General features: G+C 37.7%; 12 protein-coding genes and 1 long non-coding RNA gene across 20 annotated transcripts in view; 7 read left to right on the top strand and 6 right to left on the bottom strand.

The window, feature by feature from the left end:
- The window catches only part of LOC131353406 (uncharacterized), a 10,619-nt gene extending 10,172 nt beyond the window's left edge, over nucleotides 1-447 (bottom strand). The window contains exon 1 of the long non-coding RNA XR_009204619.1: nucleotides 174-447. This is a non-coding gene — a long non-coding RNA (uncharacterized LOC131353406). The remainder of the gene's footprint in view (nucleotides 1-173) is intronic.
- An 18,915-nt stretch (nucleotides 448-19,362) lies between these two features.
- ptger4a (prostaglandin E receptor 4 (subtype EP4) a) lies at nucleotides 19,363-24,553 on the bottom strand. Its single transcript, XM_058388806.1, has 2 exons — nucleotides 23,536-24,553; nucleotides 19,363-20,924 (listed from the first exon to the last, which is right to left on the bottom strand). Exons 1-2 carry the CDS (start codon nucleotides 24,313-24,315, stop codon nucleotides 20,397-20,399), a joined length of 1,308 nt encoding a protein of 435 aa, XP_058244789.1. The 5' UTR covers nucleotides 24,316-24,553; the 3' UTR covers nucleotides 19,363-20,396.
- Nucleotides 24,554-27,277: 2,724 nt separating this feature from the next.
- Nucleotides 27,278-38,036, bottom strand: mrps27 (mitochondrial ribosomal protein S27). 3 transcript variants are annotated; one of them, XR_009204561.1, is made up of 12 exons: nucleotides 37,826-38,036; nucleotides 37,302-37,379; nucleotides 36,953-37,023; nucleotides 36,019-36,077; nucleotides 35,794-35,932; nucleotides 35,563-35,641; nucleotides 35,321-35,436; nucleotides 34,399-34,501; nucleotides 33,764-33,906; nucleotides 32,607-32,759; nucleotides 28,556-32,281; nucleotides 27,278-27,889 (listed from the first exon to the last, which is right to left on the bottom strand). XR_009204561.1 is itself a non-coding variant. In XM_058389424.1 (11 exons), the coding sequence occupies exons 1-11, from the start codon at nucleotides 37,899-37,901 to the stop codon at nucleotides 32,042-32,044; spliced, it is 1,257 nt and encodes a 418-aa protein (XP_058245407.1). In that variant the 5' UTR covers nucleotides 37,902-38,036; the 3' UTR covers nucleotides 27,278-32,041. The 3 variants fall into 3 exon arrangements, 2 of the variants coding, with proteins under 2 accessions (XP_058245407.1, XP_058245408.1); XM_058389424.1 differs by having other exon boundaries at nucleotides 27,278-32,281; XM_058389425.1 differs by having other exon boundaries at nucleotides 27,278-32,281; nucleotides 35,794-35,908; nucleotides 37,826-38,027.
- LOC131352896 (isotocin-neurophysin IT 1-like) lies at nucleotides 35,907-52,134 on the top strand. 2 transcript variants are annotated; one of them, XM_058389426.1, is made up of 6 exons: nucleotides 36,139-37,087; nucleotides 49,113-49,132; nucleotides 49,282-49,403; nucleotides 49,554-49,758; nucleotides 50,211-50,343; nucleotides 52,007-52,134. In XM_058389426.1, exons 1-6 carry the CDS (start codon nucleotides 37,065-37,067, stop codon nucleotides 52,014-52,016), a joined length of 513 nt encoding a protein of 170 aa, XP_058245409.1. In that variant the 5' UTR covers nucleotides 36,139-37,064; the 3' UTR covers nucleotides 52,017-52,134. The 2 variants fall into 2 exon arrangements, with proteins under 2 accessions (XP_058245410.1, XP_058245409.1); XM_058389427.1 differs by lacking the exons at nucleotides 36,139-37,087; nucleotides 49,113-49,132 and adding an exon at nucleotides 35,907-36,096.
- znf366 (zinc finger protein 366) lies at nucleotides 42,827-47,445 on the bottom strand. Its single transcript, XM_058389421.1, has 5 exons — nucleotides 47,310-47,445; nucleotides 45,090-46,287; nucleotides 44,580-44,771; nucleotides 43,425-43,599; nucleotides 42,827-43,295 (listed from the first exon to the last, which is right to left on the bottom strand). Exons 2-5 carry the CDS (start codon nucleotides 46,149-46,151, stop codon nucleotides 42,883-42,885), a joined length of 1,842 nt encoding a protein of 613 aa, XP_058245404.1. The 5' UTR covers nucleotides 46,152-46,287; nucleotides 47,310-47,445; the 3' UTR covers nucleotides 42,827-42,882.
- On the top strand, nucleotides 50,350-52,737 carry LOC131352898 (fatty acid binding protein 1-B.1-like). The gene is made up of 4 exons (XM_058389428.1): nucleotides 50,350-51,787; nucleotides 52,007-52,179; nucleotides 52,388-52,480; nucleotides 52,669-52,737. Exons 1-4 carry the CDS (start codon nucleotides 51,721-51,723, stop codon nucleotides 52,720-52,722), a joined length of 387 nt encoding a protein of 128 aa, XP_058245411.1. The 5' UTR covers nucleotides 50,350-51,720; the 3' UTR covers nucleotides 52,723-52,737.
- Nucleotides 52,738-53,025: 288 nt separating this feature from the next.
- Nucleotides 53,026-59,654, bottom strand: smyd1b (SET and MYND domain containing 1b). Of its 2 annotated transcripts, XM_058389422.1 has the most exons (10): nucleotides 59,475-59,654; nucleotides 58,015-58,191; nucleotides 57,626-57,839; nucleotides 57,382-57,512; nucleotides 56,810-56,848; nucleotides 55,573-55,768; nucleotides 54,591-54,683; nucleotides 54,185-54,348; nucleotides 53,912-54,080; nucleotides 53,026-53,339 (listed from the first exon to the last, which is right to left on the bottom strand). In XM_058389422.1, exons 1-10 carry the CDS (start codon nucleotides 59,594-59,596, stop codon nucleotides 53,184-53,186), a joined length of 1,461 nt encoding a protein of 486 aa, XP_058245405.1. In that variant the 5' UTR covers nucleotides 59,597-59,654; the 3' UTR covers nucleotides 53,026-53,183. The 2 variants fall into 2 exon arrangements, with proteins under 2 accessions (XP_058245405.1, XP_058245406.1); XM_058389423.1 differs by lacking the exon at nucleotides 56,810-56,848.
- Nucleotides 59,655-64,126: 4,472 nt separating this feature from the next.
- Nucleotides 64,127-74,693, top strand: lzts3b (leucine zipper, putative tumor suppressor family member 3b). 3 transcript variants are annotated; one of them, XM_058389032.1, is made up of 7 exons: nucleotides 64,144-64,722; nucleotides 64,953-65,007; nucleotides 65,691-66,270; nucleotides 66,576-67,106; nucleotides 69,510-69,830; nucleotides 70,514-70,744; nucleotides 72,704-74,693. In XM_058389032.1, exons 3-7 carry the CDS (start codon nucleotides 65,782-65,784, stop codon nucleotides 73,334-73,336), a joined length of 2,205 nt encoding a protein of 734 aa, XP_058245015.1. In that variant the 5' UTR covers nucleotides 64,144-64,722; nucleotides 64,953-65,007; nucleotides 65,691-65,781; the 3' UTR covers nucleotides 73,337-74,693. The 3 variants fall into 3 exon arrangements, with proteins under 3 accessions (XP_058245016.1, XP_058245015.1, XP_058245013.1); XM_058389033.1 differs by lacking the exon at nucleotides 64,953-65,007 and having other exon boundaries at nucleotides 64,127-64,284; XM_058389030.1 differs by lacking the exon at nucleotides 64,953-65,007.
- Nucleotides 74,694-76,610: 1,917 nt separating this feature from the next.
- sfr1 (SWI5-dependent homologous recombination repair protein 1) lies at nucleotides 76,611-80,058 on the top strand. Its single transcript, XM_058389465.1, has 3 exons — nucleotides 76,611-76,847; nucleotides 79,145-79,468; nucleotides 79,561-80,058. The coding sequence occupies exons 1-3, from the start codon at nucleotides 76,719-76,721 to the stop codon at nucleotides 79,750-79,752; spliced, it is 645 nt and encodes a 214-aa protein (XP_058245448.1). The 5' UTR covers nucleotides 76,611-76,718; the 3' UTR covers nucleotides 79,753-80,058.
- Nucleotides 80,059-81,748: 1,690 nt separating this feature from the next.
- ubox5 (U-box domain containing 5) lies at nucleotides 81,749-84,878 on the top strand. Of its 2 annotated transcripts, none has more exons than XM_058389462.1 (5): nucleotides 81,749-81,819; nucleotides 82,446-82,517; nucleotides 83,005-84,301; nucleotides 84,403-84,519; nucleotides 84,651-84,878. In XM_058389462.1, the coding sequence occupies exons 2-5, from the start codon at nucleotides 82,464-82,466 to the stop codon at nucleotides 84,851-84,853; spliced, it is 1,671 nt and encodes a 556-aa protein (XP_058245445.1). In that variant the 5' UTR covers nucleotides 81,749-81,819; nucleotides 82,446-82,463; the 3' UTR covers nucleotides 84,854-84,878. The 2 variants fall into 2 exon arrangements, with proteins under 2 accessions (XP_058245445.1, XP_058245446.1); XM_058389463.1 differs by lacking the exon at nucleotides 81,749-81,819 and adding an exon at nucleotides 81,836-82,200.
- Nucleotides 84,879-88,676: 3,798 nt separating this feature from the next.
- On the top strand, nucleotides 88,677-96,194 carry avp (arginine vasopressin). The gene is made up of 5 exons (XM_058389466.1): nucleotides 88,677-88,995; nucleotides 90,133-90,337; nucleotides 93,054-93,757; nucleotides 94,587-94,684; nucleotides 96,140-96,194. Exons 1-3 carry the CDS (start codon nucleotides 88,876-88,878, stop codon nucleotides 93,215-93,217), a joined length of 489 nt encoding a protein of 162 aa, XP_058245449.1. The 5' UTR covers nucleotides 88,677-88,875; the 3' UTR covers nucleotides 93,218-93,757; nucleotides 94,587-94,684; nucleotides 96,140-96,194.
- Nucleotides 96,195-99,803: 3,609 nt separating this feature from the next.
- On the top strand, nucleotides 99,804-114,669 carry slc35d2 (solute carrier family 35 member D2). Its single transcript, XM_058389464.1, has 12 exons — nucleotides 99,804-100,184; nucleotides 101,982-102,015; nucleotides 102,110-102,196; nucleotides 104,362-104,429; nucleotides 107,198-107,269; nucleotides 107,457-107,525; nucleotides 109,695-109,797; nucleotides 110,557-110,649; nucleotides 110,761-110,828; nucleotides 110,920-110,998; nucleotides 113,725-113,807; nucleotides 113,902-114,669. Exons 1-12 carry the CDS (start codon nucleotides 100,027-100,029, stop codon nucleotides 114,041-114,043), a joined length of 1,056 nt encoding a protein of 351 aa, XP_058245447.1. The 5' UTR covers nucleotides 99,804-100,026; the 3' UTR covers nucleotides 114,044-114,669.
- Nucleotides 114,670-116,648: 1,979 nt separating this feature from the next.
- On the bottom strand, nucleotides 116,649-120,954 carry znf367 (zinc finger protein 367). The gene is made up of 5 exons (XM_058390674.1): nucleotides 120,337-120,954; nucleotides 119,457-119,607; nucleotides 119,259-119,378; nucleotides 118,841-118,979; nucleotides 116,649-118,338 (listed from the first exon to the last, which is right to left on the bottom strand). Exons 1-5 carry the CDS (start codon nucleotides 120,616-120,618, stop codon nucleotides 118,083-118,085), a joined length of 948 nt encoding a protein of 315 aa, XP_058246657.1. The 5' UTR covers nucleotides 120,619-120,954; the 3' UTR covers nucleotides 116,649-118,082.
- Nucleotides 120,955-122,697: the final 1,743 nt, after the last annotated feature.

The raw sequence follows: 122,697 nt of genomic DNA on the forward strand, positions 1-122,697 counted from the left end.
TAAAATAACATTATCCCAAACTGCATTTCTCTTATTAACAGGAAAATCTTAAATTCTAGAGATGAAAAGAACATATCTCTTGAAATATTACTTTTAATAGACTTTTAACTTTTTCTAGATGTAATCAAAGTCTGTATGATGTAGGTATAAACAAATGTCTTTGTTTAACTCACCATACATCAATTGGCTATTTGCTGTAGGTCATATTATTTGCATTAAGGCTTCAAAGTGTCTCTCACAAAGTCCATAGCCTGCTTTGGATCTTTAAAGCTCTGCCTTACTCCATTTTTCGCGGTGATTCTCAGCTCGGCAGCATAGAACAGGCCATAGTGTACACCCTCACAGCGTCTGATAGACCACATACCTCGTTGAAGGCTGAACGCTGTCTCATGGCCTTTTGGGTGTAGTCAGGCTGAAGATGTATTTTGTCTCCATCTGCTGTGACAATCTCCCTTCTCTGCACGGCTTTCTTAAGCAATAATTCCCTCTCCTGAAAATAGTGGAATTTTAATTATAATTGCCCTTGCTGTTTGATCATCTCCTGATCTTGATCTCAGAGTTCTGTGAGCCCAATCTATTATGGAGGCCTTATCCAGCTGTAACGAGTCCTTAAGCAGTTCAGATATGAAGTCGGGAATATACTTTCCTTCGTCTCGTCTCTCCTTCACTTCTGTTATGCGTAGATTACAGCGGCGAGATCTGGCCTCTAGATCCTCGTTTTTTGATTCTAGTACAGCAACATCTTGTTTAAATTTCGCCACCTCTCGCTGCAGAGTACTCACATCATACGAATGCCCGCTCTCTGCTTTTTCCAGCGAGAGCACCCGAGTCTCAAGTGCCAATATTCTCGTGCTTGCCTGGCCCATCACAGTCACAAACTCTTCTCTCATTTGCTCACATTGCGTCTTTCTCTGTGGCCTGGACTGCAGCTTTTTCATCTATTTTCAAGAGTAACTCCGTTTTAAGCACTCTTATCTTGCGGAGAATGAGGTCTTGATTAGTTTCCATTCTACTTTCCACTGCTTCCACAGTCATGATCTCTGCCATCTTATCTGGTTTGCTGCATGTACAAGGCATATTCAGTAAATGTCAAAATAGGGTGTTTATTTATTCAAGCTTGCCTTAAAACAGTCTCTTCTCTTTTAGTTATATGAAATCACCTCGAGCTGGTTGAGAATGCGTTTGTGTTTAAACAAATATATATAGTTCAGTATAGAGACCAGTCAAACACATCTTCACATGTTGCTGACCAAAGAGAAAGCCCCCCACAACTCGATTCTTCATTAACTTAGTGTCAATGTGCTGATGTTAGTTTTTTCTCTGAATTTATACCACAAAATGAGCACAGTGTATTGTGTGATAGCTAATTTACCATTAAAATTTTAGGTCCACAGTCCACTTCATTCAGCTTGCTCTTTTATGTAAAGCTTCTGATGTAAAAGAAAATGGCTATGCTAAAATTCTCCAATTCTCTCTTCCATGATCTGGATGAGAGGAGCAACATGTTGAGAAGTTGGGAGCGTGTGTCAAAGGCACAGTGTTGTATGTGGCTGCCAGGAGACAGCCATGGACAGAGCCACTTGGGGACTTTCACAGATCTGCCATTACATCTGTCAGCTTGTGACAGCAAAGAATTAGTGTCTATAATGACCTTAGAAACTACACTGACCTAATAGTTCCTCAGGGGCCATTGATTTCTGTTGTAGAAAGGACATTAATCAGTTACAGTTACATTATTTACTGTTTAGTGTCACCCAAATGAGGATGGGTTCCCTTCTGGGCCTGGTTCCTCTCAAGGTTTCTTCCTTATTCCATCCCAGGGAGTTTTTCCTTGCCACCGTCGCCACAGGTTTGCTCATTAGGGATAAAATAGTTTAATTATTAAATTTAATGATATACTCTTATTTCTAGTTATTTAGTTATTTTTATTTATTTATTTATTTATTTATTTACTTTTCCCCTCCCCTTTCTCTGTTTTTCTTCTTTTGTAAAGCTGCTTTGAGACAATGTTCATTGTAAAAGGCGCTATACAAAATAAATTGAATTGAATTGAATTAATAACTTGGCTGCTCATTCACTGGTAGGATTTTGGAGAGCTTTACAGTGGACAGGTTCTGCATGGCAATAAGGAGCAAGATCCAAGACAAGGAGGTATGTTCAGGTAGATTTGAACCCCAAACTAAAGGCACTCACAACCAACAGGTGCTGGAGGTATGTCAGGATCCCACTGTGATTAAACAATATGGTGTAAAAAGAGGACGTGTACTGTCTGACAGTCTTGAGCAGTTTCATGTTCATGGTTAGCTCCCTGACATCCTGCATGACCTTTTGAAAGGCATTGTTCCTGTTGAGTTATCACTTTGCATTTCAGACCTGATTTCTAAGAAATATTTCAGTTTAGAAACAATGAATCATACTATCAAAATGCTTTTAGTGACAAAATTGACCAGCCTCAGCCTATTACCCATGATTTCTCTACCAAAGGGACTATAAATGGGCATGAGAACTGGGCTCTAATCAGACTGCTCCCACTTCTCATTGGCAGTAAAGTACCTGAAGGAGACAATGCATGGAACATTCTGATGCATCTCAAAGACATTGTTGAGTTGGCTGTAGGAACAAGGCACACTGAAGAGTCAGTACATTTCCTTGAATGCAAAGTGTCAGAACACAAAGAGCCACATTTCCTGATTTCAGATTACTCCCAAAACACCACTTCATTGAGCATTATCCTGACATGATTAAAGCATTTGGTCCACCTTCAAGTGTGTGTGGACAATGCGCTTTGAGGGGAAATCACAGATTTTTCAAAAAGGTCATTCGTAAATTCTTAAATTGGTCATGAAATTTGATTTGATTTTCACCAAAGTGAAAATAATCAACAAACACAATATCTCTAAGCTGATAAAACACAGTCATGATTTTTCATGTCTTTATTGAGCACAGTCATTAAACATACAAATTGATGGTGGAAAAAGTAAAATAAACACTAGGCTTCTGGTGTCACTAAATGGCAGTTTGTGCCAATTTGATTGTCCAATCAATGAAACAAGAATAAAGGTGTGGTTTAGAGCTAAATTGACTTATATAAATACACAAACAGTGTCAGTGTGCTATGCACAAGCAGCATAAACTAATGTGAGCCATGCCTTGCAAAAAAGAGATCTCAGAATACCTATGATCAAGAGTTGTTGATATGCATGTAGCTAGAAAGGGTTAGAGTAATCTCAAAGACTTCACATACACTATATTGCCAAAAGTATTCGCTCACCCATCCAAATAATCAGAATCAGGTGTTCCAATCACTTCCATTGCCACAGGTGTATAAAATCAAGCACCTAGGCATGCAGACTGTTTTTACAAACATTTGTGAAAGAATGGGTCGCTCTCAGGAGCTCAGTGAATTCCAGCGTGGAACTGTGATAGGATGCCACCTGTGCAACAAATCCAGTGGTGAAATTTCCTCGCTCCTAAATATTCCACAGTCAACTGTCAGCTGTATTATAAGAAAGTGGAAGTGTTTGGGAATGACAGCAACTCAGCCACGAAGTGGTAGGCCACGTAAACTGACGGAGCGGGGTCAGCGGATGCTGAGGCGCATAGTGCGAAGATTCAAGATTCAAGAAGCTTTTATTGTCATTTCAACCACATACAGCTGGCGCAGTACATAGTGAAATGAAACAACGTTTCTCCAGGACCTGGTGCTACATAAACATACAACTACTAGTACAATACAAAACAACAAACAACACCACAGAGCTAGGACAGAAGTTTGTCTTAGCCACGTAAAGTGCACAGTGTGCAGCTAGGTGCAAACAGAGCATAGACAAGACAGTGCAAAAAAGACAATAAATACAATAAAGACAACACAAAAGAACACAGGACACTTAGCGCTGAAAGGAAATAAAAGAACGTGTACTGGAATGTAAGTGAAATAAAATAGATAAAGTGAAATGATGTAGAAAAAAAGTATTGTGCAAAAATATTGTGCAAAAATACACAACAGCAGTTGAGGTAGTGCAAATAGAATAGACATAAATATAACTATAGCAGCGGATGACAGGTAGAGGTAGTGCAGTAAGTAATGAACAATATAAATTATGTGTGTGTGTGTGTGCGTCCACACAGTCAAGAGAGAGTGTGTGTATCTGTGTGTGAGAGAGACAGAGAGTTAGTATACAGTTCAGTCCTGAGTGAGAGTGTGTGTGTGTGTGAGAGAGTGTAGAACAGTTCAGTCCTGAGTGAGAGTGTGTGTGAGAGTGTAGAACAGTTCAGTCCCGGGTGTTGAGGAGCCTAATGGCTTGAGGAAAGAAACTGTTACACAGTCTGGTTGTGAGGGCCCGAATGCTCCGGGACCTCTTTCCAGATGGCAGGAGGGTGAAGAGTGTGTGTGAGGGGTGTGTGGGGTCAGCCACAATGCTGATGGCTTTGCGGATGCAGCATGCGGTGTAAATGTCTGTGATAGAGGGGAGAGAGACTCCGATGATCTTCTCAGCTGTCCTCACTATCTGCTGAAGGGTCTTGCGATCTGAGACGGTGCAGTTCCCAAACCAGGCAGTGATGCAGCTGCTCAGGACGCTCTCGATGGTCCCTCTGTAGAACACAGACAGGATGGGGGGAGGGAGATGGGCTTTACTCAGCCTCCTCAGGAAGTAGAGGTGCTGCTGGGCTTTCTTGGTGATGGAGCTGGTGTTGAGTGACCAGGTGAAGTTCTCCGCCAGATGGACACCAAGGAATTTGATGCTCTTGACGATCTCCACAGAGGAGCCATCGATGGACAGCGGAGAATGGTCACACTGTGCTCTCCTGAAGTCAACAACCATCTCTTTGGTCTTGTCGACGTTCAGGGAGAGGTTGTTGGCTCTGAAGAGGTTGCCAACTTTCTGCAGAGTCAATCGCTACAGACCTCAAAACTTCATGTGGCCTTCAGATTAGATCAAGAACCGTGCGCAGAGAGCTTCATGGAATGGGTTTCCATGGCCGAGCAGCTGCATCCAAGCCATACATCACCAAGTGCAATGCAAAGCATCGGATGCAGTGGTGTAATTCTCCATCTGGCAATCTGATGGACGAGTCTGGGTTTGGCGGTTGCCAGGAGAACGGTACTTGTCTGACTGCATTGTGCCAAGTGTAAAGTTTGGTGGAGGGGGGATTATGGTGTGGGGTTGTTTTTCAGGAGCTGGGCTTGGCCCCTTAGTTCCAGTGAAAGGAACTCTGAATGCTTCAGCATACCAAGACATTTTGGACAATTCCATGCTCCCAACTTTGTGGGAACAGTTTGGAGCTGGCCCCTTCCTCTTCCAACATGACTGTGCACCAGTGCACAAAGCAAGGTCCATAAAGACATGGATGACAGAGTCTGGTGTGGATGAACTTGACTGGCCTGCACAGAGTCCTGACCTCAACCCGACAGAACACCTTTGGGATGAATTAGAGCGGAGACTGTGAGCCAGGCCTTCTTGTCCAACATCAGTGTGTGACCTCACAAATGCGCTTCTGGAAGAATGGTCAAAAATTCCCATAAACACACTCCTAAACCTTGTGGACAGCCTTCCCAGAAGAGTTGAAGCTGTTATAGCTGCAAAGGGTGGACCGACGTCATATTGAACCCTATGGATTAGGAATGGGATGTCACTTAAGTTCATATGCGAGTCAAGGCAGGTGAGCGAATACTTTTGGCAATATAGTGTATTTATCAGTCCACAGTTAGACAAATTATCTATAAATGGAAACGATATGCTACTGTGGCTACTCTCCATAGAAGTGGACGCCCAGCCAAAATCACTCCAAAGGCACAATGTAGAATGCTCATTGAGGTGAAAAAGAACCCCAGAGTAACAGCTAAAGAGTTAAAGGATTCACTGAAGCTGGCTAACATCTCCATTCATGAGTCAACCATACGCAAAACATTGAACAGGAATGGTATCGATGGAAGGACACCACGAAGGAAGCCACTGCTCTTCAAAAATAACTTTGCAGCATGCCTAAACTTTGCAAAAGACCACCTGGACACTCCACAACACTACTGGGAAAATGTATTGTGGACAGATGATACAAAAATGGAACTGTTTGGGAAGAAAATGCAGCGCTATGTATGGCGTAAAAAGAAAACAGCATACCAACATGAAAACACCATCCCAACAGTGAAGTATGGTGGAGGGAGCATCATGGTTTGGGGCTGCTTTGCTGCATCTGGGCCTGGACTGCTTGCCATTGTGGAGGGGAAAATGAATTCCCAAGTTTATCAGGATACCCTAAAGGATAATCTCAAGATGGCTGTCCACAAGCTGAAGCTTAGAAGAAGCTGGGTGATGAGGCAGGATAACGATCCTAAACACAAAAGTAAATCTACTACAGAATGGCTTCAGAGACATAAAATCCACCTTTTGGAGTGGCCCAGTCAAAACCCAGACCTCAGCCTAACAGATGTTGTGGAATGACCTCAAGAGAGCAATTCACACCAGATGTCCTAAGACTATGGGTGAGCTAAAGCAGTTCTGTAAGGAAGAATGGTCCAGAATTACTCCTGGATGTTGTGCAGGTCTAATTCGCAGCCACAGGAAGCGTTTACTTGAGGTTATTGCTGCCAAAGTGGTTTGAACAGTTATTAAAGCACTGTTTCAATTACTTTTTCCACCATCACTTTGTATGTTTAATTAGTGTGTTCAATAAAGACATGAAAGAGAGATCAAACAGAGAAAGGAGAGGGAAAGAAAGTAACTAAATAACTAGAAATAAAAATAAATAATTAAAATATTAAACTATTTTATCGTTATTTTATTTTATCCCTAATGAGCAAGCCTGTGGCAACAGTGGCAAGGAAAAACTCCCTGGGAAGGAATAAGGAAGAAACCTTGAGAGAAATCAGACTCAGAAGGGAACCCATCCTCATTTGGGTGACACTGGACAGTAAATAATGTAACTGTAACTGATTAATGTCCTTTCTACAACAGCAATCAATGGCCCATGAGAAACTATTAGGTTTCTGAGATCATTATAGACTCTAATTCCTTGCTGTCACAAGCTGACAGATGAAATGGTAGATCTGTGACTGTGTGAAAGTCCCCAAGTGGCTCTGAACATGGCTGTCTCCTGGGTCACAGGCTGTCCACACAAATCCGTCCACAGCATCAGTGAGCACCACCAAGCACTAGACTCTGACCAGGGGTAGAGGCAGTGGTCACACTGGAAACTGGCAAACACTGGGAGCTCAGGAGTGGGGTGTATAGCTCAACAGAGAAAGACAGGAAGAGAAAGATATTAGGCTTTTATTATGCTTCTGATCATGTGACGTTCAAAGACAATGTAGATTATGTGTAAAGTGCAGGCAGGGACTCAGGCAAGACTAGCTATGACAGCATAACTAAAAGGGAGAGCCAGAAGGTGACAGAACTACACTCGAAGGTGAGCTGACTGAGATCTCTTTCTTTTTAATTTTTATTTCTTTTTGCATATCTTATACAAAATGTATCTATAACTTATTATTTCTTACTAATGTGTTGGCAACTGTTTTGTAAAAAAAAAAAAGGCTTATTGCTTGTGTTGTAACTTTCCTCTCATTGTTCATTTTGCTGATAATACTTAAGCAAGTTTTTGAAATCAGGATTTGTATTTGTGAAGTATTATTTTAGAGTGTGGTATTAGTACTTTTACTAAAGCAAAGAAATCAAAATACTTCTTCCACCACTGGACCAGCAAACAGCTGTGCTGGAGGACATGCATGTTTCTAATGAGCTAATTATTATTATTTTTTTTATTTCCAAGATGAAGATACACCAGAAGATAACCTTGAGCGTCATTCTCACAGAGGCGGATATATGAAACGTCACCCTTAGAGTGAGACCTGCTACAGTGGAGGACTTGATAAACAAGATTAAAGAATCACTGGGAGTTAATTACAACTGCAGTCTCTAATACAAAGATCCTGAATTCAATTATGAACTGTGCAATCTGACAGATATTGCAGATCTTCCAGAAAAACCAACAGTCAAAGTCATCGCTGTACTTGAGCTGGTATCCGCCTCAAAGGCTGATGAAATTTTGAGTGACACACACAGTACAGCAGATACAGAGATCCTCACCCATCACAAGAGTTACAGATGCAGTGGCCAGAAGTATTTGATATCCCAACTCTTTCTGTTGATGTAGAGTACAGACTTAGATCTGCAAGCAGATCTGCTTTATCTCAGGGATGGAACACATCTAAAAGTATCAAAAGATCTACAACATGAGATCATTGAAAGATTGGTGGAGAGCATGTATAGCTACACAGCATACCGAAATAATGCTCAGTTTAACTGATCAGCAAGCACCCCTGTCTCCAGAAAGGAGGCTCAACCAGTTGCTGTAGTGGTTGGAAAAATAGTCTAAAATATAAAATGGGTAATTACAGAACAAAGCATAGAAGATATGGATGTCTTGATGTTGCAGTAAATGCAGGTAAATGGGGAAGCCATTCAGCAGAAGGAGAACCAGCTAACAAAAAGATCAAGAACGCAAAGAAAGGCTAACTCAACTACTTACTTAACTTCCCAGACAGATTTGATCAGGCAGGCCTCAAGGGTGCCACAAAGACTTGATTGATGAAATGCAGAAGAGAACACCAGATGGACATCTTGTAAAAAAGTAGATGGACCTGACATTTGCATTGAAAAGAAAAGAGGTGGTAGAGTCTAAACCTGCCATTTTCACAGAAGATCAGGTATGTTCAAGAGAGGTAATGGTTAATGTTTTTGTTATATAATGGCTTTAGACCTAGGCCTCACCTTTGTTGTGGTATTCAGGCTTTGGGCCTACCAAGCCTCATATTTATTGTAGTCCCCTTTTCAATCCCAAAACAATCCTTGCAAAAGCACCTTGTCACTGCCCTCAATCCTGCCTCTGTATTGATATTAGTATGTAAGCTTTCAGTATTGATGGTGAATAAGTAAGCAGATTCTGGGAATGTTGTGTTCCTGATTGTATTAATGAAATCATATGGATCTTTTAAACAATTAAAATGAAGTTGGGAGACAGGATTGAGGAAGTGCTCACTGTAACTTTGCTACATTATAGTTTTTGGGGTTTCCTGTTTTTTTGCTTTAGTTGATTAACAGATGGGCTAATCTGTAATCTGGGTAAGGTTCCCATTTAGATTTATTGGTGAATTGTACGTGTTCTTTTATTCTTGTGTATTGAAAATGGTCTAAAATCTTGGGACTTTTCTCAAAGATATGCGTTTCCTTTCTGTAGACCCATTAATCACTGCCCCATCACATGCTTCACCGCTCCCTGGGTTGGCTTCCCTGTGATAAATATTAGGCTCCATTAGAACACTAACATTACTTTTAACTGCCCTTTGGTAAGTGAATTGTTTGTCTTCTGTTGCTGTTTGTGTCTCATTAACACACTGACTACCTTAGTCCTGCTGAAATTATTGTCCAAAAGCTAAGGTGTTCTAATGGGCTTTGACCATTGCCCCTGTGTAGAGTACACCCCACAAAAGACACAGTGTCTTTTTCCACTGGACACTTTGGAAGAGAAGTTATTGCTCTTTTGTAGGGGTGTAACGATATTAAAAACCGAACCGAAAAATCACAATACACCACCGACAATACGTATTGTGATACTCTCATGGCGTATCGCGGTATTCTCATGCCCCCTTCTGCCCATTGTTGAGGTTGACGTCACTTTATCTTATTTCACAAAATAAATTTTTCTTCCTTCACATTTGATTAAATAGTAATTAGTAACAACTTCTAAGAGCTGTACTTTGTTCTAAATATTATATTCTAAAGTAATATTCTAATTATATTATAAATCTGTTTTCTCAGTGCTTGTCACATGACTTGTGAGTGCACGAACACACTGGGTTGTTTAAATAGGCAGGATGGCTCCTAAGTCTCCTTTGTGGGAACTTTTCCAGTGGAGTACAGGAATGAAAATCCTGTCATAGACAAAGTGCACACTATCTGTCATAACTGTTTCACAAAACTTACTTATATGACAGGAAACACTTCTAATATGACAGCGCATCTCCGAAGACATCATCGCAATATTGATATCAGCGGCACGTAAGAAAACTCAAAAACGGGAAACTCTTCCCACTGCCTTTAGAATGAAACTACAAGCTAACTCCGATCATGCTCCAGCAATTACTAAGGCAAAAGGTGTTTTCATGGCACTAGATATGCACCCATTTTTTAGAATGACGGATTCACGCATTTGCTAAGAGTGTTGGAGCCCAGATACCGATTACCGAGCCGACCGCATTTCAGTCAGAATCTGCTGCCTCAACTTCAACTACAGCGAAGTAAAAGCCAAACTGCTGGGGGACCTAAACAATGCCAAATGCATTGCTTTAACTACGGATGGGTGGACCTCCCGTGCAACTCAGTCCTTTATTACGATCACGGCGCACTACATTACCGACAACTGGGTAATTGCAAATCCCCTTCTGCAGACACGTGCTGTCTATGAAAGCCACACAAGTGATCATCTGTCAAATACTACAGGGAGCTGTAGCAGAGTGGAAAATTGACAGAAAAAAAGCCACTATTCCTGTGACAACAGATAACAGTAAAAATATGGCAAACGCAGTTGAAGCAGTCGGATTTTTTTCGTTAATCTGTCATCACGGAAGGGAATGGGCGTTAACCAGATGTTGCAGCTTTTAGGCAGAGTGAGAAAGGTGGTCATTTTTTTCTGTCGTAGCACTACTGTTGCAGCAGTGCTTAAGGACACGGTGGCTTAGTGGTTAGCACTGTTGCCTCACAGCAGGAAGGTCCTGAGTTTGAATCCTGGGTTCGACATGTACGTTAGGTTGGTTAGCAATTCTAAATTGGAATACTCACGTCCAGTCTAGAGTTGAGGTTAGTGTTAGGTGGTTAGGGTTGGGATCAGCATTGCGAAGAGGGTTGGGGTTGGGATCAGGATTGGGAAGAGGGTTAGGGTTAGGTTTTATGTTTTGTTGTTTCTTACATGGCTCTAAATTAGCTTTTTTGATTGGCACAGGTGCTCCCTAAAACTCCTCTCACCCCTCCTACCCTGTTATTGTATCCTGGTCAGGTCCAGGGGTCCCATCCCGGGGAGGTTTTGTTTTTATCCAGAATTGGGGGGGTGGGATCTGGGTTGGGATTAGGGTCGGCATAAGGGTTGGCAGTGGGTTAGGGATGGACTTAGGGTCAGGGTTGGGATTTGGAAAGGGTTAGAGGTAGGGTTAGGGATCAGGATATGGAAAGGATTAGGGGTAGGGTTGGGATTTGGAAAGGGTTAGGGTTAGGGTAGGATCAGGATTTGGAAAGGGGTAGGGGTAGGATCAGAATTGGGGTAGGGTTAGGGTTGGAATCAGGATTGGGTTAAGGTAAAGGCTGGGCTCAGGCTCTGTAAGTATTGTAGTGATAAGTGCTAATGTTCAACAATAAGATTTTTTCCAAAAAGAAGTTCAAGACCAGTCATCTCTTAACCTTAAATACTAAAGTATAAAGTGCTTTTTTTCAATCCCAATCAAGTACTATTTTCAAATTTCAAGCCCACCACAATCTCACATCAAATCCCTGTGTTTTTACATTTTGGTAGGCATGGCTGATCTTGAACTTTGTCGTGGAAATATTGCAAGGTATTGTTAGTGATGTGGTATACCCCCTGGTTTAGGGACCCCCCGACCTGGACTAGGCTAAACTATGAATTTTAACGTGATTTTGAAATCACCTTTCTTGTTGAGTCCCATGGGAATCCATGTGTTGAGTCTCTGCATCCACTGCCTCTCCTTTCGCCTCCTCTGCCTGTCTGTCCAGACTGAGTTGGCTTCAATTTCTGTAATTCTGAGGTTATGTGGACCATGTTCCATGAAGTGTTTAACTATTTCCCTATTGTATTTATTTTTGATGATTGTGTATATGTGTTGTTTTAATCTTTCTAGAATTGTGTTTCTTGTTTCACCGATGTATTTTTATGACATTTTAAACATGTTTTAAACAGGTTTTGCAAAACAAAACCTGACACAGAACCACAGCACAGATAACAATCTCTGACAAAGACATGAACACAAGGATCCCTATTTATAGGGATAAACATTAGGGATACAGGTGACACAACAGGAATGAGAAGGGCATAGCAGAAAAGACACACAAAGAAGCAGACTTCCAAGGTTCACCTGCCAGCGCCCTCTCTGGGCCTGGCAGGGAACTGTCCAGCTGTTCCTGACAATTTATTACAAGTCAAAAGTGGTGGTTCCCAACTAGAATGGTCTGTAAATGGAATTATAGAGGTCTGAGTATGAAAGTCAAAATGGTTTAAAATTTTTAATGTTCTATTGTGTGCATGGATGTCCCTCACGAGTTCCCTCGGGTCCGGCTCGCCAGGTGTTGGAATGAAAATGAGTCCTCTCTCCAACAGTCATCTCTTCTCCTGTGTTAACTGAAATGTTTTGGATAAATTAAATTATATATTTCATGCCTGTGAAAGTTTCACCTAAAATGTAAATTATTGTAAGATCTGAGTATACCCTAAATGGCCGGGTGATACTGTCGTCTAGCCGGATGTCCTTAAATGGTAATCACGGTCACATACACCTTGGCTAGGTATTGTAAGAAACTACAGACTGCCTCAACCCAAATTCCACTCCACAGTACACATCTGAAAGAGCTCATTCCCAAAAAGGCTCACATATCATATAGAAACATGTTCCAACCAAATTCCAAATACCAAATTCTATTTGGTATCTTTACATTGGCTTAAAGAAGCCTTACCAAACATTTAGAACACTTAATCCAATCAATTATTAGTCTGGGAGTGGCAGCAAGACATCAGGAACAGTCACTGAACAAAGGGTGTACGTGACCGTGATTACCATTTAAGGACATCCATTTAAGGACATTTTTCTTACAGTATTGTCATAGGTGTTATTACAAATGGTCAGGCAATTCTAAATGATCACAGTCACGTATACCCTTTGTTTAGTGATGGTCCTTGATGTCTTGCTGCTGCTCCCATACTAATAATTGATTGGATTAAGTGTTCTAAATGTTTGGTAAGGCTGCTTTAAGCCTATGTAAAAAATACCATTAAGATTAACTGAAGTGAATTAAACATATTTCTATTTGACATGTAAGCCTTTTTGGGAATGAGCTCTTTCAGATGTGTACTGTGGAGTGGAATCTGGGTTGAGGCAGTCTGTAGTTTCTTACACACCTGTCAGTGCGGCCTGGTAACTTTCATAGATATTACCTTGACTTAAGTCAGAGCACTGAATGCTTCCTCAAAATGATAAATGAATGACTATTAATTAATATGTACAATATAATAAATAGTTGCATACTGAATTGTCAGTAAAAAAAATTTAGAGCTTTAAGTCATAACTACCTGAGCTAACATTTGTTGCTAACTGACATGCTAATATAACATACCAGGTGAAAGAATGCTGTTAAACATCAGTTAGCATTTTCACTAAACACCATAACTCTCCCAGATGTGGGAGAGTTGCTAGTCCCTCAGATGCACCGATACAACACAATGTGAAATTCTGTTTTGAGAAAAAAATTATGTAGGTTTAATTACAGACATTGATTTGACAATTAACATTGAACATTGTATTTTATTGTGTGAATAGCACGGAAACCATGTCTATGGGAAAAATGTGCTCTTTGCACCATGTAACCAAAATGTTTGGTCAGTGAACTGTCATTCTGTCTATATTTGACCTGCTGCATGTTTGCTCTTCAATGACTGGATTGGATGGAGTTCAGAATAAAAACACTTGCAAGTTTCTGCTTTTATTACAAATATCAACACAAATTATATAGCGAAAGATACACTATATTGCCAAAAGTATTCGCTCACCTGCCTTGACTCGCATATGAACTTAAGTGACATCCCATTCCTAATCCATAGGGTTCAATATGACGTCGGTCCACCCTTTGCAGCTATAACAGCTTCAACTCTTCTGGGAAGGCTGTCCACAATGTTTAGGAGTGTGTTTATGGGAATTTTTGACCATTCTTCCAGAAGCGCATTTGTGAGGTCACACACTGATGTTGGACAAGAAGGCCTGGCTCACAGTCTCCGCTCTAATTCATCCCAAAGGTGTTCTATCGGGTTGAGGTCAGGACTCTGTGCAGGCCAGTCAAGTTCATCCACACCAGACTCTGTCATCCATGTCTTTATGGACCTTGCTTTGTGCACTGGTGCACAGTCATGTTGGAAGAGGAAGGGGCCAGCTCCAAACTGTTCCCACAAAGTTGGGAGCATGGAATTGTCCAAAATGTCTTGGTATGCTGAAGCATTCAGAGTTCCTTTCACTGGAACTAAGGGGCCAAGCCCAGCTCCTGAAAAACAACCCCACACCATAATCCCCCCTCCACCAAACTTTACACTTGGCACAATGCAGTCAGACAAGTACCGTTCTCCTGGCAACCGCCAAACCCAGACTCGTCCATCAGATTGCCAGATGGAGAATTACACCACTGCATCCGATGCTTTGCATTGCACTTGGTGAGGTATGGCTTGGATGCAGCTGCTCGGCCATGGAAACCCATTCCATGAAGCTCTCTGTGCACTGTTCTTGATCTAATCTGAAGGCCACATGAAGTTTGGAGGTCTGTAGCGATTGACTCTGCAGAAAGTTGGCGACCTCTTCGCACTATGCGCCTCAGCATCCGTTGACCCCGCTCCATCAGTTTATGTGGCCTACCACTTCGTGGCTGAGTTGCTGTCGTTCCCAAACACTTCCACGTTCTTATAATACAGCTGACAGTTGACTGTGGAATATTTAGGAGCGAGGAAATTTCACGACTGGATTTGTTGCACAGGTGGCATCCTATCACAGTTCCACGCTGGAATTCACTGAGCTCCTGAGAGCGACCCATTCTTTCACAAATGTTTGTAAAAACAGTCTGCATGCCTAGGTGCTTGATTTTATACACCTGTGGCCATGGAAGTGATTGGAACACCTGATTCTGATTATTTGGATGGGTGAGCGAATACTTTTGGCAATATAGTGTATATATGTATATAGGCAGGTGTGAAAAAATGCTGTAAAGTAACATATCTATTTCTGTTTCAAAAGTAGTGGTTTATTTCCAAATATTTTTTTCCCAAATCAAACAAATTTTGGAAGTGATGTGTGACCAGGCTTTGCCAGCAAAACAACATCATTTCTTCTAGGTACACTTGCACACAGTTTTTGAAGGAACTCAGCACTTAGGTTGTTCCAAACATCTTGGAGAAGTAACCACAGATGTTCTGTGGATGTAGGCTGCCTCAAACCCATCTGTCTCTTAATGTAATCCCAGACAGACTCAGTGATGTTGAGATCAGGGCTTTGTGGGGCCAAACCATCACCTCTGGCATTCCTTGTCCTTCTCTAGTTGTTCTTGAATGATATTGGCTATATGTTTGGGGTCATTGTCCTGCTGCACCCCAGTCCCCCCGCACCACCACCACCAACCCTTGCTCCAAAGATGGGATATGTGAAGAAAGAATTTCACTGTGCAGTAATGTATATGTGACAAATAAAGCCTACCTAACATCTCTGTACATTAGATGGGTGTACCCGAGTCCCACTGGTTTACATCAGCTCTTCACTGATGGCACTGCTGGACATCTGCATGAAGTTTCCTTGCTTTTATCCTACAAAATCCCTGACTTGGTGCAAGTGTACAAAGTGTGCAAGATGTTGGTTTGAAGCCAAAGTGTAGCTGTACATACATCTGATACACTTATTATACATTTCATAAGTAAGAGCAGAGTGTAATGGTTGAATTAGCACAGCTGTACATAAAATATTGCAATTTACACTACATAATGGGAGTCACATCAGAGTTCAAACTGATGGTGGATGTCTTACTGGTGCATCTGTGACCAAGAAAGCAAGTCTATGTAGTGTATTGAGAGTACGCAAATATGCACCTCGACACTTCTTTTTCCACCAGAGCTGTCCAAAAGGAGTTCCACAGGGTCAATATTCTTGGCCAGGCTGCTATAGCCAAACCTCTGGTCATTCGACCAATGCCAAACAGTTTAAATTGTGGACCCAGTGGTTCAAACATTATGAACATGAAAGTGAAGATGATCATCTTCCATGGCTTTTTCACAAATATATAAAACCAGCTATCTCAGCTTCATTGTCCAACCCCCGATTATTACTATTATTATTGTTTTCTCTCAAATGTATATTAACCCTGTAGGTGATATCACTGTGCTTCACCCTATTAAAGGAAATACTAGAAGGTCATATCATTAGATATTGCAGAGGTAGGCTTAACCACACCTCTTAATAATGTATTCATTCAAATCCTACTTTATATCCTTTTTATATTTGGGCCTCTTGTGAAATATTACCACCTGTGCTGGTGGTCACAAACCAAAATTTGCAATTTAAATTCTTGTGCTTTATGCCTTTGCTTTTGTCACAAAAATAGACATGCATGTCTGCACATAGCATAATTATTCTTAAAACAAGCAATAGTAGTTAATATAATAACATAAGTATGGCCAAAAGTATGTGAACACTTGGGCATCACACCAGCAATTAGACACCTTTTTATATTTTTGTTTTCCAGCAGCCCGATTCTAAACTATAAACCAATTTACTTAAATAGCTTCATATGGGTGTAACATACATTGTGTACATAAACGTTATTATTAAAACATGTTTAATAATGTAAATTATCTTTATTAATACTACAAGTAATATTTGCATTTGATAGAATGAGTTCACTTAATACTAAACTATTTCCATTCTTAATGGCTATTCATACATTCATCATTCATTCATTGTTTACTGATGCTTTAGGGTTAATACATATACAGTGGCAAGAAAATGTATGTGATCTCTTTGGAATTAGTTGGTTTTCTGCATTAATTGGCCATAAACTGTCATCTCATCTTCATTAAAGTCAGACAAAGTATAGACAAACACAATGTGCTTAAGCCAGAACACACAAGCAATTATAATCTTTCATGTCTGTATTGAACACATCCCATTAAACATTCACATTCCTGCAGAAAAAGTAAGTGTACACTTGGATTTAATATTTATTTGATACTCCTTTGGCAACAATAACCTCAACCAAGCATTTCCTGTAACTGTGGATTAGACCTGCACAATGTTCAGGAGGAATTTTGGACGACTTTTCCTTCCAGAACTGCTTCAGCTCAGCCATATTCTTAGAGTGTCTGGTGTGAACAGCTCTCCTAAGGTCATTCCACAGCATCTCTATGGGGTTAAGCTCTGAGCCCTGACTGGGCCTTTCTGCAGTGGATTTACTTGCTTAGGATCATTGTCCTGCTGCATCACAACTTCTACTGAGATTGTCCTGTATGATAACTTGATAAACTTGGGAATAATTTTTTTTCCTCATTGATGGCAAGTGGTCCAGGCTCCCTCCACTATGCACAACTGTTAGGATGATTTTTTTTTGTTTGTTGTATGTTATATTTTATGTTGAAGATCGGGTCAGAGCACAGTGTCAACCAGGATGCAGCACCCCTGGAGCAACCCAGAGGTTAAACCACTTGAGCCACCACTGCGCCAACTCAACCTTAGTTTCATCAGTCTACAAAACATTTAGCTACTAGCTTGTGGAGCGTTAAGGTGGACTCTGGCTAACGTCAGGAACACAGAAATGGGTTTTTTTGGAAAGCAGCAGCTTTCCAAGTACCTTTCTTCGTGGTGTCCTGCCATGGACACCAAGCCTGTTTAATGTTTTCTATATAAAAGACTCATGAACATAGATGTTGACCAGTTCCATGACCTTTAAGTCTTTAACTGTCATTCTAGGGTTCTTTTTTTTTTACCTCACTGACAATTGTGTAATGTGCCCTTTGAGTCATGCAGAAAGTATCCAAAGGTGAGCTAAAAAAATGATTGCAGGATACCAGTCAAGGTTTATAGGGATTTATAGTAATTAGTAATGAGTTAAATTACTTATTGAGTAATTAAATTACTTTTCAGACAGAGTAATTAGAATTAGAAAAGTATTTTAAATACAACATTGATATAATTTGTTATTAGTAATGAATTACTTTTTTGAAGTAACTTACCCAACACTGAACAGTACCCTTCACTGGAACTTATAGAGGCCTCTCCCAAACTCTAGAAAACAGACCCAGCCCTATTATCCATCCTGGCATCTGGCAACTTCTGGCATCTGCCAAGACCGGCCCAGCTGATGATCAGCCTCCACCCTTCCCTGCTGAGGATGTCACTTCACCTCCATGCTTGGCTGAGGACAGTGCTTTGGCTCTCTGCTTTGCCGTAGTCGTTGGTCTCCCCACTTGCCTCGCTGTGGACACTGCTCCCCCTCTGGTCTGGCAGTGATCATCACTCCACATCTTATACCAGTATGGACATCACTCTTTTCAGGAGTCCAGGCCCTCCTAAATTTTGGCCTTTTCAGCAGCCAAGCCTTAAAGGGAAACTATGTCACATTCACCTTGGACAACTCCCCCCAGATGCCCAGAGGTCATCTTCAGTCTAATTTTTCTCTCTCTCTTTCTCTCACTCTTAATTTCTAATTTCTTACTTTGTTGTCTGCCTCACTTCCTGTGTTTTGTCACACCTGTTTTGTGTTCCCTGAAACAGTTACACTAGCTAAATCGTTAGCTTTTAAGTTCTATGTTTTCTCTCCTTAGTGACCAAGTTTTAGCTTTTCTAGGTTTTGGTTCTTTTACTTTCTTTTTATTAGTTGGTTAATTCGTTGTTTAATCACTAATGACAACAGCACCATGCACCATTCTTCCTCCTAAGAAAATATTATTAATTCATCTTCACTTACCCCTTTATCCTGGTGGGGTGAAAGGTTGGAGAATTCCAAGAATTCTCCCCTGAATGCCAGACCACTACGATGCACCATGCACACAGACATATTCACACACTCCTTCAAATCTATACACGAAATGTAACATAGCACCACACTCCTACATTTTCGGTTATTGTGTGTAGATTCATGGAGTATAAACATAGTTAAATCCATTTCTGTTCCAGGTTGTAATACAAGTTGAAAGGAGTGAATGCTTATGACAGGCATTGTATCATATATATTGAGAGTTTAAGTACAGTGTATTCACTCATTGTTTTTGTTGAATAATTGAGCAGTTGAAAGAACTAAACTGCATATTCCCGTCAGAAAGAAAGACAGTATAGTGAAATGATTAAAGAACATCACAAAAACTTAATAGCAACTCTTAAAGACACAGTGCCCTGCATGAAGGAACAAGCATTTAAAACTTTTCTCTGTAATAATTACTGAAGTCCTTATAGCACCAGTACTACAAAGCTGTTTAAAATATTCAAGAGTATTCATGGGCGCACATTGCATATATAAGGGGGGAAATAATTAAAAGTACAATTTTTTATGTTTTTCATTTAATATCCATTCACTGGGACTCTACGGAACAGAAATAACAGGGCAGCTAAGCAGCTGAACAGTATGACTTTTATTTTCTCCCTTTTTCTATGTTTACTCCCTATGCTTATTCAAGGCCAATTTCATGAGTGTGAATACTACAGTTTAGCAAACTCAGCAGGAATGGGAGTAAGTAAAGTTGCATAGCTTCAGGAAACAAAAGTTTTGCTTCCTTATACATGCTGTGTGACTAGTCAAAGCATTACAAAGATTATTAGGCAACTTTAGCCTTGTAAGAAAAGTGCATTCGTGTAAAAAAGATCAGTATGGCCCATGGAGTATTGATCACTGAGGGAACAAAGAGTTAAGATAAAAAAGGGAAAAAAAAAGTAAGATACTGGCGGTTAGGATATTGGGTTAGTTGATTAATACTTTTAGCCTTCTTCTGGTAAAATATACATAAAATGGATAGAACAGTACAAATAAATCATGAAAAATTTGTAAAAAAATGTTTTTCCTATTTTAATGATTGAAAATGTACAATGCATAGTATGATTAAGAAAAAGGAAGACAATCAAGTTTTATATACACATTTTCTAGTAATATGAGCCTCTTATTCTCATGACATTGTCACATACTCTTTTCAGAGAATGTTTTGAGTTCATCAACATGCTTACTGAGGCTTAAATTAGAGTCACATTGCAGCTCACATTTATTTATGCAAGAAAATAACATTTCTTTGGGAAATGGAGCACTCAAAAACTACCCTGATTTTAAAAACAAACATTTTGTTAGATTTGTTTGTGCATAGTTTATTTCTGATCATGCTGTGACCAGTTTGAACCCTGCTGGAAAAATAAATGTATCAATACTGTATGTAGCTAGATAGGGGATTTTTAGAGTTGAGAGCTGAGAGTTTTATGTAGAGTGTAGAACAAGACTGGTTCTAAAAACTCATATCACAGCTGCCATTATATGGTACAAATTCAACAAAAATACTTAAAAATGCAAATAGGCTTACAGATGTCACCGCACCTGCCTCTTAGCACTAAATACTTCTCTCCTGGAAATTCACAATGTTAGTTTAATTGTAGGGTCTGGTTCTTTTAAGCCTGTAGGATGATTTGTGTGGTTAATAGTGCATTTTTCTGCCTCACTCTCTGAACTATTCCTGTTGGAGAACTTTGTGCCATGTTGTTGGGAAGAATATGAAGAGGACCCAATGTGTCTTGAACTGCAGGTACCTTTGTAGGGTTCGGTTATTGTAGAGAGATAAAGAAAAGTCTGTGAGGCGCTTCTGACCTCCCTCATATTCCGAGACACAAGTGATAGTGAGTCTCTGGAGATAATGGATGAAACTCGCTGTTGCTCCAACCAGTGGAAATTGGCCTGTTTTTGCTGACCACGAGCAATGATCTTACAGAACAGATAATTGATGTTTTTTGTAAGTTTGATGAGAACTGCTTTTCGGAGTAATATGTAGATCCAAGGATCTAGAATGGGGTTCATTGAAGCAAATCGTATAGCCAAAAGATCTGGGTTTTTGTCCAAACGTTTCTCCACTGGAATCCTGTATATTTGGTTGATGAACACCTGCACCTATAGACAAGATGTTGAAAAATTATTAATTAGCATCTTTATTTACTCTGTTCTAAATCTAAAATTTTCTGGCCACTACTCACCAAAACACTAATTACAAGCAAAATGTTTAAGGATCCTTTAAATTCAGTCCTGGCTATAAAATTTGATAAAACAAATCCAAGTGATAAAACATAATTAACCCCTTAATGAACTGGATCATGTAGTTCCAGTAAGGCAACTAGTAGGATAGGGCCACAGAACTGGACTTGAGAACCACTGTCTTAGAGGGAACATTCTGAGTTTTAACATTGAGAATACTGTTGTACTTTGTCTTTACTATTTAGTGTAAAATGTATTTAACACTAAAATATTGAATACTTTTAGACGTTTGTACTTTAAAGAGGTAGCAGATAATAAAATATACACGCATATAGTGCATACAATGGAAATTGGGAAATAGTTCTGAAGAATTTCCTGTTTGCATTATGTCTTGCCCCTATCATTAACACATCCATGTTTGTCATGTGATTTTGATCACATGGATGTATGAATTTAAAATACACTTGAATGTAAAGTTCTGTTATTTGTATTTGATTACCAATATGATTTGTGTATGTATGCTCAAATACAGAAAAATACAGAAAAACTGTCAGGGATCATAGATCCCATAATTTTGAATGATTTTCAAAATGTTTCAAAATAATGTGTTCCCTATTTTCAAAAAAATACAGAAAATATTTTTTGATGATTTCTTCTAAGTGATTATAGACCTGTCAACTGTGCCAGAGCTGCTAGGCAGCTACCAGTGACACCACAGATATGTGAAAGCCTTCATCTTTGATTTGTGAAGAGTTTATCTACAGTGCATCTGCTTCTTAAAACCTAGATGCGACAGTGATGGAAATGAAGATGTTGTATTGTGGCAAATACCAAGACTATTGTTAGTGGATATTTAACAGGTGTTTCATGTGATCTGTAATGTATTTTATTATTTGCAATATTATTTTATTAAACTAGTATTGCTTATTTTATTTTATTTTATCTAGAACCATTAGGGTAACTTACAAACTCACAGATTAATTCAAATTGTGACCCTGTGCTTGGATGCAGCTAAAATGAAGCCTTATTTTGTTAATAGGTGTTTCATGTGATCTGTAATGTCTTTTATAATCTTTTATCCTCTGGCTAACGAAATGGATTCTAGTTAGAGTGCATAGCTATTATAATCTTATAGCTATATTACAGTCTTACCAACACACATAACAGGTCAAGAATATGCAGTAATACTTTATAAACCAATGTGACAATATAATTGGTTGATTCTTTCTAGTTTACTGCATATCACCAGTTAATATTTGGGTAATACCCATTGTTAGCCATCATCCACCAGAATTACCTGATTATCTTTAGTAAAACTATTTATTTCATAGCTCATTATATAGTGTAAATTACTAAATACATTTTTCAGTTGCATTTTTATACATGGATTTTGCAATATGTTTCACAAATTAATTTATTTGACCATCTCTGGTCACTGCTGACTTGTAAACAGAAATATTGAATTTTATATAAACACAAAAATGCTTATGTGCTCTGAGATTACCATACTTTACTCAGTCTTGACAAGGGGAGCTTCCTTGTAATAGCAGGGTAGTTGTAAATATCTACTTTTGTTATGCAAATCAAAACTGTGGTGTTTATTGTGCATATGCAGCATATTGTCCTCTTTGTCCATGGGAAAGTTCAACCATGCAGCTCTCCAGTCCAAACATGGCTTATCAAGAAAAATATGTGGAGCAAAATAACCTATATAAAAATAAACCTTGCTTTTATATTGAATACTTCACTTGACCATACAATTAAATGTGCAATTTTGTATCTGTTTACAGATACAAACAATCACAAAATATCTTTATCTGTTTACAGATAGAGATGCCATCTAATATTTTTTTTGTTATAGGGATAAAATAGTAACTTAACTTTAAACTTCATCATTTTTTTTCTCTTCTCTCTTTCTATACTTCTGTACTGTAAAGCTGCTTTGAGACAATGTCCATTGTTAAAGCGCTATACAAATAAATTTTTATTGAATTATGATCTTACACTACAGGGTCTTCTTCTATGGACTCATCGAATGTTACTTAAATAATTAATTGTTCTGAGCTTTGTGAAAAGGCTCTGCTTGGAAGCCTTTCTGATAAGATAACCTTTTTACCTTTTTGTGTCCCTCAGAGGAACAACCTAAAAAATGCTGAAGACCTCTAGATTTAACCTTATGGGCTGTATGGTCACTAATAAATCAGAATAAAAAATGTCATGAATAGTTACATTTCTCTTTCTACAGCACAGTTACAGCTGTGAATGAAGAATGAAGAAGGAATATGTACGTATGTTTTGTTTTACCATGACTGGTAGACCAATAATATAAACACGGAACGCAAATAAGCTAATGGCATATTTTGGGTTACACTCTAAAAAAACCTAAATAAAGAAAATCTAAATGTGGATCCCTTCACCTATTAGGGAACTATTTTTCTCTTTAAGAAACAAAGAAAACTATCCCAATTACTTTTTTTCCAAGGTGTGCCATAAAGTTGTGCAATGATAGGTGGATGGATGAAATACTCACGACCAGAGGAATAGAGCAAACGAGCACCACGGCAGATGTGGCGATGAGCAGCACGACCATGTGGATCTCCGCTCCTGCCAATCGCCTACAGCTGCGCTTCCTACCGACCTCCGTGACTCTCCCCTGATCGCTGCCCAGCGACATCCTCCGTACAAACCTGCGGTGCATCCGCATCAGTGCGCAACACACTGCCACATTACAGATGACTGTAGCCAGGATAAGGACGAAGCTGACACCGCCGTACATGTACGAGAAGGCGGCATGTATATTCTCCTCAGTCCTCCAGTCTAGAAAGCACCATGTCTCCGGATACTGCTTGGTGACCCGGCCGAAACCAACGCTCGGGAGGGCGCAGAAAACCCCGTTGGAGACGTAGATGGCGAGAAGCGTGGCGCCCGCCAGCCTCTGGTTAACGTAGTCGTTGTAGAAATATGCGTGGTTTATGGCCACATACCTCTCCACAGACATGGCACAGATGATGCTCAGGCCGGCTAAAGAGAAGAAGAGCAGAATGAATCCGAAATACTGGCACAGAGGCTCTCCCGCCGGCCACGAGCCCTTCACATACGTGACAATAGTGACAGGGCTCGCGAGCACCGTGCCCAAAAGATCCGTGACCGCGAGGCCGCACACCAACGTGTAAAATATCGTCTCCCGCTGCTCTTTTCTGGATTTACACAGCACAACGATGGCGATCAAGTTGCTCACCACACCGAATATGAACATGACCACCGGGACAGTGGGTTCCATCCTCAGTACTGAGATAGTGCTGTTGTACATTCTGGACGCGCCTGTGCTCGTTTACGAAACTCCGTCGGTGGGCTGTGACATTTTTTCTTTCAAAAGTACCCTGATTTTGCGCGCGACAAAAGTGGCCTTGGCGTAGCCCGAATATTGAGTTGATTAATTATGTGAAAAAGTAGAAAAATAAAGTAAAAAAAGACAGGAACAATATCTTCCTTTCTTTTCTTTTTTTTGCGTCTCACGGCACTTAATTCAGCGCAGGCGCGTTGAGGGAGTGTATAGAAGTCTTAGATCTTACAGGTTTGCCCCGCCTCTGCTTTCCTTACCCTAACGCAGATAAAAAGCATATCAATCGTTGTAGGCTATATATAGTTTTAATGTTTAATATAAGTAAATCAAGTCGAACTACGTTTAGCGTGGCTAAAGTTAACCAGTAATAGATTGTGACCTTAGAATTACCAATTCCTTTGAATGAAGCTAGATTGATAAATGATAACTCCTTAGGTCAGGAGGGCGCATATGAATTTGCTGTGATTATGTTGTAAATAGGTGTTGCAAATGAATGACCTTTGCCCCTGATAGCAAAAACTACACGCGCCTTTTTAGAATGAACTTCGACGATGTAGTTTGTAGTTATTATTTATTATTTATTTATTTATACTATTTTGACAGTTAGCAAAAAGCAGGTCAGACTGGTCCAAGAATATGTTGTAGTAGGCCTAAAAGCACACAACAACAATAACTGGCAATAACTGGAAAAATAAACCTACTAACAATAAATTACCTAATTGTAAATGTAACATTTAGGATAGCCTAAGTCATAAGTTTCCTGTGTCTTATATATTTTTTAGAAAAATATTAATATTAGACACCACTGTACTTCTTTAGTCAACTGAGAAATAGAGTCTTAGCCAGGTTGGTTAGTGTTGGTTCTTGTTAGTGTTGAACTGTCTTTGTAATGTAATGTATATTTTACAGCTTAGAGTTTGTAGTTGTAATTGATTGTCTGCTTGTTAATACTGTTGCGAACTTTCTGAGCATTAACTATGCACAGCTTGCAGCATGGGTAACCGCCATTATGAGATATGTCCTCACTGTCCAATAATAGTGGGAGACTATCTGAAAATAGGCTGAGTTATAAGTAGCGAATCTGTTTGTGAATAGAGAAGGAAAAAAGAAACAGTGTCTACAGCCCTGGGGTGTTCCTGTTATGAGTAGCAGGGCGTGAGAGCTTGTACTAGTATCTTTGGCAAGCTTTATATTACTCGCAATAGAAAGAATCAGGTAGCATAGTGCAATGTTTACCTTTATGTTCTAAATTATAAGATAATTAAAGCAAGCAGACATAATCTGTTCATATTCAGACATGACATAGTTCAACACAACAGTTCAAACACAGCTAGATAATATTCATATTTTATTTAAAACTACATAAAGTGTACTATATGTAAAATAAGGAGAGAACAAAGCATAGGACAGGACAGAAATCACATTTTAGGCTACTATCCACAGTGTCACAGAGTGAAAGGTGGGGTGATATTTGGTGAGCAGTAAAAAAGGGCTTAATAATGATGATTTGAAGTCCATGATGAGAAAGTAGGCAATGATTAGTTGGGAGATTGTTCAGATTCAAACGAATGGCATAAAGTCAAAGAATGACTGCATTGTCAACAGGCTTGCTAGTTTGTTATATGCACTGCAGTGGTTCCATATGTGCATGCTTCCAAATGAACAAGAATTAGTTGTTCAAAAACCTTTGTAGCCACGCGTGTGTGAGCACTGGATTGGAGTTGTTCAGGCATGTTGTCTTTGCTTACTCTGGAACAGGCATGATAACGAGATTCTTAAAACACTGTGCAGTTATTTAAAAGAGGTGTCAAAGAGAAGCCTGATTTCCAAGATAAACACAGTGCTAGTAGGAATAGACCAGACAAACCATGAAATGAGTGCCACTGACACAGTTAGGTCTACTGCCAAGTAAAAAATACTCTCTGCCTGAAAAAACCTGAAGATATTGATGCATCAAGTTGACACGAAGAAATTCAAAGAAAGTTCTGCAGTGTTGTGACATGGTGCAGCATGCATGCTGCCTGTATTCACTCCCAGTAAAGTGTTTAATTACTGAGGTATGCTAGTCAAACTGAATGCTGAATGTTTGGTTTCACATATTCTTGTTCTGTCAACCTTCAATTATGTAAGAAAGGTAGCAAGGGGACAAGTCCTCATAAATCTGCCTATACAGAATATGCATGCACGTGAAACCTCTAGCTAACAAACGCTTGTCATACAGCCAGATATGGATTTACTAATAATTTGTTCCACATTATTTAGATAGTGTATGGTGTAAATGTCAGGGGAATATGTAGGAAAATACAGAAAAACATCTGAAAACCACAATTATGCAGCCTTTTGAACGTTTATTGCTATGGATATTATCACCTTAACAGTGAGCCAAGCTTAATTTTGAAAGGTAAGAGGTTTCAGTTTATCATTTGGGGCTTCTTGCATTTTGCCAAAGGCTATTCTATTTATAAGCATAACAACTACCAAGAACAGGGAACAATTATTCCTTTGTTGTAGTCAACATGTGGAGACACATTTGTTGGCTGGTTGGCAAAGTGTATAATAATAGTTCCCATTCCCGTTTTCAACTTGTGATCTTTGAGAGTGTCATCTATTTTATATATATTGAATTATTAGAATATATTTGTGATGCACTTTAAAGATAAGCTTTCAGGCAACTTTACTGAAATGTTTTATTTTATATACAATTATTTGGGAATAATTGTATCCCAATTATATAGTCTTATATTGAACATATTACATAATTTTGAACTCTTTAAAATCTTTAAAATTCACTAAGCTAGTTCACTAATTACAGATTAAATGACTCAGTGGTTAGTTATAAGAAATTGGAACAAAATGTTTAAAAATAATATTAAGACTTAATATTGCCTATACTGGACAGGGAGGTAAGAAACAGCAGAACAAATCACCATTATGATTTACACACTTTTATTGCAAGTGCATATGGCATAAAATAATTACAATAGTTATATTCCTGACAACCCATCATAGTTGTGAAATGTGAAACGTTTCATTACATTTCAACATGTATGAGAAAACATTCCTGTTCTTAAGAAGCCACACATTGCAGTTGATATGGCAAAACAGGGACAGACGATTTAAAGTTGAAAAGTTATGCATTTTATTGTGAACATGATGGAAGATGAAGATGATAAACATACTGTATATTATACTACTATAAAAAATATTTGTCACATAAGGGCCTGTATTAATAATCAAGTGTTTTTCTTTGCCAAAGCAAGCTTCCTTCAGAAATTAAAGCAACATTAAAAAGTTCAACAGCAAGTAAGCAACGTTTAAAAAAGGAAGTACAAACAGCAAGTTTTAACCAAGATGTAAAAACAAACATCTTTAAAATAGTGGTGACATTGCAGTCCATGCTGGGTTGCATTTTCTAGCCTACAGTTTGTTCTGGCATAGTGTAGCATAAATACAGCAATGAGAAAGCAAACCTGTTGTTTATTCACAGTGTCTTCTGTACTGGAAAAGATTATACTTTAACTCCTTTACTGCCATTTAAGATCTTAAATACAGCAGATGTTATAGTCAAAAAGTTATAACACCACAAGGAATTTGATAAAATTAAGAAAGAAAGAAAGAAAGAAAGAAAGAAAGAAAGAAGAGAGAAAAATCTATGAAACATGAACAATAAGAACAGTGACAAAACAGTAGAAAAAAGGAAATAATACTGTATATTTCACTGTGTTATTACTGTAGAATCACAAGTGTTTTGAGATATAATCTGCCTGTACTGTAACTACATTGTCTGCAGTAACATGTCTAAAGTATTTTGATCACAGTAAGTTATTTTAGAAAGTACAGAAATTCTGTACAGAACAGATATAGCTGTTATTTGCTAAAATGCCAAACAAAGCTACATCAGTTTCCATTAATGCCAGTATCAGGAAGGTTACAGGAGTCTATGTACGCTTTTTCATCCAAAATCACACCATGGCTTCATTTTGAAGGATGATGTACTATTTACAGTGACAACAAATGTTAAAACTTACACTGGTTTTGTGTCATAGTGTGATTACTGGATGAAAAGGCCCATATTGCATCTAATTTAGAATCTGTCAGCTGGGGAAAAGATGAGTATAAACACACTTCCTGCAGCATATGTGAAACATCACATTTAATAGACCATAAATCAGATTATGTGGAAATCTTAAATATTTTTTTTACTGACCTAAATGGCTTCTCTTCATCCATCCCTATAATGGTCTCTGGTCTTTTCTTCATTTTGTTTCCAAGTTGCGAGTCCCCACGGACAGTTCATAATACGCCTGGGACAAATATGCACATATTTGCAGAAAAGATGACTATATAAGAAACATTTGAGAATATTATGGTGAGGTTAGAGTTGTTTAAGAATTTTAAGAATTTAATCTTGAGATGCCACCCCCATACCAACAAGCTATTTGGAGGGTTACAAAAAAAGAAGGACTTTTCATCCTCATACAAATGTAGCATCTCAACTTCACCAAACATCATTGGAACTACAATTGGAATCATCCGTTGTGGTCAAATGAGACCAAAACATTTCTAGCCATATGAACACAATCAGCATTTCTGGTGGAAAAAGGGGGACTGTATACATGGAAATGTGCACATACTCAAAGAAAAAATGTGTGGCCAATCTTTGATGCTTTAGGACTGTTTGGTGAGAATAGTTTAGGCTTTATTGTTGTTCCTGGTAGGTGTTTAAGACATAGTGGTAGATTAACAAACTGATAATTGTCTCTAAAACCTCCAAGTCAATAGTAAAATGGTTGAAGGAACACAAAAGCAATAGCCATCTCAGTCTCTGTAAGTGAACAGAATTTAAAACTTGTGGTCAGGATCTACATGCACCAACCTAAGAATGTAAACGAGCGTTAAATATTCTGCATGCAGGAGTGGCCCGAGATGCCTTTACAAATGTCTCCCACTTCTTTATACTTCAAAGGAAGAAATACAGTGGTTATCCTCTCAAGGGAAGGCTACTTCTAATATAAATTGTGAGAATTTATATGCTCTTCTTTGCTTATTTCCACATAGTATTCTAAGAATACTGGAGATGATACTTTATAAAATAGCCATAATCTGAAAAGTGGGTGTAAAGAAGTAATATGAAATAAGAATCAAACCTGTAGTGTGGATCAGTTAATGGCCAGATAAGAAACTTTAAGACTCTTAGCTGTGTAGTGATCACTCTGCTTTGAGGTCTGTTTTTTTCTAATTAGAATGTAAAATGCATTCTAATCAAATGTTTTACTAAATCTCAATCTCAATGAAACTAATTCAAATCTCAATGAAGGCACTGGATAAATTTGTACCATGCATTTAACTCTAAATGAGTCAAATGTTTCAGAACTGTCAAATGTTTTCAATCTTCTGGGAATGCTTTCCACTTTGGAATGCTGATTTTTGTGTCTATTCAGCCCAAGAGAATTAGTGAGGTCAGTCACTGGTGTTGGGTTAGGAGGCCTGCGGTGAGGTCAGGGCTTTGTGCAGGCCACTTGAGTGATTCTGAACCAAACTATGTCATTATGGAGATCACTTTGTGCTCAGGGGCATTGTCATGCTGAAACAGGTTTGGGCTAGGCTTCTTAACTTAAGTGAAGGGAAATTGTAATGCTACTGTTCTATCTCAGGCATCCTATCTTATCCGCAAAGGGCTGGTGAGGGTGCAGATTATCCTTCCAATCAAACAGGAGCCACACCTGATCCCACACGTTTAATCAGTTGACCTTGGCTTTCAAAATACTATGAGGTGTGGCTGCTGCATTATTGGAATAAAGACTTGCACCCACATTGGCCCATTCTGAATAAGATTGGATACAACTGTTCTATGCATTCATTTGCCTCCTTTGTGGCAAAAGTTTGGGGAAGGCCTACATAAGGGGTCATGGTCAGGTAGTCCCATACTTTTGACCTTATATATAGTCTGGTTCATACATATTTTAGGGTATTTACATCCAAATCAGTTCAGCACTTTTCATAAGTGGTCCCCTATACCAATCGTCAACAAATGCAATGGAACCAGTTCCACTAACAGCCGCACATGCCTATGCTGTAAGAGAAGCCATGCGCTTCTCTTCCCATCATTCTGGTACAGTTCAATTTTGTCTCCTAAATCTATAAAATAGAACTGGATTTGCTTTGCAGATATTTTGGCAAACTATAATCTGGTCTTCCTGATTTAAAAGCTTCCCAGTAGTTTATAACCCTCTGTATTTACTCCAGTGAAGTCATTCTTGATTGTTGGCTTTGACACAGGCTTTGCCGCCTACTTGCTGCTGTGAAGCAGGTTCTCCTGATCACATGGGTGTGTTTTTTCTTTTTAAGAATAGTTGGAATAGTTGGTTTGGCCACACCAGGTGTTTTTCCTATCTATTTACTGGATTTGTTTCATTTTTCAGCCTAATGATGGCTTGTGATACTTCTTTGGAAGTTAACAGCAACAGATTCCAAATGCAACACTTAACCTCACCTCTAGAACATTTACCTCCTTACCTGTAAGGAAAATGATGAGCAAATTATAAAAAGGAGGATTATTGGGCTATGGAGAGAGTGATAATTCCATGTAAATATTGAATAATATACAGTAATCCCCCACTATATCACGGTCCTGATATATTGCAGATTTTTACTTGGAACATAAATTTATTTTGTGGATTTTCCCGGTATATTTCTGTATCCGCAAACCTTATAGTGAATTGTTTTTATGTTGAAATAAGGTAATTTATTAATAAAAATATAATTATTAATTACAAAATATAGACATTAAAATAAAGTAAAATATTAAAAAGAATATGTAGCGTTTAGGAAAGCACGGTGCAGGTATGCTGAAAATCAAAATACAGCATGGCTGGAGAAACAAGTTTGGCCAATCAGAATGACCCATTAATTTAATAACAGTTGTGATTGTCTGCTGGCTATGCATGCAGTTGGGGAAAGGGAAGCAGAATTCTCCAGCATCCCAATTCTTTGCGTTTCACTTTCGTTTTTGCTGTGTATGCTTTTTTTTTTTTATTTTTATGGTTTTTCTGCAAGCTCTATTATGTCGCCCAAATGCTCTGCACCTTCTAAGGCTTCTAGCAAGGAACATACATACAAACAGTACTCACAATAAATGTGATATTTCTAGTCCATCTCGCTATATGCTTGCAAATGTTTTGTGTGTGTGTTTAAAGTGTGGGAGGGTAATTTACGGCTTAAACAATAAAAAAAAAGCATTTGGGGGTGGTGTCCATGTATCGCAGATTTTCGTTTATAAATGGGAGATTACTGTACAATGTTTTCTGGTGCTTGCAGCCTGCATTTGCACTACACTCAGCCATCTCAGTTAAAGAATCACCCCTATTAAAATAAATATCAATCAAATATCTGTGGTATTAGCTGACTCCAGGGGTCAAGGAGTAGCTGCCCAAGACATCGAAGAAAAAAAATCGGACACCATGAACGGTTTCTTACTGGCTAGCAATTTATGCATCTAGAACATAAATGAAGAGGAAAAACACTAAATGAAAGAGCTGATCAATCCTAATTTAGTGGGGGTTTTTTTTTTAAATTATTTATTTATACTTTAACAGGGTAATGAAAACAATAGAAAACTCTTGGGTTGTGGCCACTTAAAACAAACATGAAATGACAAGATCTCTTCTTTCCTTCTATATGCCCAAACCGAGTGTCACTGAACTGCCTGGGAAGTTTTTGTGGCCAGATGCTCCTGTTCAGCTTTACGCTTCATCATTTCTTCTCTCTGGATGAGCTGGATGCGCTCTGCTTCCCAGGCCTCCACTTTCTTCTCATACTGAGCCACATCTAGCTCCTCACAGGTCCTCAGTTTCTCTTCAGCCAGGATGGACACAAGTGTATCCAGGCTGCGAGTCTCAACTTTCCCCTGTGTGTGTAGCTGCTCATTCAGCTCCTGAACCGCATGACCAGCAAAAGAAAATAATAATCCAGTCAAAATGTCTTTGGTTTCCAACAAAAACAATAATAAAATGATACTAAAACCGGATGCTTGTTTTATCTAATAACATTTATCATAACATTTTAAGCTCTTATTTATATTACGGCAGTTATATCAGGAATTTTGAGCTAACAGCAACCCTGTGAAATAAAGGTGTGTGTTAAAGTTTACAGTTTCTTACTATTAGAAGTCAAAAGAAATGGCAACTGGAAAACTAACTCAAATCAGTAATTAAGGATTAAAGGTCTTTATGACCAAACACTTCTTTTAATAGACTAACCTTGAATCGAGTCATGTACTCTGGTAGTTTGGCTCTTTCAATATCATCATCTTCATCTATGGTAACAGCCTGGTTTTCTGCAGCTTTCTCTTCTGCTGTTTCAGAAGCAAGTATTGACATGAGATCCTGCAGCATCACCTGCATGTAGTCAAGCTGAAAAATATAAACACACATAGTAATGGTGGTGATGTACACACTTATGAATTCGGTTAAAAAAATGCTTTTATTTAAAAGAAAATACAAGTAAGAAAGTATACATTCTAAGTACACATCTGCAAAAGCAGATACAGGTGATACAGATAAGAGCGAGCTACAAATAAAGTGGCCCAAATTTAGTACTGATGAGTGCAACACACAGTAATACAGATAATATTCTCACTGTCCACTTTAATACCTGTACACCCTCTCATTTATGCATTTAAGCAATCAGCCATTTATGTGGTAGCAGCACAATGCATAGTCATTCAGAGCTAGGGCAAGAGCTTTAATTAATGTTCACATCAAATATCAGACTGGAAAATAATACAGAAAGTTTACACAGAAAGGTGTGAAAACGAAAAAAATACTTTGATACTGGGAGTGGAGGATCTGCAGGCTGAAAAGATCATCAATAACTGAAAATCTTGTCCATGCATATGCATGATCTTATTTTGCACTTTCTTTGGAAAATGCTCTTTGCCGTCAAAGACAGACAGTTATACAGAGGCACTGAGTTGTTTTGATGCATGACCATTTTTCCCACACCACTGTTAAACAGACAGACAGACATGCCTCTCCCATTTGAAAACAGACCTCAAAAATCAACATTATATGTGCAACAAGGACAGAATGCAATTTTTAAGAGTGGAAAGGCCTAGGATTATGATTGCTTGTAAAGCTGTTGTTTATCTTATTTGTCCATCAGTGTGAGGGAGGCAGGAACATTTAAATTCCTATGGTCTCAGAAAGATTACTTTGAGGGGCAGTACCTAATGATCTATGTATATTCTTTTAATTAAAATGCATGCTTACGTAATTATAGTTTCCTTTTAAACTTCAACCTATATTTCCCCTAACTTTCCATTATGTAAAATGTACCATTTTTCACTTAAGGAAACACTTGCAAGCTGTACTTTGTGCGACAGATGCGAGCAATTAGTACTGTGCTACATACTCACAATTTCCTTGCATAGTTTCATATCTCCAGCATCATTGCACACTTGCTGCATAACAACCAGGCCTTTACTGAGATATCCTGGGGTCCACATCAAGGGCAGGTTGTGAAACACTGCATGGATTCCTCTGGTTATCTCCACCTTACCTGATGAAAGCACAATAATTACACAATTTATTGAACTAAACAGCATGGGCTCTTCATACCAAAATACAAGAACGCATCAAACAAACCCAACCACATGCCATTTTTACAGAAGGTGTTTGGTGCACTTGTCTTGAGTTTTGCACCACATTCATAAGATAAATAAAGTAAAAGCGTTTAAAAATCATATAGAAGTACTTAACCCCTTAACTACTCAGACAAGATTTGGCTCTACCCTATTTGCTGTTCTCATCTACCCAATGTACATATGCAAAGAACAGCTGTACACAAACCCATGTAATGTGTGTCACTGTGTGCTGTTGTCTAAAATCCAGCACATACAAAGCTTCCTTAAATGTCATTTTGCAAGCTTTGAACCTGTTGCATTTCATCAAGTTTTTTTTTTAATATGAAACCTAAAGTTATACCTTAAATAATTATAAAAATAATTTTATTAGATTAATTATTAGATTTCTTGAAACACTTGATACACACCAATGAGGGCATGACCAAGTAACTGAGTGCTGAGGCCAACAGAATTTTCCTGCTTCAGTCCAGCCAGTAGAAGAGCTGCTCCGATGTTCCTCTCCTCCTGCCACTGCACAAATAAGAATAATTTTAAAAAGACATCCAGAGAAGATGAAATTAGCTATGAATACATATGCAGCCTACAGCAGTCTGGCTTATCCAGTCAGACTAAAGTGCTAGTAAGAGTAGTACTACTGCTACTGCTACTGCTACTACTACTACTAATAATAATAATAATGACAAAGAAAGCAAAAAAGAAGAAGAGGTAGAACAATCACAAAACAACATGCTATTACTGGAGTGCATTCCAGACAGCTGCATTTGTGAGTTGGCCTGACAACAGAAGTTCGAGACCCTTGAGACCAGTTACACAATCTATGCTCTGAAGCTAGTTTGCAAACTAACCCAAACCTACTTGCAGTATTAAAGAAGCAGAGAATTCATGCATATGTTCAATGTTTTCCACAAAAATGTACAGTTAAATACTGCACACATATAATGTACTTTATACTGGCACAAGTTAACGCAAGGATTTTAAATTATTAATCTTTACTGTATCAAGATCCAGACATTATAATCTGACCTCAATACTCTGCCAATCAAGACAGAATACACTGTGGGCTTTGCTAAGAGCAACTGCTAACCGTTAATGACAATTCTTTATAAACCTTGAACAAACAAGCCCTACTATTTTGCAAAGATTATTTGCTTTGCCCGTCAGCCGACATTTGATGTGAAATGCTATGCTCCAACATGTAACCAAAAACAACCTGTCTGAAATACCTGAAGATAGCAAATAAATTTGTATGTGGTTTTAAATCTTATTAAAATCTAAACATGCATCATATCAGCTATTATGGAGATGTCAAAATTTACTGGAAGTACATACGCTAAGGTCCGGTTTGGTTGCTAAATACTTGCTCAGGGCAAACACTGATAAGATCTGTGTTGAGGGTAGGTCAAAAGCTTCCTGAAGCATCACCTCCTCAACAACTGAGCTGGCTCCTGTGATGATAAAAGTAACAATAAGACATTTAAGAGATCTATTATAGAGTAACGTTATAAAGTAAGCAGTAATGGAAGTACTAAAGCAAGAAAAAAAAATCTCAAACTTTTCCTTATTGCTCATACCCTTGTAGTCTTCATCTTTTAGGTAAGAGTCAATGAGGACATTAAATGTGAACTCATCTGGAAACATTCCAAATTGTACCTAGATAAAGGGAAGTGAAAATGGCAGATTTTTGCACCATGTGTAACTGGAAGTGCCCAGCCATAACTCCATACACCAAACTTTAATTACCAATGTTCAGTAGGAACAAAAAACCATGACATGTCAAACTTAGTTATCTAAAAAGCTCCTACTTTATTCTTGAGTGTGTACAGGGCTCTCTCTCTGGCTCCATATTTAAGACACTGTCGAAACCAACTATGAATGGTCCAATCACGGAGATACCAGCAGTTCGGACTGTGTCGAAATCTCACAACACAGAAGAGGAAGAAACTGTTCAGAGCTAGAGCATTACTTTTTTTATTTCTGAGGCAACGTATTTCAGTCCAGGCTGAAAATAAATTTAGATTTGTACTTACTTATACAAGTAATATTCTGCTTGATCGATTTCTTCTCTGGATGATATATTGTCTACAAACTACAAACAAAAGCAGAAGGTCAGTTGATTTACACCTATATACTAATGCTTTAATTGTTCTGAATCACAAGAGAAAGGCAGAATAAGAAATAACCAACTGTTGTAATATATTTCATATAAGGTTATAAAATATCTTGTGCATGCATTAAAAAATAATAATCAATGTGATTAACTATAATCAAAGTAATTAACTCTGTGCTTAGCACAAAAAGCAATAGCAAAAATATGGTTAATGTCACAAAAGATATGTACATGATACAGATCAGGGGGGCAAATTTTGGGGTCCTGAAGGGTCACCAACTACATGTTCATTCCAACCAAGCAGAAGCACAACAACTTTGGCTGATTTATGCTTTCACTATTGTGTGTCACACCAATGAGAATGCAAGGATGTGGTCCCTGAAATAAAACAGCATTTATACACATTTATCCATTTTGTTAATGGCATATTGGTGTGCAAGGGCAGAGTCAAAATTGAATAAAAGAGTAACTGCTAATTAGAAAATATGTCTGTTGATGAGCTGTTGCTTGAGGAATTGAGATTTATGTAGCTACTTTTAAAAAGAGATGATCTTTCAGCCCACTCAACAAATGGAGGCGAGACAAGGGAGAATATAACTTCCTCATAAAGTCAGTCTGCTCTGTAGATTGTTGTTATACAACTTACAGATGAGTGTATTTTCCTCATTTTCTCTAATTCGATGTTTCTGCTCTGTGCTGACACACCCACACAGCCGTCTAGTTAAACAAATCACAAGTGCAAAGTGGCAACCTGCTTCTGCTTGGTTTTAATGAAAATGTTTTAACATCACAACGCTGCCCCTTTGCAGATATAACTGAAGACACCTTTGTAGAAGGTCCAGACAAACACTCACCCGTGATATTGTCAATGAGCTAACAGGAAACTTTTTCTCATATGTCTTGTCCATAAGGGAGGCCAGTTTAGCTAAAAGAGAAGAAATAAAAACAGTGAAGAAAAATACAACAATGGACAGTGAACATGCAAAAAGGTCAAGCCCACCTCTGCATTTCCTATTTTTTAAATTAGCATTCAAATGTTTCAACTTTGAATTATGCTTGAATGTACAGTATAATCATTAAGTATAATTATATAGCTGGTATTTTTTTTTTACCATTTCCAGACTAAATCTAATATATATTTATTGATTTTACAATGCCACATATCCAAATACTTGATAAAAGCATGTGACAAAGAAAGCTTACCCAGGTTTTGGGGGTCGTGTTCTCTTTGCTCCCACACCCTGGTGTCTGTGTATGCCGGTGAGAGCAGACATCTTCTGCCTGTAACATACACACAGGCACATTCCCAAATTCAGGGATACACAAAGCCATAAAAAACACGCTTTAAATAAGGCTTCATTGAAAGCATGGGACCCAAAGGCATTGTGACCTGACACAGCTAGCAATTGTGTCTTTAGCGAACAAGAACTATATTTCCATCCAGCTGATCGAAAATTATTCTTTGGCTAACATCTGCGGTTCGTATTTTCTTAATTTAGTATTACAGATACTTATTTGTCCGGTTTTCTTCGGAGATGCTTGGTTAAATACTCAACTCATTGGTAGGAATGTCATTACGTAGTACGATGTTACTAGCTAGCTAGCAACCTTGGCAATCAAACCATACTCTATTAAGGTATTTACAATGAATAAACGCTTACAGATAAAAAAAAAAAACAGAACAAACACTAAACACAATTACACTAAAAGCAAAATAATATACTCACCACTTAAACATGGAGTCAGACATTTTGACGTTATCCTGGCAGAGAGGAGAAAGCGTTGCAGGATGGGGGCAGCCATGTTTGGGTTGTACCATTTCTCAGCGGTGGGGGAAGCTGTACGCTGTTTTTATATTTCTAAGCTTTTCTCTTTGTGCACTTCATTTTCATATCATATCATATCTCATCCCAGACGATGAAATACATAGAGTTGAGAACGATTTTAGGGATATGTTTAAAGGCGTGGAGAACTGACAGTGGCGTTTTATTTTAGTTTATTTCAACAGTGAAATATAACAGTATGTCAGTAGAGGGCGCAATAAACTCGCACTCGTCAACTCGGACAAGCGCGGCGTCCACAGAAATCCCTTCACCTGGTGAACATGTTACAGTGGTTTGAAGTGGAAAAGGAGACCATTTAAAAAGAGTTCATTCCAAGGCTTTTGAAATGAAATTAATAGTATTTTTAATACATTTTTTAGACTAGGATTAGAATTTAATTAATAGGGTTATTCAGAGGTCCAGGACATCCCGGTAATTATTCTATTTTAATCACATCCTTCATTTTATGTTTAAAACAAAAGGGAAAAAATATAGACTATAGATAAAAATTCACTGTATTTACATTATAAACAGTATTTGAATCTTTTATTTCTATATTATACCACTTGGAATCCTCTTTACCTGATTTAATCTTAAAACTATGTACCTGTATGTATATATCTCAACATTTCCCTTATTAAAAAAAGAAAGAAGAAATTGCATGTACATGTTTCTGCTTTGTCTGCTTGAATCTCCACTGTATAAACATTACACAGAATTTAACAGCTGGTAGTTATACCACCCACAAACGGAGTCTATTATGTTTTATGTTCATTTCACTTTGGCCCATATCCAAAGACTTGATCAAAGCATGAGACTGAATGCAGAAAGAAAGCACACTAAGCAAGCGGTCTAGCAAATTAAACAACTTTAGGCAGATTGATTATTTCTACAGCCAAATATGTTAAACTGTCTCCATATCTACCAAAGGTGAGAGATGGCCATATCAGGACAGATTCTGTTTTCACTCTCTAACACCCCAGAGGGCTAGATGTTTTGAATTATAATGCTGATTATCTTATATGAACACAAGTTTAATACAGTTCTCTGACAATATCAGAAAGGAATGAATTGCATTTAGTGGTGTAAGAAATTGTTCAGTTGTCTAAATGAAACTGTTTTCAGGTTTCAGCTTTCTGACAGTGCTTTGTGACTAAAACCTTCTCTTATAGTACAGTTTTGTGCAACAGATGCAGAATTGAAAGGAACATTGCAGTTTATTTTAATTCAGAAAGGAAAGAGTTCTGATTTTGGTCTAGCTAAGACCTACACATTTATTGTCCTTTTTTTTTTTTAATTTTATTTAATTACAACAGCCTCATATATCGTTTAAGTGTGACAACATGAAATGAAATCTTTACTGAATTTCAAGTAAGGCCAGTGGACATCAGGTTTGCTGTAAACAAGTGCCAACAGCTTAGAATGGACATGGATATAAATGACCTGATATAAATAAAGCACATGATGCAAATAGAAAATATTCAGTACAGAAAGAAAACAAGTCATCCAACACACTACACTCACTACACAATATAAATTGAATGTGTACATAATAAGTACATGAGCAGTATGAATGTATCTCGGTGATGTATTAATGAAATGTTTGCTGTAATACATTTTAACTGCAATACAGGTCTGCTATTTTATTTGTGTTCAGCTATTATGTTCGTGAAGCCTCTCATGTACCTTCCCACTTATGTAGCAGAAGTGGAACTAGTAGGAGAAGAAAAAAACAACAGTGGTTTTATTTTCCACCTTGTTGCACCTTTCTCATGATAAAGACAGTTACAGATTCTTCTTTGTCCTGACTCATCCAGAGGTTTCACTTCAGCAGACCTGAGTCGCAGTACCTGATTCTGCGGTGCTGCGTGCTTCCCGTTGGTCTTGGGACTGAAACATTGAGGTGGATGGAAGAGAGGATGAGGATATGAGTACTTCCTTTCCAGGTTCATGGTTTCACAAAGGGCCACCACCCGATAGAGGTGTGAGGATGGCCTGCAAGGGCTGAAAAACACATACAAAAAAGGATATTGTCTGAGAAAGAGAGTTGCATGTGGTTTAAAAAAAAAAATGGCGAGAGACTATGAGATTAAAAATGTATCTTTTTGTGTTGTTGGCAGTAAAGATAACAGAAGCAGAAGTCTTTTTCTGCATGTGTGATGGATTATTATAGCGTAGATAACACCAATGTGATAACATTAAAAAATGAAATAAAACAGATATTTTTGAGTTCCTCAAAAAGTCTCAGTAACGTCTTGAAAAAGTGGACCTCTGGTAGCAGATATATGTATAATAGGCTTTATATTTAAGCAATTTTTCTTTTGGTGTGGGGGGTGGGGGGTGGTAAGGGGCCATTTTAATCATTCCTTGATGTCTGTATGTCTTTGATTATAGCAAATAATGTCTTCTTCATGAAGACTTTACTTGATGCGTTCATTAGAGCTTTACTGAATTTTTGATGTAAATTCAGAGATTCGTATTTACTGTATTATTTTTAAGTAAAATAATAATCATTGACTGATAATGTTCTCTTTTCTATAATTTAATTTATTTGTCACATATACATTACTGCACAGAGAAATTCTTTTTTCGCAAATCCCATCCTTGGAGGTTGGGGTCAGAGCGCAGGGTCAGCCATGATGCAGTGCCCCTGGAGCAGGGTGGGTTGAGGGCCTTGCTCAAGGGCCCAACAGTGGCAGCTTGGTGGTGCTGGTGCTTGAAGCCCTGATCTTTCACTCAATGACCCAGAGCCTTAACCACTTGAGCTACCACCACCTTAACGGCAGACCAGCAGGTTAAATTGCACAATAAAAAGCAAACCAACATGCAACTTAGCTGATGCTATCATTACCTAGTCAATTATTTGCATTATTTTTAACTAGCAAGCTAAATGCATGCTGCTTTGTTCAGGTAAAAGCAGATTGTGTATCAAAACAAGCACAAGGGGAGTCTAATAAATATTTCATCTGTGCTGACCACACTGATTAGAGTTCACTGGGGGATTCAGGAAAAATCCCAGTGTCCTCATCTGTGTCATTTTGGCCTGCTTATTTTTTCCCCTGCAATGCTGCCAAGAAGCCTGAAAGATCAGAATTTCCCATGACATTTTGTCCATATAGTCAGGCATGATTGGTTAATAAATCAAGAATCCACAACACTATTGGTCATTATTCATCTAATCTTTGTCCAAATTGTGAAACAGTAATATAAACACCCTGAAGAATGGAAAAGAAACAGCCATGTAGAGCAGAGAGTGAAATGTTGCAAAAAAAAAAAAAAAACATCCAAGAGGAAGCTGCAATATGCAGCAAAATAACAGAGATTTTTAAAACGACTCATACAGCAGATAACTCTGATCTGCAAACACAATCAGTATCTAGCAAGTGAAGTTGCAACCTACTGCAAAATTGATTATTAGGCTATACAGCTAAATATGTTTTTGTTAAAAGTCAGTATTGTCTCTGAGAAATCTTGCTTCAAAAATCAAACCCTTAAAAGCTACTGTAGCAGCTATAATCTAACCTTAACTGACAATAATACTCAACAGTGATAGTCAGTGACTATTTAGCTAGATGGAAGTTAGCAAGTTGTGACCGAGTGATGAACAGGAAACCAAGAAAACGAAATGAAATTACAGGTACGGAATAGACAAAATAACATTTAAGCTATTTGACTAAGGGCCAGTTTTGATGTTATGATTGTGATCTTGCACTAAAGAAATTTCATGATTTAGTAGTGTAGTTTATAACCGCAGTTGCATGGTGATTGTGGCTTCTGTAAACTGAAGTACTGGTGTTAGAGGTTAGGTAGATTAGCTCATATATTATGAGCATTCTCTGCTACTTGCGCTCAATGCAGTCAAAGCCACAGTTTGAAGATGAAGATGGGTACCAGCTATGTGCTCACTGCCTCATGACTGACCATCCAGAGGATGCTGTGTATGATTTAGACATCCCCTGTACTGACTGTACAATGTGAATGACTGGCAGATTTCAACCTTGGCTTGGCTGTTAAATGCCATCATACTGATGACAAATGGTGTAATGGATTGCAATGGCAAGTGTTGCGATCATCTTTGTATGGTCAAGAAGTGCTTATTTTCTTTCCCATTAAAGCACTGATAATGGTAAACAATGGCAGATTCAGCATATTACAGAAATAACGTTGAAGGCTTGTGATCTAGACTTCCCACAGAGTTCAGACAAGGCTTGTTTGATCAGGTTACGTGATGCATTCTGTTGTACTTCCTTTCCTTTTCCAAGAAGTTAAATATGTTTCCAGAAAGTTAGAACAATTAATAGTGCATTAACATATAAATATTAAGTATAGAAAAAAGCACTTGTATGATTTAGATGAGGACTGAAGCATTTATCACCTTTGTTATGGTGGTGCAGCTGTCAATCAACTTTGGTCTAGAGTTTTTACTCTATGCTACAGTTACATGAGTTGCTTCAAAATGAATAGGCCAGTTCATAATGTAAGTGGAAAAACATGTGTGTAAATGAAAAGTGATGGCAAAGCTACAAAGTAAGTTTTTTAAACTTATTTATTATTTATAAATACAGACTGGGACTTATGTTCACACTACAAAACAAAAACACAATTACATCTTACTTTAGAATTATTTACATGTTATTTCTCAAAAAAAAAAAAAGTTATTAAATTTGAACAAAATTTCATTACATGGAAAATTGATTTATCAATCATTTCTGAAATCACATTTGTTATTAACAGTAAATCTCCTCCTTACAAAATATACAATAGGTTAAAGCATGCACACAGTTAGAGATTATGTATAAAGTAACATTTGGGGAAAATTATATTAATTACCTTAAATAATATGCTGTTTTATTATCATATTCAATCTTGCTACAATTCAACTGGAAATGAAGACTATTTCACAGATTTATTTCACTTTTTTTCTTTTCCAAGAGATATTTTAAAGATATTTTTTCAAGACTTCATTCACAGCTTAATTTTCTATCACGGTATGTTCGACTACAGTAGAGTTCTCCATCAGAGACTGAGCCTTCCTGACTCTCTCTGTAACGTATGTATTGGAGCTCCTCTTTGCTTAAACTGAAGTGCTTTCCACTCCTATCCTCTTCTCCTTCATGGACCATCCCATCCTCTTCCTCCTCATCTTCATCATCTGCCTCTCTGGCTCCTCCCAGTTCTGTCTGGTAACGGTCAGGGCTGTACTGGCTCATTCTGTAGAGGCTGTCCTCATCTTCCTCACGGCTCTCACCATCTGACTGAGAAAGACGGAAATGGGGATGGCTCTTCTGGGACAGATCGAAAGGCTTGTCCTGACTGAAGCGAGACAGAAGACGAAGAGGGCTGGAAAGACATAACCTTCCTCTGTGCCTGAAAACTTCAGAGAAAAAACAATATTTGATGCATTCTGATTATTATTTTAAAAAAAAATAAAAGTCTTGATTTACAATGAAAAAATGGGTAGTTTAAAATGAGCCAAACTCTGTTGACAAGTAATACTCTGTACCTCGGGCATCTAGTCCTCGGTCCATGATGCCATGTTTGACCTTCATGTGACGGGTCAGATTCCCCTTCAGAGTGAACTTGCTGGGGCAGTACAGGCACTTGAAAGGTTTGCTGTCTGAGTGCAAATGCATGTGGCCCATAAGATTATGCATTCTGTTGAACTCCTTCCCACATAGCTGAAAAGAGAATATAACCATTCAGACTACAGATAATGAATACACCTGGAGCATTATAGAAATAGTAGTAACAATGCTGTTGTATCATTGAACATTTACAGGAACACCCAGAAATTCCTTCCACCATTCGCTCCATTTAAATTGCAAACTTACGTAGAGTTCGAGGAAACAGAAAAAACAGGGTAGTAAATTTAGCTGTTATCAAACACAATTAGCTGAGAGTAATCATGAATGGGTGAGCAGAGCAGCAAAAGGAAGAGGCCAGCAGTAAGGGCCAGAAGCCTACTGGGAAGGGCACTCCTGTGCTGTCCTTCCTCTACATTATTTTTTTCATTAGGGTGGGCCTTTCCTTCAGGAGGAGAGAGGGACTGTAAACTGTCCAAAAGGACCGTGAGAAAACAGGAAGTGCTCCCAAGCACAAGAGAAAGCGAGTTGAAATCTATTTGTGGGGCCTTTTCTCAAGGGACAAGAGTGCTATTGTTATAGGGGCAGTTTGTGTGGAGATATCCTTCCTATGGACAAGGAGACACAAGGTTGCCAAAAAACGAAGCTATCTGGTCATCGCCTCAAGCCGCCCATCCCAGCCTAAGGTCACAAGCATTTCAAAAATGACTTGTTTTGATATTACCTGTTTGAGGATTTGCATCTGTGCAAGAAGGTCATATTCGATATGCTACCAATGCATGTCCATTTGCTTGCATCTCAATGCAATATTATATTGTTCCATGAGTTAATAAGAGCAGGTAGAGATTTAGCTAAACTGAAATGTATTCTATTTTTAACTCATTTATGATGTCTGAAATGATGCTCTTCATGTGGTAATGACCAGATACTGCCTCATCTGGAAACTGAGGATTTTACCTGCCCTTGGCCTTTACTAATATTCTTTATTCTGCATGTAATGACAGTCAGGCTTGCATAATAATACCCCACTTTGCGTTGGGCTGGGTTATCTTAATGAAAGTCACGCTGTGATTCACCTTGCATTTGTAAGGCTTGATGTCTGAGTGGACAATCATATGAGCCTTGAGTGTCTGCTTCTGGACAAAGCTCTTGTAGCACAGGTGGCACTGATAGGCTCGGATGTTGGTGTGGATCAAAATGTGACGCTTCATGTTGGCCAGCAGGGTGAACTCACGGCCACAGATGCGGCACTTATGCTCCTTCACTCCCTGAAAAATGATGAAATTACTTCATGAAAAGAGGAGTAGGATGTAGGATGTGTAGGTCATGCAGTTGATGTGACAATGTGATAATGAATGCCAATATCTAAATCTAAAATGTTGATCCTTTTAATATATAAATACAAATTTTAAGATTTTATACATGGTTCTCAGTCTGCACAAGTGGGCACAAGCTGCCCAGTCTATATATAGTCTGTTACAAAAAATTGGACATTTTGTTTTTCTGCAACTATGTCTTGTTCTTGAATTGACTTGACTTGACTTGACTTGATCGTTCCCTTTTTCTCTCCAAGAATATTTACTTACCTTGTGGGTCAGGGTGTGCTGCTTGAGGTGATGAGACTGCACAAACTCCATACCACATTCACTACAGATGAACGGCCTTATGTCCTTGTGCTTCATCATGTGGTTTTGCAGCTGACTTGGGTACTGGAAGCTCTTGCCACACTCGCTGCAGTTGTATTGTGCTGGTCCACGGTGGACTGTCAGATGCCGTTTCAGCTGTGCAAGTGTTGGAAAGTCGAGGCCGCACTCCACACACACATTTTCTTGGCCTCTCTCATGCTTAAGCTCATGAGCCTTAAGCTCACTAGGGTAGGCAAAGCCTCGAGCACACACACTGCAACTGTATGGCTTGATATCACTGTGTTGCATCATGTGTCTCTTCAGGTGACTCGTCTGAGTGAATGCCTTGTGGCACACCTGGCACTTATGGGGACGGGCGCCTTGGTGGGTGAGCATGTGTGTGTGCAAGTGGCTTAGTTGCTTGAAAAGCTTCCCACAGAGGCCACATCCATGTGGCTTGATGCCACTGTGACCCAGAATGTGCGTGACAAGGTTGTACTTAGAAGTGTAGGACTTCTCACACATGCGGCACTTCCAGCGTTTCTGTTCACCTCCTACATCCACATAGTAGCTGTCATCTACATGAATATTCAGGCCAAGCTTCTCAGCACTGCTCAGCCCAGCTCTGGAACCTTCTGTGTTTCTTCTATAGAATCTTGGCACCTCTTGTTGGTAGAACGAATTGGGAGAAAGGTGCATGACTGGGCCTGGCATCAGGAATGGGAAAGGGACCAAGCTTGGACGGAGGGGTGGGAAGTATGGAGAAGGAGGGTGCAGGAGAAGAGGTGATGAGGGCCATATTGGCATGGGTTTTACAGCTTCTTGTTTGATCTGCACTGTATCATATCTACCCAGGACTCTATGAAACTGAAGCTTGTTGAGGTCAATCATCTCTGGGATAAATTTGCGTGGTAGAGGTTTGGTAGGGACAGGTTGAGCAATAGGGTAGGGAAGATGGGAGAGGTCAACAGTTCTGGTAAGAGAATCATCTGCCCTTTTGGGCTCGTAATTATTGTGATCCATACTGAGAGGGTGGTCTGCTAATAACAGAACCTCTCAGGTAGAAAGATGTTGTGGCTATGAGTCTGGAAAAGTTCTGAGATTAGTGTCAATTGGATTTTTTTCTTTACCATAAATTATGGATTTGTCCATCACGTGCCTGGGAAGATAAACATCAAAAGTCATTCCTGTACATGTAAATTCATAGTAGGAGACATGGAGAAGAGATTCATTGCGGTGGACATTGATTATAGATATTTTTAAAAAATATTCTGAAGACTGAATGAATCAGTGCTCATGACCAATTTTCAAACAGGAAGTGTACACAGGTTAATGAACCTCTATTGTTGTTTTTTTGCCTTTTTTTTCTTCATGTTCATTTACTGAACTCATCTTTCACTTCGGCATGGCAATCTCTTTGCACCAAGCTATACATTAATCATCAGTTTTTAGGTGAAATGTAAATGCACTATATCACTTTTCAACAGGTTGTTACAGAATGCATTGGCTAACATTACTAAATAGAAGGAAAGTGAATAGGGAAGATTCAGTGTAAAAGAGAAATACCGGAACTTCACCAGTTCTTCTTCGTTTGGTATTTTGCGTTTGTGTTATGACTCTTTAAAGAATTTCCCAAAAATGATGTTTAACAAATTGTATAATAAATGTAGATCTAAATTCCTTTGGGGAAATGACCCATTTGAGCAAACAATTCTATATATGTAAAGAAAACCTCATACAATTTCCCATAAGTAAGTGGTTATTATGTCAAATACAAATACATGTTGTTTTGAAATCCAAGTTATGTTCAACATTCACCAAATGTAGACGGGTAAATAAAATTGGCCTTATTTTAACATTAAGAAAATTACATACATGACATGAACAGTTAGAGAACTGAATAAGACACAGTGAAATTCTACATTCTAGAAAGTATACATTCTTAGCATATAGTATATTGCAAGGCCAAACATTATAAGCAACAACTCTCAACTCATAATACATCAATCTAAACAAACATAAACCCCTGTAAAAACTAAATAGACTCACTCTTGTAAACATAAGGACTAATCCATCACTGTCCCTGATGGATTCAGGTAATAATTTCAAGCTCCTCCTTGCTCAGTACTACCCTAAATACTACCCTAGCCTCTGCCTGTGTGTGAGAGTATTAGTGCTTACCTGTCGCTTGCCCCGTGCTCTGGACAATGAGCCTCCAACACAGCAGACAGCATTTGAAGTGACTTAAGAAAGAGAACAGGAACAATCACTTTGTTCCCATTTTTCAGATGAGTACCTTCGGAGAGAAGGAAGGAAGGGAGGGGAGAGGAAGTCAACAAGCCTGTGCCTTCCTGTCGAAAAATAAGGAAACATTAGATAGACATCTCCATTCCTCTTCAATCTTTTACACTTGTGTGGCTTAAAAAAAACTAAATGTGTTCAGTATTTACAGATGAATAGTTTTAGAGCTGATCATAGGAATTTTGAACACATTGTGGATGCTTTAGGCAAGCAAGGAAAATGGCAAGTTCCTCATAGTGCGTAGGGGATAATTCCTCTATCAGTTGTCTGTTTTGATGGGAATAGAGAGATCCACAGAGTTCCAGCAGAGTTCCAGTGAAGGAAATATATTATTCTCTGCCTTAAGTGAACTATCATCGCATTTGCATTCAAGAGGAACAACATGTACAAAACCTGACAAAGGAAGTCATTTAGAACTGAGAGCTGTAGAACAAGAGTAGTGTATAAACTATCTAAGATTAAATCTAAACTACAGTATGTACTACAAAATGTTTAGTGATACAATATGTTATCACAATACAAGCTCTTTTACAATGCATTCTCCCCTTCTGGGTGAGTTTATCTCTGTGCTCAACAGATCATGATTTGCTAACTCTACAACTGAATGTCCTTTAGGTCCAAATGTAGCCCCCAGAAAGGCTTTACTTGGCCTGTCACTTCTTGTATGATGTATGTGTGATGGGGCCCACTGACCATGTAGCAATTTTTTTCTTTCTTGGACTACACCTGTAAATTAATTTAACAAATGCATGTGCAAATTCGTGTGCTTCATATGTCAAGAGACATATAAGTTAATATCAATAAGTATATTGGTAAGAGTTTCAGGTTTCCTTATTACAGCCATACTGCTTTATCGGCACACCCATAGTTGAATAAAGTATCTACATTTTTGCATTTCATTCAGTGAAAGAAGCTAACTGAGCTAACCGAAATCAAATGGCAGATGGAATATCTTTAATTATTATGATTATCGAGTTAATCTGCAGACCTGACAGAGGAACCATCATTTTGATTAAGGATTCTTTGGTGTGTCTGTGTGTGTGTGTGTGTTGTTAGTAACACCTATGGTTTAGGCTCTACTGTACTTACATGTAAGTAGGTTAAAGGATGTATTTTTGGTGACTTTTGCAAGAACATTCATTTGTACAACAGATTCACCAAGATTTTTGTAATTACATTCAGATATAAATCACCATTAAGCAATATATTCAGATTTGATGATAGATCAATAATGAACTAAACAACTTTTGCCCAATTACAGGTATTCTCAGTTATCATCTGCTTTTCCGTGAATCTTCAGGCATGAGAAAAAGCAGACAATTCATGTCTGCATAAAACACAGTTTGAGTGAAAGAGTGAAACTACATGAAGTCTGTTTTGCATTTGATTAAGTGTTCCTTTCTCATCATTATATGGGTACCCTCCTGTGGTAAATGCATGATCACGCACATGAGAAACGAGTCTGTAGTGACCCTCTGCTATAACCATAATTAGGCCATTGGCCATAATTCTTCAAATCATTCACTAAATTAGACTATTAACTGCTGTGATTAAGATTAAATCATTAGACGTTAGATGTAGAGGTGCCCATGTGGCACTGTCTTTACTCATCAAGTGAGTATAAAAAGGCTTCCTTTGTCCCTAACCTCCAACATCTCTTTTACTCTCTTTCTGAATCGTCAGCATCAGAGGCTCATCAAGCAGTAAGTAACTATGTTTCACTGGGTATGTTGCTAATAATTTAGGTATGAGGTAGTTTATGTGTTTGTAATTGTTTATTCTTTTGTCTTTTTTTGTAGTTTATTTTTTACATGTTTACATTTTAATCATTCCTTTCTTCTCATTTCTGCAGCTATGCCTAGGACTGCACTGTATGTGTCTTTGCTGTGCTTTCTTTCTCTCTGCTCAGCCTGTTACATCTCTAACTGCCCAATAGGTGGCAAAAGATCCCTGATAGATGCACCAGCACATAAGGTATATATCTTAAATGTGCCACCAGATGTACTATGAAAACGTATAATGAACTTATAAATTAATGTTTTCTTAGACTCGTATTGGGCTAGATGAAAATATCCCACTTAATTGTTTACTACCATGCATTTGTTTATTTTGTACATTTTGTAGTGCATGGCTTGTGGTCCCAGGGACAGTGGCCGCTGCTTTGGTCCCAGTATTTGCTGTGCAGCAGGTTTAGGCTGCTCTGTGGGCTCTCCTGAAGCACTGAGCTGCACTGAAGAAAATTATATACCCACTCCATGTGAGAATGGAGGTAGAGCATGTGGATCTGAGGGGGGACGCTGTGCTGCTCCAGGTGTCTGCTGTAACTCAGGTGAAAAAGAAAAAAAGAAAAAGAAAGAAAAGAAATTAATTAATTAATAATGCTTAGATTTTATATCTTAAATGTATGTAAATTTATATCTTGTCAAAAATTAGCATAGGCGTCAGGTCAGTGTGGCTTTTGGTGTTTAACTAAGTCATCTGCAGAGATAAGGTTAACTTTATTTTACAACTCCTCATAAACCATGTGGTTTGGTTTGCAACATCAAAGAGATAATTAGCAAAATGTGTAAGCTGCTTAATGATTAGTTCAAATCCTATGCTTAAGCAATAATTTCACTATAAATATTGCATGTGAAAGTAAATAAATAACACAATTAAAATGTGTAAATAAAATATACAAACAGGAACTGATATGCTTAGAATGTTTACCTATGATGTATAGAAGTTAAATAGATAGATTATATTATACATTTTGATAAATCGCATGCATTTTCTTTACAGAGGGCTGCAGCACTGATCTTTCATGTCTTACTGATGATGAAGCTGATCTAGAAAGCAGTGATGGTCCTGGTGAAGATCTCCTTATGAAGCTGCTACATCTCACTAGGCAGCATTTGGCCAACAGAATTCACCAGTGAGCCTCTGGGAAGCCAGCCCTGATTTTTTTTTTATTATTATTTTTATGTTGCTAGAGCTATTCAATGGTTCTTACAATGCAGAAGTTCTTATAAAGTTCTTATAATGCACTTCTATTTGAAATGGCTTTGTGTCCACTATAAATATGGTATAATTTACAGATTAACATGTAGTGGCTATGATGTTTACTGACTAATAATATCCTAATAATAAATTTAGAGAAAGTATGTTCTGTGTCATTCGTAACTGGGTTTCTAAGAGGTTGAGTCATCTTGATTTGACGGCTGTAAAAATCAAGTATGTTGTAAAAGTACACATCAGTTGACGAGGTTGATTGGTTTGTGTGTTATCTTCCTTAACACTTTTATCTGGGTTAAAGACATTGGGTCAAACAGTCCACTTTAAAGGGTTAAATTAATATATTGTATATGTGATATTTTGATATATGCTTAGGTGGGAAGATGCATTAAATTTGCATCTCATATTCACGTGTGCACTAATTTATATTTGAATAATATGACGGTTTTTGATAAGGAAAAAATGAAAAGCTTATAACCATTGAGAAACTTTAAGTTCAAAGTCCACAAGTGTAACTAATGAAAAAATACAGATTTAAGATCTGAATCTTAGCACCAGTTACTACAGGATATCCCCATGATGTGCTGTAAGATGATTAACTGAATATTAACTGAATATTAAGCTGGGGGTTTTAGGGGTTCATGAAGTTGGTATAAGTAAAAGTGGGTAGTGGTTACCATATCCTTACAAAAAAGCATGAAGAGAAAAACACGAAAATCACATTATTTGTCAGTTTAATCAAGCAAGGTTTATTTATTTAGTCTATGTTGGTGAAATAGTTACTTAAGCTGTACTGAAGAGGTGAAAATGATAAAAACGAGTGTCTCCGAGATCAGTGACTGCAGATTCAAATGATGTAGAATATGTAGACTGCTGTAAGTTGGTATGATTATTGCAAGAATGTCAAACAGAAATAGGTGTACATTCATTCCTAATGAACCCACTGAAAGAAAGATGATAATCCATATCAAGTAAAATGAGGTGCATGATGTTCATATAATACACCACAATAAAACAAGTTGTAATCTAATGCTTTGATCATCATGTGTTAAGAGATATGCTGAGTTATGCTTTAAGTGAATGCTGGTCCAAAGGTCACCACAGGATCTACAGAAGACATTGGACAATCAGACCAGATAGCTACATTTACTCTTTAAACACTAATATGCAATGCACTAAGAGCAAATGACAAACATCAGAGGGAATCTCCACCCTCTTTAGTTAATCATTACATTACTCTATGAAAATATAAGAAGTCTCAGAAGTTGGAATTTCTGCTCTCATTGGTGCTGTCACAATGTCCTTCTCTGGAAAATATCAGCTGGAAAGCCAAGAGGGCTTCGTACCTTTCATGAAGGCTATTGGTAGGTGTGCTGAAAAAAAAGTTTTCCATAGATCTATGTGACTGATCCTTTAGAGGATATGCAACATGCAACATTTTTTCTATAGTTCATGATATTTAAATCAAACAAATTAAGTAGGTTTTTTAAAAAAAAAAAAAAAAAAAAGATAAAATGGTGATGCTTGATTTAGACTGAGATGTAGCTGGACTGAATTAATGCTGAAAATAATTCTTCTTCTAGGTCTTCCTGATGACCTCATCGAGAAAGGCAAAGACATCAAGAGTGTCTCAGAGATTGAGCAGAATGGAGACAGCTTCAAAGTGACAGTAACCACAGGGAGCAAAGTTATGGTTAACTCCTTCATTATAGGACAAGAGAGTGAAGTGGAGACACTGACTGGAGAAAAAATCAAGGCAAGACCATCATATTTCTGTAGCTCTGTGTCTCTATGCATGCATTCAGTGATTCAAGCTTTATATAACAGATCAGATTTAGAACTATTTCATGCTTTTTCTGGTTCAAGTGCTTATTACTTTTCATACATCCCTACAAAATTTGCTTATTCAACATGCCTTGTTATTAAATGGTATTGATAGCATTAACTGTCTTGCTATCTTCTAGACTGTTGTGACGAAAGAGGGCAACAAGCTGAAGGTAAAGCTAAGTCATATTGAGTCAGTCACAGAGCTTTTGGATGCCAATACACTTGTGCATGTGAGTACAGACTGGAGAGCTCCCTTTATTTAATACTGAGAAATAATTTGATGTTTTCAATTGACTAGGTAAAATTGAGATTTCGCATTATTAACAGTGAGTTCCATTATCAGGTTATTTTCTTTAAATGTCTCTTACATTATTACCAACAACTCTGACTAAAATGTGTTGCTTTTTTTTTGTTTCAGACCATGACTCTGGGTGACATCGTCTTTAAGAGAACCAGCAAACGTGTGTCATAATAAACACTGTCCATTTTTCCATGGTTGTAATTATACTCATTTATGCTCATACTCATACAATATATCATTTATACTGATACTGTGTGAATGAATTTAACCACTGTAGAATTCAACTGGATCAAACACATTAGAAAAACACACTTTAAACAGAAATCCTTCAACTGGTGATGACTCTTTATTTACAAAATACACAATTCAAAATGTGTAAGCAATTAAATTAAAAAGAAACACATTATCTGTAAAGTACAACCTTATATTATATTATATTATATTATATTATATTATATTATATTATATTATATTATATTATATTATATTATATAAGAAAATCCAGAAAATTACTGCAAGTGTTTTAAAATAGCTGTCAGTTATACTGATAACTGGTCTGAGTATCTTAAGCCACAGTGATCAAATCCATACTGAATAAATAGTGAGGATGGTAATGTGTCAGCAGTGTGAGGTCACTTCTTGCGGAAAAGACTCTTGATGCTTTCCTGAACTGGTTCTGCCATCATCTGCATGGGCTGGTTTTTAAGTGCCGCCTCACGCATGGTGTGGTAAACATACTCATTCTGTTTAAACATGCGCAGCTCCATCTCTGTCTGCATGCGCATAGCCTTCAGAGGAAAAGCAGAGGACTTAATTAGCTGCACCAAAGAAATTACAAAGATAGAATTTTTACAGTGGCATGGGTTTTACATATGTGGCGTGTTGATCTGACAAGTAAATTAAACAAAAATCAATGCTAATCAAGGATTTGTTAGACTAGGTTTTGTTATGTGTTAACCTTGTGTTATAGTTAAAATCTGTTGTGTATTAATTATTCTTATTGGCCACTATGATGAATTTGCCCATCTAAATATGAAATTCTACAATGGTAACGCTAAACATGATCAGTATGGATACCATTTTTTCCTTTTGAGTGAAAACTAGCAGAAAAACTCTCTTTTATATGGCAAAAAGATTAAAGTTAATCTACATTTACTATAAAACTAAAACCAGAATTAATAATGGCAGAAGTGCTTAAATAAATCCTGATTATTTTAATCAAGGTTTAAAGATTGGTGTGGATGGTTTTATAGATAATCTTTGAATTAATCCAGATTAAAACTTAATCTATGTTCAAGCAACTGATTTAGGGAGTACAGGTATTATAGGGTATTGTGGATAACAAAGGAGATCCATTTACCTCTAGGTCCTTAGTAATTGGATGTGTAGGCCCATGAGTCACCATAAGAATGGCATATGCTTTGCAAATCATGCCATGTGCAGTCTCTATATGCCCAGCCTGCCAGTGGGTCACTCCTGCTCTCATTATAGCCATGCCAAGCTGAGCATTGTTTGGATTGTATAGTTTCCTATTTTGGGATCACAAAATGTACAAAAGTTCGAGAATATCAGTCCACATACACTGTTAATGTTTCTATGTACTTCCATTTGACTCTCAAAAGTTTACACTTACATGTATCCATCCACCATTTTACGTGCATATATAGCTGCCTCCTCAAAGAACTGCAAGTAGGAAAGGACCTCACCGAGTGTACTCCACATCTTTAGCTGGAAGATGTGGGTATCAGCCAGGACGTTTTCCTGCTTTTCAACACATTCTCGGCAGATCTTCACTACCTACAGTGAGCAGATCAGAAGAACAGCACAAAGTGATGCTTATAGCTAAATTTTCATAAGGAAATCATTCCTTATAGAGTCATTTATTTTGTTAATAAAATAAAAAAAATTAAAAAAATGCTATACATGTTGAGATAGTTGCTCAGAGACCAACTATGTAATTAAATATATAACATTTTTGTAAAAGAATGAGAAGCTGTTAAACAGAACCTTTGTGCAATGATACACTAAATCTGACATACCTCATTGTAGTTTGCATCCATACGGGCCTTGTCCATCTTCTGCAGCATTTCACAACTATATTCTGTTATTTCCTTCACCTTCTCATCTGGTACCTTTGATGAAGTATTTCATCAGAAGTATTTTATTGATTTATTCTGTGACTGAAGGTTTCATCCCCAATAAGGTCAAATCAGTGGTAACAGTGGTATGTACACAACATATTTGTAACAGTAACAAGCCAAACATACCTTATAATTCCAAGTTCTTAATATGACAAAAACATTTATTCATAACAATTACTCATTAGATTCTTGAGATATTCAGCAGCCCTCAGTCTGGCTAAACAGGTTCACAATGTTTTTTGTCATAGTACAGACATAACCCCAATTTCATTCATTAAACCTTACAATTTATTGCATAGAAATTCTGCACATTAAACACACTGTCACACTGTGTCTGCACTTTGGTCCCTTTGTTTGCCATAGCCTATGTTTAAAAAAAATAAATTTAATTTCATTCTGATTATTAACAAGATCTTGGTGATCACAGACTATTTTTGTAGCCCTTTTTTTGTAACTCAAAAGAAAAAAAAACAGAAATAAGTGTAAAATCCTGGCCCTCACAACCATAGTTGTACTTGTCCAGCATAACAAAGATAGAGTATCTAAATATAACACAAATGTGCCTGGACATCAGGCCTGTAGGTCTACAGATATCTACTGATAGTCATGCTATTTTCTCTCACTCTGTCAGCCAAATGAGCCAATAAGCATTTGTACATCTGAGTTCTTGGAACTTTAAAGAACATGAAGCCCTGGGCCATTCACCAATGAGTGCAATTTGGCTCAGATAATTGACTCTTTTCTAAACAACACAAATATCTGTAGAGTCAAGCACAGTGAGCTGTAGCACACCATGGCTTTTATTATCCAAGGATAAAGATATGAAAATGTTGACTGGTAAACTGGTCAAATCAATCTATTAAAAAAATTGAAAATTCACCTTTACTCCATCCACTACAGCACCAGCCATCTTCAAGTCATCTTTTGTTTTGTTGGTGCAGTGATCACAGGTGCAGTCAAAGTAGTACTGCTGCTTAAGCATGCGTTTGCGGTCCTCAGACAGATTGAGGTAGTCCACATATGCCACGGTTAATTCTTCCCCCACAGTGATATTACCCAGGGCTCGTAGCTCAATTCTGAGACAAGAAACGATTCTGGTGAGATTCAAAAGCTATTTCTGTAAAAGTCATATCTTGAAGTGGTTTTTATAAAGGTAAAATATTGTTAAATCTCTCACAGTTCAGCATCAACGCACCCAGCTTACCCCCATATACCAGGGGTTCTCAAACATTTTGCAGCCAGGGACCAACTATAAACATGTTCAGCTGATGCCTTAAGTACAGATTTATTTTATGTGTGTACAGTAATCTGCCCATTCAAATATTACAATGATTGTTTAAATTTGCATAATAATCTATTTGCTACTTATTGAAGCCATTTTTGAAAAGCTTTTATTTCTGAATAAATTTAATGGCTTTTTTGTGTGAATTCTAGCATTTTAACAAAAATGGCTGACCACCTGGCTCTGCTTCATGGTCCCCAGACCCCATTTTGAGAACCATCGCCATATGCAATAGGTCATTCAGAAAAGTTAAGATATTTTCTACAGTAAAATACAAAATCCCAAACAGCAGAGATGAATTCTGCATGTCAGTAAATTTTGTATATAGATCATATACAATGTGTGACATTGATATGAAAGTAGTTGTAAGTAGACATAAGGAGGAGCCTTCAGCTACTGTGACAGAAGTAATGGAACATATAGAAATGCAAAAGAAATGCTGAAGACATGAGATATAAATGTGTGGTTTTTCAAAGCCAAGACATTTATATGTTGGTGAAATCTGGAATTAAGTGAGGGTTAACAGCATGATGATAACGGATGATGGAAAAATGGACCAACCACCCAACAGCATTAGACATCTTTGTAAGTAGCTTTTTAAGCTTCAGTAAAACAAAAATAATTGTATATGAACTAGAATTTCTTTTTGTGTTAAATCAAAAATTGTAAAAAATATCTAATAATTGAAGCATATTCGTGTTATGCTGTTGTTGGTTATTTGAAAATAGCTGCATTTGGGTAGCTGATCATCAAATAGTGTGATTAGGGATGTGATTGTAAGAGGATAACAAAACATGAACAGCTTGGCTGATGAATCGTGGCCAAGCAAACCCACCTCTTCTGAGTATGATACATAGTATTGATGGTAGAGTGACTGAAAGACAAAGTGAGAAGCAAATTGCAAAACCCAGCTATTTCAGAATGTCTAATCTGAATACCCTCACTTGCTCAGTATGAACTGACGAAACGTAAGCTCAAATATAATAAAATGTTATTAAACTGAGTCATAGTACTATTCAAAATATTTAGGACAGTTTAGTTGTTGTAACATGGTTGCCCAAAAATACCATAGCTTTTATGTAAAGAAATATGTTCTCATGGCCACATGTTGCACATGACTTAAGTAGCCCACAGGATGTCAGCGCTACATACAGTATACTCCATGGTTACGCTATTGCATCACATGAGCAATTTTTCTATTCTTAAAACTAAAGTTTAAAGTTTGTTTCAGTCTTGCCCTAAATTTCCTTCCCTTCTCTTTCAGTACACATTCTTACTTCCTTTTATCATCCACTGCCTTGCCATCCACTATCACTGACTTGTATGTGCTGTCTTTACACTCAACAACTACCTAATGATGGTTTGTGATATGCACTGTTAGAGATTGTGAGATCTGATTGCACTTACTTGCCGTTGTTGAGGATGACTGTGCAGTTTGGCCAGCAGTTATGATTGACCAGACAAAGGTTGGGGAAGAGACCAACACCCACCGCCTGCAGGCCTTTAAGATCACTTATCATGAAGCCGTTGCAGTTGATCTAATGTAAAACACATTAAGAAGCGGAAAGACCATTATTTGTGGCTCTAATAAAAAATGACAACTTAAAAGGAAAAAGTATTTTGAAACTTAAGTGTCCACATTCTTACATACCACTCCAAAAATGTGTGAGATGCTGTCAACAGTGTGTTGCTTGCTTGTTCTGGGCCAGTAATCCAGGAAGTTGTGAACATCTACTTTGAGCTCCTTTAGATCAATCTCAGGGATGTCTGAGATATGGTCCTCCAGGTCCTTCAGTGTACTGAGCTGAAGGTCTGAGGTCACATCTCCTGCTTTATCAAGATGCCACATAATACGAGAAGCAAGTCTAGCCAAAGGCAAGAAAGAAGTGCATTAGAAGGGCAGAATTTGTACCTTGTGTATGTAAATTAGTACTAAACTTGGTTCTCTCACAAAATAGTGATAAAGTAATGCAAGTAAGTATACTACTGATTTTATATTGGTGTTTTTTCACACCCTTCTCCATAACCCCAGATTCTCACCGGATGTTTTCATTGGGAACTTTGCCATAGCTCTTAATGGCAGCACACTCTTGTTTGTGCTCTTCCCAGGCGGCACGCTGACATGTGCGATCACAGTATTGCGCAAACCGACACTGGCCACAACGCTGGAGCTTCTGCTGCCGACGGAAACAGCTATGACACACATGAGCTGTAAAACTGGAACAGACAGAGATCAGAACAATCAAGAACATGACTGAGGCACAGAGAAAGAAATTCATTGAGCAACATTTAATATGCTCTATTAGGAGTTTCTCTGTTTCATAATAACTGAGTCACACATTCACAAATAAGGTTGTAGGAAGTCTTATTTGATGAGTAACTTGAATGCTTTTTTAATCACTCCAGCAACAATGAGTGTGGTAACTGTAATAACAAAGCTAATGAGAGTAGGACATTACTTAAATTATTGCTAAATTATTGATCAGCAGGTCAAGATAGGTTCACTTCTTTAACTGCAATCATTCATCATTCATACATCTTTAGTAACTACTTTAATCTGGTCAGGTAGGCAATGGCTTCAGAGTCTATCCAAATCACACTGGGTGGAAGGCAAAAATACAGGATGTCCATCCCATGAAACTGTGACTGCACATTCATTCAAAAATGGAGCCAATTTAGAGTTGCCTATCTAACTGTATGCATCACTGGGCAAGTACCACTACCCTCAACATAATCTTTTTGTTAGTTTCACTGTAGTTACTGATAAATTCTTATTATTAATTGATGTTAAAATACATAACTGAACACGATGGACATATTTAGAAATAGATCATTTAGAGTTCTAGCCATAGAAGTGCAATTTTTGGGGGAAAAAGCATGTCTGCAAATCCAGTTTTGCTCATAGTATTAACAGTTTAATTTCATCTGCGTAGGACCATGCAGGGCGATGATGATCGGGTGATGAATAAGTACTAATTAATAAAAAATCTTGCTTACATTTTCTTGATTACATTTTAAAATTTGAATTTTATTCTGCAGATTTTGGACAAGGTTTTTCAGGGGTTTTATCAAATATAGTATGGCAGGCATTTGAGCTTGAATATTATTAATTCTATCCATATTTTAAATGAATAATACCCACTGTGGATATATGCATGTTGATTCAAAATAGTAATTTGATTATTAATTTGATAATTAATTTGATTAATTAAACTTACATTCTAGCATTCGCCTTTTAAAATGTAACATTTTCAATGTACTTTAACTGTACTCTTAATTTCTAGGAATAAAACTAGAAATAGTCTGATGTAAGAATAAAAAAATGGCACCATGCCATCATACAGTATCCAGTGACTGCACATTTGTGTCTATCATTATACTGTAGTACAGTAAAGACTGATGTGGGTGGTGCTGCTGCTACATCCATTCTGAACTGAGTGAAACTGAATATACTGAACCAATCACATCAAGACTCTTTCAATGTAACATATAAAACTTACCTGTCAAAAACAACAGCCGCAAAGCAAGGTTCTGCAAACAGCACATCCCCAGCCCACACTTCCTTTGTGGCCCTTAAACCACGTCCTTTTCCTGGTGAGTCAAACACTTCCACGTTCTCCATGCTTGTAGTTGAGCAGTCTCTGTAGATCTATTCTGTCTGTTGCACTGACAGAGTGTCCTGTAGGTCATCAGCTTAACAGCTGGACATTCCACTACCACTTTCTAAAATAGCCTGCACCCTCAAGTCATACCATCTTGTGGTCAGAAGTGGGGGGTACATGCTTTAGTGGTCACTTCTAAAAAAAGCCAAGACATATCTTACTGGCATTTGAGAGTATTATAATGTCAGCAAGAGCATGAATCTTTTAATAAAAATCACAATGTTTCCTGACTCTCTCCTGGTTCTGGTTTGGGCTTCTTTTATGTTAAATAAAACCCCATAATGTTGCAAAATGGAACACCTCTATATGTGTGAATGGCCATTCAGGATCCCAGAGGATATTTTAGTCTCTCAGTTGGTCCTGTCAGTCACAGATTGAGTGCTAAGACGAAAGACAGCTGCTCCCACCTGGACACCCACTTGGCTTCATGTGATTGGTGTTTGCTTCTAGCACTTTCCTGAGACCTCCTTCTTGTTTCTCAACACTTCTCAAACATCCTTGTGTAGCAAATTTTCCATGTTGTTATTTGTTTCTGTTTCATTTTCATTATAGTTCACATTGTTCCCACTCATTGAGCTAAAATTGTAGAATGTTAAAATAGCACAAAATACAAAAATTTCTCTTTTCTACATATAAAGTTTATACAAATTAATAAATACTGCAAAGCTTAACTTAGTGTATGAATTCACCTTTAGAAAAGTAAGGTCTTAAATTTTTAAGTTTAGAAATTTAGAAGAGAACAGAATTTAGAACAGAAGAGATAACACTAATAGTATGATAACTCAGTTGACACTGAAAAATGAACACACACACACACACACACATACTTTATACACTTACTGTATGTGTTTTTATTATATATGGCTTACAAAACACAAACAATGAACAAAACTCATTTTTATATTTGAGCACAGAATAATGGTCAGATCAAATTTGCATGTTAAACTTTATTTTCATCAAAAAATAGCCCTTTGCAGTAATAGCTACATGACAAATCTGTGGCATACTACTGATCCATTTTTTCAGATATTCAGTTGTGATTTCCTCTAAGGCCTTCTGCAGCACTTTTCAAAGGTCTGCTGTGTTGGTTGTGCAGTGTTCTCGAAAGCTTCTGTCCAGCTTTTCTGGGATTCAGCCATCTAAAGTCCACTGTTTGAGCATCTTGGCCCACTGCAAACTCTCCAATGCACAGTTTCTGTGAAAACTGGTTTCTCTCTTGAGTTATTCAATGATGCAGCTAAGTTCCGGAGCAGTTTCTGAGTCTGTTTCTCAAGAAGGACACTCGTAAGTACTTGTCTTCTTGGGCAGATGTACACTTGGGCCTTCTATTGTGTCTTCTGTCCTGATTGGATCCAGTTGCAGAAAGTCTCTGGAGACTATAGTGTACACCTTTTAAAGAAATCCTTAATTTCTTGGCTAAATCTTGTATAGAGTAACATTTCTTTCTCAAGACAATTATAGACTTACAGGTTTGGAGAGGAAAGCTGTTTTTGTTCGGCCATTTTTAATTCTTTTTTTACACTGAAAATGACAGGTGACTGTCCATATCGAGGAAGAGCCAAATATAAATTCAGGTGATTGGCTCACTGGACATTGCCCACCTGGGAGGGCATGCATGATCAATTTCACACCATCCACACTTGAATTTCTGAAAAAACAGATAGTTGCAAAAACTTATTAAGTAGCTTATTATTAAGTTTAACACTGATTAAGTAGCAAATGGTAATTGTTTTGTAAAAGGTCATTTTTGAGGTTTAGATGGTTGACCTGCTGATTTAATTGTTAGTGGTGAATGATGTGTGTTTTAGTTTTCATTTTTTACATTTCAGTGTAAACATACAAATAATGACCTGGTGTTTAGTGTCTATCAGTTGATTGTTCTGTCTGTACAAGCATGAAGGCAACCAAATGATCAATTGATAGGTGCTACACATTTCAAATTATATATGGATATAGAAATAAGATTTGTCAAGCATTGTAATATTTTTAAGAACAGAATGAATACCAAAACACACATCATTCACCATTAACAATTAAATCAGCAGGTCAACCATCTAAACTTCAAAAAGGTCCTTTTTAAGATATGGGAAATAAATTACCTGTGCATGTAAAATTGGATCTGGATCAGTGTTTTAAAAATTTATAATAAAATGGTTAACACAATTCTCCTTTTCTTCACAAATATGACAAGCATAGACAATGAAAGATGACAGTTTATGTGCACACTACTCACAGAAGACACACTTCACCAATTGCTCCCCAGGGACAGAGGAAACAAAATCTTCCCCACATACAAGTTATACTTGGTGTCTTGTTCAGTGAATAGAAACATTCATGAAATGTATTGTTTTTATTTTATGTGAGAGAGAATTAACTTCTGTTAGTTGTAATGTTGTGTACCAACTGCCCCTACTATATGGAGGTTGCACTTTAGCCTAATCTAACACCTGCTGTGTATTGGTCACATGTTTCAAAACCTTCTAAGTTGTAGACAAGCAGATAATGACTAAAGCAATATAAGACTTGATCCTGTAATTTACACAAACAGTTTTGTAAACAAAATTTGTAATGAAAATTATTAATTATATGAGCTGAAAACACTTTTTGACACACATTTCTTAAGAACACAAGTGAATAATTCTCGAGCGTGTTTGCAGGCCATTGAGAGCAAATGCTGTAATGTAGCTTGAAGGACACGCTTCTTGACATTGTAACATAAAACGTCCATGTAACATTTTGCCTCAAGTTAGGTTGTTCCTTACACTGCCCTACTGGAGCTGGTCAATTTACAATGTATGATTATGTTCACAATTAGTACACACCACAACAATACAAAATATGGATTTTATCATATACTAGTGACTAATGTTACAGATCTATTTTCATAATGATCACTGAGATTATGTTTTCACTAGCAGATATATTCTTCTCTCATCCTAGGCTTAACTCCACAGCACACCCTACTGCTACTAACTGTTCCTTGCTTTATCACATGACAAGAAACACTCAAAGGTCAAAGGTTTAGAAACATGTGTCCATAAAATTTAGTTGGAAGTTTTGTTATGCTTGTTTACGTTGTAAGCCGTGTTCAGATTCGTTTTAAAATAAATGACTGTTTTAGGTGAGCAGTGATATTATGACATTTTGGCCAAAGTATTGATAATGAATCAAAATCTACTCACTTAAAAAAGTAAGTATCCAGCAAAGATATTTGCTCAAGTGAAAGTAAGAAATATATTCTATTTTTGTACTGTATTTACTCAAGTATTACAAATAAAAAAGTAATAGTTTTTAACTGATGTTAATGTTTTCATGTGAAAAGTAGCTTTTTACTAATCTAAAACTGATTATTTTATTTTAAAGCAACTTCACTACTCTGCCTGAAAACATCAATCTCTGTAAGTTTGCTGGCCATATGCATTTTTTTTTAAATTGATTAACTAATTGATGGATGTTACACTGAAATAACTGGAAGCCTGTTATAAATAAACATATAAATACACCAAAATAATAAGCCAAGTATTTCTAAATGAAATTATATTTCAGAAATTAATAATAATCGTTATTATATTCATTATTTTCTAAGCTTAAGTAACCGCTTTTTCCTGGTCAACTGTGGATATGCAGATCGATTTTCATGGCTAGATAAGAGATTCTAGTTTAGCCTTCTCAGTCAGTACAGACCACAATGGACAAATACTGTATTTCATATCTGGGAAATATCTTGGTAATAATATTCCATAATTCAGGTAACAAATATTTCACTAGTAGGTTTTTTTCCTGCCTCAACAGCACACCCTGGTGCCATTATCACGTCTTTGTGTCACATGACATTTTACGCCCTGAAGTTGATGGAGCCCGTTTCCATGGTAACTGCTACGTGTTGATGTCACCAGTGAATTTGTGAATGGATTCTGAGACCTGTTAAATGACACTGTATGTGTGTGAGCATCAATCCATAGGAGACGCGTAGAAATGCACAAATAAAGTTTTTTCCTAGTTGAAAATCATTAAGAATATAGCCACCATATGAAAACAGGAACACATAATATAAACACTGGGTAAGCCCTGATTCATGAATGGGTCGCCAAGCAGAATCTGGCTGTTTTCACACTGAAATTCTAGGATATTTTATTTAATTACTGTTGGTACTGCTGTTAATTACTTGACTAGGCTTGATGGTCTAGCGTTTCCCTTCACGCTCGAGTTTCATCTTTTATTCTCAAGACCTTATGTAATCCTGTTTCTCCTCAAAACTAACAGGTCTGTTGTAACTTTACTCTGGATTCTAATAGATGTCGAGTGTGTATCAGATCCCACTATTGGTCATCATTGTCAGCAGTTAATAGTTACTGAGAGGTGAATCGCTCACTCGATCGTGCGTTAAGAAGAGCGCCAGCTGGATGGTAGCCACCTGGCTGCGGGTGATCTACTACTCACAAGCGTGTTGCCTATCACGGCCTCCAAGGGGCGTTTCCAGCGTGCGACAGAGGGGCGGGGTCGAGGTGGGCGTGTGGTCCAGCTGATACGCGCATCCGCCGCTTCCATCATCCGATTCAAAGCCAAAGGCAATAATAAGGAATTTCTTTTCATCTTTAAGAGCCTCCGGTGTCCATGAATTTTTCGCTCATCGGCGATGCTCTGAACAGTAAGTACGGTGGCATACGAGCATCCATCGCTTGAGACAGAGCTGGTAAACCTCACACGGGGATTCATAGCTACGTACCTACGTGTCACGCATAGCCTATCGTTCTCTTCGCGCGTCCTTATTTTAATGCTCGGAACGGCATTGCATGTAGACGAACCATTGCGGTTTTAGTCCCTATTGTTGCAGAGACGCATGGGCAAGAAGAAGTGGAGCCTTCTACAGTCGCTGAGACTCATTGGAGTGTGAGTAAAGCAGGCTAAGGAGCGCGGGAATGGCACAGAAACGCTCCGAGGAGAAAGAGCGAACGATGCGCCCTTTCTCTCCCTTATAATCCTACGGAGGACGAATCCCGACGAGCATTATGTAATGCACATGCAAGCGGCGAAGAGAATAAAGAGACAGAGTGTAAAGGGCCAGGTTATCGCTCGTGATGCTCCTGTAAGTGTGTTGAGCTCACCATTGTGAGCACTGCTGTGTCTCTGTGTGTGATAGCAACAAAGTGATATCACAGTATCAGTAGATCGGCCATGGAGGCCTCATTGGTGGAGGGTGTAAAAAATAATGTGTGTATGGCGCGTTTCATAATGCATGGATAGTGATGGACGCACAACTGAGAGAGAAACAAACACCAGAGAATTAATAAGGCATCTTTTCTTTATTTTCCGAAGGATGTGGTGTCTCAGGAGGTGGCGATGTTGATTCGGTTTTAGATAACTCTGGCAGGTAATAACAGCTATGAGATAAGTATTCTTAAACGCACTGTGTAAATATATGTCTCCTATTGTCAGTGGTTATATGAAAATGTAGTTATTATAGGCCATTCTTAATTTCATACAAGTCATGACAGCCAAAACCCATCAGTTTTAGACTAATTTCTGCAAAAGGACACTGAAGCATATAGCCTGCCAGTAGCAAAAACACCAGAACTAAAGTTTTAAGGCCTCACTAACTTTCACGGAAACTGATGTTTCTTTTAAACATAAAGGTACAGGCCCAAGTAAAAAAAAGTGCTGCTGACCAATCCTAAAAACAGGGATTAGAGCTATATTTTGTATTGTGGTACTAAAGGGTCTGTAAGTCACTGTAAGTTAAAGCCTGTATGCATACTAAGGTTTTGAGTGTTTTTGTGTGTTTGGGAGTTCAAGAGTTGAGGTGAGAGATGAGGCAATATGAGGATTCAGGAAGGTGTGGGGAGTGGGGTGGGGGCAGGGTCATGTCTATTACAGTAACATCTATCACATCAATTAGAAAATGTTTATACAATATATACATCTGTCTAATCTGCCAGGAACTGTCATTCATCACCATATATCTTCTCCTTTAGACAGATAAATGCATTATTCAATCTCTCTCTCTCTCTCTCTCTCTCTCTCTCTCTCTCTCTGTCTCTGTCTCTGTCTCTCCAGTGTATGTGCCCACTAGTTGATGGTACATCCTTCACTACAGTGGGCCATGTAAGGGGTTGTGGTGCTGAGTGAGAGGCAGACTTTGACAGCCATGGGAAGTGTTGGCAGTGGGGTGGCTGGCGAGCAAGAATTCGCCATGAAGAGCGTTGGCACGCGTACCACCCTCCCACGTGGGCCACCCTTATCACGTAGAGGCCCTTCGGATCGCAGTTTCAGCGCTGAGCGTCTCAACCCTCCACCTACCATGTCTGAATGCACAGGGTCCAGCGATGAAAGGGGGGGTAGCAGCACAACCACAGACCGGCCACAGCTTGCTGGCTGTGAGTCCACAACTGCCTCCTCCAATCTGGAGAGGGTGCCCTCCATCTGTGAACGCCTGGAGAGCAATGCTGCTGGCCGTAGGGTGGCACCACGGCCGCTAGGGGACATGAGTGTAGATGCCCGCAGGAATGTGGTTGTACACACTGGAGAGAAGACTGGAGACAGCATGGCTGCCGTGAAAATCAGAGAGGGGAATGCTGCAAAAGCAAATGGCCGAACACCACCCAAGATTCTGCCCATGTCTGGAAAGTCAGAACAGGTACTTGTGAGCTGAAGAATGTTATTTTCAAAACAAATTGACCTTTATAATTATGGAAATGTTTTTGGTTGTTTTGGCTGTTTGCATTGAAATTAGATGAAACAAGTCTAGGAAGACTTTGTGATCTATAATTTTTTTGCCAATAGTTGGTTCACTTTTGCAAACCTTGGCAAACCCAACTGGACTGAACAGCCATATAATATTTACCATTTTCAGGCCAAAAAATGAGTATTTTACTTTTGCTGTGAGTACAATTTATAGTATTGTTTATTAACATGTACTATTCTTTTTACATACGCTCTCAGAACAATTCTGGATTGGTGCGGCCTTCTGCCTTCAAACCAGTAGTGCCAAAGAGCTTTCATTCCATGCAGAACCTAGTGGCACATGCTGGAGGTGGGGCTGGAGGTCAATGTGCTGGAGGCACAGGAGGGTCTGATGACCCCCAGCCACTTAGTGAGCGAGAGAGTCCAGAGAGAGAGCAGGGCAGAGAGGATGGAGGGCAGGGTGTCATGACTGACTCGGGAAGGAACTCTTTCACCAGCCTGCCCACATACACAGGCCCTGGATCTGGCTATGCTCCTGCACCGGCTCTCGGACCCTTTAGTGCCTCAACCAGCCATATCAACAGATTAGGCACAGACAAATTGGACAAGCCCAACTACCAGAATGGCCTGAGTGCTTCGGACAGTGGCCGCTCATCCTCAGGGAAGAGCTCTTCATCCTACCACAGACTATGTCACCTGGCTGATATGCCAGCTGCCATTCACCCTTCTCCCTCATCAGATGATATAATACAGGACTTGGAGGACCGACTATGGGAAAAAGAACAAGAGGTGAGTGAAATTTCCTGGGGTAGACTTGGGTGGTTACAATACTATACTGATTCACTATATTTAATTCAATTCAAAACTATTTTGGCATGGTTGACTAACTGATAGTATTCCTAAAGCTGTCTACACAACAGATTATTTTATTTTTATTTTTAAAATTATACACAGCTAAGAATAAAGAGAGAACAAAGACATGTCAGATAATAAGTTTACTAAAAAAAAACAGTAAGTTATTAATAAGGAAGAATTCACTCATAATATTAATCCCCCTTCTTCCACCAAAACATCCTGACCCATCAAGGCATGAACTTCACAATACCTGTTAAAAGTACTATACAATTAAATTGAATTAAAATGTGGAGGCCAATTTAAAATTTTGAACTCTTTGTCATGTTCCGGATACTATTCCTGCTTTGTGGCAGGGAGCATTATGCTGCTGAAAGAGGCTACTGCCATTAGGTAATACTGTTCCCACTTGTGCACTTGGTCTGCAACAATGTTTAGGTAGGTGATAATTTTCAAGGTAACACCCACATGAATGCCAGGGTCCAAGGTTTGCCAGTAGAACACTACCCAGAGTGTCACACTGCCTCTGCTGGCTTGCTTTCTTCCCATAGTGCAACCTGGTGCCATCTCTTGATCTCACTACAAGATGTAAATGAAAATGTGATTCCTTAGACCAGACAACCTTTTACCATTTTATCCTCACATGCCTATTGTAGGCACATACAATGGTCAACAAGGGTCAGTATGCACACTTTGTCCAGTCAGAGGTTACAAAGCAAGCAGCGGTGTGCCTGACTCCTTTCCAGCATTAACTTTTTAGCAACATTTGTTACAGTAGCTTCTTTGTATGATTGGACAAGACAGGCAGGCTTTCAATCTCCACGCACATCAATCAACCAATTTGTATATCACTGGTTTATTGGTTGTCTTTCCTTGGACCACTTTTGGTAGGTACTAGCCACTGCAAAACACACAAGACCTGATGTTTTGGAGATGCTTGGACCTAGTCATCTTATTAGCATAATTTGTCCCTCATCAAAGTTGCTCAGATCCTTATGCTTGCCCATTTTCTCTGCTTCCAACACAGAAAGTTGAGGTTGACTTGCTGTCTGATATATTCCACCACTTGACAGGTGCCACAGTAATGAGATAATCAACGAGTTATTCACTTCACCTGCCAGTGGTTTTAATGTTATGGTTGATTGGGTTATGTTAGTTTTAAGGCTACTATAGCAAGTTAATAAATCGTGCACCCAAAATAATTTCTTGAATGATGTGGTAGAAAATATTACCTCAAATCAAAAGAATAACAGAGACCACTCAGGCCTTTTCAAACTAATTTTAACAAAGTGCAGTTGTCAACAAAAGGCTTGAGTAACATTTTAAAAATGTTAAATAAAATATACATCAATTCTTCACTATTTAAAAGTGCAATGAAGGGAAATGTGATTTTCAGTGGGTATTTAAATATCTTTAGCTGTTATATTAACAGTGTTCATGTTAAGTTGTCTTAATTTGCCACATATACATTACTGCACAGTGAAATTCTTTTTTTTTTTTTTTTTGCATACCCCATCCTTGGGGGTTGGGGTCAGAGCACAGGGTCAGCCATGATGCAGCACCCCTGGAGCAGGGTGGGTTTGGGGGCCTTGCTCAAGGGCCCAAAAGTGGCAGCATGGCAGTGCTGGGTTTTGAACCCCAATCTTCCAGTCAATGACCCAGAGTCTTAACCACTTGAGCTACCACTGCCCCTGCTCATAAATAGTGCTTTAAAAAACAAACAAAAATAAAAACATGCATTTGTGCTCCTCAAGGTGTTTGGCATATCATTTGGGATGCTTTCTCCCAAGCCAAAACCTGGAAATGATTATTTATTGTTTTTGGTGATGTGTGCTGATATACCCAAAGTTCAGATTTATTCTACATCCAATGTCTGGCTTTTTTTTTCACAATGGTCCTACTATGTCTAATGAAACTAGCTAGTGGTATATAGTGTTATATTAAAAGCTAGTGGTATAAAGTGGTATATATGCAGATTGGTGGCAGCTTCATGTCTGCTTCTCCAACAAGACACATAGGAGAATAGGTTGTCCAAGGCAAGTTGTTTGGCTCTAGAATAGCAACAAGTTGTTTTGCATCATTCTCATAAGCACTCACTTCTGAGCCAGCCATAATACAGATATTAATTGTTTCAAGCTCAACCCAAGCCCATCAAATATTTCAGAAACCCAATTATACTTGACCTCAATAGCCAGATCCTATGGGATTTGGATGGTCATCTGAAGCATTAATCAAGTGGCCATATATCATTAATCACAAGAGAATTTTATTACTGCATACTGTATCTCGAATAATTACATGATCATTGTGTGATCACTCACCTGCTTGATTTCCACTAAGGTTCTTCACATGCGTCGAAACCTGGACCAGAGTGAAGCGGCCATCATGCAAGTATTCGAAGAGAAACAGCGGGTATGGGAGCGAGAGATGGAGGAGTTGAGACAAAACTATGCTGGAAGGTTGCAGCAGGTGACCCGACGGGCACAACGCTCCCAGCAGGCACTGCAGGCCCAGATCAGCCGACTACAGCAGGACAAGGGCCGGCTCCAGGAGGAGATCAGTGCCCTGTTGGCTCAGCGTGAAGAGCTGGAGAGAAAGTGCCTGGATTACCGCAAGGAGCAGGCTGAAATTTTGCCCCGTTTGGAGGAAACCAAATGGGAGGTAAGAGGTTTTGTGTAATGACAGCTTTTAGACATGGACACTCAGTGGGATAACTATCCACAACTTTTAAGAATATTATTTCCTGTACCACTTGTGTACACAGAATTTCTGTACATATACAGTAAACTACAACACTAATGCCATTAAAATGGCAGTCTGTAATTAAAAATGTATTCTCTGTAGATAATGACAACTCTGAGCTTTTTCTTGTAATGCCTCGGAAGGTTGTGAAACACTTGTTCTTATGTTCTTTTATATCTCTCACATCTTATGTATGTGCATGTGGATTCCCCTTCTTCAAACAAGAAGAGTGATTGATTCCAATTTTAGTTCCAATCACCCGTGATGTAGTTCACTCTGCAATTCAGATACTGATCATGGAAAAGAAATGATCAAGGAAGACAATTTGTTTATATAATCATTATGGGTGTCAGTAATTTTGCTATATATGTTTTAAATAAATCATCATGTCATTTTATAATATGCTGTTATGTAAGTTCATACAATAATTTTAATTGTAGAAAACATACTTCTCACTTCTAGTTGTTTGAGTGGGAATTTTACTATATGTGTATATAATTCTTTGTTCAGTTTTGCCTGACCATACAAAGGAGGCAATAATATCTGTGATAACTGTACTTATTACACTTGGCAGAAACTATGTGCTGTTTTGTTTTGGCCAGGTTTGTCAAAAGGTGGGAGAGATATCTCTGTTGAAGCAGCAGTTAAGGGACAGTCAGCATGAGGTGACTCAGCGAGCAGGAGAGATGGTAGCACTAAGAGGTCAACTTAAAGAGCTCAATGCACAGCTGAAGGAGAGGGAGGAGGCCATGCTCGGCCTGAAGGATTCCTACAGCAGCAAGAGCCGTGAGCTGGAGAGATGTGAGGGAGAACTGAAGAAGACGTTGACGGAGGTAAATATATACTTAGAAACACGCACACATGAAGAAACATGAGAGTTCAGCACAAGTTTATTTCCACAGTCCAGAAAGCACAGTTATACAGTACTGACAAGGCTACTTCTTTACACATATCAATCATAAATTTACTGATTGGTCCGTGTTTGTCAGACTGTGTGTATGAAACTATCAAACTAGTTTCACATTTTTCCTGTTAGTTCTAGCTTCTGTAATTGGTGCACCTCCAGTGTTTGTGTCTATGTCCTGATGCTGATACTGTGCTTAGTTAGTCAAACTTTTTGCTTAATTTGCTAGTCATGCAATGTTTTAAAGAGTAATTACACACCAAAATGTTTTTTTTTTAGTTAAACAAAATTAATTGGTTTTATAAGTATAAAACAGGGCAGTCTTCATTATTATAAATATTGTAATTGATCCATTAACACTATAAAAATATTTGTAGTACCACTTTTTTTTTATATAGCCACTTTGGTTCTGCCAAAGAACTGCGGTGCCTTACATGATACTTATAATAGAATGTTCCACATTTTATTACTAAAATACAGTCACTACATTTCCTTTATCAAATCTTTAAAACAATGTTATTGCTCTCTCTCGCATGCGGCATTTCAGGATTATTTATTACAACAAATTTGCCATGTGTATTCAAAAATGATTTTACAATAAAAAATAGGAAGGGAATGTTCTGCAAAATCTTGATGACAGGTGAATAACATTACATAATACCTGCATATGAAATACCTTTTTTTTTTTCCAGTGGTGAGCAACAACTATAAGCACACATGTAGAGTAAAGAGGAGAAGAAAAGTTGAATTTGTGCCACTATAATAGGTATGATGAATCAGGACAAGAATATATTTATAGTAATCAAGGTACTGCTAATAGTGCTTTAGCAATACATATCGGTATCTGATGACAATTCTTTTATTACTATATTAACATACTATATAAACAAGGACAACACATGGTTTCCATTTACAAAGCCCCTATTCTAGTCTTTCATATAAATCTCCCTCTGCCAAAGGCACAGACTGATTAAGCTCTGAGCTGTTTGCTCATCTATATTATTATTATTGTACAAGGGCAGTTCTGTGGAGAGAACTCTTTCACTTCATATAACTCATGAAACTACTCTGTGACGCATGGCTATTTCTGGCCTCACTGTCCATTATTAGCATAAAGCTTGATTTGTGTGATTGCTAAACAACACCTGCTTGCCCTGTTACACTCATCATGCAATACACCCCACCTCCAGACCCACATGCACACACTGCCAACCCCAGAGAGGGTAAGGGTAAGAAAGGGTAAGAATTTCATCAGGAGAAAAGTGAAAGGTGTTTGGCCAAAACAATCACCAATTGAAATCTCTCAAAGAAAACAAGTGAAAAACACTGCAATACAAGCTTGGAAAAGCATCAGAAAAGAAGAATGCCACAGTTTGCTGATGTCACTGGGTTGATGCAGTTATTGCAAACAAGTGACATGCAACCAAATATTAAGTGTTTTAGAAATTCTGATCACCTTATACTCATCTTTGGATCTCAAACTCAAATTTCTTTTCCTGTCAAGATACTTTCAGAGGAAACTGTAGGTATTGTTAATAATAAAACAAAAATATAAATCATAAATTTAAAATGTCGAAAAAATTGTACTAATGAAAATTTTAAATAATGAAATGTATTGTATATAGTAGCAAATAATGTATATATGTATACATTAAATGAACAGTCAAATTTTTTTTGACAGACAACAACAAAGAATGCATTTCCATTTTATTTACCATTGTAATTACACTTCAAGAACTCTTGAAAAACCCTTTATTTTCAATAGAGTGTAGGAATGTATCATTTTTAAAACTATCAATTTAGTTCAGCAAAAAAAAGTTTAAATGTGTGATTTTTTTATGTAGCTGCACTAAGTTCAGCTTCACTCACTTCTCTCTCTTCCTATCAGGTATCCATCCTACGGGACAAGCTGGTGGTGTTTGAGGCTGAGGTTCTGGGGTTAAAACGAGCTCTGGGTGAGCTGAGCTACACGGGCGAACGTGCAACAGGACTCACCAGCAGCCTGCCTTGGGGTGGGCTGCACTCACCACGTACCCCTGAAGTTTTAACACCTCTATCCCCACTCAGCCCCATGGTAGATGCCCTGCTGAGCTTGCAGAGTGATGAGGCCAAGGCACAGCGGCAGGAAGCTGGAGAGCTGCGGCAACAGCTAGAGCGACTGCAGGGTGAGTTGCGGCTGGAACGACAGCAACGTGAGCTCCAAGCACTTGCTTTTGCCCAAGAGCGTCACACCTGGCGGGACGAGAAGGAGCGCGTGCTCAAGTACCAGGCACAGTTGCAGCTCAGCTATGTAGAGACGCTGCAAAGAAACCAAGCTTTAGAGGAGCGTGTTGGCCAGCTTGGGGCTAAGTTGTGTGGAACATCCAGTACACCTCCTCCAGCAAGCCTACCCACATCTGTCCCGGTTACCGTTACACTCACCCCAGCCCCAGATGACCCCAAAACCCCTTCCCCTAACCAGCTGGCTCCCCCATGGGCCGGGCCCTCTCGCCTGGAGAGGATCGAGTCCACTGAGATTTAGATCTGCCACTGTAAAATGACACGATACAGAGACAATCGACATTTGTTTAAAATGCATTATTGGTAATGGTTTGTTTAAATCTGTGTCAGAAAGTCCCAGACATTCAGTAAGGGGCTTGACAGACTACTTTAAGGGAACAAAAAAGATGCAGTAATAAATCGGTGTGCTGGAATGATAAAAGACCCACAAAGACAAAGAGGCAAAGGCTCATGTTTTTACAAAAACACACATGCACACAAAACACTTGCACTGACATCTAACTATATAACTGAAGGTATTGAGGGTATCGGTGAATTAGAAAGAATGAGGATTTGCAAAATGTTGGAAGTCTTGTTATAGAATTCAGTATTAAGAGAGTGAACACTGTTTTAGATATCTGGTGTCGAACATGAAGAAAAGCATAGACACACTTCAGTGATGTTTCAGGGATACTGGGGAACCTGGTTCTCCATCACTGCACAAAGACTGCAGTGACTAAAAATGATTACAAATGGTCATCAAAGAGTGTTGGGAAGTTTCCCACTCATAAGCAGAATTACTTGAAAAAAAGGTTTAACTTTTTTGGTTTTGTTTGGTTTGAGAAATCGGAAGTCACAAAAACAAACAAAAAAAAATTGCTTTAATACTCTGTGACTTTATTTGTCCACTGGGATTAAGAGAGCATATATGGAGTGTATATGGTCAGTGGGGCAGAAACAGATGGAGCAGACAGACAAAGATTTGTTCAAAACAGCACATTATTATACTCAATAGTATGTAAAAACAGTGTGCCACCAATGATCAAAAACATATACTATTGCACTAAGTAGTCGACATGTACCACCCCTGCCATGCTATTTAGTACAACAGTATGATTTGAACCTATCCAAAGGCTGCAGGTGAAGAATGTTGCCTTTTCTAAAGGATCAGAGTTGCTGCTATGCTCTATTGTGTGTTCTTGGAAAACAAGCTACAAATTTGGTTGTTAATTGTTGTAATCTATTTATCTATTTATGTAAACATGTTCATACATCAAGGCACTCTGTGTGAATATTTTGAAAAGATGATAGTTATTATTTATTCTAATTGTGAACCAATGAAGCAATTTAACATTGCTTTACTTTCTTAAACATGGGGCACTTCAGCCTACCATTTCTTCTAGAACAAAAGGCAACCGGATCCAAACCCAAGTTCCTTTTAATGTTGTCGTTGTTGTTGTTATAAATGTAATTATGGTATTGTTTAGAGCAAAATGATATGTTTTTATACCCATTTTTATTGTTTGTATTTATGTTAGTGTAATGGCTTGATGAAAAGCATACCCAAACAAAAGTAAAAAAAAAAAAAATAAATAAAGACACAAAGTGACATTGAAATCACATGCTTTATAAAAGTAATGTTAAATTCTTGTTTTGTTCATAATATAGACATTAAAATGAGTCAAATGTATGGGGCCCCATTTGTGCTACTATAAATTCATAGATAATGAGCCAAAAGTTAATTTTAAATTAACTTTTTTACTCATAACTCATATTACTCATAACATTTTACAGTTTAGCTGTTTGGCTTCAAATATATAAGGCTTGTGAGGACTTGTGTCCCTATTTTAATATTAGACTCAAAATATATTGGGGGGGTTTGATTTTTACCCCCATTGTTGTTACAGGAACTTCCATTTCAAACAGAGGCTGTGAATGAGACCTCTATGCAGCCTTTAATAATTCTGTAATTGTTCATGGTGCACCATAATTTAACTTATACTTACACAAATGCAAGGCTTTGTTCAAGCTTTTGAATCAGAAAGGTGAACAACAGAAGGTGTCAACTGTTCACATTTAGTGCAGAAATAAAGAACAAAATAGGAAAAAAGAACAGAAGTAATAGTAAATCCAGGAAAAGCAAACAGAAAACAATGCCCAGCAATAAACACAAGAAAAGGCAAAACCTTAGGCAAAGGCTTTGGGTGCAAGGTATCAGGTAACAGTTGCCGTCAGTCAGTCAGCTGAGTGTGAGTCATGATCATACTAGACTCAGGTGTGAAGTTGTAGTGGCTTCTTGATTGGTGGTGGACTTTGATACTCTCATTAATATAAGGCACATGGTTAAAAGAGCTGGCTGTGAACAACTACCTAGTGCAAAAGAGTTACTACAGTACTGTTAGTGACATCATTAGTGGAGATAGCACATGATATTCAATTTTAACTTAAAATATGAAAACTCACCAGATGAAAGTGAAAAGGAAGAAGGGTAGCCAATTTTCTCTTCTTTTGACTAGCACCTTTGTTTCACCTTTAGCACCTTTAGTGGGATTGCACTAATTAACGTCAGCTAGCTTGTGAGGTAGGCTACAGGCTATAAAGTGAGTGTGGCTTATTTAGGATCAATTTCTGCAAGCAAAAATAAACAAAACATTTAGTCTGTAGTGTCATTTAATCAACATTAATTTCAACAATACTGAATTGTTTAAAGAACTGTTGTATAAAAGTTCATAGTTATAAAAGTTCATTGTGTATAATGTATATATCACATAAGCAAGAATGAAGTAATACTATAGATCAACACAGCTGTGATACTCAATGGCCAAACCACAACAGTGCTGATATTCAGTATAACCGAACACTTGCTCTTGCAATATTTCTTAAATATAATTATAGTCGTGTTTATATGGTGGCATAATGTTAAGCTTTTTTTTTAAACAACCAAATATCACTGTGATAACAACCAATAACACTGTGGTATCCAAAAGTATCGGAACAACTATGTCGGTTCTTTTGTTTTGCCTATTCACTGAAGCTAGGAAAGAGGAAAATTCAATCATAGTGATTACATAAACATTATGCATAGTCACGATAACAATACAAAATGTCCTACAAACATCCAGTGGTCTACAAACAACCAGACAGTGAACATGTCAGCCAAGAAAAACAACAGCAGTCGATGGCAGAAACTTTGTGAAAGCTTAATACTTTCAGAGGGGCCTGTACATGCTCACTGAAGAAAGTGATCATAATATGAATACAGAAAAAACACAAAGCCACAAACAGGGAGTTGCACAGCAGATAAACAAAACAATCACTGGGAATAAAAGATACAGCAGCAGCTGCTCAGGATTGTATTGGCCAAATCTTCCACCTAATATAAAAATTAATGAATATAAATAAATATAATATATACACCGGCTGCCACAAAAACAAGTTTACAGAAATTAAATATCACCAGCATGGGTCTAGTTAGGGATTTAATGGGTTTTAGCCAGTCCTACATTTCCCATGAGCCTCTTTTCCGGAAACGTCATCTTCCCTCGCCAGCCTGAAGCTAACGGAGGGATCAGAAAAGTATCCAAGATTTATAACTCAGTATTGTGTGTGTGTGGTAATAGTTTAGCGACTTCGGTGCTATATATATGTCCTCTAGCGGAGCTTTAATAATCCAGTACGCTAATAGATACGAGCAGCCGTCTATGGATAAAACACCTGTGAGAAAAACATCAGAGCATGAAGCACCTGAGCAGAGAGGGGCCAGTGTGGGCAAGGTGAGACTGAGAAGTTTACTTTATGTAAATCTAAAAAATTCCCCGAAGCTATGGAGATTAAAGACACAGCACTTCAATTCAAGCTTTCAAAAACATCCTGAAGTTTGAAGCTTTGTGTCTAAAATGTTATCAAGTTTTACTCTTGTCTTTTCTACCCTTTGTAATCAAAATAGCTTACCTTTATTTATACTGTACCGTGGAGGAAGACTGGTTCATTGCTGCCAGTCTTTAGTTGATGCAGGACCCATCAGGTACTCAGTACAGGGACTCTAACATCACAAAGACCAAATCAACAGGCCGATCAGCTCTGTAATCACTGATCGGCCATAACATTTATGAGTGCTGAGAGGTGAAGTGAATAACACTGATTATCTCCTCATCATGGCACCTGTTAGTGGGTGGAATATATTAGGCAGCAAGTGAACATTTTGTCCTCAAAGTTGATGTGTTAGAAGCAGGAAAAATGGGTAAGCGTAAGGATATGAGTGACAAGGGCCAAATTGTGATGGCTAGACGACTGGATCAGAGCATCTCCAAAACTGCAGCTCTTGTGGGGTGTTTCCGGTCTCCAGTGGTCAGTATCTATCCTAAATGGTCCAAGGGAGGAACAGTGGTGAACCGTCGACAGGGTCATACATGGCCAAGGCTCATTGATGCATGTGGGGAGCAAAGGCTGGCCCATGTGGTCCGATCCATCAGATGACTTTTGCTCATATTGCTGAAGAAGTTAATGCTGGTTCTGATAGAAAAGTGTCAGAATACAGTGCATCACAGTTTGTTGCGTATGGGGCTGCATAGCCCCAGAGCACCAACAATGGGCACATGAGCATCAGAACTGGACCATGGAGCAATGGAAGAAGGTGGTCTGTTCTGATGAATCACATTTTCTTTTACATCACATGGATGGCTGGGTGCATGTGCATCGTTTACCTGGGGAACACATGGCACCAGCATCCACTATAGGAAAAAGTCAAGCCGGCAGAGGCTGTGTCATGCTTTGGGAAATGTTCTGCTGGGAAACCTTGGGTCCTGCCATCTATGTGGATGTTACTTTGACACGTACCAGCTACCTAAGCATTGTTACAGACCATGTACACCCTTTAATGGAAATGGTATTCCCTGATGGCTATGGCCTCTTTCAGCAGGATAATGCACCGTGCCACAAAGCAAAAATGGTTCAGGATTGGTTTGATCAGCACAACAACGAGTTTGAGGTGTTGACTTGGCCTCCAAATTCCCTAGATCTCAATCCATCTGTGGGATGTGCTGAACAAACAAGTCCGATCCATGGAGGCCCTACCTCGCAACATACAGGACTTAAAGGATCTGCTGCTGACATCTTGGTGCCAGATACCACAGCACACCTTCCGGGATCTAGTGGAGTCCATGGCTCATCGAGTCAGGGCTGTATGAGCATCAAAAGGGGGACCAACACAATTAGGCATGTGGTCATAATGTTATGCCTGATCAGTGTATTTTGTATGATCCAGCATTTAATTTGCATAAATAAATGAAAGATGGTGGTGAAAAGGATTCTTGTCTTGGACTAATCAACGTAAACCAATGGATAAATGGTGTTTGAGATGATTTCTGATGTTTCTGCTTCAGTTCAAGTACACCAGCTATTAAGGTAGTTTGCTTCATAGTGCAAGTAGCTGTAGTAACTGCAGACTGACTTTGGGTTTGCAAATGTATGGACTTCAGCAGCAAAAATTTTTAGAATTCAGGATATTGAATGCTGTGTATAGGCCTGTAAGTATAAGAGCAGTGTCCAAACATTTTGCAGTCTCAAAACAGAATGTATTATGGCTTTTCATAATACAGACACAGATGAGTGAAATTTTCTGTTACTTCTGTGTATAAGACATAAATATATTAAAACACACATCATGTTTCTGTTAACTGGAGATAATTGAATCCAAATTAATTCTGTGATTAATTGTTGCTTTATGATAACCTAAAGGTTCCGGGTGTTTGTCTGTTGTGTCTCACTGCTGCCCTCTGTTGCTCTTAACAATTTGAAACACCTCAGATGCACTCCTACATACTCACCAGTGACAAGAGTGCTCTTAAGGCTCAGGAATCTGTGGACGAATGACTGATTTCTAAGAATTTTCCAGCACTCAAGAACATTACTTTCTTTTCATATTTTCATCTTTTTGTATAGAACACAATCTACTTAATCAACAGCTATAAAAGTGCCACGGTCATATCATATAGATTACTTCTAAAGATTAAACTTGAGTTTAAATGCTCATGGTTATAATCCCATAAATGTTTGTTGTTTTTGCTCCCAGCCGATGAGTGCTGCGCTGAAGGACAGATTAAAAAGAACACGGCGTTCTTTTACGTCCCCACTCAGTGTGGTTAAAAGACTTAAAATTGATGAGGATGAGGTCCCACAGGCTTCAAACAAGGAGACGACCCCGGGGGACGAAGGCGTAATTGATGTCAACAGAAATGAGACTGCAAGAGAAGACTGTCTGAAGAGCTTGGTGTCAGATTGTGCTCAACGCTCTCAATGTGAATTACTTCATCTTCGGGAGAAGTTAAAGAAAGATGTTAAGGAGAAATCTGAAACTTTACGAAGGCTTAAGATGGTCAAAATGTACAGAAAGAAGGTAAAGATGCTGACGGCTAGCCCTGTGTTTACAGTAATAACTGTTTGAGGTGATTTCATCACTAACAAAATCTATTTTTCTCACATTATTAGAATGATCTGACACAGCTGCAAGGACTGATCGGTAAATGGAGGCAATGTGCTCAAGCAGCACTGTATGAACTACAAACAGAATTGCCTACAGATGGCCAGAAGGCCAGTCTCTCCCAGCTCATTGACCATTTTGGACTGGAGGACAGTATACTTCACTTCAACAGGACAGAGGAGGAATTCACAGACAGCTGATACACGAATCCAGTGTTTTTATGTTATTCATAATCAGCTTTCAGGTGTTTGAATCTGTCTCTTTAAAGTGTTTAAATCCACCAAACTGACAATGCAGGAAGAAAATGGTCCCTGATTCTTGTTTTGTTCAAAAGAAATAACTCATATTACAAATGGAATTTACAGATGGTGCATCTGGTAGATTTATTTTATTCGTTTGCACTTTGTGGCACATTCCTCAGTGCGGTCTCATGTAATGTGGATGCATGTTTGTGTTCTATGTTTAGTTAAAATGTGATTGTAAATAAAGTTAGAGAACATTCATATTTAAAATCCTTCACCCACTTTCTATTTCTATTCCATTTCTTTCTTCTCCTTCTGAAGGGCGTTTGTGTAAAAACATAAGTAGGACCAGTATGTGTAAAGGGTAAAAATGACTAGCAGCATTTACACGAGTCTCATTTTTACTCAGTTATTCTCTGTTCACTCTTACAATAATGGGGATATAATCCATTAATTCAGTGAGTTTTGTTCAAATGGCTAACTTTATAGTTATTATTGTCTGTTTATTTGGTCATTTAAACTTTGCCCACCATCATCTGTACAGAGTGTAAGGAGTCTTCTCCGCTGATGTGATAGTGCAGGAGCATCGCTGACATTTTGCGAGCTGGCATCTGATCACAGACTGTATTTATTGTGTTTATCTCTCATCAAAGCATTTACTATATAAGAAAATCACACTTAGCTAGCTTGCAGATCCTTCCAGATATGTGTACTGCAAGATGAAATGAAACGGTTAACATCTACCATGGCTTCAACCCACCTGAACACAGGGGAGATTCTGAAGCAATGTGTTAGACAGTACTATCCACCACCATCACCAAAATACCAAGTGAGAGAACATCCCTTCAGTACTGATCCCAGGACTTGTAAAATCTATGCTATATTACATTGATCCATATCTGCTGGCTTTTAGGTGAAAGTATAAATCTGTGCTTGGCTTATAAAAGAAGCTGAACTAAGCACTATTTCAGAAGGATTGTAAAATGGAGGAAAGTAGTCTCGTAATGAGGTTTTTTATTCATGAACAGATTCACTGTGACCCTTGCCAAGATAAAGTGGTCACTGAAGATAATTGATTGAATGGCAAAATGTGGGTAGGAACAAAGATCAGCTAGAATTAAAAAAGAAAATTTAAAAAGAGACAATGATTTGGGTGTACAGGACTAAACACAGTACACAATCTACACTGTATTGCCAAATGTTTTGGGACATTTGACCCCTTCAAATCATTGAATTCAGCTGTTGTTTTTCAGGGGTTGGGCTTAGCTGCAAAGGGCGGGCCAACTCCATATTACATTCATGTGCATGTAAAGGCAGATGTCCCACTTTTGGCCAGGCTCGTAGTCTCCACTCTAATTCATCTCAAAGGTGTTCTATCTAGAAGGTCTTGGTGTGCTGAAGCATTAAGAGTTTCTTTCACTGGAACTAAGGGGTCAAGCCCAACCCCTGAAAAACAACACCTGAATTCAATGATTTGGAGGGGCATCCCAAAACATTTTGGCAATATAGTGTATAATCCAGTACCTTAAAGCAAGTCTACAACTACAACTTAACTTTTAAAGTCTTTGAGCTCTAACCATTTTCTTCAGTCACATAGTAAAAATCTTATTTGTTTATATGTCGATGTATATATCATGATACAGAAGTAATTTTCTCCTATTAATTTTAAGGTCCATTCTAAAAAAAAAAATACTAAAAATTTCAGCAATTAAATGGCAACGTTTGATTGTGATAGAGAAAAACTGTCTTCTGTTTATGTGTAGTGACTTTTGGGAGGATTTTAATAGTTTCGTTCCTCTTGCTTTTTTCATAAGCGGTGCTCGAACTGTAAGAGTTCATTAGTACTGGTTGTTGTTTAAATAAATAAATAAATAAATAAATAAATAAATAGCTAGCTAGCTAGCTAGCTAGCTAGCTCGCTCGCTCGCTCGCTCTTCACTCCATTCCTGTAGATGGCGATAACACACTATTTTGTGGCTTGCTCTCGCCATAAAACTCACGACGAAGATAAGGAGGAAGGAGAGGGTTTGTGATTTTGTTTTTATTTTTATTACAAAAACAAATGTTTAGAAAATTTGCATAAAATGTATAAATAATAATCTGTCTCGGGGAACATGCACGTCATCGTGAAAGAGCCTGTTATTAAGTCAGGGTACTGGCTTTTAATACTAATGTGTGCTGGATCAACTGGCTGCTTGTCTTAAAAATGATAAATGTCTGTATCTAGTCTGTTAGAAATCTGCCAGTCTGTGGTCAGTAAAATACTCTAAACCACCTAGAAGTTAACACTTCACTGTAGAGATCAGTTATTAATCACAGTAAAATAAGCTAATAAACAAATAGAGTCCTGGCATCATCCTCGCTTTTGTTTGATTTTCTCATCTGAGCCACACGTTTTCATACGAGGTAAAGAAATAAAACGTTTTTTTTGTTTGTTTACATTTTTTTGATAAACATAATATCAATTTCATAATGTTTGTATGATTGATTGCTGTTGATGCTATAAACTTATAAAGCAAAGGTGCGTGTATGACCCTGGGCTGAGGAAGGAGTTGTTCAGTTGTTTTGTGTGATTCTCACTGCTGCTTAAAATGATTATTTTTTTTTATGTTTTTCCTAAATGCCACTTTACCACTTCTTGACTATTGTAGCTCCTGGATGGGGTAAACATGGTGGTGAACCTCTGTCTGCCTCACTTTAGAACCAGTGCTCACTGCAGTAAGGTAGGTTAAAGCTCCTCAAACTAATATACTGCATCCACACTCAGATTTATACTGTTTTAATCAACTCGCCCTTGAACTGGTTAGTAATCCCTTTCAACTAGCTCTAAAATGATTTTGTAGTTCTTGATGTCAGTTTGTATCACACCACGGCACTGCAGCTCTAACAGTCATGCTAGCTGTAATTCAGACCATCAGGTCAGATCAGGTGCACTCATTATAATAATCTGTTGATCCTATGGTTATAGCACATTCACAAGGAACTATATCGACATACTCTACGACTAATAATAAACAGATTTGTTAAAAGTGTTATTTAAGAAGCAAAAAAAAAATACATTGATATCTTGAGGCTTTGCGGTATGAAAGGTTTATCTTTTTAACCTTTTTAGGTTTTTCACCTCAGGAGAGATTTTCTTGGTGACGTCTTGTTCATTATTAAATTAAAAATAAATAAATAAATTTTTTTTATATATATATATATTTACAGCTCTGTGCAGATGGCTGCGATGTTTCCAATCTTCTGTCTGGTGACCCAGCAGCTTTGCGACGAGGTTGCAGGCTGGAGTACTTCCTCCGTCCTCCACTACATGTGACCCTGCACTTCCAAGTGAAAGTTGAGTTATACCGTGTGGATGTTGAACTTTTTCCCAGTGGTAATGCCTCTAGGAGGCTTGAGGTTCTTACCTGCTCTGAAGTACAACCTGCTAATACCCCAGAAAACGATCAAGAGAGAGGACAGTTTAAGCTTGTGGGACGTTGTGAGCTGAGAGAGGAAGTGCTGACGTGTTTTAAGCATACAAATTTTAAACCCCGAGCTCCTTTCCCTGAGAACCCACCTGACCCTCCAGCCCACGCAAGGCAGCAGGAGCTCTGGAGCCGGGGATTTCAGTCACTTAGCTCAGTGGCCCAACTTCGTATCTCTATCCCCTATGTTGGGGCTTCTTCAGTGATAGGAATCAAGTCCTTGGCAGTATGGGGTGTTCCTGCTCGCTGCTGTTCTTTTTCAGAACTCGAACAATTTCAGAAGGCCCATTACAACAGCTTGCAACGAAAGATTTCTAATTTTTCGATTCATTCACCAGCCTCTACCTCAGCAAAACCTCATAGGTCAGACAGTACTACCTCAGAAACAACTATACCTGAGGAATTTCTGGACCCTCTCACTCAGGAGCTTATGGTTCTTCCCATGATCTTGCCGAGCGGGATGGTTGTGGACAATAGCACCTTGGAAGAGTACGTAAAACGGGAAGCTGTTTGGGGACGCATGCCTAATGACCCCTTTACTGGTGTTCCTTTTACAAAAGACTCAAAACCACTTCCTAACCCTCTCCTAAAGAGTCGCATTGATAGCCTGCTACTACAGACTGGCCACACAGGAATCAGAAGCAAGAATAGTCTACTGAACAAACCTCGACCATCCAGGCTTATTTGTGCATCAGTGTCTCAGCCTGATCTGACTGTTCAGAGCTCGCAAGCTGAGACACAGACCCAGCAGCCGTATTCAGTGTGTACTGAGCGCACTGAGATGCTACCAAAACACACCATCCATGAAGAAAAAAATCATAGTAGACTAAATAAGGATCAGTCCAGAACTTTTGAAGATAGGCAAGAGCTTATCCAAGAGTCTACTTCTGGAACTAGTATTAGAAGGAAGAAATTAGGACAGTCAAAGAAACGGAACACTCAGTCAAGCTCTTCTTCAGCTAGTGAACAGATGTTGGGCAATTTTTTGTCTCCCATGGCCAAGATGCCAAGAACAGACGTAAGCATCGACCTCCCCACAGGTTAGAAATACACTATTATTATTCTCTAATTAAACTATAATACAATCTTCTATGTATACAATCTACTTCATCTCAAATATTTGCTTCCTGATTTCTTTCAGAAACAAACTCTCATGAAGAGCGTCTGTCTCAGAGTTTAGACCAGGCATTAAATTCTGCTCTGCATGGTTTACCAACATATACCTCACAAAGCAACCTGGAGCCAGACACCACAGGAGGTAGGACAAAGATACAACATAGGGCGACAGGGAAATTAATGTCCTTCAGTTTTTGAGAATTATGAAGTTCTTTGTGCGAGATGTGTTACATTTTAATGGGTGCTGTTTCTGGTGTGTTTTTTTCTCTCCAGGTCAGGGCAGATGTGGGTCATGCGCATGTTCCTTGACTATTTACTCCCCAAGCTCTGTGGCTTACTCTCTTCCCTGTGGGCACCTGCTGTGCCGGCAATGTCTTCAGCACGAAGACACATCGAGGTCACAGAGACTGCCAATTACATGCCCTACATGTCAAGCACATGCCTTATCCAGCACAATCATAAGAGTGCACCATTAAACATCATTCACTGCTGATTATAAAACTCTGTGGTGTTATTTCTGTTAGACATAATATGCTACTCACAACACTAGCAACAAGATGAAATTGTCATTGAAACTGAAAGTGATTTTTTTTTTTTTTTTTTTTCTCCTTATGGTCTGTAGTAAATGCCGTATTTTTCCCTTGACACTGGGTGTACAGTCAATTCTTTCAAACTATTCAACTCATTAACCCTCTAGCAAAACTAATATTCACAGGAGCTGTGGATGAGAGAAACAAAAATAAGCTGCAAAAAGTCAGCAATCAACCCGAGGTCAATTCATCAAGATGCCCCATAATGATCTGAATAAATTCCCCAAAAATCCCCTCAATATGTGCTATATCATTGATGCTCCTCCCTGATCTCTGCTCAGAATTCTTCCCCATCATGTTCAGGTTTCAGCTTTTTAATTTCCCAGTGTTTCTGGTTTTCTCGTTTTTCAGTTCCTATTCAGTTTTAGGCCTTTTGCTCTCCCAATATTTTTGCCTCTTTTGCTATGTAAAAAACCTCTTAGGGACTTTCCCCAGCATTTTCTTCCCAGACATCATGCTAAACAGATCTTCCCTGAGCTATATTACTATTTTGGACAATTTTATCATGTGTAAGTATTGCTTCTCTCTTTTATTCATATTTGCACAGTTTACTAATTTTACTGATGTATCAAAATTTTTTATAGATTTTATATGAATACATTTCCCACATTTTTAGTCACCTATCTAACTGTGCGTGTGTATGTTTGTGATTACGTGAGTGTGTTTGTGTCAATAAACAGGTGTAATCTTTGTATTCTTTAATGCATGTATCCTGTATGTGTGTATTACTAATGTTGAGCTTACATGTGCCTTTGCTCTAAATCCACCATTTTTACACTATATATATTGTATGTCTGCTTTTTCAGTCTCTGCTCATTCTGACCCAGCACAACGTCTACGTCATCGGCGTTAGCCGCCGATATAACGGCTCTGCTTAAGCATCTCTGCACTCCTACTCCTTCAGTCTTTCCTCAGTCCTGCCAGCTGTGACTGTAGCTTACATTTTATCACAGATTGAGATGGCCTATTCTCTCTCTCCTTGAGACTCATCTAGCAACCCTATTGCTTTGGGTTCCAGTGAAGATGATGCTTCTGATTTCAAGTTCAACTATTACCCCATGGCCAGCACCACTGACTACCATCCTGCCACACCATGTCCCTACAGCCATTCTAGTCAGCCCCAACCAGAGCCTAGCCACCTACTGTTTCAATAAACTGCATTTTTCACCAAAATGTGTTGTTTATTTCCATTTTTTTATTCCCACATGAATTTTCTTGAAAAAATGAAATTACTTGAAATTGGTTTTATAATATTTATAATAACAATATATGTGCAAGTACCCATTCTTTCAGTATGTGTGCTGTATGGCTTTAATCACTGTAACAGGAAAAAGACACATGATGTAGTGTGTTGGTTTAAGAACCAAGACTGACACAAATGTTGCAGGTAATTACACCACAAAGCACATAAACAGCAAGTACACACTGTGCTAATGCTATCTGCACTAATCACTTCGAGCATAGTAAATAATAAACTTCATAGTGAATGCAGTCAGTTGTTAACTTGTACTCTTTGTTAATTAATTGCCTTTTCACTTTTGTCAAAGCGATTTCTTTGTGGACTTGGATGGCAGGTAGATTAGCAATAAATATGACAACTACAATTTAGGCAAAAACATTTTATACCTGAGCTGCTTTGAATTTCCAACATTATCACTATCCAAAAAGCTACTGTCGTTAAAGGCCCATTTACAGACACAGATGCTTCCATTAACCCCTAATAATCTATATTATCCTAATATGGTATAAATTCGGAATTGTTTAATCAAAATCTATATCCCGATTTCTCTAAAGCTTTTGTCATCTGTTCAAAACTCTACATAAGTTTAGCTGAAATTAACTGTGACAATTGCCCGATAAGAACATGCTAAAAACTTTACATCAATTTCTGGAATCTTTAAAACTGATTAAATGCACTGTACCATTCGATTCGATTCGATTCGATTCGATTCGATTCAACTTTGTCACTGCACATGTGGTTACAAGGCAATGAAATACAGTTAGCATCTAACCAGAAGTGCATTTTCACAGTGCAAATAATTAGCATATATAATCAGTATATAAACAAATATAAATTATTTGCATATATAAACAATATATAAACAGTATACAGAGGGAGGTAAATACAATGAGTGCAAATGAGCAAATGATTATAGGTGGTGCAATAAAGAAGGTATTGTATACCATGAAAATAATTAAATATGTAAACAGTATTCAGAGAAGGAGTTATGTACAATGAGTGCAATGATTTAGATGTATGCAATGAGGAAGATATTGATAAATGATAAATAATTTGCATATGTAAACTGTACACAGAAAGGGTTATATACAGAAAAAGGTTATATACACTGATAATAATGTGTTCAGTCAATGTGTGTGTGATCAGGTGAAGGCAGAGTTCAGCAAAGAAACAGCTGTGAGGAAAAAGCTGTTCCTGAACCTGCTTGTCTTGGTCCGGAGGCTAACTATGGGGTTGTGAAAAAAATATTTTGAATATTTAGCCTGGTTGTGGCTGTGGGGTTGTGTAAACCTTTAATCTCAGTTGTATAGGCAACTTTAAAGTAGCATAATTACAAAAACAGTTAAATTGCAAATAGGCCTACTCTAGATTCAGCATTGCTGATATCATCATAATAGCGTTTTTAGATTTTTTTTTTCATACACTCCTCACCATTTTTATGATTTTAAACATGCAATGTTTTTAATAGAAACACCCATGTCCTTTATGTGAACTGATTTCTTTGTATTTTTTAATATAATATAATATAATATAATATAATATAATATAATATAATATAATATAATATAATATAATATAATATAATATAATATAATATATATAAATATAATAAGATTGTAAAACCTTGATATATTGATATCACTGTGTTTTTATTTTAACAGTGATGTCAATATATCAGGGTTTTATGATCTTATTATATTTATATATATTATATTATATTAAAAAATACAAAGAAATCAGTTCACATAAAGGACATGGGTGTTTCTATTAAAAACATTGCATTGCAAAAACATTTAAAAAAAAAAAAACAATACAAAGAAATCAGTTCACATAAAGGAGATGTGTGTTTCTCTTAAAAACATTGCAATATTCTTCTTTTGCTTCTGTCTCACCTGCATGTCAATGAATTATTTGAATATATTACCCCAAATTGTTTCTTTATTCTGTTTTGGATGCAGAACATTTCTGTTATTTTCTTCCTAACCATATGATGTGTATATGAATAAAATTAGTCAGATTTGAAAGTTTGACCCTTGCCCCAACACCCACCTCCCCCTGTCGTTCACAACTTTTCCCCTAACCTTAACTGCATCACTGCCATGTTAGTTTGGGTTAGACTTCTGTCTTTATTCCCTTTATATACTGTTTGTAATTTAGAACCGCTCAGAGTTTATAAAGAGTTACATAATTGTAGTTAAATACCTATTGAGGACATGACATGTTTTCATTTAATTATTTTGGCAAAAGCCAGTCATACAGTCATGTCCAAACAAGAAAAACTTTTGAATAGGCTTCCTGGGCATGATGTTTTTTAATGATGAAAGAAAGGGCTTGATTTTCTGTTTATTTGGATGACAAATTGCTCCACATACCAGGTATGACCCAACTCTGACCTTGCGTGACAGAAATCTAGTCAATATATATATATGTTTGTGACTGGTTTGCGACTTCACATGCAGTAACAATACTTAAATCTATGAGCTAATATTATGCCCGACAAAACACAACCTGCTGAGTGATAAATAGCATTTATAGAGACCGTGGGTGGGAATACATTTTGTGTTCTGACGTATGGCTAACATCAGCGTAGAGAATAAACTTGCAGTATAAAAGATTTGGTCCTGAAGACAATTGGTGTAAAAATAGCACATAAAATCATCAGACAGACATGTTCGTCTCTTCACTAGCTTTACGCTTGCTGTGCCTGGTGTCGCTCACCTGTGCATGCTACATCCAGAACTGCCCACGTGGGGGGAAGCGCGCCTCCGCCGATCCAGCTACCAGACAGGCAAGTAGCCCTGAACATATACTGCACACATTCAATAACCCTGCCATGTGCAAAAACCTGCCGAAGGCAAATCCTATAAAAAAGCATTAAAATGTTTTTCAATCTCAGTAAGCCTGACTGTACTTGTCAGAAGTCATGTACAGCCTAATAGATTGTATGCTTGCTTGTGTGGTTTTGTACTTTCCAAAAATTGCCAAACAAAGCAAAGCAAGAAGGAAGAAGAACACTTACAAGCAACTATATCTTGTATATATTTATATGTTGTATATGTATGTGTATATATGTTGGCTCTCACTAGTGGATAGAATGGCTTGGCAGCTTCCTCCCTGGAGCTTTTATTCCAAAAGAATAAAAAGATTTGGCATCCTTAGCCACTTCTCCTAAGTGTTTGGCATCTTGATGTGTAAAGCAAGTATGGTATACTTTGTTGACAGTAGTTTAATACCTTACAGTGTGGTTGCTTAAAAAAAAATTTAATGTTGCAAATAAAATGCTTTTTCTTAAACTGTAATCACTATAATGATAAGAGAAATAATTACTTACTCACCAATATTAATATTTTTGGACAAAATTGAAATAAAACCTGAAAACTGAATATGAAGTACTGGGTATTTTGTTATCATTATTGAACATTTTGTGCATTTAAAATATAATAATATCAAGTAATTAGCAGTTACTTGAAAGCCTAATGAGATTTAACTTTTCTGCTCAAAACGTCTCTTTTGCTAAAACTAGCTGTTATGTTTGGCTATAGTTTTGGTCATTTTAATAATTTGGTAGCCAAAATGCATACCTAGAAATAATGAGAAAATGTCACTTTTAATTCTGTCTAATGAAAACGTTGCTTACATTATTGTTATTTTATCACATTATTGTTGCTTCCAGTATATGTTATGGAAACATAATTTATAAGGTAAATTTCTGGGAAATGTCTAAATAATTGGTAGCTCCCAGAGAATAGCATGCAAAATTATATATCATTTGAATGCTAACAACACCACACAATCTTGTAGCTGAGATGTATTTTTTTGTCTGTATACTGAAGTTCATTTATTAGCATATCTCCATTCTAGAAAAAAATATATATATACTTGAATACATATATATGTTTTGGCATAAGGCATTTTTTTCTTATAGTGCATGGCTTGTGGTCCAAGGGACAGTGGCCGCTGCTTTGGTCCTAATATTTGCTGTGCAGCAGGTTTAGGCTGCTCTGTGGGCTCTCCTGAAGCACTGAGCTGCACTGAGGAGGACTACATACCCACTCCATGTGAGAATGGAGGTAGAGCATGTGGATCTGAGGGGGGACGCTGTGCTGCTCCAGGCGTCTGCTGTAACTCAGGTTTGTGAAGGAATTAAGTTGTCCAAAATAAAGTGCCTTGCAATTTAATCTCAAAGTAATTTTTGTCACTTATCAGAAAGCTATATTATAAGAGGGGGATTTTTGCACTCATTCATAAATTATTAACTCTGTAAGTACATATAGCATCATCAGTAGCTGCCATTTGTGGCTTTGCCTGTCTTGAATATATAAAAACATATGAAGGTACATTTGTATGAGTTTACGTTGTATGAAATTTTAACTGTAGCATGGTCAGTTAAATTTCATTTATTTCATTTAGAAGCAGACTTGTTTTAATTAAACCAAAATACTGGCAAAACAAGAATGAAGCCAAGACAAGACCCACAGACTCTGGAAGCAAAATAAGAACATGGCATGACCTATATAACAGTCTAGCAAAACAACAGCTGCTTAGTAACTACAGGGAGAAAACACATAACATATATAGAGAAGCTGATGGGGTAGGGCATTTTCTTGACAGATACACAAAACAAGTGCACATAATCAGGAAATGTCCTATCCATTGCAAATACAATTATCTAAATTAAATGGGGGGCTGGGACTTTAAAATTTTAGATATTACTTCTTGGCTACACAAATCTCCTGGATGAAGGACACCTACAATTGATTGATTAATATTGAAGAACCCTTCAATATTGTGCTATATACACTATATTGCCAAACGTTTTGGGACACCCCTTCAAATCATTGAATTCAGGTGTCCTTTTTCAGCGGTTGGGCTCGGCCCCTTAGTTCCAGTGAAAGGAACTCTTAATGCTTCAGCATACCAAGTCATTTTGGACAATTTCATGCGCTGAACTTTTTGGGAACAGTTTGGGGATGTCCCCTTCCTGTTCCAACATGACTGCACACTAGTGCACAAAGTAAGTTCATAAACACGAGTGAGTTTGGTGTGAAGGAACTTGGCTTGCCTGCACAGAGTCCTGACCTCAACCTGATAGAAAACCTTAGGGATGAATTAGAGCGGAGACTGTGAGCCATTCCAAAACTGGGACGTCTGCCTTTACATGTACATGAATGTAATATGCAGCTGGCCCACCCTTTGCAGCTATAACAGCTTCAACTTTTCTGGGAAGGTTTTCCACAAGGGTTAGGAATATGTTTATGGGAATTTTTGACCATTCCACTAGAAGCACATTTGTGAGATCAGGCACTGATGTTGGACAAGAAGGTCTGGCTCGCAGTCTCATCTCTAATTCATCCCAAAGGTTTTCTATCAGGTTGAGGTCAGGACTCTGTGCAGGCTAGTCAAGTTCCTCCACACCAAACTCACTCATCCATGTCTTTATGGAGTTTGCTTTGTTCACTGGTGTACAGTTGTGTTGGAACAGGAAGGGATCATCCCCAAACTGTTCCCACAAAGCTTGGAGCATGAAATTGTCCAAAATGTCTTGGTATGCTGAAGCATTAAGAGTTCCTTTCACTGGAATGAACCCCGAAAAACAACACCTGAGTTCAATGATTTGGAGTGGTGTCCCAAAACTTTTGGCAATATAGTGTGAATATTAAGGTAGTTCCTTTTTCAGATTTGTTCCTAAATGTGGTCCTAAAAGAGGTCCAACTAGGGGAGTGGACCAAAGCCACATTTTGGAAAACTAGGCAAACATGGCCAAACTAAGAATTTTTTATCAGTAGCTTGTATAGGTTACTTTAAAAGCTTTGTACCATCATTTGCAGATCCAGGTTTCTTAAGGTTGGCTGAGATGAACACGGTTATTTCTCAGGAAACATGGGAGAAGGCATGTGAGGAAACTAGTGACTAGCTCTAATATCTGACCAGATCAGACAAGTGTTTGGAGACAGAAAGTTGGTCATGCCCAAAATTAAGAAATAATTGAAAGCATGTATTTGATGTTCTTTCAAGTAATCCAAAAGAACCCAAAGTACTTCTTCTTGGTGTGCATCCAGAAGGTTTCGAGGGTGACACTAAACTATCATTTCTACAAATTCTAGCACTAGCAGCAAATAGTTAAAACCTTAACCCTTAATCATAATAGTGTCTGGGTGTTATGAAATGGAGGCCACGGTGGTCATACTAGAAAGGGTGGCCATGGAGGTGCTTAATAGGAGTAATAAAGTGGAACAGGTGACTGATTAGGACATGTTGGGAAATGTAGTTCTACATCCTTTTTGGCACTATCATGACATTGATTACAAAAAACGTGGGGGCTGTATGAAATGGAACAAATCACACATGCACACTGGCTATAGAGGCTGAAGTTATTTGAAGAGATTGGACTGCTGTAATGTCTTTATTAATGCAATGGGTTTATACATTTCATGTCATACTTGTTCTAACTGCTTCTTGCCCTTCTCTTATTTATTTATTTATTTTACATTCATCTTCTGTTATTATTATTATTATAATTTATTTGTCTTTATTTCTGTTTTTTCTCTAGGCCTTACATAATCAAATATACATTAATGTTTTCATTTGTTTGTAATGTAGTTGATATAACAAACTGTACCATCCAGCTGGAATATGAAAAACTAACATGCTAAAAAGTCAAATTGGACTGTACTGTATGCAGTATTCATTTTAAAAATAAAATAAAAAAGCATAATATAATCAGTATTTAGTATATATTATGATGAAACTAATTGTATATAGTATAATTACTATTAGAAATGTTGCCTATTCTGATACAATGATGTGTGTGCTGCATGTGTTCATTTGTGGTACCCTTTTTGTCAGAGAGTTGTGTTCTGGATTCTGGCTGTACAGAAGATGGCAGGCGTAATCATCCTGCAGAAGGCAGCACTGTACTGAGCAGTATTTCGACAGGAGAGATGCTTTTGCATCTCCTCAGCCTGGCTACTGTGAAGCAGAGAGAAGTCCAACAGTTCAGAGACACTTGATTATTATTGACAAACAAAAATATCCACCTAGATATTTTAATATGTATTACAGAACCATTTGTTATGATGAACTGTAGTTCAACACAGTAATTCGAAACTGTATGTGTAGTTAATAAATATTTCTTGCACTGTAACATGTTATTAAGAGTGTTTACTACTCCATTCTATTTTTTCTAGTACATGCCTTTATCCTACTTCTAACCGTTTCAATTGAAGTATTATTATTTGGCTTCTGGAAATTTCTGTATTGTTCAAGAAACAAGATTAACCACTATCATTAATGTGTCACCGTTACGCCAGACTGCTTCCCAGGATGTGTCAACATAACAAGTCAGGTTTTCACTTTTTTGACTGATGCTTTATTCTCATTATTCTTTATCTCTGAAATATCTGACAGATTTTTGACAATCAACAATCAAAGACCATTAAAAAATCATTTTACAAAAATATGCATGGGTTGAAATTAAAAGGACAAAGGTGATGTCAAAGGGTTTTTTTTTGTTTTTTTACATGAATTCATGCATGCTATCACCTTCACATGTGAGTTGAAGTGATTCTCTTTTCAGTCATGGCATTAACCTTTTATTTCTGTAGTGAATAGCATCTGATTCTATTCAGCTGATGTTATGTAATTGTTTTGTTGTTTATTTCACCGTAACCATTTTGGATATTTCAAAATATTCAGTTCCATAAAAGAAGAAGCCTTTATTTTTGTCACATAGACATTTAAGCACACTGGGATTTTTTCTTTGCATATCCCAGCTTTGGAAATTGGGGTCAGAGTGCAGGGTCAGTCGTGATACAGCAAGATAAAAGGTTAAGAGCCTTGTTCAAAGGCCCAACAGCAGCAGCTTGGTGGTGTTGGGGCTTGAACCCTGACTGTCCAATCAATAAACCAGAGCATTAAAGACTTGAGCAACCATTTTACCGGTCATTATGACTGACTGCACAGTTTTGTACAAAATCCAATGTTTATGGCACTGTTTACAGACTCCACTGGAAAATCCTTGAAATGTCAGCCTAGAAACTTCTTGTATATTAAAATTATAAATAATTTTGTTATTGAAAATGATTAGTAAAGCATCACAAAATGCAAAACCGAACTTACACGGTTTTTTTTTTAATCAATTTTTTCATATCATGTTTTTAAATACATAAATTTTCAAGCACACATTTGAAAGGATTGTTTTTATTTTTATTTGATGTTAACTTTCACCTTCTCACATACTTGAACTAGTGAGTTTTCTCACCGTTCTTGCGTCCATTAAACAACCTTCAGATGCATACTTTGTATGCGTGCGATGTGCTTAGACAAGCTAGAGGATGAGAGTAGGCGTTACTTGACAGACAAATTATTGTTTCTTCAAAGGGTGAGTGAATATCTGTACATGTTTATTCTCACCATGGAGCCCCGAGCTGCAGCTGTGTTGCTTCTCCTCCTGTGTGCCATCATCATCACCACTGAGGGTAAGGGATCTTTTTGAATTTTTTGAAAAAATATTTCAGTCATCTTTGTATATGTGTTCAGTCTTGATCAGAGGATAAATTGGGAATTTGAAATTACTTCTTTAATGGATCTCAAAAGGATAGTTCAGATTCTGTATTGTTCTGGACTCCTCTACACTGATATCATGAAAACATACGTGTAATGGCTAATGTAACGGCCTAATTATATATTATATTCTACATAGGTAGACTCCCCTAGAGCATATAAAAATACACTTTAAACAGTACTTTGTATGTTTACATGTATTTGTTTGATAGATGCTTCGATGCGATGTGAAATTATAAGTAAGGCAGAATATAATTAAAACAAGTGAAGCAATTATTATAAGACTTATTATAATTATTATAAGATTAAATGGCTAATGTTGAGAATTAGCAGAGCCAAAAGTGAATAGGTAGATCATGGGAAGAAGAAGAAGAAGAAGAAGAAGAAGAATTATTATTATTATTATTATTATTATTATTATTATTATTATTATTAGTGGTGGTGGTGGTGTTCTCATCAATATATAAATGGGTAAAAATGGGTTTACAAAAGTGCAAGTTTCAATTGATAATAGTTAATAATCATCAGTAACTCATGTAGATAACAAGCCACAGTAAATTTCAGTTCATATAAACTATGTGTTTTGCAATGCGTATAGTACCCTGTGCACGCTACTCATTTGGCCATTTTGCCTTAATTCTTATTTAATTTATGGATATAAATGTTCATTCGCATGTGCACAATTTATGCCACTTATGTATTTTACAGATATGTACAGTCCTCTCTGCAGTGTATTTAACTTCATGTTGTGTTTCATGTTGTGCAATTTTTCTCTAATGGACAGTTGTCTTGACTTGCCTTCCTAAAAGGTGTGTCATTCGTGATCATTATAAAGGAATTTAACTGTCCAACTGATTTACACTTTAATTATATATTCACGTACAGGCAACATGGTTACTGCATGCTACCACCAGATATTTGTCCCTTAAAATCTATCTTCTAATAGGAACACCCATACATCCAAACATTTATGCAGTTATTCAATCAGCCAATCATGTTGACTTTCACATCAAATATGAGCATGAGGGGAAAAACTATATATATATATATATTTTTTTTTTTTCATTTAAAACCAAGAATTACCATATATATATATATATATATATATATATATATATATATGGTAATTCTTGGTTTTAAATGAAAAAAAAATATATATATATATATATATAGTTTTTCCCCTCATGCTCATATATATATATATATATATGGTAATTCTTGGTTTTAAATGAGAAAAAAAAAAAAATATATATATATATATATATATATATATATATATATATATATATATATATATATATATATATATATATGTATTTTTAGTATATATCTGGTACTGGAATGTAATACCTCATTTTGTTTTCCAAAAGGATTCATCCCAATTTGCTGCACTGGAACTGCAGATAAACTTAACTCGAAGATAATTAGAAAAGCTCACAGCTATAAAATACAGTCAGACGCTGGAGCGTGTGAAATTAAAGCCCTAATGTAAGTGGACAAGCTTATCTGGTTTGGAAAGAAATCCTAACCATTTCATATATTTCTTATTGTAGTGATTTTGATTTAATTCCAATTTTTTTTATTTTCAGCTTGTATGTGGGATCAAAGAAATTGTGCTTTCATCCTAAAATGGAGAAGAAAGTGAAAAGGATGTTGAAGAAGAATAGGCATTTCTGAAAACTAGAAAAATAAGTGATGACATTTTCCTAAACAATGTCCCACTGTAATGTCCCACTGTAATGTCCCACTGTAATGTCCCACTGAGTGTCATTTTTGTCTTTACAGAGCATGTGGAATGTGTGTGATGTTTTGTATTCAATGGAAATCATTACAGCTAATAAAGGTTTTGGTTTAGAATCAACAAAATGATGCACCAGGTTTCAGAACTTGCATCACTAGTCTGTAATTTCATTTCCATTTTAAATGTAATATTTTAATTTTAACACGTCTCCTGAATATTTTCCAGCATTTTTGCGGCCATTTCTATCCAGTTCAATCCAATGCATGTGTGTGTATATGTGTGGGCTCCTGTGTAAAATGTTCTTCTCGCAGTTGGAGCAGAGTCACATACTGTGGATAGTTTGGTGGGCTGGCTGTAAATAAAGCCTCGATCAGCTCAGAATACATATTCAAATTAATCTTGCTTTCAGCTTTCTAGAATATTGGACTAGGTCAATGCTTTATTATGAAGTTCAAATAAATAGCTTTTCAGATAAATAATAATTTCATGATTAATTTGGCACAATGCATGTATAATCAAATAAACACATATTTCCATATGCAGTATGGATTACTTTTTATTTTCCTGGTGTCTCTGTAAATGTAGGTTCTATACTAGTGTACCAATGGCGAATGGAAATTATTATTATTGAGTCTGAACATCGTATGTATGAGTTATTCTATTTAATATGCAGTACACTTCCATTCACAAGCCACTAAATGAGTACATTTGGTAGTGGCCTTCCACCTAGTGGCATTTTGAAGCATTACAGTTTTACTTGACTTTGGCACATTTAGTGTACACAGATGACAGATATACACAGGCAAAGAGCACCTCTTTTCACCTTCTGTGTCACCAGACACTGATGTTCCTAAGCTGCTGTTAGTCGGTCTGGAGTTCACAGTCAGAGCTGTTTTAGTTGGCAGAACTCAAATACAACTTATATCATCACACCCAAAAAAAAGTCAGACTCACCCCAGTGGTTTCCAATATAAACCCAGAGAGAATAAAAAGATATAGCTTGTATACATTTGGAACAAAATGTCATTCTTCCAGGACAATGAAGCAACATGTAAGAGTACACAAGACTGCATAAAGTGCAAATACACAACATTCTGAGGTAAGTACAGGTCAGTAAATACACAGCACAAAAGAAAACACAGAACATGGGCTTTAACTACAATTTTTAAGTATTGTAGCAGCAATACGTATAGTAGGAATTTTGACTGATGATTGATGCAGCTTTACAAAGTTCAGGTGTACAATGTTTTTAGTCATATTGGGTTCGGTGTTTAACTATCCCAGGTGAGCGTTGCAAAGCAGCAGGGTATTGAGTAATCTGACTGCCTCAGTGAAGCTCTAACTTCCAAAAAGAAAGTTTTAGTGTGCTGGTGGTGGCATAGATGCTCTTGTAACTTCTGCTAGGGGAGAGGGGGGGTGAAGAGTCCATGGATTGTGTGAGAGGGGTTGTCCCCAATGCTGATGGATTTGTGGACTTAGCAGTTGTTGTAAGTGTTGGATACAGAGACCCTGAAGATCTTTTCAGATGTTCTCGTAATCCACCCACACATTGTGACAGGTGGCACTGTATAGGCCATATCCCAAACCATACACTACTGTACTACATACTGTGCTGGTACACTGATCAGCATGTCTGGCAGACATATCATCATGAATGACGGCTTATCAGATGAAGTTCAATCCCATCAAAACCGAGCTGCTGGTCATCCCAGGTGATTCATCCCCTGGTCAGGATCTTACAATATCCCTGGACAACTCTCCTGGATCTTCCCTTCGGCCACTGCTCCCTTCGGCCACAATCTTGTGGTTAACATGAACAATCAACTGTCCTTTTCTTTGCATATTGCTAATATGAAACTCTCATGCTTAGACTGATGGTTTCCTAAGTGTGTGTCCTAGTGAACCAGAACTGATGAATTCATTGATGGAGACTCCAAAACAACTTTGTATGTTGCTCTGGATAAGGGCGTCTGCCAAAAGTCATAAATGTAAATGTAAATGTAAATGATGTTATCTCAACTTGTTAGGCATACTATTTAGTACAATGACTCCAGCCTGGGACACACCCTGAATTCTCATTGAAATGTTTCCCTCTTGCAGGCCTCAGGTCAGTCAATACAGTGGAGACAGGTATATTGCAATACACACTTCAAAATATTTTTCATAAGTACAGTATCTTGCAATAAATCTTCCAGAGATTAATGAAATTCTGAAATCTTACATATAGTAGCTTTAATTATTATGTTTAGCAAGTGCTCTCTTTCACTTCAAGATTTCAGTGAACTTCGTTTAAAATTCTCTGGATGCTGCATAAAATATATATATATTCGAAATACACGAGAACTATAAAACTGATTATAAAATAAGAGTTAATAAATATTCCACTGTATGCACAGTGAGTACAGTATGTGTGCAACGTCGCAATTCAAGTATAAACCGGACTGTCCAAGAGTAGAGTATGTTCATCAGTGCATTTAATCAGCACAGGATTGAGAGCTACTGGTCTTTAGTCACTGAGACAAGTAACCTGGGATTTCTTCAGTACAGAATGATTGTGGTGGTTTTGAAGCAGGTTGGGACCATGGCGAGGGTGAAGGTTAAAAGAGTTCATAGCAATGTTTATCAGCTCTGAAGCACATAGCTTTAGGACATGCATGTTCAAGAATATTGTCCGGACAAGCTGCCCAGCATGTGTTCAACTTGCTCCGTAACTTGTACACCTTGGTAGGGGACAGTGTGAGTTTATGGTGCTCCTCTCCAGGTGCCACCTCTAGTATCTTCCAGGGTTCTGTGTTCAGGGAAAAGATGAAGTGTGTGTAGAATTCATAAAAGAAAGTCTTTAGTCTTGTACTTTATACTTATATTTGGTGTCCCAGCATGATACAGCACTCCTGGAGTAGAGACTGTTAAGAGCTCAATGGCAGAGCCCAGAGCATCTGTCAGTGCATTCACACCAGGGTACTGTGCATGTGTGCAGGGTACTTTTGAATCCAAAACAGAAAAAAATCATTGATTCAAGCATTTACATGGCCAAATTTGTCCTCTTTACTGGATTATTTAATCTAAACCACCACTTTAAAAGTATTTGGCTCCAGCACAATCTGATAGATTGAAGGTTTTTCAATCTGATTGAATTATCACTCTGAAGGATTATTTGGTTGCATGTAAAAATACTGACTGTCACAGAGCAGCTTTATGGAAATCTGGATGTAGAGTTTAATCTAACTAACTATCCAGAGCTGACAATGGCAAGGAAAAACTTAAAAACTCTTGTGGGTGTTACAGGATACTGGGACTGCACATAATATCCTTTCCAAAACTGTGACGTCATCAGCCGACAAGTGTATTCGAGCTCCACACCTGCACGGTTACAAAAGTAACTCCAATACCGTGTGAGAACGGAGTTATCGCGATATTTTACATTAACCAGCGACGTAAACCTGTGTGCTTTCGGGGTTTTTTGCATAGTCAGGCTTGTGTGTCAGGCTCGAAAACAGCTGGACAAATGAAAGCAACATGTCAAAAAGAAGCTCCTTTTTTACCTCTTCTGTTTCTCCGTCAATTAATCCTGTTCCAAGTGACGGGCAGTTTGTGAAGCTGTTTTCCGCTGCTTTCTACGCAGTCAGCTCTTTTCTTATAGTGGTGGTCAACAAGACGGTTTTAACAACCTATAGGTAAGTTTTAAATGTGTCACAGACACAGTCATCACTTCCGCATTGCTGAACCCATGGCGGAACTTTAAACTGACCACAGCCGGAATCATGTAGTTTATTTTAACAAACTGTTTAATGTCTCTGGTATTGTAAAAGACTTTACAGTTCAAGTGTTAGTTTCGATATTCTGCTTTTCGCCGCTGATCGTTTTTGAACAGATTATCGTAATTTGTCGGATTTAATTCAGTTTTTAACAATGGACATTGTGTATATATACACACACACTACCGCTCAGAAGTTTTCTCATCAGATTATCTTGAAGAATTGACAGCTAGAATGCCCAGGCTGTAATTGCTGTTTTTTCTTCTTCTTTTTTTCTTTTTTGATGAAGGCAAAGAAAACATTCATCATTTTCATTAAAATCATTATTTCTAACTCAGCATGTCCTGTTCTTCAGCTATATTTAATATTCAGACTAATTTCGTCTGTGTTTCCTTGGAAAACAGTAAAATTTTAGAGTGATCCCAAACTGTTGAGCGGTAGTGTGTGTGTGTATGTATATATGTTTTATGTAAGTAAGAGACTATATCAAACTTGTAGATTAGAAGAATAAAAATAAGTTTTAATAGTAGCAATAATTACAGCAACAAAATGTCAATGGCTGAAAAATGATTTGCTTGTTTTTAGTTTAAGGCTGATGTTAGAATAGGTATAGCTTACAAACTATTAATTAAAAAAAAAGTTTATTATAAAGTGACTTTTTTTTTTTGATGTAATCCATCACAAAGTAATACATACACTCCAATGTTTATATACTTACTGCTTATTGCCATTTTCCCCAAAAATTATATCTGTTTAATGGGAACAAAAAATAAATAAATACATTTAAGCCATTGTGTGTTTGGACTGCTCTGTATAAAGTATATATGTTCACAGTGGTACAGTCTGCAGAAAATAAACCTTTAAAACCACACTTATAAATATAGAGATATTATAGGTTTTGCCCAAAATTATACAGACTGCAAAGTGGAGGTCTTTACATCAAGAAACTTAGACGTTCACATTTTTTGCTTCAGTTGCTGCAGTGGAAAACACTTTCCCACACCTGGATCGACAAACATGAACGCATTTTCCATATCTACAATCATGTATCTGAATTCATGCTGTGAAAGTTGCACATAATTTACACATTATTTGCACAATAGAAAGATTTCTCACCAATACATTTTTAAAAAATATTTTTCTAGCACAAAGACGAGTCAATAACTCCAACCGCTTGTATGTGCCGCTGTAAGAATGCTGTTTTTTCGCTCGCAAATGTTCCGCACAATCTCAGTTTTGCACCACATATCTCCCTGAAAGATGTAGAGCCAAGTTGTCTGATATCTTAACAGTACACACCCCTGGCTGCACAAATCACTTTTGCTCCACATTCCAAAGAGATTTGTGGTGCAAAAGTGAGATTGTGGAACTTGACATTCATGAACGAAAAAAACAGCCATTAAGAATCATAGAGGCAGATTCATGCAGTTAGTGTCTTGTGTTTGTGCTAAAAAATATCAAAGAAAAATGTTCATTTGCAGTAATATTCATATTACAATTGTGTAGCTCTCATTGAGTAACTCAAATGTGTCAATGGCTTCACCCTTGTTGATAGGTGTGTTTTGCACCATATCCACTACAGCAAATATGAACATATGAGTTTCATATAATTGACATATATTGATGTCCAATAATATTATGCAAGAGAATTGTTCTAAAAATGCATGTCTACAATACACTTATAACATGAATATCAAATGTATTGTCTTTATCCAGATTTCCCTCGTACGCATTCCTTGGAATTGGACAGGTCAGTTTGAATTACCATTGTGTTTATGGTTTCTGTAAAGTATTAAAAGTATGGCAGTTTTTACATTCTGTGTTTTTTTTTTCCCCCTCTTCAGATGGCTTGCACAATTATCATTCTTTATTTAGCCAAAATGTGCAAAGCTGTATCTTTTCAGGATTTTGACAAGAGCTTGCACAGAAAGGTAATTCCTTTTTACAACTTTAAGTGGAAGTGACCCAATTAAGCCCCAATATCTTATAAAAGGAACACAGATCATTTGTTTCACTTTATTTGTTATCTTGTGCAGCTCAATGTGTATCTTGTCCCATTTTGTGGCTAAATGTAATAAACAATAAAAATGAGCGGATGTATTTGAAAAGGGGTTTAAAATCAATATAGAAAATTCAATATAGAACAAAAACTGATAAATCTGGAAATGACTAAAGTAAAAGAAAACATCAGAAGCTCCTACAACTAGAAAATGTACTAAGATGAATGGTCTATCCATTCTGGTTGAGATCCAGATGATATGTTATATATTATGCATTAGGCTATGCATTTAATTCATTAAAAGTATGTTACATGTTTGCATTACCTTTCAAATACATTTTCATTTCTAATAGGCCACTATTGTTCTTAACAAGCCTTGCAAAATCATAAACCTATTGTACTTAAGAGAAAAAATGTTTTAAATAAATATTTTTCTCCAGTCAGTTTGGAACTTTATTTTCAAGGACAAGTATATGAGTATGAAAAAAAAATGAAAGTAAGACAGTAATAGTATGGCAGAAGGTGTTTCACAGAAATGATTGTAAAATATTGAGACTGCATGTAATACATAAAATCAGCCAGGAAAGACAGACAGAGTATATATATATATATATATATATATATATATATATATATATATATATATATATTATATACAGTATAATAACAACAGTATAATGTAGGCGCCAGTTTTTAGTTTGTTTGTTTTTGTTTCTGCTATACACTGAAGACAATTGGTTTTGAGATCAAAAGATTAATATGAGATGATAAAATCAGAATTTCACCACCTGAACCACCACCACCATCTAGAAGTTTTCAAGTTATGAAAAATATTGGACCGTGTAACTGACTGTTGCCTAGGTGTCCCCGGTTAGACTTTAATAATAGCTTTAGTAGACACAGTTCATAATTCTGACCTCTTGGATTGTGTCCTGGGTTTTGCCTGTGAAAATTGAGAGCAGAAATAAAGAGTCATCAGCAGTAAGAATCAGAAGACCAGACCAGAATTCAAGAAGAAATACAGAGATGAACCACAAACATTCTTGAACTTCAGTTAATCTTTACCAAAGTGATGGAAAACCAACAGTCTGGACAAATAAAGGATCTGCTCATGATCCAAAACATGCAAGCTCATTGGTAAAGGTAGTGGTGGAGGTAGTGTCATTTTTTAAGCTTGCATGACTGCTTCTGGGATGGGATCAATAACCTTTATCAATGATGTAACTGATGATGGTAGCAGCAGAATGAATTCAGAAGTCTACCGACACATTCTGTCTGCCAATTTACAGAGAAATGCGTCCAAACTAATTGAAAGGAGCTTCATCATGCATCACGACAATGACCCAAAATACACTGCCAACACAACAAAGGAATTCATCAGGGGGAAAAGCTGAATATTTTACACTGGCCAAGCCACTCATCAGACTTTAACCCAACTGTGCAGCATTTCACCAACTGAAGGAGAGATTAAAGGGAGAAACCCCCCAAAAACACACAGTAATTGAAAGAAGCTGTTGTATAAGCCGGGAAAAGCATCAGAAAACTAACAGTGGGTTGTTGTTTTGATGCAGTTATTGCATGCAAGGGATATGCATCCAGATGTAAAGACTTATTTACCTCAACCTTGTTGTTGTCTAAATATTGTGTTCTGCCACCAAGGGTGCCATATCCTAAACTGTTTAACACATCTAGCTGTAAATATGTAAATGAAAGCTGAAATTCTGATCTATCATTTTATATTCAGCTTTTGAGGCCAAACCCAAATGTCCAATACTTTCAGAGGGTACTGTATATAATATAAGGAATGAAACATGATGGGTCAACATAAATTTTAGCAGCATGTTTCTCACTAGCCTCTCTTCTCTCTTTTATCTTGTAGTTAATAATAAAAAAAAAGATATAATATCCACTGCAGACTTTTTTCTTAGCTCAGGTCAATCCACATATCAAAAAAGACAGATAAATTTCACCTGGGTCACTTCCCCCATATCTTTATATTATAATGATTAGTTTTGCTTTATAATTTTAGTATCAAATGTCTTTATCAAAAGGGATGACTGATCTTTTTCTATTGTTATATCATAACACTCTCCCCAGATTTTTCCCTTGCCATTACTCTATGTCGGCAATCACATAACGGGTCTCGGAAGCACAAAGAAATTAAGGTATTTTTTACATTACCTTCAAGCATAAATCATTTGCTTCACTGTTTTATAGATATAGATAGTGGACTAGATTTACATTCTTTGTAGTAGCAGTATAACTACAATAACACAATACCAAATTTATTAGAAATCAAAAACTGAAATATCCCATTGGGAAAAATATTTAGACCCTTTTTCTTGGGTAAGTCTCTACAGTCTATGCACACCTAGATTTTGCCAATTTCTCCCAGTAGATCCTCTCAAGCTCACTCAGATTACATGGGAAACATCAGTGAACTGCCAACCTCAGGACTCTTTCACAGATGTTCTGGGGGTTCAAGTCTGGTTTTCAAGGGCATTTTAAGGAACCTGTTCTGAAGCCATTCCAGCATTGTTTTGCCTGTATACTTTGAGTCCTTGTTCTGCCAAAACTCTTCACACATTCATTTTGTGCATTGAATTTGTCTTCATTCATTCTTCCCTCAATTCTGACCAGTCTCTCCATCCCTCCTTCTCTGAATGGTGCATGGTACATCACTGCCATGCGTTATTATAGGATTGCAATTGCCAGTTACAAGCAGTACCTATTTTTCACCAGACGTAGTGCTTGGAGTCCAGCCCAAAGTTGATACAGTCTTTATGCTCTCATTGCATTAAGTGCCACTCTACCCTACAGTCAGCACTAGGAATTGTGTTATTTTTTCCCAAGCTTCTTCCTGTTTACAACAATGGAGTCCACTGTGCTTCTAGGAATGGTGAAAGGTTTAGAAATGGTTCTGTAAACTTCTGTGTCTTGTGTCTCTAAATCATGTCTGATCAATTGGTTTTGTCAGAGGTGGACATTAGTCACATTCTATAACATAATCTAGAAGACAACCTGAGCTCAATTTGAAGTGGCTAACTAAGGGTCTGAATGTTTAACTAAATTAGATAATTCAGTTTTTGTTTTTTTTATTACATTTTAATAATAATAATTTTAATTGTTAATAAAGTTTGTAAACACTGACCATCTATTAACCTCTTATTTGAAGGCTCTTCTGGGAAGGCTTTCCACTCGATTGTGGCTGTGGGGATTTGCCCATTCAGCCACAAGAGCATTAGTGAGGTCAGGCACTGATGTCAGGTGAGGAGGCCTGGAGTGCATTCAGTGTTCCAGTTCATCCCAAAGGTGTTGAGTGAGGTTGAGGTCAGGGTTCTGTGCTGGCCATTTGAGTTCTTCTATTCCAAACTTGGCAAACCATGTCTAATTTTAATTTTCAATTTAAATGTTATTGGTCACACACACGGCCATAAAGAGTATGCTGTGCAATGAAATGTTTGCTGTCTGTGGCATAAAAGTAGAATTTGCTTGTGTAGAGGTAGAAAAGGAAAAGTAATTTGCAGTTATTTGTGCAATATAAAGCTGTGCAAACATCAGAATGAGGTAGTACTTAAAAGTATGGGATTATATGATTATTGAAACATAACGGTGTTGGTGTTGTGGCTTGTGGGAAGAAGACGAGATAAGAGCCTATAGCTCTCGCTGTGGCAAGCTCTCCTATACTGCTTGGTGCTGTTCCCAAATCAGGCTTTGATGCTTCCTTTCATGATGCTCTTGATTGTGCAGGTGTAAAGGTTTCTTAGCACCTTAGAAGTCCCTTATGCTGGCTACACACTAATTGATTTTATGCTGGATTTTGGGTCCAATTTGCCCCTTCCAGTGATCATGGGGATCATGAGGGTTGTAAATATGCTAACAAGTCTTCGTTGCCAAGTTGTTAATGTAACAGTACCATGCCAAGTCCTGTGTGATATAAACACCATTGTCCATTTGTCCACTGAACTATGGTCAACAAACAACATTTCAACATAATTTTCCTTCCTGATGTCCAGATGACTCAGGGCTATTTGTAGGAAGTACATGATAGCATCATTGGTTAAGCATTTGGGATGGTATGCGAATTGTAATGGGTCAGAATGAAGAAGCAATGAAAGCTCTGACCAACATTTCAAAGCACTTCATCACATCTGAGGTCAGGGCAACTGGGCTATGGTCACTCAGGCAGGTAGGCTGGGGTGAGGTTTCTTTGGGACAGGAACAATAATGTTGAATATTTCTGTGAACATTGGTGCTAGCTAGTAGCACACGCTCCAAGGACCTCATCTGAGATGCTGCTTTCCTGGTGTTCATTCTCCAGAAACCACTCCTCGCATTGTGCTCCTAGATGATAAACGCGCTTCCAGCTCTGACATATTCTGCATACATGCTGCTATTAGCACTGTTAGGGCTGTGTGTATTGCTAGCTCTGTTAGTTCTGCTAGTGCTGTTAGCACTGTTAGCTGCAGCCTTGAAATGAGCATAAAAAGTGTTCATCTTGTGCACAGCATTATCATGCTGGAACAGGTCCAGGCTCCTTATTTTCAGTGAAGAGATCTTGTAATTCTACAGCATATGTGGGAGTTTGAAAGTCACACATATAATTGTGATGGTCAGGTTTCCTCAAAAATCTGGTCTTAAAGTGTATTTTTTTTGTGTGTTCATTGGGTTTATATTGAACATATTTGATTTTGTTTACTTTACAGGCAAGGCTATTTGCTATGGACTATCATTAAATAAACCAATGGATATTCATCTATGTAGAGACAATTTAAAGACAATTAAAGCAATTTCTATTGGCTCATTTAAAGACACCCAATAGTCCACATTAGTCTTGATAATTAGTGTTACTGTATTTTTAATGAAAACTTCACTGTAGTCAGCGATATATTTTGGTTTAGCAATGACTTTTACTCACCTCTGTGTTGTTCAGCTTACCCATGTTTACTGTGCTCCGAAAATTCACTATTCTACTGACAATGATTATGGAAGCAAAAATATTGAGGTATGTGTCATAAAATTTAATTTTTATTACATTTGTTTATCTGTAATTAAGAACACATTCTATATTGGCACATGTTTACCCACTACAAATTAAATTATTATATATAAAGTCTCAGAACTCTATGCAGAATCCTGCAAATGCCTTTGTTTAAGCATGCTGGTTATAACAATCAAAACTGATCTTACAGAAAATCCATTTCACCTCAGATGGCATGCAGTGTGGTGGCCATTGTGTTTGGCGCACTGATTGCTGCAAGGTACAGTATCCCATTTACTCAATTAAATATTTCAGCAGTTCACCAGGCAAGACAACTACTTCCACATTTACTTGTATTTCTATGAACAACTGTGTAGGGGCAGTGAAAATTGCCTGGACACGCTATTACTGGAGGTGGAGAAATAGGGAATGGAGACAAACTTTTCCCCCTACATTCGTGTTAGAACAGTCTATCTAATGTTAGCTCAGTGTTAGTGAGTTCAATATGGCTAAGAACCACTCAACCATGCTAGCAGCACATATTCACAGGTCTATACATCACAGACAATGGCAATGTGAAAAACTTCCATAGTATTTAACATAATATATATATATATATATATATATATATATATATATATATACACACACACACACACACACACACTACCGGTCAAAAGTTTTAGAACACCCCAATTTTTCCAGTTATTTATTGCAATTCAAGTCATTCAAGTCCAATGAATAACTTGAAATGGTACAAAGGTAAGTGGTGAACTGCCAGAGGTTAAAAAAAAGGTAAGGTTACCCAAAACTGAAAAATAATGTACATTTCAGAATTATACAAAAAGGCCTTTTTCAGGGAACACAAAATGGGTTAAAAATTTAAAGCTGTTCTGCAGCAATGGAGGTTGATTAAGCCTTGAAAGCTGGTGCTACTAATTCCTACAGGTGTTCCAACTTTTCTGGATTACTTACAACCCCCTCTGTCTGCATAAAAGCAGTGTTGGAACACACTGTGGTACCATACCCTCGTGAGCATCAGTTGAACAGTATTGTACTGCAGAAAGTAGTGTGTTGCTATAAAAATGGCGAGAAAAAGGCAATTAACAATGGAAGAGAGACAGACCATCATAACACTTAAAAATGTAGGTCTTTCCTACAGAGAAATTGCAAAGAAAGTCAAGGTGTCAGTTAGTACAGTTTCCTTCACCATCAAAAGGCACTCAGAAACTGGGGCAAACTCTGACAGGAAGCGGTCTGGCAGACCCAAAGTCACAACTGAATCAGAGGACAAGTTTCTGAGAGTTAACAGCTTGCGTGATAGGCAGTTCACTGGACAACATCTTCGAGCACAGCTTAATAGTGGTCGTAGTAAGCAAGTCTCAGTTTCAACTGTGAAGTGAAGAATTCAAGCTGCAGGTTTGACAGGACGAGTTGCAGCAAGAAAGCCATTGCTAAGACATCAGAATAAGACAAAGAGGCTTTCCTGGGCCATGAAACACTGCCATTGGACTACTCAAGACTGGAAGAAGGTATTATGGACTGATGAATCAAAATTTGAAATCTTCTGTTCATCACGTAGGATCTTTGTACGCTGTCGCGTAGGCGAAAGGATGGTTCCACAGCATGTGGCACCAACTGTCAAACATGGAGGAGGAAGTGTGATGGTCTGGGGCTCTTTTGCTGGATCTAGGGTCGGTGACTTGTACAGAGTGAGAGGCACCCTGAACCAAAACGGCTACCACAGAATTCTGCAGCGCCATGCAATACCCTCTGGTATGCGCCTAGTTAGTCAGGGGTTCATCCTACAGCAAGATAATGACCCAAAACATAAGTCCAAGCTATGCCAGAACTACCTCAGGAAAAAGAACAAGATGGTAAGCTTGAAAAGTGGCCAGCACAGTCTCCAGACTTAAACCCCATCGAGCTGGTTTGGGATGAACTGGAGAGAAGAGTGAAAGCAAAGCAACCTACAAGTGCCACACATTTATAGGAACTTCTGCAACAGATTTGGGAAGAACTTTTCTGAAGAATATTTGATTTCTATTGTAGAAAGAATGCTACGAGTGTGTTCAGCTGTCATATCTGCCAAAGGTGGCTACTTTGATGAGTCAGGGTTGGTCCTGAATGAAAGCACAGTTACATAAGTAATGTGCCAGTTTCATTCCTCATGTAACTGCCATTGGTAGTGAGTACCACTAGAATAACGTGCCATTGCATATGCCGTGTGCTTCTGATATGCATAAGGTGAGATGAAATAACGGGACGATGGCTGCATCATAGAGTTAAATTGTGACTTTGTTGATGGTCTTAGTATGTGTGTTCACATGCCCAAGAAAGTATCCAGGTGATTCTCACAGCCACTGCGGGTTAGGAGGGATGAAATAATTCTTGAATTCTAAGCGTAATAACTAAATGAATTTTCATATTTCTGCCTCATTTGATATAGTTCTGACCTGGCCTTTGAAGCAGAGGGATATGCTTTCGTTCTGCTTAATGATGTCTTCACAGCTGCTAATGGCGTGTACACAAAACAGAAAGTAGGAATAGAGGTATATTCCTTATCTTTTACTATCTAACACAATTCAAGGTTTATAAAAGTCATGTTTTGCCATTGTTGGAGTGGAGGAACTTGAGTGGCCTGCACAGGTCAACCAAATCAACCCCTTTGATCACTTTTGGGATGAATTGGAACACTGACTGCATAGTCAGCCTGGAAAAGTATCACAGATGCACATTTGTTAACCTAAAAATGAGGTGGTCTGTTACCAAAGGTGCCTTGTTCTACATTATTTAACACATCTAGGTGTAAATATCAGGAAATTAAAGCTGAAGTTCTGATCTTGGCATTACGGTTTCAGTACTTTCAGGGAGGACTGTATGATTGGTCAGGTGTGTGCATACCTTTGGTCTTACAGTGTATTTGCTGCTCATTTATTGTGTAAGGTTTATTTAAAGGTAGTAACAATATCTGTTATTGTCTCTTTAACAGTATAATGGATTTCTTTTCTATCTTTGCAATGGCCTACTATACCAGGAGATCTTTTTGTTGTTTTAATGTTTGTTCTAATAGAATAATACCCCTACAGTACAGAAAGTTAGGTTTTCTGTTTTAGTTTTTATTTTTTCCATTATATTATTGATATATCCCTAGGTTGTGTCTATCTAGCACATGTAACATCTGACAAAAAACTGGTCATTATTGTATAGCCCAGCTATTTAACTAAACACTGGATTTATCTGTTATGAGTTAGTTAGTCTGTTATGTTATCAGTTCTTTGCTAATTATATATTCCTCTCCTTTGAAAAAGGGCCTGGGCAAGTATGGAGTTTTGTTCTACAATGCATTTATCATCATAATTCCCACTATTTTAGCAAGTGCCTACACTGGAGATTTAGGGAAGGTGAGTAAGTGAATGAGTGAATGAATGGTGAGTTGAGTACATCTTTGAAAGAATGTGATGAGGCTGCATAAACAAATAGATTCAATTCCGTATGTTTTTTATTTCTTTTAGGCCATTGCCTTTAAAGGATGGGTATCTCTAGGGTTCATTTTTTATTTTGTTTTGTCTTGTGTTATGGGGTAAGTCTGAAGTTAGTATGAAGAGAAAGTCTTTCTTAAATTTTCTCACTGAGTTTTAATAATTCTTATCCTATAACTTTCATTGTTACAGATTTATTTTGATGTACTCCATTGTTCTATGCAGTCATCACAACAGTGCCTTAACCACTACAGTTATTGGTGCCATTAAGGTTTGTAGTATTTATATATTTGTTTGTTTGGCAGAAAATTACAACAAAGCATCCAATAATGTAATTGTTAATATAACTGTTGAAGGAGTTGACCATGATTCCATTTTATATTAACCTTCCAGCTGTCTTCCGGGTCAAATTTACCCGTTTACTAATATTGTATATCAGAAATAAGGTTTTATTTCATCTAATTGCTTGAAAATAAGAAGGATGGTTCCTTACTATGTCATTTTGGACATAATTCTAATGCCGAATACTGTGTTTTATTAAAATGTATATCATCTGTGGTCTTCCTGGGTCAAAACTATGACCCAGCCAAAATTAAGTGGTGCAATGGGGCGATGAGTCAAACTACCAGTAGATACCACCATACCAGTAGATGAACACACACACGTATCACACACTTATCATATTTCCAAATTACCTACAAATTACCTATGTCTGACACACAAACACACACACTTTCAGACCATTTCAAGGCATGCATTACAAACAAGGAGGGGTGATGGGTCTCCTGAGTCTTGCTGGTGTATAGAGAAGCACTAAAGAGGCAAAAGCTAGTTTATGTCATGCCCAGTCTGGTATGGGAATTTTTTGTGCATCTTTGCCACACAAGATGCTCCATATCATCTCGAGTGTAATTAGATTTGATGTTCGGGACACAAGACCAGCATGCCATGTACAAGCTAAACTTTTGTGAAGCATGGGACAAGTGGGTGTGTTTTCTGCTGCTGATATATAATCAGGGCACTGATGTGACTGTGGATGAGTGCCTGGTCCCCTTCAGAGGTTGCTGCGCCTTCAGACAGTACATTCCTGGGAAAATGCCAGGGAAATGTGGCATAAAAATTAGGGCAGCATTCAATGCCAGGACCAGCTAGGCTTGGAAAATGCAAATATACAGTGGTAAACCTGCTGATGGGCAGACAAAAAAAATTAGGGCAAATGAGTGGTAATGACAGAAGGTCTCTGAAGACAAACCATCACCTGTGACACCATTTGTACATTAAATGCTTGTGGCCAGGAGCTGCTAAAGAAAAGCTGACCATGGTGGGAACAAGCAGGAAAAACAAAGCTGAGATTCCTTCTGTACTGCTGCTGGCACGAAACAGGGCTCGATATTCATCGAAGTTTCCTTTCACTGAGACACATGCTCTTGTGTCCTGCACAAAATTGCTTCTGATGAGCATTCTTCATCAGGATACATCGGATACAGGATTCATCAGGATGCCCCAAATGATCCTAAATTACAACAGGGAGAGTAAACCACCTCAACATTAAAAACACAGATATATTCACCACAGGAGCAACTGTCCCTTGTCCAAGGAGGAAGTGCCAATTCAAGTTACATGAAAGCAAGCTTTAGGTGCAAAAAATACAATGCATATATTTCCAAAAAAATATTACCACAACAGCACACTGCCACTCATACAAGTGAATGCATATTCACACAAAGGCATTGTCATTGACTCTTTCTCATGTACACACACACAGATGCATAACAAAACACAAACGGGGATGGTTTTTCTGCAAATGCAATTGTTCTGAAAAGTTTAAGTTTAAAAAGTCAAGTTGTGATTGTTCTTTGATATTTGAGAATAAATTTGCAATTAGGTGATTTTTACCTAATATTTGACTAGAGCAGTCTGTGATCATCCAAAATAATCATTTATAATTATTTTACTCAAAAACATGGTATCATTTCACATAACCGACTTCTATTGTCTATAATTCCATAAAGAGGTGTAACTGTTTGTTAATGAGTGAACTGAAGTGTGTAGTGCGTAACACAGAATTGAGTGATACGTTATATTTTATGCTTTGTAAATAAAAAATAGACTGGGTCAACCTGGGAGGACAACATCTGTCATAATGTACTGACATAAAAAAATTTAAATGGTTTCAAAATAATATTCTGACTAAACATTGACATATACCAGTCTGTCATAATCCATAAAAATATATTCCTCCAATTTTAACTACAGTCAACATCATTCAGAATTTCTGCTTATTTTTACTCTAAAATTACTTATACTTTTGTTTAAATGTGGTCTATTGACCATATATGACAAAAAGAATTGTACAATTTGTGTTAATATGTTTAAATGAATAAAATGGTGTAACACAACAATGGAGGATAATTTTATATTTCATAATATAAAATTTATAAACCAGGAGGATAAAGGTTTAAAAATAAAAGATTTTTTTTTTAAAATACAAATCTACATTAATTTGTCCCATAGACATTGATATACTTACCAAAGTATGTATTATATTATGATTTCTAAATATACATTATTGTTATTTGGATACCAAACACAACATGAGTATATACAAGGCCTGACTCTTCAACACCCCAATTGTGTACTTTTTTCCATTTAATTTTAAAGCTATTATTTTGTTAATTTTCTTTGCTATTGAATACTATTCTTAAAGAAAATATTAGAGTATGTTTTATGTGTGTTTACTATTTAATCTACTGCCAATATCATCATCATCATCATTATTATTAAGAATCATCACTCATCAGTCATCTTTGAGTTAAATACTTGCTCAATTCTGTAAAGAGCTGATTGGCTTTCCTAACAGAGGGTTGGATTACAATGGAAGGGGTGTTGAAATTTGATATAATATTCATTATCGTGTTAGAACTGTACTTGTGTCTGGATTGTTTCGGTGTAAATGTATATCTGCTGTTTTTTATTTGTTACTTGTTCTTCTTGCAGAATGTTGCCGTAGCTTACATTGGTATGTTCGTTGGAGGAGACTATGCATTTTCCTGGCCAAACTTTGTGGGGCTGAACATATGGTAAGAGCTCAGTTTGAACCCAAAAATGCAAATAAAGAGCGACTAGATTTCTTTTCATCTTTTGAATTCTTTTTCTTCTGCTTCACCTCTTTAGTATATCTGGTGGCCTGGTCTACTCATACCTGACATTTCATAGCACCAGCACCTCCTCACCTCACACAGCAAATCAAGAGGAAGAGGAACTTAAACATGTCGCTGAGGAGCCCAGTAATGTCTCTGAGAAAAGACCATTCTAATTTGCAGTCTGTTTTTTATACATGTATTTTACTAAAGCTGCAATAAATGACTGTTAGATTATGTCATTTTTAAATAACAAAATATTTTGACCTTTAACTTTGTACAACATTGTATTTGAAACTGTGACTATGCGGTTATGTTACATGTCATCTTTGTCTGGTTTGTCTGTAGTACTGTTGCAGTTCTCTATCCACTTTTGGCCAAATTTTCTCCATAGTATGAGCTATGTATTGCACGTGTCTGAAATTCACTGTTGAAGACTTTTAAAACATGTTCAGTCCTATATAGCAATGTAATTTAATTTTAAATAACATAAGACCCTTAATTTCCAGGACCCATCACTTTAGGCTTGAAGTTCTCAGTATGAGACAAAGAATATAAAAAGCCTGAATTTAGCAGCTAGCCAGTAAACACTACAAAGTTCTGTATGAATGTCACATCATGTAGACACCTCTTGCACAATATAAACAACTCAAACAAGTGGTAGTGCTAGAAAATCATTTAGAAAGAATTTAGAATCTTTGTGAGGTGCATTTTGTGTATTTATGAACAAATTTGTAGTGGCACTTGCACACAGATGTTTGTGTGCAGAAGCAGTGTCATATCTAATCTGGTTCAATAAACTGGATTAAAATGATCTTTATTGTCCTCTCATTAAACTGACAATTATCACACAGCTGCAAGCAACATGTTAACTTTTTAAAATTGGGAGTTTTGCTGTTTACAGTAATGACATGTTAACATCCAAACCCCAGAAAACTTGTCAGATTCTGAATTCACTCTGCTATTTCTCATTCTTTTCACCATAAAAGAAAAAAAAAAACCCTGAGGCTATGAGATGTATTGCTATACATAAACTCAGTGCTCTAAAATAGTGACCTACATTCTAACTAGATGCAGTATTGTTCACTCTCAGGCACAATGAGGAAGCTTCCCCTGTGGTTGGGGTAAAACTGAATAGAAATGGTTAATTATGACTGGTGCTTTAATAGTCTTAACATCAGCTCTACCAAATAGTCAAACCCAACTTGAATTATCCACAAGAAAATGGCAGGAAAAATTCAGAAACTGAAACAAAAAAAAAAAACAAGAAGAAGAAAAATAAAATAAAAGTTATTTCTTTTATAGTTGGCATTAAACTGACTAACAAACCTATAGGTACTAGTAAGACATTCATTATGAATGCTTTAGTGAATAAAATAAAACCTCAGAAGAGTGGTGTATGTTAAAATTCTAATACGTCTGGTTGTGGCCCATTAGGTGCCACTAGGGGGACAAATCCTTTTATATGTAGACAATTTACTGTTATCTGCCTTTATTTTCAGTTTAGAAAAAAAGAAAATAAATAAATAAAATAATAATAATAATAATAATAATAATAGATAATAATATATATTAAATAGAAAGCATAAAGTCCCACTCCTGAGTTCCCAGTGTGACCACTTCTTCTTTCTGGAGCTGCCTGATCCATCCAGACGCTCTACCCCTGGAGTCTCGTCGCTTGGTGGCGCTCACAGCTGCTGTGGATAGATCTGCATGGACAGCCTGTGACCCAGGGGACTGCTGTGGATAGAACCACTTGGAGACTTATGACGCCGTCTCTGAACTGCCGTTGCATCAGTCAGCATTTAGCAGGAAGGAATTCCTAAGTCAGTAATGAACTCAGAAACTACATTGACCAATTAGTTCCACAAGAGCTCTTTGTTGCTGTTGCAGAAAAGACATTATCAACATTTACATTATTTACTGTCCAGTGTCACCCAAATGAGGATGATAAATATATAGGTCATATTTTAATTTACAATTTAATCCATAAACCGCTGTTACAATGGCAGGTTTTTATGATGTAAATCGTGTCAAAACATTTTCACCCTCAATATGAAATTACAGTGTATTCAAACTAAGTGAAAAACAATTAGAGACTTTTTAGAAAAACACTAAATAAAAGGTTATAATAATCAGATTGCAGAAATGTGTCTTTAATAATTGGGGGTGTGGCTGTGTTCAAATGAACCAATCACATTCAATCTCATGTTCGAAAGTAAATATCATTAGCAAGTTGCCATAAATGGAACTAATCTGATTAACCCCAAATAAATCAGCTGCTTCTACAGGATTTTCTTCACATCTTGGTTTCATCTGGCTGCTGAAGTCACAGTGTGCAAACTAAAAAAGCATGCATATCTCACTTGTTGAAAAGTATCAGTCAGGAGAGGGGTATCACAGAATTTCCAAAACATTATATGTATCATGGAACACTGTAAAGACCATCACCAAACAGAAAATGGAGCAGCACAATGACATCGCAGAGAACAGGATGCCACTCCCAAATTATATAAAAGGACAAGACCAAAACTTGCCAGGGAAGCTGCTGAGAGGCCTAGAGCAACATTATAGGATCCCCCACTTCAATATTAATTTGTGTAGATAACCCTAGTGGACTTGTAGTTTTACTTACTTTGTATTACTATCAAGCAGAAAACTGTTTAAGAATGATAATTACTTTCTCTTTCTACTTTCTCTTTCTCTTTCTCTGTGACTGCCTCACAAAGAGCATGCCAGAGAACATGTGTTATTGCCATGTGCAGAATTTAAGAGGACAGGTTATTGTCAGTCATTTACGGTGTTTATTGAAAACCAGCAGTACTAACCAGGATAAATCAAAAAAAAATGCCTGCTTTGTACATTTACAATGTCCTTTTTCAAACATCAACCTTTTCCATGTTACAGACTGAACTTGATTTACATTCTGTGTCATGCGCACACTCACACAAATATCACAAAGGATTCTTCTGAAAATTTAACTTAGAATTCGTGCATGTTTCCAAAAGACTTGGTGGAATATATTATTCATTTATATACAAACATATAAGAGCACAATACAAAAATCAGGTGTACATTATATCATCTGTTTTCGTTTTAGATGTTCAAGAGTAGAGATACTTTCCAGTTTTGTATTGACAGTTATTGTCACCAGATTAGGCTTTGGAGTTGTAATTCGACCAAACTTGACTGTAATGACCATCCAATTTAATCAGCATTTGAAAGACTTTACATTTTTCAAAGAGATACAATGAAAAGAAGGTCAAGTGATGGCAAAGGTTTTGGAGAGGGGAAAAATGTACTAATGTAGTGTTCAACTGTAAATATCTAATCACAGTTAAAGAAAAATAAAAATCAAAACTCTTCTCATTGCCAAAACAAGTGCTGTCTGTTGATTAAGTGGAAAATCTTTCTCCAGTCACACTTTGAAAGCTGACATAACCATTAACGAGGATCCCACTGCCAAACTGCTTTCTTGTAGAAGTAACACTAAATAATGTGAATTATCTTTAATATGACAATGTGACCATTAAACACTGGCTGCTATAAGCTAAAATGCTGTTGCATGTTGGAAAGTATATGGAGCTTTCTATAGATTTACCAAGCTTGTGTTAGTTCATGTTACTGCACAGTCTAAACCTCAGGTGTAGTATAGCATACAAATGACAAAACAGTGGACTGAATATGTGTAACAAAATGCACTACTATGTTAACTCAGGTGCAGCTTATCAGAGAGCTCTCCTCTCACACAAAGCCCATGCTGGTTCCTCTTGACTGGTCTGCTTATTCCCAAACCAAATGACAAGTGCCGCATCTTTAGGCACTCCAAATCACAACCACACACATTTATGTCCATCTATGTACATGATATAAACATGCTCAATTCCACACGCGACTGAAAGAGAAAAACTCGTTAACGCAAAAAAGTGCATGACAAAACCCAAACGAAACAAAAAAAGATCATCTTTCTCTTTGATAAGCTGAAAAAAGTACAACAATCTTCATATAAACAAATCTACAATAGTAGCAGCCTAAGGTTAAAACTGGAAGCAAAAAATAAGGTGCTTTTTAGCTTATGTCGGCCACCACAGGCCGTAATTCCTAGGGTTGCAAATGTGGTTCACTGACCAAAATTCCAAATATTTAGATGTTTTGCTAGTCATTTTTGGATGTAAGCTAGAATTTACCCAGCAATATGCAACCCCAGGGTTTAGTTTATGGAGACAGGTTGTTGGCTAGCTCAATAAGAGCCAGTGCTCCATGGAGCCGCTCTCTCTGCTCCTGAAGGCGTCGCCGAGCAGCTCCTCCTCCTCCTCCTGCGCTCTTCCCCTCATCCTGCTCTTCCTCTTCAGCTTCATCAGACGGCAGGAAGTCCATGGGGTCCTGCTGCTCCTGATCCTCCACTGTTGCCTTATTTAGGGTTTTTCCTTTACTTGGTACTGGGGTTCGCTGCTCACGCATCTGCCAATACCTGTGAACAAAACTTCTACTCAGTACAGTATTTTGCCCACTCAGTGCTTTCTTTTACTTTGCTTTTTACAATGTCATTTTACATTATGTGCTGTTCTACTGTGTATTCTACTTACATTTGCTTGCATCAAGGTGTCACTTTATTAAGTACACCTACTACATCAGTGTGAACTGACTGCAGTTCAATTTTGCATTATTTCACAGGTAGATTATTTCCACCACAGAAATCAGGCACAACACAGATGCTGTCTATGGCAAATCTTTGCCAGTGATGGATAGCAAACTGTGATTTACAACATATGGCCTTAAGTCAGAAAATGTAAACTACAGAGTGACCTATACAGCAAATTTAACTTCCAATCAGAATAGCATTTTGCCAGAATAGGTTCAAGGTAGGTATATCCAGAGCAGATATTTATTAGTTATTTTCAGTTGGTTGTTACTGCATTCTTAAATTACAAAATTATGACATTCAAACAAACCTATGTTTTTCAAAGACTTACTTTGTTAACCACTCGGCGACAGCCTTGTTGTCAGCCCCTTGTGATTTTCCAGGCTCGCCACTCGCCTCTTCTCTCTTCAGCCTGGCATATGGGTGCTTAGGGCAGTGTCGGTTAGCATGAGTGAAACGACTACCACAACCTAAGGAAAGCAGCAGAAAAAAAATATATCTCTGTATTGTGCTGTAGTAAATATCTAAATACATTCTAAATAAATCTAAACAATAAAACATACCCTACTTTAAATAATCAGCAATGGCTACTAACAATGGCTATGACCTATACTCTATAGTAAGAACTATAAGTAAGTAATCAGTAATAACTAAGTAGTGAATGCTAGTATTTAAACATAAGTGTCCACATTCGTTGCTCTGAGTAAAATTCTTGTCAGTCGTTTTGTTTTCTTCTTGTTCCCAATCACCTTTCTCTGAGCAAACAAAGGGCTTTTCCCCGGTGTGGAGTCGCTGGTGGGTTTTCAGCTGGCCGCTTTGGACGAAAGCCTTCCCACAGTCTGGATAGTCACACAGGTACGGCCTTTCACCTGAGAAAAGACGTGAATGGGGGTTTTATTTTCTGCTCTGTTTGCAGAAGTTAATGCAGCTCATTAAGTGCAACTTACCCGTGTGTGTGCGTTTGTGCGCCTGCAGTGATTTCTCTCGGGGGAAAACACGGTTGCAGACGTTGCAGCGGATACGGCTAGTGGAGTTCTCACCCTCACTGATGAGCTCGCGCACAGTCTCAGCACGTGGGCGGCCACGGCGGATCCCATCCTAAAAACATGACGAGACATAAGTGTCAGTGACCAGTTTACTCTATTATATAATTGTGACCAATAAGCTGAACACGTGTAATTACAAAACAGTTGTAATTACACAGAGACACCCCCATACGCATCAGTCAAAAAAGAATAGGACTAATTTGCAAAAAAGAAAAACAAGAAGTAAAATATGATATGGACGGAACATGTCCATCTGTTGCACATTAGCCACGAAGCAGCGGATTAATCCAGACAGACATTCCATTCCATTCCATTCTGTCATAAAAAAAAAACAAGAGGAAAAAGAAACCAGATCACGTTTAACAGAATTGTGCACTAGGTCTGTCTGTAAAGATCGTGGATTTTTGGCGCGCAGAAGTGACGTCACCACGAAGGCCAGCTGCCTCAGCCGGAAGCGGAGTTTAAAATCCATCACGTTCTCCACTAAACGCGGGCGTTTCACAATTATTCTGTTTTTTTCTTTTTTCCTTACTCCGTCACCCAAAATTCTTCATGTTAACCAAATGCAATCCAGTTTACTTCAAATAGCTGCTACCCTCCAGTGAATCCACACAAACCTCTCACTTAATTCCTTTGTCTTTACACAGTAACAACCACACACACCCCAGACTGCACGATCTACTGCACCACCATTTTTATAATCCACGTGGAAGAAACCAGAAGAATACAAACTTATATCTACTATATCTCTCTTTTATTTATTTAACAAAAATGAAGTTACCTTCATGTGGTCAGTGCAGGACCCAATGTCCGTTTCTGCAGCAGCAGCACTGTTTCTCGGGGGAGAGGCGGCTCCAGTGCCGGATCCGGGGCTCAGGGTTACATTGTGTGCATTTTCTCCCCATCTCCACGGATACACCATAAAATCACTGAACCCGGGACTAGTGGGCATCACAGACTCCATGGCTTTCGGCTTGATTGGAGTTGTCTTGATCACAGAAACCAGGACTCTTTTAGGTGAATCGTTGCAAAAAATCACATGAGGGTGCTTGGCGTCTGTCATCGTGAGGGAAAAGAAAATATATATCAAAAAATTTCTAACCGCCTTTTATAAAATATTCCGTGAAATCCTCTCAGGTATCAGAAGTGTCATAGAAAAGTATCCAGTGCCAAGAAAGAGCTTTACAGTCCCCGTGCGGTCCAGTCTAATCCCAGAACTTTTAAGAACACTTTATGGGTCGTCTCTGCAATGAAATATTCATTTCCAGAAAAGGAAGCGTAGCAAATTAATCATTTCTCAGCGCCTGCTTGGGTAAAAACTAGGTACTTTCCGCCAAACTCGCGGTGGTAGTTCTTCCAGTCAGCCGACCCTAGTACACTTTTTCCCGCGTCAGAACTCGCGCCTGAGCGGAGCCAGCCAATCAGAGGTGAGGATGTTAAAGACGGCTCGCTGAAAACAACAGAAACCACCAATGGCACGGGCAGGAAACCGCCGGCAACACACACAGTAGCCAATGACATGACTCCTGTCTTTTTTATTTGCATGGATTTGTCTAGAGACTTCCAGCCAATCAATTTCAAACACTTAGAGCGCGCTTCTTATGACGGACGAGCGCCCGAGCCAATCACAGCGCGACTTTTCATCGGAAGCCGCGCTGCAGTTTAACGGCTCCCGCGCGCGCGCGCTGTTTACACTTCTGCTTTTTTTGAGGTGATTTAAAGGGAAGGTGAAGCGCTGCTCGGAGGCGGGAAGGTTACGTAATCAAAAAAACCGCCAAAAATTAAATGTAACACAGATGTAGTTTTCCTGTTGGACCACCTGAACATCACACTTACATTATACTGAACATCACACTTACATTATACTGAACATCACACTTACATTATACTGAACATCACACTTACATTATCCTGAACATCACACTTACATTATACTGAACATCACACTTACATTATACTGAACATCACACTTACATTATACTGAACATCACACTTACATTATCCTGAACATCACACTTACATTATCCTGAACATCACACTTACATTATACTGAACATCACACTTACATTATACTGAACATCACACTTACATTATCCTGAACATCACACTTACATTATACTGAACATCACACTTACATTATCCTGAACATCACACTTACATTATACTGAACATCACACTTACATTATACTGAACATCACACTTACATTATCCTGAACATCACACTTACATTATCCTGAACATCACACTTACATTATACTGAACATCACACTTACATTATCCTGAACATCACACTTACATTATCCTGAACATCACACTTACATTATACTGAACATCACACTTACATTATACTGAACATCACACTTACATTATCCTGAACATCACACTTACATTATCCTGAACATCACACTTACATTATACTGAACATCACACTTACTTTATCCTGACCATCACACTTACATTATACTGAACATCACACTTACATTATCCTGAACATCACACTTACATTATCCTGAACATCACACTTACATTATCCTGAACATCACACTTACATTATCCTGAACATCACACTTACATTATCCTGAACATCACACTTACTTTATCCTGACCATCACACTTACATTATCCTGAACATCACACTTACATTATCCTGAACATCACACTTACATTATACTGAACATCACACTTACATTATCCTGAACATCACACTTACATTATCCTGAACATCACACTTACATTATACTGAACATCACACTTACATTATCCTGAACATCACACTTACATTATCCTGAACATCACACTTACATTATACTGAACATCACACTTACATTATCCGTGTTTTGTAGTTGTTTGAGATAATCATTTTAGCACTGTGGAAAACATAGGCTACATTAAACTACAAACTATACATTTTTAACATTTTGATAAGCTCTGTATATTTGACTGGCTTACAGTCTGCCTAAAATCCATGAAAACTAGGATTATTATACTGTGGATGTTTCATATGGACAGGCTTCTGTGTAGAGCACCACAGCTTTTGAGGAGTTATTAGGAATTTGTTGTTACTGTGATGTTACACACTTAGTGCTCACACTAGGCAACTGACAGAAGTAACATGATGTAATTCATGTGAGATCATAGAAGG

The sequence above is a fragment of the Hemibagrus wyckioides genome, linkage group LG05, assembly GCF_019097595.1.
Source record: "Hemibagrus wyckioides isolate EC202008001 linkage group LG05, SWU_Hwy_1.0, whole genome shotgun sequence".
NCBI lineage: Eukaryota > Metazoa > Chordata > Actinopteri > Siluriformes > Bagridae > Hemibagrus > Hemibagrus wyckioides.

What these genes read in the sequence shown, in the direction of transcription:
- avp (XM_058389466.1), top strand. Translation starts at nt 88,876, where the DNA reads ATGTTCGTCTCTTCACTAGCTTTACGCTTGCTGTGCCTGGTGTCGCTC. An exon ending in CCGATCCAGCTACCAGACAG is followed by an intron (nt 88,996 to 90,132) that starts GCAAGTAGCCCT and finishes TTTTTCTTATAG; the next exon opens with TGCATGGCTTGTGGTCCAAG. An exon ending in AGGCGTCTGCTGTAACTCAG is followed by an intron (nt 90,338 to 93,053) that starts GTTTGTGAAGGA and finishes CCTTTTTGTCAG; the next exon opens with AGAGTTGTGTTCTGGATTCT.
- ubox5 (XM_058389462.1), top strand. Translation starts at nt 82,464, where the DNA reads ATGGTGGTGAACCTCTGTCTGCCTCACTTTAGAACCAGTGCTCACTGC. An exon ending in CCAGTGCTCACTGCAGTAAG is followed by an intron (nt 82,518 to 83,004) that starts GTAGGTTAAAGC and finishes ATATATTTACAG; the next exon opens with CTCTGTGCAGATGGCTGCGA. An exon ending in AAGCATCGACCTCCCCACAG is followed by an intron (nt 84,302 to 84,402) that starts GTTAGAAATACA and finishes GATTTCTTTCAG; the next exon opens with AAACAAACTCTCATGAAGAG.
- slc35d2 (XM_058389464.1), top strand. Translation starts at nt 100,027, where the DNA reads ATGTCAAAAAGAAGCTCCTTTTTTACCTCTTCTGTTTCTCCGTCAATT. An exon ending in GGCGCACTGATTGCTGCAAG is followed by an intron (nt 107,526 to 109,694) that starts GTACAGTATCCC and finishes CATTTGATATAG; the next exon opens with TTCTGACCTGGCCTTTGAAG. An exon ending in TTTGTGGGGCTGAACATATG is followed by an intron (nt 113,808 to 113,901) that starts GTAAGAGCTCAG and finishes TCACCTCTTTAG; the next exon opens with TATATCTGGTGGCCTGGTCT.
- znf366 (XM_058389421.1), bottom strand. Translation starts at nt 46,151, where the DNA reads ATGGATCACAATAATTACGAGCCCAAAAGGGCAGATGATTCTCTTACC. An exon ending in TCAAGCCTTACAAATGCAAG is followed by an intron (nt 43,600 to 44,579) that starts GTGAATCACAGC and finishes TTCTCTTTTCAG; the next exon opens with CTATGTGGGAAGGAGTTCAA. An exon ending in CCGAGGACTAGATGCCCGAG is followed by an intron (nt 43,296 to 43,424) that starts GTACAGAGTATT and finishes TTTTCTCTGAAG; the next exon opens with TTTTCAGGCACAGAGGAAGG.
- ptger4a (XM_058388806.1), bottom strand. Translation starts at nt 24,315, where the DNA reads ATGTACAACAGCACTATCTCAGTACTGAGGATGGAACCCACTGTCCCG. An exon ending in TTTGCTCTATTCCTCTGGTC is followed by an intron (nt 20,925 to 23,535) that starts GTGAGTATTTCA and finishes TCTTGTCTATAG; the next exon opens with GTGCAGGTGTTCATCAACCA.
- mrps27 (XM_058389424.1), bottom strand. Translation starts at nt 37,901, where the DNA reads ATGGCTGCCCCCATCCTGCAACGCTTTCTCCTCTCTGCCAGGATAACG. An exon ending in TGTACACACTCAAGAATAAA is followed by an intron (nt 35,642 to 35,793) that starts GTAGGAGCTTTT and finishes CCCTTTATCTAG; the next exon opens with GTACAATTTGGAATGTTTCC. An exon ending in CAACCAAACCGGACCTTAGC is followed by an intron (nt 34,502 to 35,320) that starts GTATGTACTTCC and finishes TTATTTGTGCAG; the next exon opens with TGGCAGGAGGAGAGGAACAT.
- LOC131352896 (XM_058389426.1), top strand. Translation starts at nt 37,065, where the DNA reads ATGGACAGTGAACATGCAAAAAG. An exon ending in GACAGTGAACATGCAAAAAG is followed by an intron (nt 37,088 to 49,112) that starts GTCAAGCCCACC and finishes CTGAATCGTCAG; the next exon opens with CATCAGAGGCTCATCAAGCA. An exon ending in AGGTGTCTGCTGTAACTCAG is followed by an intron (nt 49,759 to 50,210) that starts GTGAAAAAGAAA and finishes TTTTCTTTACAG; the next exon opens with AGGGCTGCAGCACTGATCTT.
- LOC131352898 (XM_058389428.1), top strand. Translation starts at nt 51,721, where the DNA reads ATGTCCTTCTCTGGAAAATATCAGCTGGAAAGCCAAGAGGGCTTCGTA. An exon ending in ACCTTTCATGAAGGCTATTG is followed by an intron (nt 51,788 to 52,006) that starts GTAGGTGTGCTG and finishes TTCTTCTTCTAG; the next exon opens with GTCTTCCTGATGACCTCATC. An exon ending in ATGCCAATACACTTGTGCAT is followed by an intron (nt 52,481 to 52,668) that starts GTGAGTACAGAC and finishes TTTTTGTTTCAG; the next exon opens with ACCATGACTCTGGGTGACAT.
- sfr1 (XM_058389465.1), top strand. Translation starts at nt 76,719, where the DNA reads ATGTCCTCTAGCGGAGCTTTAATAATCCAGTACGCTAATAGATACGAG. An exon ending in GAGGGGCCAGTGTGGGCAAG is followed by an intron (nt 76,848 to 79,144) that starts GTGAGACTGAGA and finishes TTTTGCTCCCAG; the next exon opens with CCGATGAGTGCTGCGCTGAA. An exon ending in TCAAAATGTACAGAAAGAAG is followed by an intron (nt 79,469 to 79,560) that starts GTAAAGATGCTG and finishes TCACATTATTAG; the next exon opens with AATGATCTGACACAGCTGCA.
- lzts3b (XM_058389033.1), top strand. Translation starts at nt 65,782, where the DNA reads ATGGGAAGTGTTGGCAGTGGGGTGGCTGGCGAGCAAGAATTCGCCATG. An exon ending in TGTCTGGAAAGTCAGAACAG is followed by an intron (nt 66,271 to 66,575) that starts GTACTTGTGAGC and finishes ATACGCTCTCAG; the next exon opens with AACAATTCTGGATTGGTGCG. An exon ending in TGGAGGAAACCAAATGGGAG is followed by an intron (nt 69,831 to 70,513) that starts GTAAGAGGTTTT and finishes TGTTTTGGCCAG; the next exon opens with GTTTGTCAAAAGGTGGGAGA.
- smyd1b (XM_058389422.1), bottom strand. Translation starts at nt 59,596, where the DNA reads ATGGAGAACGTGGAAGTGTTTGACTCACCAGGAAAAGGACGTGGTTTA. An exon ending in GCGGCTGTTGTTTTTGACAG is followed by an intron (nt 58,192 to 59,474) that starts GTAAGTTTTATA and finishes TGTCTGTTCCAG; the next exon opens with TTTTACAGCTCATGTGTGTC. An exon ending in GTCATCCTCAACAACGGCAA is followed by an intron (nt 56,849 to 57,381) that starts GTAAGTGCAATC and finishes TTTGTCTTTCAG; the next exon opens with TCACTCTACCATCAATACTA.
- znf367 (XM_058390674.1), bottom strand. Translation starts at nt 120,618, where the DNA reads ATGACAGACGCCAAGCACCCTCATGTGATTTTTTGCAACGATTCACCT. An exon ending in GCACAAACGCACACACACGG is followed by an intron (nt 119,379 to 119,456) that starts GTAAGTTGCACT and finishes GTCTTTTCTCAG; the next exon opens with GTGAAAGGCCGTACCTGTGT. An exon ending in CTTTGTTTGCTCAGAGAAAG is followed by an intron (nt 118,980 to 119,258) that starts GTGATTGGGAAC and finishes TGCTTTCCTTAG; the next exon opens with GTTGTGGTAGTCGTTTCACT.